We start from the raw sequence: 141,300 nt of genomic DNA on the forward strand, positions 1-141,300 counted from the left end.
CAATGTAGGTACATCTTTGTGGTCACTTCTACATTAACAATAACAATTGTACTTAATATCCCTTCAGTTTCAGCTGGAATTCAGGGGTGGGTCTAAAGCTTAGAATCCACATTTTACCCAACAGTTTTCAATGAGTTGTGAAGTAGAAATTAATGCAACATTTAAATCCTGGTTTGTACAAGCGCAGATCACCAAGAACTGATGAGTAGGGTTCAATTCCCTGCTTGGGTGCCTAAAGATTACACACTACTACAGCTGCAGTAACTGAATTATTATTTTCTTAAGCCCAGGAAATGTATTTAAGCATAAATACAACTTGTTGCCATATTTAATTCCATGTTATTACACTGTCACACACTGAGCACATAATAAAACGTAACGTAATTTCACAGCGAAGGGTTTGTTTAGTAACACGATTTGTTCAATTTATGTTTTTCATAGAAGCACACAGTTCCATACATCACCGAAGGCCTTGCAGGGCGTGCAGTGTCAGCACATCCCAGAGCAGAATAACCTCCACCTGACAGCAGCGTATTTCAAGAGACGTGATCTTTCACATGATGAAAAAAACAAGAGCAGCCGAGTTATAACTCGGCACGTGTGCCCTCCGTGTCCTTCAGGCTTGTGTTATTTGCTATAATTAGAGTTGGCAGCTCCTTGCTTGTGTCTATAAATAGATCCGACCCGGCGAAGACCTTGACTGATCTACACGTGAACTTTAATCAATGTAATTACGTGGTAATTGCATCACATGCTGTATTGTGCAGAGCAGAGAGTTGAAGGAGAGTGGGAAATAATTGCATCATAGCGCAGGGTTCAAGCCGAGGCATGAATCTCGTGATTTATGTCCACTCCGAGTGATTCAGAAAACAAGATATGTATCCGTTATGCAAATAGCTCTATATTTAGAAATGATACCATCGTAGTAGTGCCTTGAACTGCAGTCGCAGAGCTTCAGAGAACCAATGACGAGCATTTTCATACAGTATCACTCCTTTTCCATCTCCATGCCATTTTTTGCTCCTTATGCTAATGTCAGGGGCTGGACACGGGCAAGAAATCACACATCACACACACACACAAGCTAACGATTCATGACAAGTGCAGTTACAAGCTCTCGGCGCCTCACTCTGCTTCTTTAAATTAGTCTCCTCTCAGATATTTAAAGACTGACTGGTAGAGGTCCCACCGGAGACGTGTTCTACCCTCACAGACCCTCTTAGATGAGTCTAAAACACTGGAGTAAAGTGAAGGAACACACCCAGGACAGGACCATAGCATCACCCTCTCACCCAGCTATTTGGCTGCTAATGGCAGCCCCTGCTAAATGTGCGTGAGTGAGTTATAGGCCAGTCCCAGATGGGTCTGGTGCCTTTCGCCACTTAACGTGGCCAAGAACTGCCTACAGCTGCAGGAAAGAAATCTGACTGACCAAAAGACCAATCACGGGTCTGCTATTTTGGCACGACGTATGGAGACAGTCTTTCACATCGGACCAGTAGTAGAGCCTCTACAAAATGTTACATGGAAGTGTGTATATGCAGATGTTCAAGTTCAAGAAGTTTATTGTCATTTCAGCAGTATAGTGTTTACAGTACACAGTGAAACGAAATAGCGTTCCTCCAGGACCAAGGTGCTACATAAGACAATACACAACATTAAAGTGTGACTAGTGCAAAGCTAGTGCAACATGAAACAGTGCACACACATTAAAGTGCAAAAGATATGGCTAAGAAAAATACAAAACAATGTCCCTACAGTATAATACAATACAATGTAATACAAGACAAGACAAAAACCATAAGTACGGAGGGGGTGAGGAAGAGAGACACTGCAATATAAAATGTATTGTGCTGTAAACGGTAACTGGATGTAAACATGATGTAAACCGGATATGTGTAAACAGTACACTCATTTACAGTCCAACAGACCAGTGTTTGCGTGAAGAAGTGTGTGTGTGTGTGCTTCTTCAGTCCAGTCTCTGATAGCATGTGGGAAGAAGCTGTTACGGAGTCTGGATGTGAGGGCTCGAATGCTTTGATACCTTTTTCCAGACGGCAGTAGGTTCAAGAGTGTGTGTGAAGGGTGTGTGTGATCTCCCACAATGCTGAGTGCTTTGCGGGTGCAGCGAGTGGTGTAGATGTCTGTAATGGAGGGAAGAGACACACCGATAATCTTCTCAGCTGTCCTCACGATCCGCTGGAGGGACTTGCGATCTGCCCCAGTGCAGTTTCCAAACCAGACAGTGATGCAGCTGGTCATGATGCTCTTGATGACTCCTCTGTAGAAAGTGGTGAGAATTGGAGGGGGGAGATGAGCCTTCTTCAGCCTTCGCAGGAAGTAGAGGCTATGCTGGGCTTTCTTACTGGTGTTAGTGGACCAGGTGAGATCATCCGCTAGGTGAACACCAAGGAATTTGGTATTCCTGACAATCTCCACAGCAGAGTTGTCGATGTTCAACGGCAAGTGCTCACCCCTTGTTTTTCTGAAGTCTACAACCATCTCTTTGGTTTTGTCCACGTTCAGAGACAGGTTGTTGACTTCACACCAGTCAGTTAGCCGCTGCACCTCCTCTCTGTATGCTGACTCGTCGTTCTTACTGATGAGACCCACCACAGTCGTGTCATCAGCGAACTTGATGATATGAACTGTGCATGTGCATCACTGCACAGTCATGGGTCAGCAATGTGAACAACAGTGGACTTAGCACGCAGCCCTGGGGGGCTCCAGTGTTCAGTGTGATGGTGCTGGAGGTGTTCCTACTGATCCGGACTGACTGAGGTCTCCAGGAAGTCCAGGATCCAGTTGCAGAGAGAAGTGTTGAGGCCCAGTATATTCAGCTTCCCGATCAGATGCTGAGGAATGATGGTGTTGAATGCTGAGCTGAAGTCTATGTACAGAGAGCCAATCAGAATGCAGCTGGCAGAATCCTGACGGTGAGGCCACATTAAAGTATCAGGCTCCGTAAATTTGTGGGCGGAGCATCTGTGGCTGAGACTAGGGTCTAGATTATCTAACAAATATAAAATAAATTATTATTATTATCATTATTTAGTACAGAGTTTAGGGGTTTTTTTTGGTGCAAATAAAGATGTATTGGCCAGATAAGTCTTACATGGCTAAGATGTTTACAGTTTTGCTCAGTGCTAGAATTTACAGTACACTCTCAATGCACCTTTAAGTAACACAACTGGACTTTAACACCACTGTTTGTACCTTTAGTGACAATAATGTACCTCTTCTGTACCTTTTATCTGAGAGTCTAAGGTATTTATCTCAGAACAGTGGGGTGAAGTAACTGTATCCATCTTGACCACAGCCACTTGAGAGTGGATCAAGGCTGGAGCGGAATGATATGATTAACACTCAAGCATGAGGCGACGTATGGCAAGGCTGAGCTTTAGAAATTTTAGAGAACAACAAAAAAAAGATAAACACTTTCATGGCAAAAGTGCCTCTTAATTCTTCAGATCTTTTCCTGGAAGCTAAATGCTTAATCGTTTGTTTCCCGTGGGTCTGTTGTTGTTGCAGCACCATCCTGAATGTCACCTTCCACTTTTTACAGTCAATCCAGGCATATGTTTCTTGAGCCAGAAAATTCAGGTGTGTTAGCACTAAGCTAAAGTGGTGAGGTTTGGGATTTTTTTACATGCTGGCTACATTAGCCTTGGAGCTATGGGACACACTTCAGACACAGAACAAGCCCTGCTCTGCAGTCGGTTTGCACTGGAAACCCGTCTAATGTGTTTACGAAGCCCCAGTGTCTGTAAATGTGTAAAAAACACTGTGCTAGGATTTCTCTCTCTGCTCATAGCAGAGACATCTGTTATTTTTTAGACAACGCAGAGACTGTAAAAAATTGCTGTAAATTTACAGCGAGTCTGCTACACTATTTTACTGTAAATCACAGTATTTACAGTAAATTATTGTATTATTCAATTACAGTAATATGCTGTAAATTTGAAATACAGTAGTTTTTCAGTAAAAATACAGTAAATGCCTGGGAACTCTGCTGTCAGTATTTTACTGTAAATTGCAGTATTTACAGTGAATTATTGTATTATTCAATTACAGTAATATGCTGTAAATTTGAAATACAGTAGTGTTCCTGTAAAAATATAGTAAATGCCTGGGAACTCTGCTGCCAGTATTTTAATGTAAATCACAGTATTTACAGTAAATTATTGTATTATTCAATTACAGTAATATGCTGTAAATTTGAAATCCAGTAGTGTTCCTGTAAAAATATGATAAATTCCTGGGAACTCTGCTGCCAGTATTTTAGTGTAAATCGCAGTATTTACAGTAAATTACAGTAATATGCTGTAAATTTGAAATACAGTAGTGTTCCTGTAAAAATATGATAAATTCCTGGGAACTCTGCTGCCAGTATTTTAGTGTAAATCGCAGTATTTACAGTAAATTATTGTATTATTCGATTACAGTAATATGCTGTAAATTTGAAATACAGTAGTGTTCCTGTAAAAATACGGTAAATGGCTGGGAACTCTGCTGCCAGTACTGTAAAATTTACAAGAAATATTTTACAGCACGAACCATGCTGTGGATGTTGCTCTATTCCTGCTCCATAGAGGGGTAATGTTCACTTATTTTTAGATCACTTAAGGCATTGCTAGCACTGGCTTTAGCTGGGCTTTTTAAGGTTGTTCAGCAGGAAACTGCAGGTTTTTTGTTGTTTTCGTGTTTGCACACCAACCTTTGTAGAACTGCGTTCCCATGTGTTCCAGTTCTCACCGAGTGTTTGACTCTAGTGATTAGCTTTAGTCTAGTCTGGTTTTATGATCTTGTTTTTATTTGGTCTCTGCAATGTTTGCCATTAAACCAAGCCCCTCACCCCTGGGGTCACACTCTTGTTGCTCGTCTTTCACACTCCAGATGACCTCCTCCGATGTTGTACGCCATTAATCTGATGTTTCCTGAACATTGTGCAATTACGGATCTGTGAGAAGTGTTGACGGACTGCTGTTCATCTCCGTGGGCAGAACCCAGCGGAACCTGGTGGAACCGAGCAAGTCTCGGAACAGCAGGTTGAAGCCGTGAGCCACGGTTTGTTTCGTCTGGAGCTCCAGGTAATTGCTGCAGCTCTGAGACAGACTCTTGATTACAGCATCCAGCAGCTTTTTAATTAAAACACGGAGACGGCTCTTTGCCTCCGAAAGCTTTTAAAGGAGCCAACGACTTGTTAATTTCACTGAGATGTGCCTTAAAGGTGCAGTCTGCGGTGATTAAACGACACGCTGGTGACCCTCACATTTCAGTGAGCTTCAAGAGCCCATAAGGTGAGAAGAATAAGTGGTACTTTATTGTTCCCTTAGGGAAATTAAATCTCTGCACTTAACCCATATGTGGCAGTGATAACACACACACACACACACACACACATACTTTCCCTGCTGGAAATGAGCAACATTCTGGTCGCTATCCCACTTCTCTAACATTTATGTGAGAGGGTGCAGCGTAGTGTTTTAAAATACAACGCTCCTTATTTCATACAATGATCTTGTGATGTCACAAAAACAAACACATTTACATTATTTTTCTCCACTCCGCCTACAGCAGGTTAACTCCGCCCCTGTATAAGGTGTGTGGCATTGTGTATCTTCTTTTAATTTATTTACAATTAATCATATAAACGTTTTACACGTTTTTTTTTAATCTTTATATACTCTTTATTTACTTTCAAATAAAAAAAATCTACATATTAATTGACAATAATATGAATCTCACATCAGACCACAGCAATGTTCCAGCTTTAAGTGTAAAACCCCAGAAGACAAGAGTATCCACAGATAAAGAGAGGTGTGATGAAAGACATGGAAATCTGAAAGCACAGACATAACCATCGTTCTTGACCCTCTCGCCGGCTCCGTGTGGTCATGGAGAAGATGGCAGCCCCCCCCACCTGCTCTAAGTGACCAGCAGATGAAAGTCAGAGTGACCTTTCTGTGTTTAGAGCCGTATAAACGCCCGCCTGCTGAGTTATACAGAGCGGGCACTTGACGGCTGCATGACCGTCTCTTTCACACACACATGCACACATCTGAATACAGCACACACTGCTCCTCACTCCGCTGTCCCTGTGGTGTGATCGCAGAGAGGCTGCTATATTGGGAGCCAGCCACAATTGTGGATAAAAGTGGGGACCAAATTAGATTTTTTCAGAGAGACGCCAAAGTGGTGTCAATTTCCGCGCGTCGCCTCTGTGAACAGTGTGATGTGACACTGGTGTTGTGTATGTTTTTGTGAAGACTGTGGTCGACCAAAGCCGGGCAGTCCTATCTGTTATATGGGGTCATTCTGAACAACACAGCAGCTGAACAGCAACATAATATCACCTGCATTCATTGCTCCTCTGATTAAACTCACCAGGGGTCAGCTCTGACCTCTCTAATCCCAGCTCTTGCTCTCTCTCAGAAACCCACACAGCGCCTCCAACAGGGCAGAAAGCCTATTATATAACTTCCACAGTGATAAGAAACAGTGAGCACACAGTGCGGTCTGATTCTGCTGATTTATTTCACTCTGCGCAGCTTGAACATGCACCTGCCAGGGCCCCTCTATCTTCATATTGTGCCATTCAGTGCTATGGCCACTAGGGGAGCTGTGAGCGAGGCTACCCATTCATTTAGTCATTTCATTCTGGGCTGGAGGGGTTTCAGTAGATATTCATCAGTTCTGAATAAATAAGTCTGAGTCTGTGGGAAAAGTCTGGACAGACTCCTGACTCTCTGTAATTGGCTTCTCCGTGGGATGCCTGTATGTGGCGTATTTATCCGCGGTTAAGTTCCTTCTCTGTCTGAGCTAGGAGTCAGAAGGCAGTAGTGTGGTTGCTATAGAAACCATTCATTAAAGGGGCAGAGTGTGTCATGTTCCGTTTAGTGTGTGTGTGTGTGTGTGTGTGTGTAGTGCACAGACAGGGTCTCTCAGACACTCGCTACATGATTAACAGCAAAAATAAAAACAGCCAGATACACACACACACACACACACACACACGCACACACCTGTGTGCAATTTCACACACTCATCCTATCACTCACATACACACTTAGGGCCAGTTTCACATACTCACCCTGTCATTCACACAAACACACACACACACACACACCTCTGGACAGTTTCACACACTCACCCTGTCACTCACACTTAGGGACAGTTTCACACACTCACCCTGTCACTCACACCTGTGGACAGCTTCACACACTCACTCTGTCACTCACACACACACACCTGTGGACAGTTAGTTTCACACACTCACCCTGTCACTCACACACTCACACCTGTGGACAGTTTCACACACTCACTCACACACTCACACCTGTGGACAGTTTCACACACTCACCCAGTCACTCACACACTCACCTGTGGACAGTTTCACACACTCACTCACACACTCACACCTGTGGACAGTTTCACACACTCACCCAGTCACTCACACACTCACACCTGTGGCCAGTTTCACACACTCACTCTGTCACTCACACACTCACACCTGTGGACAGTTTCACACACTCACTCTGTCACTCACACACTCACACCTGTGGACAGTTTCACACACTCACTCTGTCACTCACACACTCACCTATGGACAGTTTCACACACTCACTTTGTCACCTACACACTCACACCAGTGGACAGTTTCACACACTCACCCTGTCACTCACACACTCACCCAGTCACTCACACACTGGAACATTGTAATTACTATTAAATTAGCGTTAGGTGTAAAGACATTAAAACTGCACCTCAAAACAGAACAAAATAATTAGGGATTTCTAAAGACTGAAGCACAGTGGCGAATCCTCTCAGCTGCTGAAATAGTAAAGCCCCTGCAGCATTGTCGTGGCTAATCTGCTGCATCCTCTCCTGCCTTTGAGCTCCAGATTAGCGAGACGCCTGCTATTCTCCCCAACCTTTGATCAATGCTAATGCCTCAGGAAATGTTCTCATTTAATGGATGTCATTTTGTGTTTTTTTCCTCCATCGCTCTGTCTTTATTTAGGCCGTCACTTTGGAGGCTTGGTCCCGACTGCGTTAGCACGTCACTGGCGTTAATACCTTTCCGGGGACAGACAGAACTGTGCAGGTGGAACTCTCTCTTTGTACTTCTCTCTTTGAACAGCTGCTAGATGAACTTCGCTGATACACCAGGGCTGCTCTGTGCCAAGTGTTGACCACCCCCAGCAATGGGCTGTGGACCAGGGTAATTGTGTTCTCTCAAACGCCTAGTGGAAAACTACACACAACTCTAGCAGGACTGAGGTGTCTCATCCACCCAGCGAAAACACACACTACCACACCACCACCAGCACTACGTCAGTGTCACTGAATGATCCACCACCCAACCAACAGCCTTCCTGTTCTGTGGTGGTCCTGGGAACTAAAATACAGGGTCAAAGGGGGCTAAGAAAGTATGCAGTGCAACAGGAGGACTACAGTCTGTAGTTGTAGAACTACAAAGTGCTCCTGTACGGTCAGTAGAGCTGAGCGAGTGGACACTGCAGTGAATGTAATTTATGTTGTTTGGCAGATGAGTGTTTTATCTATTGAGCACAAACATTTTGGCCAGTGCAGGAATGTTTGTGTGTGTGTGTGTGTGTGTGTGTGTGTGTGTGTGTGTGTGTGTGTGTGTGTGTGTGTGAATGGCTGCAGCATGTTCACACACACACAAACACAGGAACATTTCAATATGAGTCACAGCCATTGGTAGACTCTAATTATGCAAAGAAATCACATTCTGTCCACAAATGTCCAAATGCTCCTTACAGCCTGCTTTGGTTTTAGTGCACATCAGAATACGTCTGAATAATAATGACTCCGGGTGGGCTCCGGCCCACTGCAAACCTGCTGACGACAAAGTGGTTAGGGAACATTATTGAGGCAGTTTTTATTTTACGCTTAGCTTCTTTGCAGCTGACTGAGAACATCAGAAGAATTTAGACACTTCTAAATCAAGACTGAAAACCTTCCTGTTTGAGGAGCTCCTGGGTCCTGGAGGTTGTGGGTTCGAGTCTTGCTCCGGGTGACTGTCTGTGAGGAGTGTGGTGTGTTCTCTCTGTGTCTGCGGTGGTTTCCTCCGGGTGACTGTCTGTGAGGAGTGTGGTGTGTTCTCTCTGTGTCTGCGTGGGTTTCCTCCGGGTGACTGTCTGTGAGGAGTGTGGTGTGTTCTCCCTGTGTCTGCGTGGGTTTCCTCCGGGTGACTGTCTGTGAGGAGTGTGGTGTGTTCTCTCTGTGTCTGCGTGGGTTTCCTCCGGGTGACTGTGTGTGAGGAGTGTGGTGTGTTCTCTCTGTGTCTGCGTGGGTTTCCTCCGGGTGACTGTCTGTGAGGAGTGTGGTGTGTTCTCTCTGTGTCTGCGTGGGTTTCCTCCGGGTGACTGTCTGTGAGGAGTGTGGTGTGTTCTCTCTGTGTCTGGGTGGGTTTCCTCCGGGTGACTGTCTGTGAGGAGTGTGGTGTGTTCTCTCTGTGTCTGCGTGGGTTTCCTCCGGGTGACTGTCTGTGAGGAGTGTGGTGTGTTCTCTCTGTGTCTGGGTGGGTTTCCTCTGGGTGACTGTCTGTGAGGAGTGTAGTGTGTTCTCCCTGTGTCTGCGTGGGTTTCCTCCGGGTGACTATCTGTGAGGAGTGTGGTGTGTTCTCCCTGTGTCTGTGTAGGTTTCCTCCGAGTGACTGTCTGTGAAGAGTGTGGTGTGTTCTCCCTGTGTCTGCGTAGGTTTCCTCCGGGTGACTGTCTGTGAGGAGTGTGGTGTGTTCTCCCTGTGTCTGTGTGGGTTTCCTCCAGGTGACTGTCTATGAGGAGTGTGGTGTGTTCTCCCTGTGTGGGTTTCCTCTGGGTGACTGTCTGTGAGGAGTGTGGTGTGTTCTCCGTGTCTGTGTGGGTTTCCTCCAGGTGACTGTCTATGAGGAGTCTGGTGTTTTTCTCCCTGTGTCTGCGTGGGTTTCCTCCGGGTGACTGTCTGTGAGGAGTGTGGTGTGTTCTCCCTGTGTCTGTGTGGGTTTCCTCCAGGTGACTGTCTGTGAGGAGTCTGGTGTGTTCTCTCTGTGTCTGTGTGGGTTTCCTCCGGGTGCTCCGGTTTCCTCCCACGCTCCAAAAACACACGTTGGTAGGTGGATTGGAGACTCAAAAGTGTCCGTAGGTGTGAGTGTATGTGTGTGTGTCGCCCTGTGAAGGACTGATGCTACAAACCTAAACTGGATAAGTGCTTACAGACAATGAATGAAAGAATGTTTATTCTGGAACAGTACTTTAGTCTTTATTCTTTTATTATGTCATTTTGATAGTTTTATTGCATTATTTTAATCGTTTTAAATTACTTTTACGTTTTTTTCTCTACAATGTTGCTCTACACTTAACTTTTTCATTGTAACTGTTAACTGTTTTGTTGCAGTTGTTGTTGTTTTTTGCTTGTCTCTGTAAAGCACTTAGAACTGCCCTTGTGTATGAAAGGTGCTCTATAAATAAACTTGCCTTGCCTACATTACTGAACTTTATTAAAGTTATGTGCTACAGTCTCAGAAAAACCGTCACTGCCTTTCCTTAGCGATCCTTATTCTATATTAACTGTAGATTTTAAAATTGTGTTGATTTAATTCGCCCCGTTTCATCTCCAGGACTTTTATTCTGTTGTTTTATTCTCCACAGTTGTATAACGAAAGATCACAGAGATCCCCCTCTCCTTCTGAAGACGAGAACGTAATGAACCTTTAGGGAACACAACTGGACTCTAACACCACTGCTGTACCTTTAAAGACACACTACACTGTGTGTAACTTGTAGCTTCAGTGACGGTAATGTTCCTGTACTGTACCTCTATTTCTGAGAGTGAATATGTTATTTCTGTGGGTGGATGATTACTGCATGTAAAAATTATAACAGCAGTTGGTTGTCACATTAATTTCCAATTAGAAAAAAAACATATAAATCGTTCATAACAAAAATCCATTTATTCCTGCACCTGTTGCAGACGCTAGGTACAAGGTCATTGGGTCACATCTGTGGAGCTCAGAAACACCTGAGCTTTTACTGAGACGTTCTGTTATTACTGATACACTGATGTGCTGATGGTTCCAGATGTGCGATCTAACCAGATGACAGATGTGGTGTAGATGTGCTAATGCAGTTTAATGTACTGTATTTACTGCCTCCACACTCTAGAACCAGGCAGATCTTCAGAGCTCCTGGGTTAAAAATGATGGGTCTATTTAGAAGCGAAAGTTCTGACATGGTTCTCATGGTGATCAATGTTGTTCTTTAGATCAATAAAGCATGTGTTTGGATGGTTCTACTAATGTTCTACTGTTGTTTGTCAGTGTGAAGAAATGTTCAAAGGTACACACTTAAAAACCCCAAAGGTTCTCAGAGTGTTCAGGGTTCTAAACAGAACCATTTTCTTTACTAAAGAACCCTTGTAGAAGCAACATTGTAAGAGTGTATAATAGAGGTAAGATCTGGTGTTTTTGCTACTGGGCTCCCCCTACAGCTGCAGAGTGTAATTCACCTTTACAGCACTATCCTGAAATCAAAAGGGAGGAGGTAGGGAGATGAGGAAGGGAGGGGAATGTTTCTACCCTCCTCTAGAAGTTACATAGTGCAGTTTCTGCAGTGCTGAGCTCAAAGTAGCAAGAACGGAGTCTATATTCTTCTGATTACAGCTCAGTGGAGCATCACAATCATTTTTGAAGCTGTAAGTTTAAGGTAAAAATACTACCTACTGTTACTTTAAACCAGAATTCATGGTTCTAAATAGAACCACTGTCTTTAACCAAGAACCTGAAGAATGTCTGGATGAACGCAGACCTGGCTTTCTCATTCTGCAAAGTTCAGTCTTAGAAGTTGGTCTAAAATGAACTTCTACTCACAGCCGGAAATAATCCACACATTCAGTGATGCTGAGGTCGGGGCTCTGGTGACCAGCCCATTGCATCTTATTGTTTTTTGTGTCTTCTTTTGTGTCTATTTCCTTTTCTCAGTGAAGGGGTTGCTTCTCCCCATGTCCAGCTCCATGACCTACACATCCTTTCAGACCCATAGTGTTGAGTTGTTCTTCTCACTGTTGTGAGAAGCACAGACACAAACAGCTGTGTTCCAGATGTGTTCCGATCTGAAGTGAGAGTGAAACATTTTCTGCTCTTGAGAAAGCTGAGTTTTTTTAAATCCCCATTTTCTGGTGGACTTGCCCTTCCTAATATTTCTTTTAAAAGTGGAGCATGTGATGGTATCAGACCTCCTCCAAAATGTCTAAGAGCTGTGGCTAAACAAAGGAAAGTGCAAAATTCAACCCAGATTTGGTGTGGTCATGTGACCTAATGTACATTTTGAGTCCATACCAGCGTCCATAACACAAACGTCAACAGCCCTCATCACGTCAGCATTTCTATTCAAATGAAGTGTAAACCAATGTGACCAAACATCCAAAACACACAGACAAACACCATCCCGCCAGTAGAGGGCGCCTCTACTCTCACAAAGAACACTTGAGGCAAAGGTGTTACACCGGGGTCTTCTCTTTTCGGGATCAGTGTAGTGTCTTTGGGCTCAGTCTCAGCAGTGGTTCAGTGCAGATGCTTTTATTTAGTTTCTAGATATCAGGGGAACCAAAAGAGGTCTGCTCAGAAATCCCGATCCCAGCCCGAGAACTCCTCATCTGCCAGGGTTTTATCGTACGGGAAACGGTCAAAGTTTATATAACACGGACCCTGCAAAACACACACAAACACATGAGAATACAAGAATGTTAAGCATGGCACAGGACACTCTTGGATTGGTCGACCATCCTCAGTGCAGCAGTGACACAGAGGGGTTTAAAAACTCCAACAGCACTGCTGTGTCTGATCCACTCTACACCAGCACAACACACACTAACACACCACCACCACGTCAGTGTCACTGCAGCGCTGAGAATGATCCACCACCGCATCACACCTGCTCTGTGGGGGTCCTGAGCGCTGGGGGAACAGTGGGGAAGTATACAGAGCAACATATGGACTGCAATCTGTAATTATAAAAGTACACAGTGCTTCTGAGTGGTCAGTGGAGCTGATACAATGGACAGTGAGCACAGAAACAAGGAGGTGGCCATTTTAATGTGTATACAGTAATGGGGTTTCCATAGGAACCGTTCAATGATGATATAAACTTTATTTAAAGGCCATTTAAAGTTGGCACTCGCCAGAACTCATGGCAGACGTGTGTTTAATTCGTATTATGTTATCCACATTAGCGTGTGTTTGTGTGTTTGAACAGCTGGCGAGGTGTATTTATGCATTTTATTTTGTGGTTGCCAGAGTGAGCTGAATTAAACCCCTGAAATAATGACAGCTCGGTGCACTTTGCCAAAGTCTTCATCAGCGCGACCAGTTTATTTACCCACAGGAGTCGCAGCGAGGAGGGGAGCAGGCTGGAACCGAGGGTATTGAGGTTTTAGTGGTGTATGTTCCTGTTTTCATTGCCCCCAGATCAGGATCATCTCACATAAGAGCAGTTCCCCCACACTAAAGAACTACGTCTGACACATCTAGACCACTAGGAGGCAGTCTAACATGTGTTTCGTACTGTGAAGAAGAATCAGTTAGCCGTTCTCCACCAAAGTGGATCTGTTTTTGTTCCCTTTTGCAAACCTAATTATCTCGTGGAAACAAAGAATATTAGCTTTTTCAGCAGGAATCGTGTTAATGTCTGTGGGCGTGTTGAGATAAAGAAGCTTCAGAAAGAGCACAGAGCCTCAAATAAAGTGTCACTGAGCACTGGAGCTGAACTATACTTAACTATTAGTGTTATATTGGCCTAGATTTTGTGCTGGGTTCTCACTGTTCTGAACTCTGCATCATTTACAAACGTGTATCATATCTCCCTCTGATCTAACCTCTCTGTACACAGTCTCTATCCCTATAGCTCTGACTCTGGCGCTGAATTCAGAAAACAAGCCCCACAGCGCCCCCTGCTGATGATGTATCCTTGGTTCCCCCAAAACTGGTAAAAACATAAGAGGGCAGTTCGCCGGAGAGAACCAAGGTTCTACTTGAGGACTGACCTTTCTGATGAGCTTGGCTGTTGGCGCGGAGATCTGACCCATCCTCAGTCTGTGCCAGTTCATGCTGTTGAACCACCTGACGGATCAGAGCCAGGCAGAGTTAGGGGTGTGTCTAAACGGGTGGCACTGGGTTGGAAATAACCCCAACTCACCACCCCAACAAATCCCACCCACAAATCCCACCCCAAATTTAACCCCTCAGCCAATGCAACTGGATCAGAGAACTGTCAATAAATGCTTGATTTTCAAAAAGTAGAATCACAGCACCACATTATTCAAACAGGATGTCAGGCATAACTCTCTCTCTCTCTCTCACACACACACACACACACACACACACACACAGAGCTTTTATCTCTCACCTGTCTCTCTCTCTCTCTCTCTCTCTCTCTCTATATATATATATATATATATATATGTATTGATTTCACCAGTGTGTGTGTGTTTGTGTTTGTCAGGAATGTCACCTGTGATTACGGACGTCTTTGATTCCATTTTTGGTGTTTCCTAACCTCTGACCTGGCCGGGGTCTGAAAAAACAACACAAACAAGTGTTTATTACAGTGAAATGTAACCAACAGTAGCATTTCATTAGATGACAATGATGATTATTATTATTATTTTATTGATGTGGTAATGGACCAGTCTCGTCACAGCAATGACACTGACATGGCAGTGTGTGTGTGTGTGTGTGTGTGTTTGTGGTCTAGGTATTCATCACCATGTAGAGACCAAATATCTGTTACCACTGGTATTGTGGAGACTAAAATCAACCCATGGTGTAAATCAATAGGTTTTAAGGTGAAGATGAGTTAAGGTTAGGGTTAGGGTGGATGTATTTATGGTTAAGGTCAGAGTAAGTCTCCATGAAAGGAATGGAAGTCTATGTAATGCCCCCTTAAATCACGGAGACATGACTGTGTGTGTGTGTGTGTGTGTGTGTGTGTGTGTGTTTCACTGCTGGGTTGAGACTTACTCCAAACCCAAACATATCCAGACAAGAGCAACTCTGGCCACTAACAAACGACTAAAATATGGTCACCAGACAGAGTAGGGTTTCCGATAAAGTGGCCAGTGAGTATCAAGACTGCGCTGTCAGATCTCAGGAGTGTGACACTGCCCTAGAGATGAATTTCCTCACAATTCCACTTCCGCTGGATCATCTTACCTGCAGAGTTTACTAATGAGAGACCTGGCGCCCTCCCCCATGTATGGGGGGAATTTAACGACACCGTCCAGGATCTTGGCGTAGATTTTCTGAGGCTCTGAGCTGGAGAAAGGTGGGCTGGAACATAACAAAAGGGGCAGTGAAGCCTTAAAACAGCTATGCGATATCTGACATAAATGTACAACCACAAACCCACCCTCCTTCACAACCAGGTGCTGTAATTTTCTCAGATCAACACTGCCCTCTGCTGGTAGTGTCTCCTATTACATCCCATTGACCACCTTCCCTAACTAGCATTACCTGCCCACCAGGAGCTCAAAGACCAGGACACCCAGTGACCAGAAGTCAGCTCCGAAATCATGACCCTTGTTCTGAATGATCTCCGGGGCCATGTACTCAGGGGTCCCGCAAAAAGAGTAGGTCTTCTGACCCCTCCGCAGCTCCTTCGCAAAGCCAAAATCCACCTGGAGATACGGACAACGAGACAAACGTCCTCAGAATCAACACAACGTGAAACACTTAAAGGGCCCATAGCATGGAAAATAAACATAAATAAACATACACAGACAACATTCCAGTTCATGTCAAAGCATACCCTCACTCCCTGATCCATATAAGGCAGCACACACAGGCTGTTTAAAACTGTTCATGGCTGTGATGTCACATGTACATGTAAACACTGTTCCTTTTAACTGAGACAGCTCCATCTACTTATGGGGAGGTTATATTACACAGCTCTAAGGGTCACTGGGAGTTTAACCAAAGTCTAAGTTTAAAACATAGAGATACAAGGTTCTGTTCTGACAGTGACCGATGTAAAAGGTGATAAATTCTGACCAGTTTGACATATCCCTTCGTGTCCATCATCAGGTTCTCAGGCTTCAGGTCTCGGTACATTATGTTTTTTTTGTGGAGATATGAATATGCCTCCACTACACACGCTGCTACAAACACAGCAATGTTCTCCTCAAAACGGCCTCTGTAAAACACACATATACACACACATAAATACACACACACACACACACACACACACACATAAATAAATACACACATACACACATAAATAAATACACACACACACACACACACACACACACACGCACACACACACACAAATACACACACACGCACACACACACACAAATACACACACACGCACACACACACACATATACACACACATAAATACACACACACACACACACACACACACACATAAATAAATACACACATACACACATAAATAAATACACACACACACACACACACACACACACACACGCACACACACACACAAATACACACACACGCACACACACACACAAATACACACACACGCACACACACACACATATACACACACATAAATACACACACACACACACACACACACATAAATAAATACACACATACACACACACACACAAATACACACACACGCACACACACACACAAATACACACACATAAATAAATACACACACATACACACATAAATACACACACATTAAAGTACACACACACACACACACACACACACACACACACACACACACACACACACACACACAATGCTGAATTAATGTTATGTTATTTCAAGTGCTGAAGTAGTATTTAAAAAAATCCCCCACAAACAAAATTTTTTATAAAATACAAATCTTTTAAAAACAACCCCGACTCACACTTCTTTCAGTTTGGTCCAGATTTCTCCGCCCGAGCAGAACTCCATCACCATGTAGATGTAGCGAGAGTCTTTAAAGGCAGCGTGGAGCCTACGGCAAGAGAGAGAGGTCACTCCAGAATTTCATATTTTAAATATTTCAGGACGGCCGTCAATAAGGATTTGAATGAATCTGTGTTATTCCATGTGTCCTCCTATTATTACCAGCTGATTTAAGGTGGACATATGTCATTATTATGTCTGGAGAGTAACTGTGGTGAATACCATGATGCCCCAGGAGCAGGAGATTGGGGGCAGGAGGGGGCAGGTTGGCCTTCTAGGTGTTTCTCCCCATGCATTACTTTTGTTTCCGGGTGTTATTCTGCAGGTATTTCTCGTTTGTTTGGCCAGCAGCGATGCTTTAGGGAGCCTCCTCCATCTAACTTTGGGGGGCTCAGATCCCATTAACAATGTTCATGAAGAAGTAATGAATTATTCTTCTTTTTTTCCATTTCTCCATTAGGTGCAGCTCCCAAAGTGAAGAATCAAGCTGCTGTGAAGCCCCTGTATTAACCTCTTTATGCTCCGTAGAGTGCCCCCACATGGGGGCGCTGATGATGAGAATGGGATTTGTGCAGAATTTCTGCTACATCCAGGCCAGGCCACTAGGTGTCAGTATAAGGTGAAGATAAACCTATTAAAGACTCATGATATATCAGGCAGCTCTGGAGTCTGAGAGAAAACTCACCGGACGATAAAGTCACTCTCGATTTCCTGAAGGATCCTCTTCTCAAATATGACATGAGCGCCCTGTCTCTTCTCCACAATCAGCTTCTTGCTGACCTTCTTCATGGCAAAGTACTTGCCGTGGTGCAGCGTGGTCACCTGCAGATTCACACGATGATATTCATCATTAACATTTACAGCATCAGATGTTGGCTAATACACGTAGAGCCAATGTATGCTTCTGTGTCGAACCTACGGTGTACTAGGTACTGTGTAGTCACACCGTACCCTACTACGTACCCTACGAGGAGCCTAATGCACACCTCCTGAGAAGATTTACAGCTTCATCACAGCAACAGGTCCCTGGAGCTGTGTGACTGTGACACTACCTGCTGCGCCACCGTACCGGCCTATCTGAGATACTGTGCACAGTTATTTATGATCTACACTGTGCACTACATAGGGTGGAGGAAGATATTTGAGATTTAGCTCTAGTGTATTGGTGGCGTAATTGCAACACCCCAAGACACAAGTATAAATGTTCACGACGGTGTAGGGCACTTACACAGACTACGATGTAGAATGCAGAAGCATACATCAGCCTTAAAGTGGTTTCCAGTCTGATCTGAATCAATCAAGCATCTGGAAAACATCTGGAGGGCAAGTTTAGTGTTATAGCATGTACTGTACCAGTTCCACTCGTCCAAATCCTCCCAGGCCGAGGGTCACGGGTTCTCCCTGGTAACGGCCCTCCTGATACAGGACAGGGATCAGATCCTTCAGCTTCAGGTAGGACACCAATCTGCCGCACAGAACCAGAAAATAACCTTTTAGAACTTTACACAGAACCTCCTAAGTTGGGGCCAGGCTTGCCATGAGCAGAGAGCACACCAGACGGAGACAGCTTGTTTATTTACTCATCTCTTGACACTGGGGCTTCGTAAAAACGCATTCGACTGGTTTCAAGCGCAAAAAGACGGTGAGGAAACATCTTCTGAACTTTATAAAAAAAAAGGGTTTTTTCATTACAATCGTGAACATTGACTTTAAATGATTGTGTTTCTGAATTATCTGAGACACTCAAGCGTCTGGAAAACGTTTGGAAGGTCAGTTTAAGGTCAGTTCAGTGATATCAGAAGACAGGCCAAACCAATGTAGATTATAAAACATAATAAAATGATAATAACACACTGGTGGATTTTACCTCTCTTTTTCTGAAGTGTCTGTGATCTCCAGATCGGACCTGAATCAAAAAGAAACTCCAAGTTAATTCCCTTCAAGTTAAAGCATTATTCATTCATTCGTATTCCCACTCTGCTCCATCCTGTTCAGGGCGGCTGTGTGTCACCAGGAGCCAATCACAGATCACTGGGTCCAAGGCAGAAACACTCCACCAGACCAGGCTAACAGCAATGCTAATAGGGTTAAATAAATACTGATGGAAACATGACCAAACTGTGAGTAAAGGCATCATACTCTTCATGAAGCTCCAGACTTTCAATAGGAATGGTCTCCTCAAAAACCCTGCAGAGAAATCAGAGCAGATGATCAGGGCAGATCCTACAACACTGTATCCACAATCATAGCGCAGCTATAAACCTTTCATTACACAGGGGCGTGGTCTGAGATCTGTTAGGATGACCATGGAGTCAAGACAAAACCAAATGTCCCGAGACCCCAAAAAGCATGAAATGACAATATGCAAATGAGGGCACTTGTGTTTGTTATTTGTCAAATATTTTGATATCATCTTTACATATCTCTTCTATTCAGTTTAAAAGATTAGGTCCAGGTTAAACCTAATCAATTACTGGCTTCTAAAGAAGTGACTGACAGTAGGAGGTGATAAGCCCCGCCCCCACAGGAGTCAAATCTAGACTGCCTAAAGTTTTTAGACAGAACATGAGCAGGAGACATGTAACTAACTCCATGAAAAGCATTAACTGGTTATTTTACAGTGTAAATTGCCCTCTAAGTAGAAATGCTCCACTGGCCTTGTTCTTTACGCCACAGACCTTTGTCGTTAAACAGATATCAGTGAGATACAGATGTGTGATTCATCAGAGACTCACTCTTTATCGATGGAGAAGCAGGTGACTTCTCCCACAGCCGTGCACGTAGCCGTCCTCAGGATGGCTCTGAAAAACACACACTTTTCAAACCTTTTCAGCACATCGCTCTATTCACAGTTCAAGTGTGGAATAAACTCTACTGTATCTGCGTCAGGTTTTTGTGCCACTGAAGTGTCTAGTGCATATCACGACTATATCACTAAATGCTACTGACCCAAGCCTGCATCCAAACAGAACCTAACCTCAACACTAGGCCTCATCCCGACCCCAAGCCCAACCCTAATCCAAACATCACCTCACCGCTAGGAATCAGGGGGACCGGCTGGTATCAATTTCACAATAGTCATAAAGTGCGAGTGTATACAGCGGACGCAGCCAAAATCACAACTCATTCTCAAGCAAAATATTCTATAAAAGTCTAATTCATGTGCTATTATATGATAGAATATTTTGCTTGAGAATGAGATTTGATTGATTTTGGCTATATATATATATATATATATATGTATCACCACAACCCCAGCCCTAACTCTACTTCAACACTAAACATCACCCCAACCTCAACTTCAACCCCAGCCCCAACCCTAACTATAACCCTGGGTAGCATTCAAATCTGTAGCTGTAATTTTACAGTAAATTACAATACAGAATTTTAGGCATGCCATGAGCACATGTAGTAAATACCATTTACAGTAATCAAGGCAATATCCCAACATTCCCTGAGTGTATATGTGTATTTATTTAATCTGTCTTCACTAGAGCTGCAGTAAAACACTGCACACGGACTGTACTTTATTGGTGACTTAAGTGTCACACCCTGGCCCTGTGTCTGTTTTCCCCACCATGTTCTCTTTTAGCACATGGCTCTGTTTGTTGTTGTTGTCTCCGCCCTAGTCCTGCCTTAGCTCCACCCTCTCGTCAGTGTCTCCTTTGTAGTCCTGCCCTCTCGTTATCAGTGCCAGGTGTTCCTTGTCAGTGCTTTGTATAAACACCCCTCTGTTTCCCTGTCTGTCTTTGTTAAGTTTGGTTTAGTTCTGTCTTTTCTGCCCGTGTTTGTTTTGTTTGTATCTTGCTTTCGTTTTGTTAATAAAGTGTTCTTTGGGTTTACGTCCACCTCCTTGTCTTCTCCTGCCCAGCCATGACTCTAAGCAGGTCACAAATTACTGCACATTTTACAGGAAATTATTTACAACGTACAGTTAAAGGCAGGTGAACCTTATATACATTTAATGAGAAAGCAGAAAAACGTAGGAGGGTATAATCTGTATTTACCGGATGAGAGCAAGCTCTCCGAAATGTTCCCCTCGACCCATTTTACGGATAACTTTCTGCTGCCCGTTCACCTTCTTTGTGACCAGAACCTGAGCCGTGAAAAAGACATTTAAAAGACACATTAAAAGAGCAAATCCACAACATTTTCAACGTTTTTTGAAATGAAAAGATTAAATATTGATTTAAATTAAGGCGTGTCCCACTCACCTCTCCTTTGAGGATGATGTAAAACGTGTCTCCCTCTGCGCCTTCCCTCACAATCACCTCATTGTCCTGAAACTTCACCTACAACGTGGACAAATCCTTTCAGAATTTCTTGTTATTAAATGATTCATTTTTAGGTACGTTATAATAGTTAGCACTGACTGGTACAGACCTCCTCCATCGAGTCAATGATGTTGGACAGCTGTTCATCATTCAGGGCTTTCAGAGTGCACGCACTGGGGGAAAAGACTCGTATTATACACACACACATACACACAGAGCTCTAACACGACCTGTAACACTGAATACACACGGTTAATATCAACAAGACGAGGTAAACACACTCCACTGGTCACTTCACCACACACACACAGAGAGAGAGAGAGAGAGAGAGAGAGAGAGAGAGAGAGAGAGAGAAAAGAAAACATTCTCACGTTTTCAAGAAGCCCATCAGCTGCTCCCGTTTCTTCTTGGATTTGCTGGTCATGATGCTCCTGTAGGTCTGTCTCTCGATGCACCACAACCGGACAGCTGTCACCGCTAAAGGAGAGACAGACAGACAGACACGAATAGACATAGACAGAAAACAATAGTCATACAAAGAAATAAAAGACTACAGCATTATTCTGTTAAAGCTGAGGTGCAGGACTGGCCACCCCAGGGTAGAAGGCCGTGCCGGAGACTGACCTTTGACAGAAGCCGTGCGTTTGCAGTTGTAGAGAATGGCCAACTCCCCGAAAACATCTCCCGTGGTCAGAGTTCGCAGGTCCCTCCCCGCCTGAGTAACTCGGAGTTCCCCCGCTGGAGAGAAGAGAGACATGCTGAACACCCCGGACCTTCAAGCCCTCAGACAGCACTGCACTAAAGACCAACACACACACACACACTCTTACCAGCAACAATGTACAAGCTGTCACCCTCTGTGCCCTCTTTGATGATCTCGTCGCCAGGGCAACGGTCTAGAACGCTCAGCAGCTCCACCATCATACTGATCTGGTCCTCATCTAGACGACTGAGGAAGTCATTCTTCCCCATCGCCTTCATGATCTGAGCTCTCTCACTACAAAACACACACACACACACACACACACACACACACACACACACACACACACACGTTATGAGACCTGGAAGGAGATTGGTTACACATTTTATTTACACGATGCTAAATGTGCTGTTTATTTTGAAAACTTATTAGCAACAATTGCATTTTTGGAGTGAAGTATTCCTTCGAAGGCTCTCCTCCTCTAAACCCCACCCACTTCTCTTGTGAACCCCACCTACGTCTCATATAAGCCCCAGCCATTTCTTTTCAAACTCCCACTTGCTTCTCCTGTATACTCCATTGATTTTACACCATCGACCTGAGTCTAATTGTGCCCCCTCCACCCCCCACCCCCACATGTTCACTAGGTAATGACTCCTGGAATCAGAGAGTGTTAACCTGGGGCTCTTTTTAACTTTGTTGGCTTGAATATCCAGGTCCTCTGGGATGGGCTCCAGAGCCATGACCCCTGTCCTGCTCTGCCGGACCTCATGAACACCATCATGGCATTCCCTCGGAGAGGCACATTCTGATAAACACACACACACACACACACACATATCCAAACAGTCAATAAAACAACCTCATCAGCATCATCAAAAAGACAGTATTTAATATCCTTATATTACATACGAAACCTATTACGCACATGGCCACACCCACGTATGGGACCCACTCTATGAAGCATAAACTGTTGATTCCTCTTCTCTGGTGGGCTGGACTTTAAAGTAACACTAGGTAGTATTTTTAACTTCAGATTACAGCTTCAAAATCATTGTGACGATTCACTGAGCTGTAGTAAGGATAATAGACGCTCTGTTGTTATTACTCCGGGCTCAAAACTACAGAAACTGCACTATGTAACTATTGGAGGAGGGTAAGAGACCTCCCTCCCTTTCCTTCCTCACCCTGTAAAAGTCAAAAGTGCTGATACAAAATCAAACTTAGAGTTCCTTTAAAGAAGAACTATTAAAAAACATAAATATTGTTGTCTATTTTGTGGAGGCGGAAATGACTTGTTGCAGCTTTAAGGCTTTAAAATCAGTGTTAAAATCTCTGTTGCTGTTTCTGCTGTGGCCTCCTCCTTACGCAGCTTAGTAAAGAGACACCAGAGAAACCACAGGATAACCGTCTTATCCATTAACCATACGTCCATTATGAATTCCAGAAAGAGGACACTTGGAATACACACCCAGCTCATCCAGACGACTCTGTAGATCCTCCAGCAGCCTCTCTTTCTCCTTCAGCCTCTTCTCTGGAGACGTTACAGAAGAAGAAATATGAATTAGCATAGCAACTTCACACTTTTTCTTAAACAGGTGTCCCTTATTTAATTCCAGTTTCTGGACTTTCCCAGGACATTACGTTTCCAAACGCAACTGAATTATCTTCTAGCTAACTGTCTCCTGAATATGAATAACCTGAGGAGGCTTCTGATTGGTGCAGCGATCTAAGCATTAGCGCAATTGCCAGGAGTCTTATGCCGCTTTTCCACTGCATTGTACCTGTACACTGCTCTACTCTACTGGTCTCTACTCTCTGTTTTGGTACCTGGTTGTTCCCCTCCCTGCCAATTTACAAAACCCCATCCCTTACAGGAAGAGAAGGCTTGGAAAAACAGCAGCGGTAACGTTAAGCGGTGTGTACTCATGGTGTATTGGCGTGTTGTTGTTGTTTGGGACTGAACACAGCTCCGTCATCAGTTCAGACAGATCAGTAGAGTTTGTTCCTTCCTTGTTGCAGCGTCCAGCTCTCGCTGGATTCTTTCGTCGGCCACCGATCCAAGGAGCGTTTGAACCTCTTCAAAAGACGACGGCGTCATTTTACGAGCTGCCGTCGTGAGTCGGATAAAAACAAACGTGATCTCTGCTGCAGCTGGAGATTTTACAGATGGGGTTTCTTACCCAGGTCCTGGTTTTGGTTCTGAAGCTCCTGGTTGACCTGGCACTGCTTCTCCAGTTTCTGGCGTAGCTCCATCAGCTTCGTCTCCATGGTGGTCCCTGCAGAAACACACAAATTCACTAATTAATGCTCCCCCATTATGAGGCTAAGTGGTCAGAGGACGGGTAGTTCTTGTGGGGGGTGAATTAATTTGAGGAACCCACAAGGGCAGTGTGAGAAACTCTATGGAAACATGACATAGCACATTTACACGAAAACACACATACAAACACATACAGGTTTAGAAATCAATGCATATGAAATGCCACTACCAGGCTGTTGTGAAATACAATGCTTGGAGCAGAGATGATATATACGGTGTAATATAATATAGTAAATAATGATATTTTATATGTATTTAAAGCTTGTGTGTTTGTATAACAGTGAGCTGTATGTGTTTCTGCTTAAGGCCAATTGTGTCAGCAGGCAGCATCCTTGACCAGCTGGAGTCCAAATGCTACATAAATATTTCAAACTCCAACTCAGCAGGGGGCGCTGCTAATATCACTAATATTTCAAGGCTAGAAAACCTATATAAGAGCACTGCATCCTAAAACTAACATGTACTGTTTGTTTGTCTTGTGTTTGATGCTGTTTGTAGCTCAGCACTGCACACTATACGTCACAAAATGGCTACAGGAGACGTTGTTTATGGCCAGACATAACGAGACAGTTATGCTACAAGGTTAGCTGCTTGTCCAACACTGTCCCAGATCTTCATCTTCATAAACAAACAAATTGTAAACGCTGCAATTATAGGGAGACAGTTATTTGTTTTAAAGTAGAGGGCACTGGGGACACAACATGCATCCGTCATCGTAAGGATGTTGTGGCTGGGGGCTTGGAGTGGGCAAGTTGTAGGTCCAGGCCAGTGTGTGTGTGTTTATGTGCTTGTGAGGACAGGAAAGAGTTAAACATCTCTAAAATCATGCAACTATAAAATGATATGAATTAAACTCCTATGTGAAATCAATGTAAAATCCTAGAAATCCCTGTCGGGTGCGTTTTTCACATCCCAAAAAGAGGACATGCCCAGGGAAACGAGGACATAGCAATTATGAATACATGTTAATTTTCTTATAGAGGCAGATGTATATATTTGTATTTACATCAGAAAAGCTGCATTTGCTATGTCCTTTTATATCTTAGCACAGCTTCTTTTCACAGTAGGGGGTACCCTCCCCCTCCCATTTCATTCATCATTGCTCCCTAGCAGCTCAACACAAGAGTCACAGTCTCTTGATTGTCAGGAGTGAGCACTGTGCTAGTTAACCTGGAAAATAATGTGTTCCAGAACTGACCCAGGCAAATGTAGGCCTCACATATGGATGCGTGATGGATCAGTGATGAGACCAGGAAGGATTAAATATAGGGTCCAAATGGGCTCAATGCTAATTGTTTGCAAGAGGGGTATAAAGCCCACAGACTGCAGCAGTGGACATGTGTTCTCAGGAATCCTCTAGTTTTTATGAAGTAGATAACACTAAAAATCACTATCCCTGGCGGTTCCTCTTTTTAAATATATAATCATCAACCAAGCTTTTGCCCTGTGGACAGAGGTGACACACACATGATCTTATTTGTCTTTACTCCTTCCTGGACATTGAACGTTCCTTAGATTAGCCCGTGGCTCACAGCGCCATAAAACCCTCTATCGAGCCATTACAGACAACGAATGTCAAACAAAAGCCTACTGTTTTGTCAATAGCCTGGGTGTACCCTAGCTATACGGGGCTGGACTGCAGTGTCTCAGGATGAAGATCTAGCCACTGGCTGTTCATTGAGGGTTTGTCCCATTTTTGTACTTCTTTGTGAAGGATTTACACTAGACATTGGAACATTGCAGTGTGGATTTGATGGCGTTCAGTCATGTAAACATGAAAGAGGTCAAGAACCAAAAATGTATAGAAGAGACCCTTCACTCTAAAGAAAGCAGTTCACTGCTGAAATCCACAACATTGGTGGGCTTTATACCCCTCTGACCAACATTTAGCATTGAGCATAGTGCCTCAGGCTCATTTGATTGATGTGTGTCATGTTTTACTTCAAGCTTTTCAAGATCCCCACGACCAGCTGGAAAATTTGGTCCAGGGTAGTGAAGGAACAGCACAGCCTCCTCCTACAACATCCATGGCTGAGTTACCCTAGAGGAAGACACCTAGCCACAACTGCTACCATGGCACTAGTGTGTATGTATGTGTGTGCGTTCACGCTCACAGATGGGTTAAACGCAGAAGACACATTGTACACAGTACCATGACAAACAAATACAATTTGTATTACATTATCATTATCATACAAATTCTATGCCTGCAAGTGTCTACAGTGTGAAATAACAGTTATAATGGAGTCCAATACTTCTGGACAAGGAGTGGATTCCTCAGTTAGCACATTAGCGTCCTTGTTAGCTAAATTAGCCGCACAGCTCCAGTGAAAACTAAAGAAACCACACATTTCCAAAGAAACTAGCACTCATTAAATATACCTCCCCCACGTTTTGTTTCATCTTTGGCTTTAAGAGTGCAGACTGAGATTAAGATCAGGCTTTTAAAGCTTAACTTAACCTTGGAGGAATCATTAGCTTGTTATTGCCCCTGGTTTCGTGTTTTATGGCTTTTGAGCAAAGCAAACACCTTTGAAATGCAGCTAGTGACATGCTAACTACATGACACACCTCTCTCTCTCTCTCTCTCTTTCATACACACACACACACACACACACATCAGCTTCAATCAATTTTGTGTCACATTGATTAATACAAATATAGTAATGCCAATAATTTTGAGAAAACCATGTCCAATAAGAAATCATAAGAGTCATTGTTTTCTAGTAAAAAAAATATAATAATTTTATTAGTAACTGGACCAAACGGAATAAGGAAAGTCTATTTGCCAATATTTACGACACCATAGATTATCTAATATCATTAATAATGAACTAAATGTACTTTCCAATACGTCAATGATTTCCACAAAAACAAACTAAATTACTTTAACTAGATTTTTACCCAAAGCATTTTTTTAAACACAAAACTGAGTTCATGAAATGTATCGTATTTATAATAACAGGCCCAAAAGAAAGATCTAATAACTGGTTAATGATTTTCAATAATGACAGAGCTGTGCAGGAGTACTCAGAAGATTAGATATAAATAAGATAACCACGTTCCAAGGAAGGTGTAAGTCAAGTGAAAACGAGTTTCCAAAGCTTGTGTTTAAACAGTGCTTATAAAATACAGAGGAAATGGGGACAACTGCAAGACCTGGTGTCGCATCAGAAACTCTCCTCGTCATATCAGCTCTACTCTCACTTCACAGCTGTGTCCATCCTTCCTTCCACTGAGAGAACAACGCCTCAACACTGTGGGTCTGAAAGGACGTGGAGCTGGAGACACTTGAACACACACCCACCCCACCCAACCTGAGGAGAGGAAAAATATTGCAATGCAATGGACTGCCCCAAAGACAGAGAGAGAGAGAGAGAGAGAGAGAGAGAGAGAGAGAGAGAGAGAGAGAGAGAGAGGAAATAACAGAGAAATTATGAGAGCAAGTGAGAATAAGAGTAAGAGAAAGAAAAAAATGAGACTTAAAAAGAGAGAGACAGAGAATAAGACAGAGAAAGAGAAAGGAGAGAGAGGATAAATAACAGAAAAAATAAGAGAGAGAGCGAGAGAGAGTGAGCAAGCAAGAGAAAACAAAGGAAGAAAGAGAAAGGAGAGAGAGAGAGAGAGAGAGAGAGAGAGTGAAAGAGAGAGAGAGAGAGAGAGAGAGAGAGAGAGAGAGAGAGAGAGAGAGAGAGAGAGAGAGAGAGCAAATTCCTACATGGTTAGAATCAGATAGTTAAGTGAAAGCTACTTAATTCTGATCATCATCTCGTTCTAAGTTGTGGCAACAAGTTAGTGATCTTGTCTGCACCCTTTACACTGTCACTGAGTCCTGGTTGGACAAAGTAACCTGACCTCAGCAAACAAACTGGACAAAGCCGAAGAGGTACAGGCAGTGCCTTACTGACCTGAGCGGAGTTTGCAGACCAGAGAGCACCACTGTCCACTCACCAGCGGAGAAGAGCCCAGGGCTGGTCACTCAGAAAAACACCAATTAACCCTTTAACGTCCAGTCTATGCATCACACAACACGACCATTCAGTCCTCAGTCCATTCCTCCGTAGAAACGGCTCCCTCTCCTTATCACAACTTAACCAAAGAGAGAAAGAGAGAGAGGGAGAGGTGGGAGAAAAGGGAGTGTGTGAGAGAGAAGGGAAGGGAGGGAGAGATAGAGTGAGAGAGAAAGCGAGAAGTGAGAGTGAGGGGAGGGAGAAGAGAGTGTGAGAAGGGAGGGGGTGAGAGAGAGAAAAGTAAGAATAAAAGAAATAATGAAAGACAGAGAGAGACAGGAGGGGGAGAGTGACTGGGTGAGCGTGTGAAACGGTCCACAGGTGTGAGTAACTGGGTGAGTGTGTGGAAGAATGAATGAATGAATGAATGAATTCTCCTCTGTCCCACAGAGCTCCACTGAACCCTAATGAGCAGATTAGAGTGCGGCTTAAAATAGTGCAGACTACAGTAACGCGACCTGAAAAATGAGCACCCACCAAACTGACCCTCGTTTGGACTCCACAGTATAGATCTACATCTCTCTCTCTCTCTCTCCGCGCTCTCTCTCTCTCTCTCTCTTGCTGTCTCTCTCTCTCTCTCTCTTTCTCTAAGGGATAAGAAAAGGAAGAGCACATCTTCGCATAACACGGCTTGAGGAAGAAAAATCAATAGAGTTATTTTCACACAGATCTGTTTTCAGAGAGAGCGACAGAAAACGAGTGTGTGAGAGGGAAAGAAAGAGAGAGAGAGAGAGAGAAAGAGAGAGAGAGAAAGAGAAAGAGAGAGAGAAAGAGAGAGAGAGAGAGAGAGAGAGAGAGAGAGAGAAAGAGAGAGAGAGAATATATAAATTAATAGCTCTTATTTTCTGATGTATAAATGACGATACGGAACTAAGAATCTTTGATGGCGTTCTGTGGAAAAACGATGATTTCTAATAAACCTTTAAGAGTATTATTCTCTTATTATTACTTTTTCACATTTAACCCCCTGCTCAGATTCAACTCAGTCTTAAATTGAACAAATATTTAACACTAAATGACACACGTAAACTGTATCATATCTGAGAAAGCACTGCACTGACTTTACCCCAACCCTCCACAGGTCAGTCCTCCCAGGTTCTGCCCTCCCTGAGCTGGGGGTGATAAGGTGAGTCAGTATCTGCCTTTTCTGGCTCGAGTCGATCATTAATCATTTACCTGCTAATCTAAGCCAAGAGGAAGGAAACGATGAGTACTGTCCAAACGTGGCTCTGAGATTTTAAAGACATAGGAAATCAAATACTGCTAGTTTAATGAAGTGGAAAGTGTGTGAGGCAGTTGTGGAGCAGGATTCATCACGGGAGAGGGAATCAATCTGTAATGTTTGTTGTTTTTAGATAGACAGGCCTTCAGGAGCTGGACTAAAGGCTTAGAATTGCTGCAGCACAGCTCTAGGGGCCTGAGGGTTTGGGGATTGTTTCTTATCATAGAGGGCAGGGGTGGCTGGTCAATAGACAGCACTAGGACACCACCCTCCATGATGAAAATATTAATTCCTTCATTCATTATCTGTAACCCATATCCAGTTCAGGGTGGCGGTGGGTCCGGAGCCTACCCAGAATCACTGGGCACACAGCGAGAACACATCCTGGAGGGGGTGCTAGTCCTTCACAGAGCGACACACACTCACACACTCACACCTACGGACACTTTTGAGTCACCGGTCCACCTACCAACGTGTGTTTTGGTGCGTCGGAGTAAACTGAAGCACCCAGTGGAAACCCACGCAGACACAGAGAACACACCACACTCCTCACAGACAGTCACCCAGAGGAAACCCACGCAGACACAGGGAGAACACACCACACTCCTCACAGACAGTCACCCGGAGGAAACCCACGCAGACACAGAGAGAACACACCACACTCCTCACAGACAGTCTCCCTGAGGAAACCCACGCAGACACAGGGAGAACACACCACACTCCTCACAGACAGTCACCCGGAGGAAACCCACGCAGACACAGAGAGAACACACCACACTCCTCACAGACAGTCTCCCTGAGGAAACCCACGCAGACACAGAGAGAACACACCACACTCCTCACAGACAGTCTCCCTGAGGAAACCCACGCAGACACAGGGAGAACACACCACACTCCTCACAGACAGTCTCCCTGAGGAAACCCACGCAGACACAGGGAGAACACACCACACTCCTTACAGACGGTCACCCGGAGGAAACCCACGCAGACACAGAGAGAACACACCACACTCCTCACACACAGTCACCCGGAGGAAACCCACGCAGACACAGGGAGAACACACCACACTCCTCACAGACAGTCTCCCGGAGGAAACCCACACAGACACAGGGAGAACACACCACACTCCTCACAGACAGTCACCCGGAGGAAACCCACACAGACACAGGGAAAACACACCACACTCCTCACAGACAGTCACCCGGAGGAAACCCACGCAGACACAGGGAGAACACACCACACTCCTCACAGACAGTCACCCTAAGCGGGACTTGAATCCACAACCTCCAGATCCCTGGGGCTGTGTGACTGCAACACTGTTGCACCACTGTACCCCGGGTCAGAGCAGGAGCATAGCCAATCAAAAACCCCTTCTGAGAGAAAATACACACGTACAATTAGCCAGAGTCCTCGGATCTGACGCCTAAGGGAACTTCTTCTGTCGCCCCAAATAGAGTCAGTTTGTTGGTGGATTAAAAGCCAAAATTAATCAGGCAGATTCCAGCAGCTTTCCCAATCAACAAGACCTCTCTCTTCTGCACAATCTGTCTGAGGAGAACTTTACTGAAGAAACTACAGGACAATAAAGTGTGAGGGTGGTAATGATTAGCAGCTGAATGTAGGAATGAGCATTTTAAGGCATGACTTTGCATTCAAATGAGAAACCTTCCATTTCTACACCACGTAAAGGCAGCTCCACTAGTCACATCCTAGGACATGCCCTAGTTTGCCATCATTTATATGTTATCTATGAGTAACACGTCTTAAGTCATTCGGCTGTTTTGACACAGAGCCATTGAGGAAATAGCAGAGTCGCTCCTGAGCCGATGGTTGTTCTTGTGTATTTTGCCTGCAGTCATTTCCTGACCACATTTGTCTGTATATAACATGATTAACTAAATAAGGGCCAAGCGTATGATTCTTGACATTTGACAAAACAGAAAAGCCAGGAAAACAAGTCATTTAACCATTTTATTGCAGTTTTTGTTTATTAAACTCAGTGCACAGTTATGAGTAAATGATATTAAACTAAAAAAAAACAAAAAACAAAAGGATATGAGTGGGATTCATACATTATTCCAAGCAAAATGATCAACATCCTTATTCCAAATTAATTATGATATTTTCTGCCATTTTTAGGACTTCATATCAATTTACTGAGCTCAACAAACTGGAAAAAAAAATACATCATATAAATGATAACAAAATAAAGTGTGTCTTCACATTTTCCCAAAGCACTGAAGTGTCCCTGCAGTCACATTTACGATTGCTTTTACCGTAGAGCTGCAGCTCTTACATCACAATTCAATGCTCTAGACTTACTTCTCTGCTCCCAACATAAATAAACTTATCAGTTCTTCAATACCGAGTTCAGGTGAGCTGGAATATGGAATAAAACTAAAACATACACTTGCCGTCAGAGCGAGGTACTGCTGGTTCAGAGGCACAGATGTTACAAGACAGAACAGCAATAAAATTAACAAAGCAAAGGTGTATTCAAAGTTTAAAAACCTTCATTTCATTCATCATATCGTGAAAAGTCTATTAAATTATTACACATTTTAAAAACTATCATAATTATTGGCTATTTTCGCCACATTCACTGCTAAAAGATTCATCAAATCAATCTCTCCGTGACTTTCAGTGATGCCACCGTTTCAGCGAGCCTGTACATTACACTTCTGCCCTGCCAGAGCTGCCCTAGACAACAGTAAGTGCTGTGTTTGTGATGTGGAAACGTCTACGTGCAACAACAGCTCAGCTGTGAAGCGTGTAACACCACAGAGTGTGTAAGTGTGTAAGAATCTATCAAACTGCCTCTGGAAGCCACATCACTGAATCATCGTGACTCGATATCTCAGCTCCTGACTTCCAAAGTAGGGAAAGTGTGATCCCACGCAGAAGGATGGGATTCTGTAGAACTGTGTGCTTCCAGCACTGTGGTTTGTGAACTGCATCCCAGAACTGTTGTGCGTTAAGTGAGATTCATAAGGAAAACGTTTGCTCCCGTGGTGGAACATGACTGGTCTTTACACAGCCAAAGCACAAATGGAGGTGTTGTCCATATACTTTTGAACACCTTTTGTAAGGCTTAAATAAAGAAGCATATTAAAGATGTATGAATATGAACACATCAGGAAATGAAAATATTAAATCTGTTAAAATCAGATTGAGCTAGTTTTAATATAAATACGGTACACAACACTGAAATTGGTGCTTGCTTTTATAAAATGACATTATTATTTGGCAAGTTGCAATAACTCCGATAATGCACTGTATATAAGCACTGTACGTTAAAAGAAAGGAAGGCAAACCGCCGATTGGTTCTGCAATTTCAATCTTACTGTAAACGGTCATCATTTAACCCTTTAAAACCCTGCTATTCGCCTGCATCTTGAAAGCTCTCTCCCGCAGGATTGGTTCCTTAGGTGTGTGATGTCAGAGACCATGGCTGTCTGAATCTGTGATTCAGTGTCACAGTTGGAGGGGGTGACTATTTACCTGGAGGTGATTAAGTTACTGGCCATTCAGTCAGCGTCTAAATTAAGTTCTTTAACCTTTCAGCACATTTCAGTTGTGCTATGAATAATGCCTTCAAATAAATCACATTCTACTTCAGTGAATGTGAAACAAAACTCCAAAAACAGGTGCCTCATTTCAAGTTTCTCCAGGTGCTGCCACAGTTTCAGCTGTATATCCATAGATCAATAAGAGATCATTAGTTATGATAGTAATGAGGAGAAATGTCGATGTGGTTTGTTCGCTGTAAATTTGAAGGATAACTACAGTTCTATAACTTATTTAGAGTCAGTCTCACTGACCCTGCGGCGTCAGCATCATTTATATCAATGTTATTCATTGTTATATTAATTCCAAACTGTCTCTTCTAAGCGCTGCCTACCTGAAACCTCCAGCACTGAGGTGAGCAGAGACTGTACTGACTAACGGACTAAATAAGGACGCTGGTGTCACTCTGTGGCCTGGTCCCGGATGCCGCAGGCCTCTCTCAGGTCCTCCAGATGCTCGAAAGCGGCTCGGACGAACTGCCCGAACACTCTGTCCATGTAGCCCTCGCCGTGAGGAAACAGACCCTCCAGGAAACCGATGTGGCCTCCGTGAGCCGTCACCAGCAGGGCCACGTTCTGCAAACGCTGGGCGAGAGGCACCGGGAACGCTGTGGGGATTGAGGAGGAGAAAAAAATGAGGGTTAAATAAATAAATAAATAAATAAATAAATAAAAAAGAATGGTAGAGAGAAAGACAAAGAGGGAGTGGGCAGAAAAAAGTGTGAGGGAGAGACAGAGATGGATAGTGAGAGCAAACGAGAGAGAAAGACAGAGAAATAAAGAGGATAGGGAGGGTAGAAAAAACTGATTGAGAGATAGACGAAGCATTAGTGCAGGGACTGGGCTGTTAATGTTATTACAGTGTTATTACACCCCGGTATCAGAGTCACTGGTGTTAGAGGGAAAACCAAACCCTCAGCTTCTGTGTTTTGAGAGAAATGAAGACAGAGAGACAGAGAGAGAGAGGGAGGGAGAGAGGTCTTCACTTCTTTCTCTCATGTATCTCACCATGTTTGGGGGAGAAGGGGTCATCGGCAGCGTTTAAACTCAGCACAGGAACGGCGATCTGCTGCAGCTTGTATCCAGGACTGGCGTCTTTATAGTAATCAGTGCAGGACTTATAGCCAAACATTACAGACGTGAAGCGCTCGTCAAACTCCCGGATTGTCCGTGCCTACAGAGGAAGAGGAGCCGCCATTAAAAGTAAACAGTGTGTTATTGTGGATTACTGTCAGTGCTAAGCAGCTGGTCGTCGAGACAGAAAAGCGAGAGACATTTCTACATCTGCGAACCATGAATACCTTCAGCACATAGTCCACGTCTATCACCTTCTCCAGGATCTTCCTGTGTCTGAGGAGAGACAGAAGAAAGGGTCCAGTGCAGGACAGGAAAGGGTTAACTCACAGGCATTGACCACATATCACAATAATCAGCAGGACCTCATCTGTCCAAACATGCTGGGGCCATTACGACGTATCTAAGTACAGCTGAATAAAGCACGCTGGGATGTGATAAATTAATCACACTCCGCTTCTGGATTGGACAACTCAGGAAAGGGTTAATCTACAGACATGATTCAAGATGTGATCTGGATTAACAAAGCACCGAGTCTGATTTCTACTGAAGAACAATCAGTTTTGAAAAGGAACATGTACGTTATTGCCGTCTTTCACACAGAGTCAGAAACTGACGTCAATTTCTGTGTTGCACGGATACGTTAAAATCAGGCGACCAATCAGAGCTCCACTCTTGTGGTTTCACACCAAACAAATGAGCATGAGGACGGCAGAGGGACAGCTCACAGGACAGAACACGCTCACTATAAAAGCCTTAAACTCCCCCACTGACCTACGGAAACACCTTCAGAACAGCTCCTCATACAGCTCTAGATCCTCAATGAGGTGCTCGTGTTGTTGTATTTTCTGTAGAACAGTGGATAACCCAATGTGTCTGGCGTTTATTTGCGGCGCTTAAAAGGAAAATAACTAGTTCTTTATCACTGCTGCGGCTACGCAAGGAATCCATTTCTTCTTCTTCTTCAAGCGTCTTTCAGAGACTAGGGGTGGCCGATATATTTCTGGGACAATATTTCCGGTTATTTTGGCGATAACGATATTTTTGGCCAAAATATCAACACTGAAAATACTTTTATTCACGTAATTAATGTACGCCATATTATGTGTAACTGCATGACATCATCACGTAAACAAGTCAGACAATCATGATAATCACGATATCACATTTGTTTATTGTTTAAAGTCACATCCATTTGTGAAACAGCAAGGGTTAAATCTCTCTCTCACACACACACACACACACACACACACACACACTATAAATACCATATAAATGTGTTGCTACAAAACAGAAAAAGCAGAAAAGCTGCCATTGGGACAGTGCCTAACTGAGTGGGCGGGGCTAACCTGTTGATGGCATGGCACAGGTTGTTGGTGAGGTGGCGGTTGAAAAGCAGCTTGTTGATTGGCTGCTCCAGCGATGCCGAGGATTCAAACGAGTCCCAGCTAACGGAGAGAGTGAGGCCGGCGACCAGCTGAGAGTCCCGGCCTTTACGCGCCAGGTAATTCAACAGCAGCATCCTGCAACCAACATCCACAGCAAATCAAACAGGAGAAAGCAGGGCAATTCCTGGAAGACACCCACACAGACACTGGGAGAATACACCCCCCCCTTGAGATCTCACACAGGACCCTGAGACAGTGTGGCAGCTGTGTGGCAGTGACACTATCTTCAGGGCTTCTAGTTCTACTATATAATGTGTGTGTGTGTGTGTGTGTGTGTGCAGTTCCTCACCCTCCAAGAGACACGCCAGCTCCAAGCAGAGGGGCTTGTGGGTAGAGTTTTTTGACATGATCGACCACTGTCTCTACGTCTGAAGTGTCAGCAGCACAGAAAGTGAGAGGAGTCTGAGAGGACAGGGTTAAAAAAGAGTAAAAGAAACAGGAGGAAATGAGTCACATGCTCTTTGCAACACATTTCAGAAACTCAGCTAAATCCTATAAATCAGATTTAGAAATATTCCAAGAACAGGTTTTACACAAGATCTCAGAGATCTCCGCTGCTCTGAACCATTAAACAGATCTGAGGCAAAGAAACAAACCTGATACCTTCACAGACTTCAGCAAAAACCTTACTAACATTCATTAAACAGTCTTAGGCACCTACGGTTATTATCTACAACAACGTATCGTCTCAGTGCTCATGGTTCTTTTACAGAATTATATACAATTACAATAAACACAAACATAAAAAGGGCTAACTTTTTTCTTCTAAAAATTAGTGTCTGTGTCATGAGCGAGTGAAGAACAAAGTGTGTTTCCAGATGTTCTCCTCATCGTATGGATTTGTTAAATCAACAGCGCAGTATTTTTTAAAACTAGGGATTGGGTGATAACCTCAAATAATACTGGACTGTCGCGAGGAGAGATGTGGGAAGGGTTAAACCAGCACACACTCACACACACACACACACACACACACACACACACACACACACACAGTCTCTCACACACTGTGATAATGGGATCAGTTTTTATTATAATATTATGGTTTTTTGGGGGGGTTTTCTGAGCAAATAAAAATTTACTGATTAAATAAATAGCAGTTTTAAATCTCATTATCTCAGGTGTTTAAACCCTTCGCACAGCGCTGTATGTCAATTAAAAGAACTTTTATTTTGTGTCGTTCTGAGTCATTTCTATCGGTCTGTTCCCAAAGTTGAAGAAGTAGCAACAGAATAAACAACGAGAAAATACAAAACCAAACAAACTACAAACAAAGAGTTACTCACCAGCAGCTCCTCTCCTCCGAACCCTCTGTTATTCATCACCACACACCTGGCTCAGAAGACACACACACACACACACACACACACACACAGATATTCAAATCAGAAGTCTGCAAGGATTGAGGCTATAAGCTAAAACCAAATAAAAGCGATTTACGCCTGTGTTCACACTGCAGCGCAGCTCAGGTTCATTTTTAGAAATCAAGGAAAATGTCAACTTTGCAACTTCCAATAACTGAATCCAGTCTGCGAAGTCGGACTGTTGTCACAGTAAAGACAAAGGAAAGGAGCCGTTAAAATTTCAGTGTTCTATCCAACTCAGATTTCCTGTGGCATTCTGCCTTTCAGACGCTAGAATATATGTCCCACTTAAATCAGATCTGTGGAAAACTGGATCTGAGCTGCTTCTCTCAACAAGACGTGTGAAGCTTTTATCGGCCACGCACACACAGACACACACACATGAACACACGAACACACGCACACGAACACACACACACACACACACAAAAACACACGAACACACACACACACACACACACACACACACACACACACACACACACCTGTATCCGTGGCGTGTGGCCTGCTGGACAGCGTGTAGTACGTAGGTCTGTCGGCTGTTTCCAGTCAGTCCTGGGAGGAGGAGCACTGTCGGACGAGTGGAGCTCTGTGTGTGTTCAGCACTGTCAGAGTTATCCACCCAGTCCAGAGACAACTGACCACCATCCCCTGTCTTTATCAGCTCACTGAGACAGAGAGAGAGAGAGAGAGAGAGAGAGAGAGAGAGAGAGAGAGCAAGAAAGAGAAAGAGAAAGAGAGAGAGAGAGAGAGAGAGAGAGAGAGAGAGAGAAAGAGAGAGCGAGAGAGAGAAAGAGAAAGAGAGAGAGCGAGAGAGAATGACGTATTATTCTCATTGTAATGTATTCTAATAATAAAGTTTAATTGATAAATTGCATTAATTCCTGAGTATGATCAGAAAGGTCGTACTTGCGGTACGTGACGTCAGGGGTGGTCTTAATAAACACACGAACAAGCGTCTGCAGGCGTCCACCCCAGCACCACGGAGTGGGACAAAAACGCTCCACAACGACAGGACAGTGTCTCTGCAGAAACACCCGAAACCCATCACCACACACCAGCAGAGGCACCTGAGAGAGAGAGAGAGAGAGAGAGAGAGAGAGAGAATATAATACATCTTTATTGTGCCAACATCACAAATTATGGAAGCATTCCACTCCACGGTCCCTTCTCAACTCGACTTGATTTTATTGCTCCTCCCCCAGGTGAATCGGGTCCTGGTTCTGGAAGCGGGTTCTTGTTTAGCGGCTGTTCTCTCGTGGTTCAGAGCGAGTCGAGTAGGGACTAAACCGTGGCGTGTAAACCTTGCAGAGCGCTGATCGTCCAGAGAGAGTCGTCACTCTACGCCACGCGACGCAGACGACCAGCACCAACTCTCCATCTGTAACTCACCACTCTCCAGCTGCAGCAGAGATCACGTTTGTTTTTATCCGACTCACGACGGCAGCTCGTTCCCATTGAAGACGGGGTCTTGAGGCGTCACCAGCTACATTTCTGGGGCGAGTTGTGGTAATGGAAAACGAATGAAGGGCCAGGGACCAAACAGCGAGGAGAGTTCAGCAGAATCAAGCAGAGCAGGTACCACAGAGTGTAAAATTACCTTTATTTAACCCCAATAATAGGGATTGGTACAGAAATTACACCGCTGCCTTCCACACTAACAGACTAGGGTTCAGTTCCCAGCTCGGACAGGAACACTACACCATTAAGAGATCACGATTAAGGGCAAGACCCCTTAACTCTGCATTCTTCTACCTCTATAAACATGATTTAAAATGTACATCACTCTGAATAAGAGCATCCACTGAATGAAGGAAATGTGAATGTAAATATAAGAGTGACCCCAGTGACACCACTGACCTGCCCCTCACGACCCCACAGGCAGAAGAGAGAGGCAGTAAGGAGGCTGAGGAGGAGAGTGCAGGGTCTGGAGACGATGTCCATACAGCCCGACCAAAGCTCAGAGGGACACAGCAGAGACAGCAGCATGGTCCTCACGGGTTTTCGCACCGGTTTCCACAAAAGGTCTCCGAATTCTGATCCAGATATTTTCTTCAAATGGACGAATAAACAGGCAGACAGGGATTTTTTTTTGTCTCCTGCTGTGTTCTGGGCTCTGGCACTGATCTAAGTTTGTCCAGCCAGGACTCTCCCTCTCACTCTCTTTCAATAAAGAAAACTAGGGCAAAGGCTACAGGAGCTTGTAGCTCTAGACTTCAAGACTAACATGTCCCCTAGTCTCTCTGATGCTTGATATTACAACACTCTCACACCCCAGGCCCTACTGTACTGTTAACATTAACTAATAACTACAAAAAATAAGCACTAATATTGCTCTAAATGAACGAGACAAAAACGCAGAATATATTGCGAAAATACAGTGACATCAAACCACTGTCAGCGAAATAAGAGCCAAATAAATAAAGCATAACGAAGCATAATCACGAAAAGACAAGTATTTTTCAGTCACCCGGCATTGACAATGAACAGGAAAAACCCACAGTAGTGATCCACCTCTCTGACTCTCGACTCCTGCAGGCCGAGTCCACGGAATCGACTCTTCAAACCATTTAATTAAAACCAACGTGTTTATAAAATAATCGTATATGTTTTAACAACTACAACAATCGAGCTACAGGTAACTGTGTTGAGTTATGAATACAATGCTTTAGATATGCTTTATACGCTCTTGTAACCTGCTTGAATACTGATTCCTAATGTTTCGATACTTCGAATCACTTACTAAGAGACTCGGGTGAAGGAATGAAGCAATTGACTCTTTGGGAATCGACTCTTCCGCACAACCCTTCAGCTGTTGATGATGTAAACAAAAGGCGGGTTTCTTGTTAGTATTTTCCGTGCCACCTTAAATGGTGCAGTACATCACTCACCTTTTGGTTCCACCTTAAATAATAGAGCGTTCATCATCTTTTTAACTGAATCATCTGTTCGACTTAACACCAATTTATTATTTTTTTCCGTACCACATTAAATTGTGCAGCAATCACTGATTATATGTTTCCACCTTAAACGGTACGTGCTTGTGGAGTAGCTCCACATTTGCGTTTGAATCTTCGGTTCCACCTTAAGGGCACTTTCTTCTTTCTTGTTTTTAACATATCGTTCCACCTTAAATGCTGCATCCGTTATCTTTACACCGTGGACGGGTTCCTGTTGGTCGGTTTATGTTTTTTCTGAACTTTCCGTTGTATTCAGTCATCTTTTAATGTGGATTAAGAAGGTGTTGTGGTGAGCACAAGAGTGTAAAGGTCGTACAATTTAAGGTGGAACGGAGAATTAGAAAAATGAACTTGAACTTCACCGGCTGTTGGCTGCGAACTTGCCTTAAAAAGAAGCATGTTGTCGGCCTGAGGGCTTCTTCTCAATCCGCGGAATCACTACGGTCCTCTTCGAGTAGAGACTGTGTAGAAAATATTACACATATTAAATTAGAAATATTAAAAAATTATAAACAAAACACTGGATTGTGAAGCGCTCTGTGACTGCTCTGAGAGATATGTCGCCCTCCTCTGGATTACACAGATATTACAATAAAGACTATTTACAGTATTGCTAATATTTGTAAAATGTTAATGAACAATTATGTTGAGGAGGTTAAATTGTTCTTAATACTTAATAAAGACATTTGGATGTGTAAAATGTCGCTTGCTAACTAAAGCTGTATTTTATTTGTTATGAATTATGAAGTGTAATCCATCGGTTTTGAGATGATTTATTAATCCCTAAGGAAATTCTCGCAGCGGAGATGGCTTTAAAATAACAAACAAATTAAATGCAGGATACAAATAAATACAGGAAACATTTATAATATAGTTATTTGTATATAATACATATAAGATACCTTTAATTAAAGCAAGCAAATGGAAAAATAAATATCATGTTGCACAAGAACTGATATGATATTAGTATTGTTGCAGGGTCTCAGTCTGTGGCTCAAGGTGGGCTCCAGTGAGGCGTGTCAGGGATGTGAGGCATTCTCCATAGTCCTGGATAGTTACCTTAGTAGCCTCCTCTTCTACACCTCCACCAAAGACTCCAGGTCCACTCCCTGAACCAGTTTCCTGATGAGTTTAAAGGGTTTATCAGGGTGGTCTGCCATTGCCCCGCTGCCTCTGCACACTGCAATATGGTTAATGAAGGTTTGTTTTTCTCTTTGTTTCTCTTTCTCTCTGACATTTTTTTTCTGCCTGTCTCTCTGCTTGTTTATCCCTCCCTCTCCAGTGTGTGTTGCCAAATCTGCAGTCAAAAGGCAGGGGGTGGAGTTTTTGTGCTAAGTTTCGTTTCCTGTTGCTGTCAGCAGACTGCATCGGGCACAAACCTGACACTCACAGACTGGACCTGAACGTCTTGGTTTGAAGCTGATTAATTCGATCAAATGGCTTCCATCGTATCCTCACTGGACGGGGAGAAGGAGAGGAGCATTCAGGGCTTTTTTCCTCAGCCAGTTCGTCTCCATCTCCTCTACAAGAGCAGTCATCACCGAGCCAGCATTGACACCCTGCTCTCCAGATTCGACAACCATGGCAAGTTTGTTCTGGTGGCGGTTCTGCAGTCGGGGGCCGTCAGAGGGGGCTTCACCAGCAAGTCCTTAAATGTTGGACGAGAGTTTTCTGACACAGAGGCCTTTGTATTTGAAATAAACAAGGAAGCCAAACGTTTCCCTGTGCTGAACTCTGCCAAAGCTGTCCAGGTGCATTTCAGTGTTTCAGTTCAATCTGATTCTGGTTTTACTAACACTGGAGTCACTCCACCTTCACTGCTTCACTCCACCTTTGGAGCTGCTGGGACAACTGCAGCAGGTACAGGTGGGTTATTTGGAGAGCCCATCAACCAAGCGAGGCCACCAGTTTTTGGTGCACCTTCAGGCTTTGGTTTTGGTAATGTGGCAAAGGTCCACCCATCCACCCCACCAAGTCCAGCTGCTGTCTCTTTTGGAAGCAGCTTACACATTTATTCAGTGGACCAGAGTATGTACGTGAACTTCTGTGGGGATATGACGTACAATACTGGATGGCCCAATGAAAAGAGCCAGTTCTGTGTGGATGTGGAGCTCCACCGTGTCCAAGGTCAGTTTTACAGTGTCACTAATGTAAAGCTATCATCTAATTAGCTGTTTTCCCTTGTGTGGACCTGCCCCATATATTGCCCTAAGGTGTACAGCCCTCTTTAGAGCACACACCTCAAATGTAGCATGACCATGGTACTCTCAAAGAGGCCTTATTTTTTTATGTATTACATTATATTATTTAAATATTACAATGATCTCACACCTCCCTTAACTGTATTAATTAAAGCTAATTAGCATTAACAGTGATGCTTAGATGTTTTTATTTTTTAGATCTGGGAGATGTTCTACCCAGCCCTTGGAGGAATGTGTCCTGGACAGATGAGTAAGTCAGTGATTATAATATTTGTATTTAAAAGGATGGTCCATATTCTGTGTGTTAGTAAACACTGCCAAGAACAAAGAGTAAACAAAGAGTAAGTCACCCGGAGGAAACCCATGCGGACACAGGGAGATCACACCACACTCCTCACAGATGGTCACCCGGAGAAAACCCACGCAGACACAGAGAGAACACACCACACTCTTCACTGACAGTCACCCGGAGGAAACCCACGCAGACACAGAGAGAACACACCACACTCCTCACAGACAGTCACCCGGAGGAAACCCACACAGACACAGAGAGAACACACCACACTCTTCACAGACAGTCACCCGGAGGAAACCCACGCAGACACAGGGAGAACACAGCACACTCCTCACAGACAGTCACCTGGAGGAAACCCACGGACACAGGGAGAAGGACCCTGGAGCTGTGACAGAGCAGCGCCCTGTGATGATTGTTAGTCAGTGACAGATGCTGTAAATAATGTAGATTGAAATATTGAAAATGTGTTAAAAATAATATAATATTTATTGCGAAATATATCGATATTGAATGACTGTCCAGCCCTAACTTAAAGCTGCACTAATTGCTATTATACCAAGGATAAGATGTAAAACATCCTATGCCAATCCATTAAAGCTTCACCTGGGGCCCACCCCACTCTCTTCCTGCAACTACAACATCCCTGTAATAATCTGTCATTGGCCATTTATATCCTAACCCAAACCAGTGGGGTCGTTGTGGCCGTTTATTATAATGAATAATAAAGAAGCATGAGATATCTAAAAGATTTTGGTTTTAAACTGATATAACATGTGTTTTTAGGAGCAGACAGACCCTGAGAGAGAGTTTTGTGTCGTATAAATCAGTGGTGGAGACTCTGCCCCGGATCAGGGCACTGCTCTTGGGCCCAGTGGGTTCTGGGAAATCCAGCCTCATTAACTCCATCAGATCCACAATGTACAGACGCATTGTACACCTGCCCAACGTCGGCACGACAACAGGCAGCTTCACCAAAAAGGTACAGGACATATACTTACTGCATGTACATATGTGAATGCATGACATTCCCACCTACCATCAGAACTGCCACCTGAGCATAGTCTTCAAAATGTATCAGAGCACAGCTTTAATAACTGGAGATTGTAGAGGAATTAAAATCCCCAGACGTCCAGTGGTGGTGACAGGAACCAGATGTCTGAAGAGTTTAATGCCTCTGACTCCGGATGCTTCTCAGTTAAAACCTCAGACACGGGTTTCTCTGTGTTTTCTCCTCTGTCCTCTCACCCAGCTGACTTCGTATGACATCAGGGCGGAGCAAAGAGGTTCTCCAACGGCTCTGAGACTGTGTGATGTGATGGCCATTGGAGATGAAGATTTTACTGGCCTCTCTCTCTGCGACACACTGTCCGTCATCAAGGGCCACGTTCCGGAAGGATACCAGGTACTCAGCAGGTGCCACTGCTGTCAAAGATCAGTGAAAGATTATCATAAGCTGCTTTCACCCGTGAACTCCGGAGAACAGGTCCAGATATTTTTACAGAGTTGCCTTTTCATTTTGGATTTTTGGAAATAAAGTTGTCTTTATCTGGAACAGTGCTTCTGTTTAGACTGTGGGTTTTAGAAATGACAAATACATTACCTCTGGAGATGAATTTTAGAGAAGACTGTGTTTAACAGCTGTATGATCCACACTATACGCTCACCTTTGACAGGAAGCGCTCATGGGAGGGTGCTGGGTGGGGTGATTTTTGCTGTGTGTGATTTATACAAGTTGTGTTTATATGATGGCATCTGTTTCATAATGTCTTTGCATATGGAAGCACCGAATAACATCACTGTCACCAGTTTGATGTGTTCTTCCTGTGTCTACGTGGGTTTCCTCCAAACCTACTGTATGAAAACATTTTAAAAAGTGCTGTTATCCCCAGGGGCGGCACGGTGGCGCAGCAGGTAGTGTCGCAGTCACACAGCTCCAGGGACCTGGAGGTTGTGGGTTTGATTCCCGCTCCGGGTGACTGTCTGTGAGGAGTGTGGTGTGTTCTCCCTGTGTCTGCGTGGGTTTCCTCCGGGTGACTGTCTGTGAGGAGTGTGGTGTGTTCTCCCTGTGTCTGCGTGGGTTTCCTCCGGGTGACTGTCTGTGAGGAGTGTGGTGTGTTCTCCCTGTGTCTGCGTGGGTTTCCTCCGGGTGACTGTCTGTGAGGAGTGTGGTGTGTTCTCCCTGTGTCTGCGTGGGTTTCCTCCGGGTGACTGTCTGTGAGGAGTGTGGTGTGTTCTCCCTGTGTCTGCGTGGGTTTCCTCCGGGTGACTGTCTGTGAGGAGTTGGTGTGTTCTCCCAGTGTCCGCATGGGTTTCCTCCAGGTGCTCCGGTTTCCTCCCACAGTCCAAAAACACACGTTGGTAGGTGGATTGGCGACTCAAAAGTGACCGTAGGTGTGAATGTGTGAGTGTGTGTGTTCCGCTGTGAAGGACTGGCCTCCTCTCCAGGGTGTTGTCCCCAGGCTTGCACTGATGCCTAAGCTGGTTTAAGCCCTAGAGGTACCTTGGCCATTTGAGGACAGATGTCCCAGAAAGGTTGGGTAGGATGGCCAGCCCAGACACCTGTTAGCTGTCAGAGAAAGTCTGTGACAGTGATCATTCTCCTCAAAGCGTGTTGAGCTGTTTAACTCTATTGTAAAGTGTTTTAAAAACATGCAGTATTTTTCATCACACGTCTCAGAGGTTGTTGGCACTGACTCTGAGTCCTAGCTAAAGGGTGGAATTTGTGACAGTTGTGACCAGCACAATACTGGTTAAGATTTCCTATTCTTGCTCCTGGGCTCCCCCTACAGTTGCAGTGTGACTTTTATATCACTGTCCTGAAATCAAGGCGGGGAGGGAGTGTGGTTTCTGCCCTCTTCCAAAAGCTACATAGTGCAGTTTCTGCATTGTTGAGCCCAGAGTAGAAACATAGAGGCTCTATCCCCCATATTATAGGTCAGTGGAGCTTCACAATGTTTTTGAAACTACTGAAAATACTACCTAGTGTTCCTCTAAAATTAAATACAATTTTAATCTTGAATTTTTAACATTTTTTAAAGTAAATTCAGGATTAAAATTGACCTGCCTACAGTGACAGAATAAATGTGGAAGTTAGGAACTGTAGATATGGGGGTTCATTTTTAAGTTGATTAATTTCCCGTCTGGACACACGTGTGTGACTGCTCTGCTGTTTTGTTGTGCTCCAGTTCCAGAGCGATATTCCCATCAGTGACACTGTCAGTGGCTACAGAGCGACCCCTTCCCTGATGGACAAGGCCCACTGCGTCCTCTTTGTGCTTGATGCCTCCAAAGTCACGTCCTACTCCAGCAGCCTGAAGTCCATCCTCAGAAAGCTCCACACCTCTGTGTCGGACCTGGGTAAGGGTTCAACACATAGATCTTCCACTTCTAGATGCTGACCAAAAAATAAATAAAGAAACACTAGACATTAACTTTTCAACGTTGAAGAACACAGGCATCGATTCCTTCCTTTGAATCTACTCTTCCCTCACAGTAAAGTGATTTCTCAGTGCTGCCTGTGCATATATTTTCAGATATTAAAACTGCATTGTGTATTTTAGGGGATTTGGAGCCCTCTGTGGTGTAAATTATGTAATTGCACACAATGTCTCAGAAAATATTTTGATGGATTAATCCGCACAAATGATCATTCAGTTAAAATATAGTCATAGAAGATAATGCATTATTAACTACACCTTCCATATCCTCATTGTCACGCAGGGCTCTCTGAACTCCAGATCCCAGAATTCATTAGACAGTCACATGACACCACACCGTTCTCAATCACCAGAGTTCTGATTTGGAACACCTGCTTATCTCTCTATTTAAGCTTCACTCACTCACCAGTCATTGCCGAGTATTGCGTGATTTATCTCCGAATACAAAGCGTTCTCTATTTTCCAGTCTGTCTTGAATCCCCGTTACTTACCTTATGCTCGTCTTTCGGTTTTCGTCCCTGTCTCGCCCATTTGGATTTGTTTGCTCTCCGGTCTATGAACTCTGCCTGGCTTTTCGACTACTCTTTAGGATTATCTCAGATGTACTGTTTGTTCCCGGTGTTCGACCCTTCTGTCTGGATTTTCGACTACTCTGCTGGTTTATCTCTGAGGTACTGTTTGTTCCTGATATTCGACCTGTGCTAGTTATTGTTAACCCCTTGTGGATTGTTGCTAATAAACTCTTTATACTGCTCACCGCTTGTGTCTGCCTTCTGTCCAGTCGTGACACTCATCTCTATAATGTTCCATGTTGTAGTACATTTTTCATCTCTTAACCAAATAATGCTATTGCTTTCCTTTTAAACAGCCATGTTATATAATCCAGCTTTATAAATGTGATCTGCCCAAAAGAAAAAATAAATAAAAACATAATTTATAATTGTGTGCTTCACAAGTTACCACTGCAGACAATAAGAGGAAAGAACAGGAATGTACGTCACTATTTTATTGTTACTCTGATGAAAAAATCAAGTGTAAGTGTTTGTTATAGCAATGTGAACGGCTCTAAAATGATCAGCAGTGCATCCGACAAAAGCAGCACAGCCATTTTCTACAGTGATAGAAAACATCAAAGCACACGGTATATGTTTATTGTATTGTGATCTAAAATGTTGGGAACTCTGATCCTTTACAGGTATCCCTCAGTTGATTTTGCTGACACATGTGGATCAAGTGTGTGATGCAGTGAAGGAGGATGTAAAGAATGTTTACTCCAGTCGAACTCTGCGGGAGAAGGTAACTCTGCTTTACTTATGAGCCACACTGTACCCTTTTGAGGCTTAGCTGAACCCTGTAGCTGTGTGACAGCGACACTACCTGCTGCACCACTGTGCCCCCTTGTGGCTTTTATCAATTACAAAATATTGTGAAGCTTAGGCCTTTTCTGTGTTACTCGGACCTGGAAAGAGTTATTCATGCTTTTATTTCATCAAGACAGGGCTACTGCAATTCTCTGTACTTTGGGATTAGTCAGTCCTTAGTCAATCATGTGCAGCTGGTCTTGAGTGCATTCAAGAAAAGAAAAGACCACTTTGCTCCGGTTCTGACCTCACTGCACTGGTTACCAGTAAAATATAAGATACAATATAAGGTTTTTTATTTGTTTTTAAAGCACATAATGGGTCTGCACCCATATAAATTAGCAGCATGCTTTCTTTTTTCACAGTCAGCGAGCTCTGAGATCTTCTCATGACATGTTTTCCCTTCACTGGAAAATCTCCATTGAGAATCATAAGTGGGCCTAACACCTGCTGGGAAATAGAAGCTTTACAGCAGAAAATCATTTAAAACTCATTGCCATTTAACCCTTGTATGAAATAAAATAATTAACCTGTGTGTTTCTAACACCTCCACAGATGCAGAAGGCAGCAGAGTTGGTGGGGCTGCCCCTGTCCTATGTGCTCCCAGTGAAGAACTACATTTCGATGCTGTCAGTGGACCGCAGCACTGACATCCTACTCTTGAGTGTAGTCAACAGCGTCCTTCAGGCTGTGGATGACACACTGGAGGACCAATACCCTGCTCTCATCACAGAGACTCGCACTCAATCACTGATAAACAGCAACGTCGACGATGAAGACCTATGATAGAGCACATGAGATGGAATCACTCATTCACAGACCAAAGCAGGCAATCGACACATCGGAATGGGACTGTGGATTTCATAAACGAGAACAGTGGACATACAGAATATGTTCTTAATCATGTGTTTTTAGCCTAAAGGGGACTTGAGTGGATGTGTAGTAGTTTAAAAGATAGGATCTCAGTTTTAATCATGCAGAGATTTGAGCAAAGTTTAAACTGGACAGGAATTTGGAATTTGAGTGTATCAATAGAGTGGACTGTAGAGACTGCAGACCAGGGTCTGGTCCACTATTGGCCATTCCAAGCAAGCACCGTGGAGAATGGAATGACAGTGTAAGAAATTAAATATGTTTGCGCTAATTACTTTTTTGTCTGTTTAGATTCCCTTCCGTTTTTAATGTATTTCTAGAATATACTGTTCAAACTGTTGTTGTGACATTCAAAATTGTTGCTTTTCCCACAGTAAACCAATATTCAATACTGACCATAAACTCTACTGTCCACACACTGATCCATACTGTATACATTGGACTTATTTATATGTAGCATTCACATATACTAATGGTGTATATAAACTATGTGTACACTGTGCAACCTTGCATATGTTTATATGGCTGTAAATACTGATTCAATGATGTATATATTCATATTACCATGTATGCGGGCAGCCTTGGCCTAATGGTAAGAGATCAGACTTGGTGACAGAAGGTTGCTGGTCCGATCCCCATGGAACACTGGGAAAATCCACAGCTGAAGTGCCCTTGAGCAGGGCACTGAACCCCCAAATGCTCCCCGGGTGCAGGGGATGGCTGCCCGCCACTCTGGGTGTGTGTTCCGTAGACCCTACTGCACTAATGTGTGTGTGTGTGTGTGTGTGTTCACTGCCACACATGGGTTAAATGTGGAAGACACATTTAGCTGTACGTTGTACAATGACAAATAACTGCACATTACATTACACTGCATTACATTGTATGGATAGTGTCTCAAATCCTGTTATTCCTTACATATTATACATATTAAGAAACAGCCAAATGCCAGCTCATAATCAAAGAGTGGCTTAGATGTGAATTTAGTGGATATCTCATCCCTAAAAAAGGCTACAGATGGAAGTATGGTACCCCAGTGAGGAACTATATCACTGCATCACATCAGCCTTTGAAATATGACTGGGGCATTAAACAAGACAAATGGCATCACCAGGTACTTGAATATGCCTAACTCCACGAATGGCATCTTCTCTTTGAATTCTGTGTTGGCTTTGACCTCATCTTGCACTCAAGAGATGTCTGATGGCTTACTCACTAATCACTCTTTATAGCTGCCTTTCTGGTCACTTTTATCTTCAATTTCTTCAAAGGAAGTCAACATTTTGCCCAACTAGAAAACATAGCACCACAAACCAAAAAAGCACACAGGTCCTGGCAAGCATTTGGTGACCCTTCAATATCTGGAGCTTAGATGAAGGGTCAGTTTTTGCTCCTCGGAAAATTGAAGTTTTCTGGTGCCTTTCCTCAGATAATGGTAAGAACATTTTTATAAAATTACAATATAGATCCCTACACTTACTATTTTTATCATCACATATTTTAGTCACTTAGCAGTTGTAAAGGACATGTAAATAATATGTCCCCTCTATTTCTGCATGTTTTTGCAGTGACTTAGGTCACATTTTGTATTAATAACCATGTAACAACAACGTAATAGTTACTATGTACAGTTACTAATTACATATGAGTGAGAAAAGTACAGGCTGTGTGTCCTCGTGTGAATCCTCATAAGTTTTTAATTTTCTTTGTGTCTTTTCATTTTTATTAGTAATTAAACTTATTTTTGTTATATGAAGAAAATATATGTGCTTAACACGTCCTAATTGTAGCACTTTATGTAGCACCTTGGTCCTGGAGGAACGCTATTTCATTTCACTGTGTACTGTAAACACTGTATACTGCTGAAATGACAATAAACTTCTTGAACTTGAACTTGAAATTTGTTTCACATTTTCTTCCAAATTAAATATTTCTTCTGCTGAGGAAAGCCCAGATTTTCTAATGGGAGGTGCCACACTAAAGGCACACACTGCCTTTTCCTTTTTCATCCTGCTTTAGTTCTGTCTTCATTTCATTACATTTACTACAAACTCTGAGTAATTTAGGTTTATGAAACTATCATTTAAACACAGAGGTGCCACATGATATAAAATGTACAGATCAGATGTGTTTTAGTTCCAGAGATGGATTTAGTTGTGCTTTCAAACTAGATAATTTTTCAGAAGATTTGTGGAGCTAACGCTACTTCTTTTTGGTCAAAATTCAACAGGATTTTTTGAACTGGGCTTTAAAGTATTTTAGGGAACCAAACATGATTATTTAATTGTTATTAAAGGTTTTTCTGCAATTCTTCTTTGAAACAGGCTTTAACACTTTTGGCTAAAGGTTTTGGAATAATTAGTTACTGCATGAAGTGTAGATCAGAGGATGTGCACAGACTGGATTACATTTCTTTCTGTGATATTTTTATGACCACAGAAGCAGGAAGCCACTCCTTCTCAAAGAAAAAAAAAACTGACCTTTGCTCTCTCTCTCTCTCTCTCTCTCTCTCTCTCTCTCTCTCTCTCTCTCAGGAAAATGGCAGAGGCCAGTATTTCAGTAGATCAGGACCAGTTCATGTGTCCAGTCTGTCTGGATCTGCTGAAGGATCCAGTGGCTGTTCCCTGTGGACACAGTTACTGTAAGGTGTGTATTAATGACTGCTGGGATCAGGAGGATCAGACGGGGATCTACAGCTGCCCCCAGTGCAGAGAGACCTTCACTCTGAGGCCTGTTCTACGCAGAAACAACATGCTGGCTGAAGTGGTGGAGAAACTGAAGAGGACAGAACTCCAGGCTCCTTCTCCTGCTCACTGTTACACTGGACCTGGAGATGTGGAGTGTGATTTCTGCACTGGGAGGAAACTCAAAGCTGTCAAGTCCTGTCTGGTGTGTGTGGTGTCACTTTGTGAAACTCACCTTAATCCTCATCTGGAAATTCCAGCCTTGATCAAACACAAACTGGTCAAAGCCTCTACAAAACTACAAGAGAAGATCTGCTCTCTACACGATAAACTGATTGAGATCTACTGCCGCACTGACCACAGCTGTATCTGTTATTTATGTACGATGGAGGAACACAGAGGCCACGATACAGTCTCAGTATCAACAGAAAGAACCAACAAACAGGTCAGAGCTTCACCTGCTGAAGGCAGTACTTTAAATCAGTTCTGTTTTATGTGTGAGTAAGAATTATGGCTTTACAGTAAACAGCGCAGTGTCAAAGTCCGTTGAAGCTGCACAGTTCTTTTCATTAATGATATTCCACCCCTCAGTCCCACTCTCCTCCAGTCGGACAGTGAGGAGCTCAGTGCTGGACACTTACAGACTCTACACAGACACAGTGTGGAGTACCATCTGTGTGTGTGTGTGTGTGTGTGTGTGTTGTAACAGAGCTCTGCACAGACAGCAGTTAAGGACAGTGAGAAGATCTTTACTGAACTCATCCGCTCTTTTGAGAAAAAGCGCTCTGAGCTGACAGAGCTGATCAGAGCTCAGGAGAAGGCTGAACTGAGTCGAGCTGAAGAACTCCTGGAGAAACTGGAGCAGGAGATCTCTGATCTAAAGAGGAGACACACTGAGCTGGAGCAGCTTCCACACACAGACGATCACATCCATTTCCTCCAGGTAACACTCACTGTGTGATCTATAGAGAGAACTGAAGCTCAGGAAGGCTCTAAAAGATCTGTTCTCCTTTACCCTTCTGTATTCTGTAGAGTTTCCAGTCTCTGTGTGTCTCTCCTGGACCTGAGGACTCACCGAGAACCAGAGTTAATCAACATCTCTCATTCGACACAGTGAGGAAGTCTCTCTCTGATCTGAAAGAGCGACTGGAAGAATTCTGCAAAGAGGAGTTCAGTAAAATCCCTCCGCTCGGTAAGAGGAGACCCCTTATGTGAAATATAGTGAAGGACACAGTTCTTCCTCAAGTACAGACTAAAGAAAGACAGGAGATCAGCAGAGTTACACAGTGGAGAGAGTGTGTGGAGCTTTCCCCTGTCTCTCCTTGACTCTGCTGTTACTGAGAAGATTTTATTAAATATTTATTAATAGAAGATCTATAGGTTATTTGCCTGTGTTCAGTCGATTTGACGATTTAAAACATAAACATTTACTGGAGCTCTGTTCCCTGTTTCTTTTTTTCTGGATGATCGTCTACTTCTTTCTGTTGTGGATCATTTGATTTCTGTCTCCACAGCTGCAGCAGTTCAGATTTTACCCCCAACGACCAGAGAAGATTTCCTGCAGTGTATGTGACACACACACACACACACACACACCACATACACACACACACACACACACATTCTCCACACATTAAGAGATTTACACAAATATTTACACATTAATATAAACCCAAATAAAAAACTAATATTTTAATCTTCAGTAAGAAATATGATTAGAGAGAGAAGGCAGAGCACAGACACATAGGTGTTTCTTTAAATATCTTCATATTCTGTGAATAAAAGACAGATTTATTGATTTTTTTAAATACTTTTCAGATTTCTGTCGTCTGACCCTCGACCCCAACACAGCACATCAGCTCCTCGTTCTGTCTGAGAATAACAGAGTGGTGAGAAACAGTGAGAGAGTCCAGGGTTACCCTGATCATCCAGAGAGATTTGACTACTGGAGGCAGGTGTTGAGTAAAGAGAGTGTGAGTGGACGCTGTTACTGGGAGGTTGAGTGGAGCAGTGATGAGGGATGTTTCTTGAACATATCAGTGTCATATAAAATAATTAGCAGAAAAGGAGGGGGTAATGAGTGTGTGTTTGGACGCAACGATCAGTCCTGGAGTCTGCAGTGTTCTCCCTCTCTCTCTTTCTTTCACAACAACATTGAGACTAAGCTCTCAGCCCCATCCTCCTTCAGAATAGGAATGTATGTGGATCACGGCGCAGGAACTCTGTCCTTCTACAGCGTCTCTGACACAATGACCCTCCTCCACACCGTCCACACCACCTTCACTCAGCCGCTCTACGCTGGGTTCTGGGTTGGTAGGGCATCTTCTGCAAAGTTCTGTGATCCAGAATGAAGATGTCCTCTTCGTGGGAGATCAGGGTCAGCAGTGGACCGCTAGTTTGTATTTAAAGGACGGTGTAATTTCTCTTCACTTGTATTACTGGACAAATGTTGTCAAGCCTTTCACTTCTGTTGCAGTGCAGTGGTAGAAATGTTATCATGATTTTCTCTGTGTTGATTTTGTCACATCCTGGGCCAGTCCTGTCTGTTTTCCCCACCATGTGCTCATGTAGCACATGGCCCTGTTTGTTGTTATTCCTTTCTCCGCCCTTGTTCCGCCCTAGCCCCACCTCAGTCTTGCCTCTGTCTCGTTATTGTCTCCAGGTGTTCCTCGTTTGTCTTGTCCTTGTTTGAGCGCTCCTTTGTCTGGTGTTGTGTGTCTAGATGTATGTTTCTCAGTCTTTCTGTGTACATGTGTCTACCCCAGTTCATGGCTGTCTCTTGTCTGTCTTTGGTTAAAGTTAATAGTTTAGTTGTGTCTAGTTCCATGTATTTACACATTTGTTTTGTTTGTAAATAAAATTCCTTGGTTTATGTCCATCTCCTCATCCTTCCTGCGCAGCCGTGACAGATTTCCACCATGTTTACTTGCTTATACGGCCCAGGGTTTTCTTTTTTATCCTCTATAATATAATAACTAAAGTCTATGTAAGAGGTTTATTAGGTGAGACTATGTTTCTCATGAAGTAACTAAAGCAGAGGGTTTAAAACGTGTTGTGAACATCTCACCTGTGATTAAATTAAATCCATTTTCTTTGTTGTTGATAAATCACTCATCTCCTGCTACATGTTGCTGTATGTGACTCTCTGAGGTTTCTCTTAAACCTGCTACAGACAGAGTCTTACTGTGGGTTAAGCCTCAGTATTTTAAATTGAGTTGTGTTTGAGAGTACAGTCTTGTCTTGTGTGCCCCAGAGTCCTAATGCTCTGATTAGCTACAAAATAAACAGATTGCAGTCTTTATTCATATTCTTCATCTGTCAGTGTTCACTGTGCTCACAACATGCAGCAAACAATGAGAACTTCAGCCACAGACCCTGTGTCTCCTCTGGGTTTTCATCTCTGTTAGACACCAATATTTAGGAGAGCTTTCTCCTTTTAAATCAAACACGGAGTTAAAGACTTGGGGGATTTATATTTAGAATTTAAACTGTTAAAATTACAGTGTAACCTTCATGAATACATCCACAGAGTGAGAGTAGATACGGTCTGTAATGTTTCATTTTAATGTTATTGTTTTTATATTTTATTTTCATTATATTTGTTATTTGTTTTTTCTGTTTTAATGAACTCTCTCATAGTGTAAACATGGAGGAGTAATATTTTACACTCTGCAACACACAACAAATCATTTATTTAATTATTAATTAATGGATTACACTGCATTTCTCTGTTTGTTTTACTGTAACAGGAGCATTGAGAAATAATAAAACAGACCATGAAAGGCCATGCACTGCACTAGTTTTCACACAGGTGACAGATGATGTTAAGCGTCATGTGAAGGAGTGTGTTATAGAAAATAAAAAATTACCAATGTTCACTTTATGGCCAACAGTCTGTAGACACCTAATCATGCTTTTTTCTAAAATGAAGGGTGTTAATATAGAGTTTGTTCCCCTTTGGCTGCAGTTACAGACCAGTGATGGGGACTTTATAGCCCTCTGACTGTCTCAGTCTATTCATCTGTGTGTTAATGGCCATTAAACAAAGCTCTGTGTCCATGTCTGTAATGGGTGACCATTAAAATAAGTGAATTCACTAATGATAACTGGTGTCTGCAAAATTTTTCATATTGGACTGTGTGGTAAATATGATTGCACCAATGTTCCTTAACCACAAGAGGGCAGTAAAGTTGAAGACTGGACACCCTTATTGACTGGTTATTGCTTTTCTTTAATGATGATGAGATGTGAATGATTGTACAGTTACAGATTCAAACAAAGCTCTACTACATCGACTGGCTTAAAAAATATAAAGTTAAACCAATAGTGACCAAGTTAAAAACACAAAAGAATAATAAAATATACTTTTTACTTACAGCTGTATTATCAGAAAGTCAAATAATTATTCATTTATCAGTAATAGAGAGGTATGCGAATATAGATACATTTGTATCAAAAAACTCCCCTTTTTCTCTTTATTTCTTATCTTTTTCTCCCCCCCCACCCCCTCTCCTTTGTTTACAGCGACCCCTCCAGGACATTCACTAACATCCTCGCCACATCTCGCTGCAGCCTGTAGGAAGGCAGTTGGACATCCAACTCCGCCCACATCAATACCCGCCATGTCCAACCCCGCCCACGTCCAGCCTCGCCCTCAGTACATGTTCAAGAGGCACTGTGTAGCAATAGAAATGCGCATATAACGATGACGGTTTAAAAAAGCACTTAAATCGTTTAATAGAAACCTACCTCTTAACCTTTTTTCACGTCTCTTATACATTATTAGGCTATACAATGTTTTTTAGTTTCATTTATGATCTCAATTTTTTTATTGTCATCGACTGGTAGACTAACTACAGCTGGAAAGTTTCACCTTTCATTTAAATGTTGTTCTCCTTTCAGTGTGTTGTTCACCCAGTGATCCATGGTGCTACATAGTGTTAGTCACAGCCACAAAGATTGGTCTCATCAGTCCTGTATTTAAAGATTTAAACTAGTGTTTTGTCATCTATGATGTAGTGGATGGTTAGTAATGTGGTGTATTAAAACAGCAAAAGGTTTTAAAATCCAGTGCTATTAAGTAGAGGCTACTGAGTAATGAATTATTAACTATCATAATCAATATGAACTAACTAATACTACTTGCATATGTATTTAAACCTCTTCCAAAAAGATTCCAAATACAGATGACAATTATTCACAAAGGACAGTGGTGCCACTAATTTCACACCTGATCATTATAACTCCTTATATCTTTGTCAAAGGGTAATTAGTCAGATTGTTAAATAAAATTAGAAGACTGTAACCACAGTGTCAAAGACAGTATTTCAAACGCCTAAGTGAGGAAAATACTGAAATAAAACGTAGAATACATGTTGAGATTTCCAACTGAGCAGGACTGGATTGAAAAAGAGAAAGTGAGAAATACATGACACCACCTTGAACTCCATTCACAAAGCCCTACAAATATGGTTGATTCAAATAAATCTAATAGAATGTCCTTATTGTCAGTAGAACAGCACACTTTAAATGTGGTTTGGTCACACTTGTACAGTTTGTACCAAAGACAAGGAAACACAGATAAAGTAGTTTTATTTTGTTTTATTTTCAAGTGTCACTAATGTATGTGCATGCACTCATTAACTTATTAACACAAACAGATCTTCAGAAACTTGTCTGAAGAATGGGCTGCAGAACACAGGTGCATCAGTGTAGAACGCCAGAAGTTCCCCTGTCTCCAATGCCCAAAGTAATCTGTAGACAAATAATAAACAGAAGCACACTCTTCATATCAGTTTATAACAGACAGCGTAACTGCTTTTAACTGCATACGTTCAACAACGTTTTCAATTCTTGACACATTTTTTGTGTTGACTTTTTTTTGCAACCACTGGTCTGAGGAACAATCCTCAAAAACCACACACAGTGCGCATACATTTTTTTGCAGTTTTATACATCTCTCAGCAGTTCATCCAGCACTCGAGTCAATACATGGTACAAAACGCTTGGTATTCTGCACTGCAGAGTTTCCAATCACTACACCTGTACATTTCAAATCTGAGAATCATTCATTAGAGTACAACTCTGTGTCTCAGAGTATTGAAATATCATAATACTCCTCATACTTACTGTCAAGACACTGAGATGGTGCTCAGGCCTGGCATGATTGTTTTTCAGCAATGTCCTTTAAGAGGCGACACACGAGTGACAGCATTAAAATAGCTTAGCCATCCACATTCAGGACTGCATTTAATAGTATGCCCTCCAGGACAATAAGGGGCATCCCTGAAAGACATCACAGAAGTATGTAGATATTGTTTTACAGGTTTAGGGAAACAAAACAGATCATTATAAAATGACCATATAACCTACATTCCAATTCAATTAAAACAAACCCCAGTTTTCTCACTGTGAAGGCTACAGCACAGTAAGCAAAATGAAAACTGAAATGCCCAGTTCAGCTGTAAGAACAGTCACACAACCTTCTGGTGAATGTCAATGGTATCCATTAACTCTCCTTTACCTTTCAGACTCAACAAGCTGAATTCTTCTGAAAGAAATTAGTATAAACTAACACAATGCTAATCAAATATTATAAAGTACTCTTTTTAAATCTGGTCAGTTACCCAATGACATGTGCGCTTATAAATTCAACTACACCGTCAACAAGAAAACACTATTTTCGCTGCTCCAGGCTTCCTCCACCGGCCTCAGGCCCACCGCAGCCCAGCCCACCACTCTCGACACAGCGATCCCAGCCTCGGACCCTGCAGACGTTTCTAGCTGCATCTTCTCAGGCCCATCACCTTCTCTCACTTTCTCTGCCTACAGGTGCTGCTGCTGAACTGCCCCAGCTCCCCATGCATCGGCCTCAGGACACGTCCTTCTCCTTGGTTTCAGCTCCCTTGGCTCTGCCCCCTCCTAATGCTCGGCTGTTCAATCATGCCCCCCAGTCTCAGAGAAAGGATCTTGCAAGGTGCAGACATCGACCTTTCAGCCTTACTACGCTCTTCTTCAGCCCCTGTGGCCCCTCGCACAATTGACATAGGGGATCTTTCTTTTACACTCAAGGCTACAGAACCGCAACCATCAAAGATCCTGACGGTTCCAGAATTTGCGCTGGCTTTCTTCATTTACCGCGACATTCTCTGCTCTGCCTTTCCAACCCGTCGGCAGGAACTTGATGATTACTTATCCATCATCCTCGATCTTGCCATTCGCTTTGGGGGTTCTGCCTTTTATGAGTACCATCAGCAATTCTCTGCCCGGGCCGCTGCAGCAATGGAACATCGCTTGCTACTGGGGCCCTCTGGATCTAGAACTGTACTGCTGTCTTTGCAGGTCGCATCACCCTTTTGTGCCACGTGTGCAGCAACCCATCCCATCCCGCCGCGTCCTGTTCACTCCTCTCACAAACTCCCATTGCTGCTACCGCCATCGCCCCCACTCCATCCACAGCCACCATCGCACCACGCGTTACAACTTCCAGTTCTCATGATAGTTGCGGACGACACCTGTCCTACCTCAACGGCCAGATGATTTGCAACAACTTTAACTCAGGTGGATGTTTCGCACCCTCATGCAGATTCCTGCACATACTGTGGCCTGGCTCACACCCCAACCCAGCTGTCCCCTTAGACCACCTAGATTCAGCAGCAGCTGACTGCTTAAGTTCCTTTCCACTCCCATCAACGTGCCGGAATTCGTCACCTGCCTCTCCCGTCATCCTGACTCCACTTTCGCCATTTCCTTCTCGATGGCCTTCTCTTCGGCTTTTCTCCCGGTCTGGTAGTCCTCCCCAACTCCTCCTTCTCCGCTCGCAATCTGCTATCAGCCGAACCCGACGTCGTTTCGTCACTCCTAGATAAGGAGGTCTCAGACGGCCCCTTCTCAACGCCTCCCTTCTCTTCCTTCCGCATCAACCCCATCGGTATCGCCACCCGAAAGTATTCAGGCAAAAACGCCTCATCATAGACCTTTCGGATCCCCATGGCTCCTCCGTGCTGGGGATGAGACTATTGATGGACAGCACGGAGGAGCCATGGGATTTTTCCCTCTCCTATACTTGCATCGAGGATGCTATTGCACTCATCAAGATCATAGGACACGGCGCCTGGTTGGCCAAGGCGGACATTGTCTCCGCCTTTAAAATCCTCCCACTTCATCCCGATTTCTGGCATCTTTTCGGCGTGCACTGGCGAGGCTCATATTACTTTGCAGTCCAACTGATCTTCGGTTGTAAGAGCAGCCCCAAGATTTTGACTCCTTTGCCGAGGCCCTATCTTGGATATTGCAGAACGTCTATCACCTGCCTACATCATTCACCTCCTCGACAGCTTCCTGTTGCTCGACATCCCTTCCTCCCCGCTAGCGCACTGCATTACCCAACTCGACTCCGCCTTCCACCGCCTAGGTGTTCCCCTCTCAGAAGAGAAAACCCTCTGTCCCACTACTTCACTCGAGTTCCTTGGCATCGTCCTGGACTCCATCCTATTTCAAGCATCCCTCCCACAGAAAAAACAAGACCGCATCATCCAGTTCCTCTCTGACTTTCTTACCTAAGCTAGTTGCAATAAGCATCAGCTCCTCTCTCTGTTGGGTTACCTCAACTTCACCATGGGAATTATAACCCAAGGTTGTGCTTTCGGTTCACACCTCCTTAATCTCGCCTCTTCTGTCTCCTGTCTGTTCCAGGTCGTTAACCTCATTCCATCTCATTTTTCTACAACGATGCTCTTTCCAATCCCGAAGACCCCTCCATATTTACGGATGCCGCTCCTACAGGTTTCGGCGGCTACTACGATGGTCACTGGGTTGCATCCCAGCGGTCCTCAGAACTCTCCTCCTTCTCAATCGACGCAGGCGACTCAATCGCGTTGCTTGAGTTGTACCCCATCGTGGCTGCTGCCATACTTTGGGGGCACGAATGGGCCCGTCGCGCCATTATCACTCATTTAGACAACGCATCAGTCCTAAACATAATTAACAAAGGGCGTTTAAAGTCACTCCCTCTCATGTTCCTTCTCCGCCGTCTCGTTTGGCATTCTGTTATGCACTAATTCATTTTAAAGGCTACTCACATCCCTGGCCATTCCAATCCAATAGCTGATTCACTCTCTCATTTTCAATTTCAGAGATTCAGAGCATTGGCACCTCAATCGGACCTTCATCCCACACAGATGCCTCCATTTTCAGAAAACATCTTCCCACTTCATCCCGTCTTTCAGTCATCTCGCAAGACCTCATCCTCCAGGCCGCAGCACCCAACACCCTCTCTACATACTGGACCGGCTGGCTAACCTTCAGACGTTTCCGTCAACTTCATAACATTCCGTTTCCATGCTTTGACTCCGCTCACTCCTTTAGGATCAGTGCGGCTTCCTCAGCCTCCCACCAAGGAATTCCCGACCACACCATCCAAGTCCTCAGCCGCTGGTCCTCACAAGCCTACCACAGATACATCCGATCTGCTCGCGGGCCATGAACGATTGGCAACCGTCTAATTTTGGGGGCACGGCTTTTACGCACATGCCTCCGAGCCACTACGAACTCCAGCCCAAACCTTCTGAGTTTGCCCCCCTCTCCGACGCTTCTCTGGGTGTGGTCTATGCTAGTAAAGTGAAGTCACCACGTGACGCAGTTTTGGGAGCTAGACCACGCCCCAATTACCTCTACACAGCTCTATTTATACCCCTTCACTCTCACGCCATCCCCGTGTTGAACAACAATATCGCACCCGCCACCACCCCATCTCCCCCCCTTTTTCATTCTGACTACTTTAAGCCCTGGGAGGGGGGCACGGCTTTTACGCACATGCCTCCGATCCACCACGGACTCCAGCCCAAACCTTCTGAGTTCGCCCCCCTCTCTGACACTTCTCTGGGCGTGTTCTATGCTAGTAAATATAATTATTTCAATAAATGTTTACCTAGAAGTGTATCACTAGCAGAAAAAAAGCACAATTTTATAATTATTGTTCACAGAAACTTTCATTCTTCTGCTTAGAGAATAGTTGTTATTTTAAAAGAATACTTATCTGCAAGATGAAAAATATCATTTAAAAATTAATATGTTTCAGTAAGAAAACAGAATTGACTCTTCAGCAAGAAAAAAACACACAAAACTATCTGTAACAACCGCATCGTCATCACCGCACACTGGTGAATCCCCTGACATTGACGTGAAACCATTCATGAAAATAATGAAAAGATAAACATAACTGGACGTACAACCAGGTCTAAAAACAGCAGATGACTGTGCAATCACATAAAACGCGTGCCACACCACACACTGTAAATATATTTATCTACAATACTACTCCTATATATTTACATATTATATGACATTTGTGTATCGAGGAAAAACACAGAAAACAATATAACAAAGAGTTTTGAAATTGACTTACAAACTAATTATTTTTACTTACCGACATAAGGGTGATATACGTCTTCATTTAACTTCTGCTTCCCCTTGAAATGTTTGTCTCATGGCGTGAATGTGAGCCATATTCGAATTTAAGATGGTAGTGAATGATTTTGGAACACTACCTCAAAATAGTGCACTATATAGTGAATAGGGCACAGTTTAGGACACAGTTAATGTACTGAACCCGGGCATAGCGCCTGAGGTAAGGAGGGGGCGGGGTTGGATGTGGGCGGGGTTGGATGTCCAGCTCCTCCTTCCTACAGTCTGCAGCGAGAGGCTTCTCCACATTCAGTAAACTAGTCTGTATAAAATACTGTTACATATTTATATTTTAAGAAAAGTAAAAATGATTTGTATTTGCAGTATTCAATCAATCAGAACATTTTTAAGAATGTTTTATTTGTGATTATTGTTTAATGCCAAGCAAATGTCCAACAAGAAAAAAGAAATAAAGACACAGAACAGCAGCTATTTTAAAAAGTACAAATACTGAAAGATAAAGAGCAGAAACTCTCCTTTCCTCTTCCTGCTTAGTTCCTACTTCCTGTCACTATTTTCTACAAATCTGAGGAAAGTGTGTTAAGCTTCATAAAATATACTTTTGAAATCTCAGATCATGATCTAAACTGTACAAAGGGGTTTTATTTCTAGAAGGGAATTTGGAAGAAAGAATAAATAGTTTAGTGAGCTAATGGTCAAAAATATTAATATTAGCCTCCAGGCTACATTTCTACAGGTTTGTGGAGCTATTATTTTTTTTAAACCAACAACGTTCTTTGAGAGACTGGGCTTTAAACGTTTTGGGAAACGCTAATAATGTTTTTACATTGTTATTGAAGGTAGTGAAGACAAAGACGTCACCATTAAACGTGCTAAAGCAGGGAGATTAGCCGAGGGAGCTAACAAAAGTTTAATTATTTTCTGATTCCACAATGATTTCTGCATTAAATCAGATTTAACACTTTTATTACTTTGGGTTTTTACTGTCTAGTGTTTGGATTCAGTTGCATTTTCCCCTTTCTGTTGTGTTTTCAGATTCTGAATGAATTAAACTAGAGCCATATCTATTTAAACTCTACTGTTGTCTGTATTAATCTAATATCCGACTTCTAAAGGATCACTCAAAAAAAAAACTACATAGTTAAATATAGCATAAAAGATAATTAATATTAAAAACTGTGGATATATTGTTCTGTTTCTTATATCTGTTTGTCTAAATGCTGCAGTTATAATAATTGGAGTCCATTTAATCGACTACTGCTACTTTTCAATATTAATGAAATACTTCCCTTTATCCCATTGTCCCTTTATCCTTTCTTCAGTCTTTTCCTCTCTCTCCACCTCCTCTTTTCAGTGACACTGTAACCACCACACAACCAGGAAGCTACTACTTTTCAGAGAAAACAAATTTGAACTCTCTCTCGCTCTCTCTCTCTCTGTGTTTCTCTCTCTCTCTCTCTCTCTCTCTCTCTCTCTCTCTCTCTCTCTCTGTGTCTCTCTCTCAATTTAAACTGAGTTGTGTTTAAGAGTACAGTCTTGTCTTGTGTGCCCCAGAGTCCTAATGCTCTGGTTAGCGACAAAATAAACAAATATCAGTCTTTATTCATATTCTTCATCTGTCAGTGTTCACTGTGCTCACAACATGCAGCAAACAATCAGAACTTCAGCCATTGCACTTGTTTTCTCACAGGTGACAGATGTTGTTATGTGTCATGTGAAGGAGTGTGGTATAGCATGAATGTCGTTAGACATGTTTTTTAGCCTCCCACAAAAAAAAAAATCTTTCACTTCAAACAGCGGTTTTCTCCCTCTCCATATTAACATTGTATTGAATCTTGGCTGCATTAGGACACGGGGCTCTGTTGCTGTTATAACGCTGCTTTCTTGACAGAATACGCACACGGTGTCTGCAGGGAGAAGGTGTTGTAAATTTCCTTTGATGGTAATGTGTCATTTCAAGACAATATTCTAGATGTTTTTGGATATTTTGTTGCATTTTCCTCTCAATGTCTGCACTGTGTTAAAGTTCTAAGTGAATGTAACTCTAAAGGTTTAACAGAAACTCTAATGCTGTCTGTTAAAGGATGTAACTGTGAGGCTACTTAACTGATAGCATTAATCCTATTACCTAGGTACATCAGTCATCTAAGAATAATTTATGAATAATAAATAATACACAGAGCACTTAACAGCACAGCAACAGATATTTCTGTATCAAATGTAGATCAGAGGATGTAACATCTACAAACTGGAGTCCATTAAACCTAATATTTCTACATTTCACTGTTAATTATGTCTCTATATGTCTCTTCCTTTATCTTTTTCAGCCTCCTCCTCTTCTGACTTTCCCCCAGAGCCAATTACCAGAGAAGATTTCCTGTAGTGTATGTGATACACACACACACACACACACACACACACACACACACACATACAAGCACACACACTCCCACACACACACAAATACATGCACACACACACACACACACACACACAAACACACATACATGCACACACACACACACACACACACACACACACACTCCCATACGCACACAAATACATGCACATACACACACACAAACACACACACACACAGAAACAAAATTATGTGTGTGTGTGTGTGTGTGTGTGTGTTCTACCCTGAGGGCAAGGCACAGCTCCTGAACAAACACTGCCATTAGCTCATGTTGATGGCAGTCTCTGTCGGGAAGCCAAATGCCAGCTCATAATCAAACAGTGGCTTAGCCGTGCATTTAGAGAATATCTCACCCCTAAAAACAGCTACAGATGGAAGTATGGTACCCCAGTGAGGAACTATATCACTGCATCACATCAGCCTTTGAAATATGACGGGTGCATTATACAAGACAAATGGCATCACCAGGTACTTGAATATGCCCAACTCCATGAATGGCGTCTTCTCTTTGAATTGTGTGGTGGCTTTGACCTCATCTTGCACTCAAGAGATGTCTGATGGCTTACTCATTAATCACTCTGTATAGTTGCCTTTCTGGTCACCTTTGTCTTCAATTTCTTCAAAGGAAGTCGACATTTTGCCCAACTAGAAAACATGACACCACAAAGAGAAAAGCACAGGATCTGGTGACCCTTCAATATCTGGAGAATAGCTGAAGGCACAGTTTTTGCCTTGCCTCAGACAATAGTAAGAACATTTTTATAAAACTAAAATACACAACTCTAAACTTACTATTGTTCTCATCACAGCTTCCAATGTAAGGTAAAAAATCAATAAGAAAAAAGAGGCCGGAATAAAACAGAAGCTGTAAAAAGTACACAGAGAGATAAAGGTCACACACTGCCTTTTCCTTTTTCATCCTGCTTTAGATCTGTTTTCATTTCCCTACATTTCATTTCATTTACTACAAACTTAGAGGTAAAAAGAAAACAAATTAATTAAGTAAGCAATTCAAGTTTGTAAAAATATAATTTAAACACAGAGATACCACATGATATAAAATGTACAGATGATTTTTCAGTTCCAGAAAAGGATTTAATAGTTCTTTCAGGCTAGCTAACTTTTAACAGATTTGTGGAGCTAAAATGGATCATTTTTGGTCAAAACCCAAGAGGGTTCTTCAAATAACTATGTTTATAATGTTTTAGGGAACTATAAATGGTTATTTCATTGTTATTTTCAGACTTCAAACCAAGAGGTTGCCATTCACTTAGATTCTGGTGAATCAGGTAGTTTGGCCTGGCTAACAATCCTATAGTTACTTTTTGTGAAACCGCAATGATTTCTTCATTGAAACAGGCATTAACACTTTTTTACTGGCTGAATTTTTGTGGACATTTAGTTGCATTTTCCATCAATGTCTGCACTGTGTTAAATTTCTAAGTGAATTTAACTCTAAAAGTTTAACTGCTGCTTCTGTATAAACTCTACTGCTGTGTGTTAAAGGCTGTAATTGTGAGGATACTTAAACGGTAGTATTAATAAAATGACCAGTTTTTCTCACAAGAAATACAGATTTCTGCTCAAATCAAAGTACATCAGTCATTTAAAATAAAATATTTTATAAACTATATTTAATACATAGAGCACTTAACAGCACATTCATTCATTCATTTATTGTCTGTAACCCACATCCAGCTCACGGTCCCAGTGGGTCCAGAGCCTACCCAGAATCACTGGGTGCAAGGCAGGAACACACCCTGGAGGGGGCGCCAGTCCTTCACAGGTGACACATACTCTCACATTCAGTCGCATCTATGGACACTCTTGAGTCACCAATCCACCTACCAATGTGTGTTTTTGGAGCATGGGAGAAAACCCACACAGACACAAGGAGAACACACCATACTTTTCACAGCTGGAGCTGTGACAGAGACACTACCTGCTGAACTTCTACAAACTCGAGTCCATTTAAACAATTAATTCTATATTTCACTGTTAATTGTGTCTCTACATGTGATTTCCTTGTTGTGCCTTTCCTTGGGTGTTGTGGGTGATGGAGACACTGTCTGTAGTTTTAAATTCATGTTTATTTACAGAAACAGTGTCTTATGGGTTCTTAAGGATCCCGTGAGAGAGGTTTCCATTTCTGTGCTCTGCTCTCTCTCTCCCCGGCTCTTGGCTAGCACTTCAATATATATGATTCTTTACCCTTCCAAATACAGTGAATATGAAGTTTGGGTTACATTTGCACATCCAAGGGACTGAGAGAGAAGAACTAAGAGAAGTGAACATCTCTTAATGCTGCTTCTAATACCATATGTATAAAATACACGTTATCGTTTTCAGTCTCCTCCTCTTCTGTCTTTCCACCTCCTTCTCTCAGTGACACTGTAACTGCCACAGAATCAGAAAGCCACTCCTTCTCAGAGAAAATGAAACAGAACTCAGCTCTCTCACAGTCTCTGTCTCTCTTTCTCTCAGGGGGCAAGTGCAGGAAAATGGCAGAGGCCAGTATCTCAGTAGATCAGGACCAGTTCATGTGTCCAGTCTGTCTGGATCTGCTGAAGGATCCAGTGACTGTTCCCTGTGGACACAGTTTCTGTAAGGTGTGTATTAATGGCCGCTGGGATCAGGAGGATAAGACGGGGATCTACAGCTGCCCCCAGTGCAGAGAGACCTTCACTCCGAGGCCTGTTCTACGCAGAAACAACATGCTGGCTGAAGTGGTGGAGAAACTGAAGAAGACAGAGCTCCAGGCTCCTTCTCCTGCTCACTGTTATGCTGGACCTGGAGATGTGGAGTGTGATTTTTGCACTGGGAGGAAACACAAAGCCATCAAGTCCTGTCTGATGTGTGTGGCATCACTTTGTGAAACTCACCTTAAACCTCATCTGGAAATTCCAGCCTTGATCAAACACAAACTGGTCAAAGCCGCCACAAAACTACAAGAGAACATCTGCTCTCTACACGATGAAGTGATGAAGGTCTACTGCCGCACTGACCACAGCTGTATCTGTTATTTATGTACGATGGAGGAACACAGAGGCCACGATACAGTCTCAGCATCAACAGAAAGAGCAAACAAACAGGTCAGAGCTTCACCTGCTGAGGACAGTATTTTAAATCAGTTCTGTTTCATGTGTGAGTAAGAATTATGGCTTTACAGTAAACACCACAGTGTCAAAGTCTGTTAAAACAACATCAGATTCTTAATTAATGATTTACTCTTATCTCACAGTTCATAAAGTGTTTATTTTCTATCCAGAGTCGACTGAAAGATTTGCAGAGGGAATCTCAGCAGAGAATCCAGGAGAAAGAGAAGAAGCTGCAGGAGGTGAAAGAGGCTGTGAAAGCTCTTAAGGTGAGTAGTGAGGAGAGAGCGGCTGGAGCAGATATTCCACCCCTCAGTCCCACTCTCCTCCAGTCGGACAGTGAGGAGCTCAGTGCTGGACACTTACAGACCCTACACAGACACAGTGTGGAGTACCATGTGTGTGTGTGTGTGTGTGTGTGTGTGTGTGTGTGTGTGTGTGTGTGTTGTAACAGAGCTCTGCACAGACAGCAGTGAGGGACAGTGAGAGGATCTTTACTGAACTGATCCGCTCCTTTGAGAAAAAGCGCTCTGAGCTGACAGAGCTGATCAGAGCTCAGGAGAAGGCTGAACTGAGTCGAGCTGAAGAACTCCTGGAGAAACTGGAGCAGGAGTTCTCTGATCTAAAGAGGAGACACACTGAGCTGGAGCAGCTTCCACACACAGACGATCACATCCATTTCCTCCAGGTAACACTCACTGTGTGATCTATAGAGAGATTTGAAACTCAGGAAGGCTCTAAAAGATCTGTATTCCTGTTCTCCTTTACCCTTCTGTATTCTGTAGAGTTTCCAGTCTCTGTGTGTCTCTCCTGGACCCGATGACTCACAGAGAATCAGAGTTAATCAACATCTCTCATTCGACACAGTGAGGAAGTCTCTCTCTGATCTGAAAGAGCGACTGGAGGAATTCTGCAAAGAGGAGTTCAGTAAAATCCCTCCGCTCGGTAAGAGGAGACCCCTTATGTGAAATATAGTGACGGACACAGTTCTTCCTCAAGTACAGACTAAAGAAAGACAGGAGATCAGCAGAGTTACACAGTGGAGAGAGTGTGTGGAGCTTTCCCCTGTCTCTCCTCGACTCTGCTGTTACTGAGAAGATTTTATTAAATATTTATTAATAGAAGATTTCTGTCTCCACAGCTGCAGCAGTTCAGATTTTACCCCCAGATCGACCGACCAGAGAATATTTTCTGCAGTGTATGTGACACACACACACACACACACACACACACACACACACACAGACTCCCCCCCCCCCCCCACACACACACAGACACACACTGAAACAAAATACACACAAATACACGACCATTCTCCACACACCAAGAGATTTACACAAATATTTACACATTAATATAAACCCAAATAAAAAACTAACATTTTAATCTTCAATAAGAAATATGATTAGAGAGAGAGAAGGCAGAGCACAGACACATAGGTGTTTCTTTAAATATCTTCATATTCTGTGAATAAAGGTTTTTTGGGTTTTATTTAACACTTTTTAGATTTCTGTCGTCTGACCCTGGACCCAAACACAGCACATCAGGAACTCATTCTGTCTGAGAATAACAGAGAAGTGAGAAACAGTGGGAGAGTCCAGGGTTACCCTGATCATCCAGAGAGATTTGACAGCTTGTGGCAGGTGTTGAGTAAAGAGAGTGTGAGTGGACCCTGTTACTGGGAGGTTGAGTGGAGCAGTAATAAGAGACTTTTCTTGAACATATCAGTGTCATATAAAGGGATCAGCAGGAAAGGAGTGGGTAATGAGTGTGTGTTTGGACACAACGATCAGTCCTGGAGTCTGAGGTGTTATTCCTCTCTCTCTTTCTTTCACAACAACATTGAGACTGAGATCTCAGCCCGGTCCTCCTCCAGAATAGGAGTGTATGTGGATCACGGCGCAGGAACTCTGTCCTTCTACAGCGTCTCTGACACAATGACCCTCCTACACACCGTCCACACCACCTTCACTCAGCCGCTCTACGCTGGGTTCTGGGTTGGTTGGGAAACAAATGTGAGGTTATGTGATCCACAATGAAGATGTGCTCTTCGTGGGAGGTCAGGGTCAGCAGTGGACCGCTAGTTTGTATTTAAAGGACGGTGTAAATTCTCTTCACTTTTATAACTGGAAAAATGTTGTCAAGCCTTTCACTTTTGTTGCAGTGCAGTGGTAGAAATGTTATCGTGATTTCCTCTGTGTTGATTTCCACCGTGTTTACTTGCTTATACGGCCCAGAGTGGTCTTTTTTATCCTCTATAATATAATAACTAAAGTCTATGTAAGAGGTTTATTAGGTGGGACTATGTTTCTCATGAAGTAACTAAAGCAGAGAGTTTAAAACGTGTTGTGAACATCTCACCTGTGATTAAATTAAATCCATTTTCTTTGTTGTTGATAAATCACTCATCCCCTGCTACATGTTGCTGTATGTGAGTTCTCTCTGAGGTTTCTCTTAAACCTGCTACAGACAGAGTCTTACTGTGGGTTAAGCCTCAGTATTTTAAATTGAGTTGTGTTTGAGAGTACAGTCTTGTCTTGTGTGCCCCAGAGTCCTAATGCTCTGATTAGCTACAAAATAAACAGATATCAGTCTTTATTCATATTCTTCATCTGTCAGTGTTCACTGTGCTCACAACATGCAGCAAACAATGAGAACTTCAGCCACGGACCCTGTGTCTCCTCTGGGTTTTCATCTCTGTTAGACACCAATATTTAGGAGATCTTTCTCCTTTTAAATCAAACACTGAGTTAAAGACTTGGGGGATTTTATATTTAGAATTTAAACTGTTAAAATTACAATGTAACCTTCATGAATACATCCACAGAGTGAGAGTAGATACAGTCTGTAATGTTTCATTTTAATGTTATTGTTTTTATATTTTATTTTTTATTATATTTATTGTTTGTTTTTTCTGTTTTAATTGTAGTGTGATATGATGAATGTGTATTAATTTTTAATAAGAAATTTGACTCTCTGGGATTTGATTTTAATACCGAGACTTTAGCTGGTTTTCAGAGACATCTCCAAGACAAGATTGGAATCTGAGATAAGTTTTTCAGAAAGAACTGGCCCCAAATTGGTGCCTGAAGGTCTGTGACAGAGTCATAAAACTGACACTATAGGCCCTTTTAAGGACAGTTTACGACACAGGGTCTTGGAGGGTCATGCAACTCTTTTCAAATGCAGAATGCAGAGAGACACACAGACTCGACCTTGATTAAAACTGTCTTCTCACACATTTTGAAAGATTGTTAAACAAAATAATCACACATTCCTTAATTCCTTGGTTTACCTGATGAACAAGTTGCCTATGGCCACAACTGTTTGAAATTAATTCCATTTGGAAAATCAAAATGGGTGGGAATAATTTACATGTGTTTAAAGTAAATGTTTTATATGAATTCATGTAGAACCAAGGTAGACACATACTGTGTGTTATTTGGTTAAGAATTATGTAAAACATGGTTTTCTGAATGATATTACTTTGTTTAACATATAATCTTTTATAGTGCAAAAGTTTGATTCAAAATCTTGGGATGGTGATTCAACAGGAATCGTCTTTGTCTTGTCAAGGGTCATAAGTTTTATGATGTCACTACCAGGAAGCAGCCAATCAGGTATTCAAGGCGGGTTTTCTAAACTCTGGTTAAAAGCCCAGTGGCGCAAAATCTCTAGAGAGAGAGAGAGAAAGAAGAAACCCTTCACTTCACACTTTTTCTCTTTTAAGCCTTTTTCAAGGCTAAAGAGAGCAATGGCTCAGGTTTTGAAATGACTCTCCAGCCCTCTGCAGGCGTCAGACTCTCATGGCTTTCTTTAAACAGTCTTTGGCCCCGGAAGCGTGGTTCAGAGAGAACAGAAGTTCTATTTTAATTTTATCTCTAGTAGAAAACTATAGTAAAAAGGGCTGTAGTTTATTCCAGCAAAATTCATCGCCACCCAGAGCATGAAGGAGACCTCAGACCTCTGACCCTCAAAGTGATGACAACAACTTCCGGACCAGCGACGGACAAGGCGGCCACACGCACCCTCAGAATGACCTTCTGAGATGAGGCCCAGGAGACACCTGCATGGACCTGTCTCTCACAAGGTGGCACATTAGCGATGACGAAGAATCCCCACAGAGAACAGCACGACACCAGCTCTGATGGAGGGGTCGCCATCTCTAAAAAGGGGGAGAAATGGAATGCTAGCGGCTGCAGCTCTACAAAGCCCGCGGCTGCAGTGCTCCAGGATACGTAAGGTCACATGGTTTCATTTCTTTCATTGCTCAGGAGTGGTGCTGAATGCTTGCTGGGATCAACAATAGCCTTTCTAGAATTTAGGGTAATTATCATAGAGAAATTCCTTCATACAGGGGTTGGACAATTGCACTGATGGTGTGTTTTATTCTATTCCTTCATTTTAGTTTTACACCTATTTTCATGCTGTCAGTTTGAGTAAATCTACCAAATCTGACCAGTGTGTGACGGGAGTCATCTGTCTGTCTAATTGAAGAAGGGGGTTCTCTTTAATGAGGGCAGAACACAGGCCATGGGAGATGTTCAACTTCACTTTCATGTTCATCAAACCAATCTTTCACCAGTCTTGCTGTGTGTATTGGTGCATTGTCGTCCTGATACACGGCCCCGCCTTCAGGATACAATGTTTGAACCACTGGATGCACATGGTCCTCCAGAATGGTTCGGTAGTCCTTGGCAGTGACGCGCCCATCTAGCACAAGTATTGGGCCAAGGGAATGCCATGATATGGCAGCCCAAACCATCACTGATCCACCGCCATGCTTCACTCTGGGCATGCAACAGTCTGGGTGGTACGCTTCTTTGGGGCTTCTCCACACCGTAACTCTCCCGGATGTGGGGAAAACAGTAAAGGTGGACTCATCAGAGAACAATACATGTTTCACATTGTCCACAGCCCAAGATTTGTGCTCCTTGCACCATTGAAACCGACGTTTGACGTTGGCATGAGTGACCAAAGGTTTGGCTACAGCAGCCCGGCCGTGTGTATTGACCCTGTGGAGCTCCCGACGGATAGTTCTGGTGGAAACAGGAGAGTTGAGGTGCACATTTAATTCTGCCGTGATTTGGGCAGCCATGGTGTTATGTTTTTTGGATACAATCCGGGTCAGCACCCGAACATCCCTTTCAGACAGCTTCCTCTTGCGTCCACAGTTAATCCTGTTGGATGTGTTTCGTCCTTCTTGGTGGTATGCTGACGTTACCCTGGATACCGTGGCTCTTGATACATCACAAAGACTTGCTGTCTTGGTCACAGATGCACCAGCAAGACGTGCACCAACAATTTGTCCTCTTTTGAACTCTGGTGTGTCACCCATAATGTTGTGTGCATTGCAATATTTTGAGCAAAACTGTGCTCTTACCCTCTGCTAATTAACCCTTCACACTCTGCTCTTACTGGTGAAATGTGCAATTAATGAAGATTGGCCACCAGGCTGCTCCAATTTAGCCATGAAACCGCCCACACTACAATGACAGGTGTTTCAGTTTCATTGTCCATCCATTCATTATCTGTAACCGCTTATCCAATTTAGGGTCGCGGGGGGTCCAGAGCCTACCTGGAATCATTGGGCGCAAGGCAGGAATACACCCTGGAGGGGACAGTTTCATTGTCCAACCCCTGTATATTAATCTCCCTGTTCCCTCGTGTATCGCTGTTATCCATTTCATTATATGAATGTACAATCAATATTCATTATTTGATATTATTATTAATAAACCAGTTGTGTGATAAAACCAATCCCTGGTTAATTGTGTGTGCACTTTTCTTGTACAGAATTATTCCTTCTAGTTCAGATTCAATTTTGGAGCCAAGAACCTACTGCGGGTCAATGATCATTATTCACTAATAATAATTAATTCTAGCTAATTCTGCTGTATAATATGTGAAGATGGCCTATTTGTCCAAGCTAAAATTGTACAGTGTCAGGAGCGAGGGACGGACTGATGGAGCGGACGCATTCGCTAAAGCACAGATAACGTTTAATTTACAAAAGAACAACAAACAGAGAGCTTAACATAACAAGATGACTAACAGATAGCTAACAGAGGCATGGACAAAGGAACCAAACGAACAGAAGAGGAGTAAAGACAAACTAGAGATACGGACAGACTGGAAGACAAACTAGAGATACGGACAGACTGGATAACACAACTGACTAAACACGATACAGAGAACATGAGAACAATAGAACAATGACCAACCACAGGAAGTGCAGGAAGGGGACTTAAATACAGACACAAATGAGAAACACCTGGACAGATAATGAGGACGGGTTAACACATGACATGGACGAGGAGGCGGGACGAGGGCGGAGACAAGGATATAAACAAAACATAGTCAGGTGACTGACAAAGGGAGGTAACAAAAGACTGGAATGGACTGGACAAGATGGGAGTGGACACATGAGACTGGATGGGGTGCTTAACATTAGACAAGACACTGGAAGGGAACAAGGACTGGACCGGAGACAGGACAGATGACGGGACTGAGTGCTGGGACTGAACGGGAGCAGAGACTGGTGACAAGACACTGGACAGGATAGGAACATTAGACTGGACAGGGGTATGTGACTGGACAGAAGACAGGACAGGTGACATGACACTAGACGGATACGGAGACTGGACATGACTAACAGGGGACTGAACATGAGACCGGACAGAGGGTTGGAACGGGGGCTGGACAGGAGACGGGACTTGAGACAAGACAGAGGGTTGAAATGGGGACTGGACAGGAGTAACAGGGGACTGGACATGAGACAGGACAGAGGGTTGAAACGGGAACTGGACAGGACTTGACAGGGGAACAGGGTCCAAGACATTCACAGGGACTGACACAAACACAGTGACCGGGACTGGGACAGAGACAAAAACAGACACGGGTACAGGGACAAGGACAGAGACAGGAACCAGGACAGGGACAGACATGGGAACCAAAATAACAGGTGGGTGCCCAGGACTGGCTAATGTCTGTGGGGCAGTCTGAGGAACCAGCCTGGGCACAGTTCTGGGGACCTACGGACATGGACAGGAGCGGCCGTAGCCACAGTCACGGGGACAGGAGCGGCCGTAGCCACAGTCACGGGGACAGGAGCGGCGGGTGCCGCCACCACGGGGACAGGAGCGGCGGGTGCCGCCACCACGGGGACAGGAGCGGCGGGTGCCGCCACCACGGGGACAGGAGCGGCGGGTGCCGCCACCACGGGGACAGGAGCGGCGGGTGCCGCCACCACGGGGACAGGAGCGGCGGGTGCCGCCACCACGGAGACAGGAGCGGCGGGTGCCGCCATCACGGAGACAGGAGCGGCGGGTGCCGCCATCACGGAGACAGGAGCGGCGGGTGCCGCCATCACGGAGACAGGGGAACCTGCGACGTCGTCCACGGAGGCAGGGGGACCTGCGACGACGTCCAAGGAGACAGGGGGACCTGCGACGACGTCCAAGGAGACAGGGGGACCTGCGACGACGTCCAAGGAGACAGGGGGACCTGCGACGACGTCCAAGGAGACAGGGGGACCTGCGACGACGTCCAAGGAGACAGGGGGACCTGCGACGACGTCCAAGGAGACAGGGGGACCTGCGACGACGTCCAAGGAGACAGGGGGACCTGCGACGTCGTCCAAGGAGACAGGGGGACCTGCGACGTCGTCCAAGGAGACAGGGGGACCTGCGACGTCGTCCACGGAGGCAGGGGAATCTGCGACGACGTCCACGGAGGCAGATGAATCTGCGACGTCGTCCACGGAGACTGGAGAACGTGCGACGACGTCCACGGAGGCAGATGAATCTGCGACGTCGTCCACGGAGACTGGAGAGGCGCACGCCGCGCTCACGAAGAGAGGCGCGGCCGGAGGCGCTGCGTTCACGAAGATAGGCGCGGCAGGAGGCGCCGCGTTAACAAAGACAGGCGCGGCAGGAGGAGCCGCGTTTACGAAGACAGAAGCGGCTGGAGGCGCCGCTTTTACAAGGACAGGGGTTTGTGCTGCTCGCCGGGCTCGCGCTGGAGCTGTAAAGGGTTTAGGGGGTTTCACAGGCGCACCCTTTAAATCCCTGTTAGCCCCAACTTCGTCGTTCTGACGTTGGAGGCTAACAGCCCCTACCCTTAACGCCCCCCCAAAAATTTCCCCGGACCTAAGGGGGTAATCCTCCAGCGAGGGGGAGACTCCAGCCCGCTTCTTTCGCCGACTCCTACGACTCGCGCTGGAGCAATCACTCGACTCGTGAATCGACTCCTCCCGAAGGCGCTGAGCCACTGTGGCATGTATCTGTCGGAGCCGGCTACTCCATTCCACAGCCCTGTTAAACGGATTTTCTGTTCTAGCTGCGTCCATGTAAAGGTTGGTAATTCTGTCAGGAGCGAGGGACGGACTGATGGAGCGGACGCATACGCTAAAGCACAGATAACGTTTAATCTACAAAAGAACAACAAACAGAGAGCTTAACATAACAAGATGACTAACAGATAGCTAACAGAGGCATGGACAAAGGAACCAAACGAACAGAAGAGGAGTAAAGACAAACTAGAGATACGGACAGACTGGATAACACAACTGACTAAACACGATACAGAGAACATGAGAACAATAGAACAATGACCAACCACAGGAAGTGCAGGAAGGGGACTTAAATACAGACACAAATGAGAAACACCTGGACAGATAATGAGGACGGGTTAACACATGACACGGACGAGGAGGCGGGACGAGGGCGGAGACAAGGATATAAACAAAATATAGCCATGTGCTAAAAGCACATGGCCGGGGACAACAGACATGACAGGACGAAGGCGTGACATACAGATAAGACACTGCATATTATTTAATGATTCCCAAAATTAGAATTTAATAAAATGAATTAAATAATTAATTATAAATAATATAATAATTAATTATCATTGACTCCGCTATGTAGTATTTATGCCACCGCAACGAGTGCATAACTACTTCCACTACATCATGAAATCTCTTATAGTGTAAACATGGAGGAGTAATATTTTACACTCTGCAACACACAACAAATCATTTATTTAATTATTAATTAATGGATTACACTGCATTTCTCTGTTTGTTTTACTGTAACAGGAGCAGTGAGAAATAATAAACAGACCATGAAAGGCCATGCACTGCACTAGTTTTCACACAGGTGACAGATGATGTTAAGCGTCATGTGAAGGAGTGTGTTATAGAAAATAAATAATTATCAATGTCCACTTTATGGCCAACAGTCTGTAGACACTGAATCATGCTTTTTTCTAAAATGAAGGGTGTTAATATAGGGTTTGTTCCCCTTTGGCTGCAGTTACAGACCAGTGATGGGGGCTTTATAGCCCTCTGACTGTCTCAGTCTAGCTCTGTGTCCATGTCTCTGATGGGTGAACATTAAAATAACTGAATTCATAAACATTTAGATATGTGGTGTAAGTCAAAATTTATTTAACTAGTGATACCCACGCTAATGGACCGTGTGGTAAATAAGTTTGCACCAATGTTCTTTCACCAAAAGAGGGCAGTAAAGTTAAAGACTGGTCTTGCTGTTGTTTAATAATGAGATATGAATGATTGTACAATTATAGATTTAAACAAGGCTCTACAATATCGACAGACTTAAAATTAATTAAAACCAAAGTTAAACACACAAAGGAATAATTACATTTACCTTTTTACAAAGAGCTGTATCATAAGTGTGTGAAATAATGATTAATTTATTATCAAAAGAGACGTTTATGAATAGATTATAAATTAATTCTTGTGATTACTGCTAATGTCAGGCAAACGTCCAACAAGAAAAAAGAGAGACACAGCAGCTATAATAAAGTAAAAATACTGAAATATAAAAGAACAGAAACTCTCATTTGCTGTTCCTAGTTCATCCTTCCTGTCACTATTTTCTACAAAGTCTGCGGAAAAATCTGGGGAAATTTTAAATGTAGAAAATTAGATTAATATCATTTTTAAATCTCAGATTCCACATTATGTAAACTGTACAGAAAGTTTTTTTTATTTCTAGAAGGGGCGGGGTTACTGAAAGCTGTGAGTGAAGTAGCTAGTTTGGTAGGCTAATTGTTAAAAATATTTATAATATAAATATAATATTTAAATACATTTTGTGGAGTTATATTTGATGTTTTGTAAAGACTCATGTTTTACGGTACTACAGCCATATTTTTTAATATTATTAAGGGTAAAAGAGACAAATAAGTCGCCATTCAAATATGCTGAAGCAGGGGATTAGCATAGGCAGCTAACAATCTTTTATTTATTTTATGTGATTGCACAGTGATTTCTGCATTAAAACAGGCTTTAAAACATTTATTACTTTAAATATTTACAGTATAAAATGTTTGTAAGTTGCATTTTCCCTTTCTGTGTGGTGTACATATTCTCTAAAAGTTTAAAAGCTCTGTGTCTTTATGAAACTAATTTTTATGCTACTTCATAGCGCTTATCTCATGACCAACTTCTACAAAATTTCTCAAAATAATAATAATAAATTAAATAAAAGGACACAACACAACAGCACAGTGACAGATATTTCTGTCACATATATCTGGAAAGTGCTGTCATTAGAAATATTTGTTTTTTCTTGATTATATGGGTTTTCTTAAGGTGTAGATCAGAGGATTTGCACAGCCTGGATTACATTGACACACAGGAAACCCTTTAATCTACTAATTCTACATTTCTGTGTTTGAGATACAAAATTATGTCTTTTCTTCAGTCACCTCCTCTTTTGTCTCTCCACCTCTTTCTCTCTGTGACACCGTAACAACCACAGAAGCAGGAAGACACTCTAGAAAACAGAAACTGAACTCTCTCTCTTTCTCTCTACGAGTTTATGAGTGCAGGAAAATGGCAGAGGCCAGTATCTCAGTAGATCAGGACCGGTTCATGTGTCCAGTCTGTCTGGATCTGCTGAAGGATCCAGTGGCTGTTCCCTGTGGACACAGTTTCTGTAAGGTGTGTATTAACAACTGCTGGGATCACAATAATCAGAGGAGGATCTACCGCTGTCCCCAGTGCAGAGAGACCTTCACTCCGAGGCCTGTTCTACGCAGAAACAACATGTTGGCTGAAGTGGTGGAGAAACTGAAGAAGACAGAGCTCCAAGCTCCTTCTCCTGCTCACTGTTACGCTGGACCTGGAGATGTGGAGTGTGATTTCTGCACTGGGAGGAAACACAAAGCCGTCAAGTCCTGTCTGATGTGTGTGGTGTCACTTTGTGAAACTCACCTTAAACCTCATCTGGAAATTCCAGCCTTGATCAAACACAAACTGGTCAAAGCCTCTACAAAACTACAAGAGAAGATCTGCTCTCTACACGATGAAGTGATGAAGCTCTACTGTCGCACTGACCAACAGTTGGTGTGTTATCTGTGTACGATGGAGGAACACAGAGGCCACGACACAGTTGCAGCTGGAGCAGAAAGAAAAGAAAAACAGGTCAGAATTTTGTTTCACGTTTTGAACAATATTTAAACCAGTTCTATTCAGCCTATGATTATGAGTTAATTCTCTAATTATTAACAAGTGAATGTGGTCAGGGTGAATTATTGTGATCTAACCAGCTAACACCCATCTACCCACCTATATCCTGTGTCAAGATCTGTTTAAGCAACATACTACTATTAATTAGTGAATGATTTACTCTTATAATAATAATAATAATAATAAAAAATTTTTATTTGAAAGCGCCTTTCAAGTGACCCAAGGACACTGTACAATAGATAATAATAAAAAAAATAAAAAAATAAAATAAAAAGTCAATAAAAGGTAAATGCACATACAAACATAAAATAACCATAGAGACATATACATAGTATCATCTATGTGCTAGTTTAAAAAGATGAGTTTTGAGTCTGGTTTTAAAAACATCTACAGATGAACAAGCTCGCAGTTCGTCAGGAAGACTATTCCACAGCTTTGGACCCGCAACACAAAATGCTCTATTTCCAATGGTGCTTAGCTTAAAATGTGGGACCTCAAGCAAATGGAGGCTTGAGAACCGAAGAGTACGCACTGGAGAGTATGGTTGCAGTAGACTACTTAGGTAAGAAGGGGCAGGGTCATGCAAGGATTCAAACACCAACACAAGCAATTTGTACTTTATTCAAATTTTATATACTTCACTGGAAGCCAATGAAGACGACTTAGGACTGGAGTAATATGCTCCCAAGGTCTTGTATGGGTCAGCACCCTAGCAGCAGAATTCTGCACATACTGCAACCTGCTCAAAGCCCGAGCAGGGAGGCCACACAACAGAGCATTGCAGTAGTCAAGTCTGGAAGTAACAAATCTCACAGTTTTCTAAATCTAACTTATCTCACAGTTCATAAAGTTTTTTTATTTTGATCCAGAGTCGACTGAAAGATTTGCAGAGGGAATCTCAGCAGAGAATCCAGGAGAAAGAGAAGAAGCTGCAGGAGGTGAAAGAGGCTGTGAAAGCTCTTAAGGTGAGTAGTGAGGAGAGAGCGGCTGGAGCAGATAGTGGAGGAGCTCAGTGCTGGACACTTACAGACCCTACACAGACACAGTGTGGAGTACCATCTGTGTGTGTGTGTTGTAACAGAGCTCTGCACAGACAGCAGTGAGGGACAGTGAGAGGATCTTTACTGAACTGATCCGCTCCTTTGAGAAAAAGCGCTCTGAGCTGACAGAGCTGATCAGAGCTCAGGAGAAGGCTGAACTGAGTCGAGCTGAAGAACTCCTGGAGAAACTGGAGCAGGAGATCTCTGATCTAAAGAGGAGACACACTGAGCTGGAGCAGCTTCCACACACAGACGATCACATCCATTTCCTCCAGGTAACACTCACTGTGTGATCTATAGAGAGAACTGAAGCTCAGGAAGGCTCTAAAAGATCTGTATTCCTGTTCTCCTTTACCCTTCTGTATTCTGTAGAGTTTCCAGTCTCTGTGTGTCTCTCCTGGACCTGAGGACTCACCGAGAATCAGAGTTAATCAACATCTCTCATTCGACACAGTGAGGAAATCTCTCTCTGATCTGAAAGAGCGACTGGAGGAATTCTGCAAAGAGGAGTTCAGTAAAATCCCTCCGCTCGGTAAGAGGATAGATTTTATAAAGATGTTCAGGTAACTGTCAGAGTTTATTCTGAACAGAGTTTTCAAAATGAACATCTTCTCGACTCTGCTGTCCAAGAGAATCTTTTATTAATTCATAAAAGATCTAGAAGATAGCACATGTTCAGTCCGATTGATGATTTACAGCAGAAACATTCACTGGAGTTCTGTTCCCTGTTTCTTTTTTCTGGATGAATGTCTTCTGTTTTTCTGTTGTTGATCATTTGGTTTCTGTGTCTCCACAGCTGCAGCAGTTCAGGTAGTTTTACGCTCCAAGACCAGAGAAGATTTCCTGCAGTGTATGTGAAACAAAACACACACACACAGGCACTAAAAACACTAACCTTTCACATGTGAGATGGAAGAGCACTGTTTCTTTCATGTTTATTTTCATATTCTTTGAATAGAAGACATTTTCTTTTCCATTTTTAGATTTCTGTCGTCTGACCCTGGACCCCAACACAGCACATCAGCAACTTGTTCTGTCTGAGAATAACAGAGCTGTGAGAAACAATTGGAGAGACCAGGGTTACCCTGATCATCCAGAGAGATTTGACGGCTGGTTTCAGGTGTTGAGTAAAGAGAGTGTGAGTGGACGCTGTTACTGGGAGGTTGAGTGGAGCAGTGCTGTGGGACGTGTTCTGTCAATATCAGTGTCATATAAAGGGATCAGCAGGAAAAGGTGGGGTAAGTGTTGTAAGTTTGGACACAACGATCAGTCCTGGAGTCTGCGGTGTTCTCCCTTTTTCTCTTTCTTTCACAACAACATTCAGACTGAGATCTCAGCCCCGTCCTCCTCCAGAATAGGAGTGTATGTGGATCACGGCGCAGGAACTCTGTCCTTCTACAGCGTCTCTGACACAATGACCCTCCTCCACACCGTCCACACCACCTTCACTCAGCCGCTCTACGCTGGGTTCTGGGTTGGTTCAGACTCAACTGCACTGTTCTGTGATCCAGAAAGAAGATATTCATTCTCATGATGTGAGATTACGATCAGTCGAGTGGACCACTAGTTTTTAAAGGATGGTATAATTTTTTCTCACTTTTTTAACTGTGTTAAATGTGTGCAATTTTATCGCAGCATAATGAAAGAAATATTAATTTTATTTCCTGTTAAATAACATCATGATTATTCACTTATTCTGCTCAGGGTGGTCTTCTTTTTCTTATATAATATAATATTTTTTTAATACAATATATAAGGTTTATCTTAAACCTGCAACAGACATAGCCTCACTGTGGGTTAAGCCAAGATTACTGTAAATACATTTAATAACGTTGGGATAAGGAGCAGAATTTTGTCAGTGTTTACCACACAATTTTAATGGTCTATCAAGCTCCTGCTAAATTAACAGAAAGGCTATTTGTATGGGGATTATAATCCAGGGAGTGAGACTCATGAAATACTAAAGCCTAGAGTTTAAAACAAGGTGTGTGTGTTTTAACATGTCATTAAACTAAATCTGTGTTTTTGCTGTTAATAATTCACATCATCCAACCTGTTTCTGTATCTGAGTTCTCTCTGAGATTTATATTAAACCTGCAACAGAGAGGGGCTTACTGTGGTTTAAGATTATTGTATTTAAATTAAATTAAGTAATATTTAATCACAGTAATCATACATTAATTAATAATTTAGTAATAAAATTGGGATAAAGTTTTGTCAGAAATAAAATATATCTTTGCTAGTACAGAACAGGCTGGTGAAGGCTGAAACAGGGGGGAGAACTCATATCATTTTTGGGCAGGAGTCCAGGACGGTTTCAGAACCTGTGTGAAGCCGAGCCCCCAATAATTACAGGTTTTATAGATGTTTAAGTGCAGCAGGAGGGTCTTGGACGAGAGCGTTTATGTTACAGCGGTAAGCTTGTGAGGTTCTTTGGTCGAGGGTTTGGTTGGTGTCCTGGATCCTGAGAAGGTGAGCGGAAAGAGGTCAGTGAGTGGACAGAGCAGGTTGTGATATTTAGTTTATGTCAAAATCTGTTTAACTAGTGATACATATTGGATTGTGTGGTAAATGAGATTGATCAATGTTCCTTAACAACAAGAGGGCAGTAAAGTTGAAGACTGGTCTTGCTGTTGTATAATGGTGATGAAACATGAATTATTGTACAATTACAGATTCAAACAAAACTCTACATCGACAGGCTTAAAATACAGACAAAAAGAATAATTAAATTCGCTTTCTACATAGAGCTGTACTGATAAGTAATGAATACAGCTATTAAAAGAGAAATAGCAGGATCTCTCCTTCCCTGAACCTGCATAGTTCCTCTTTTCTGTCGTTATTTTCTACAAAGTCTCAGTGGAATCTGAGGGGGAAAAGGTTCATAAAATATCCGTTTTTTATCTCAGATTCAACATGAAATTTCCAGAAGAGTGGAACTGATTGAAAGCTCTGAGTGAAGCGGCTAGTTTAGTGAGATAATGGTTGAAAATATTATTGTTAGCTTCCAGGCTAAAGCTAATGTTCCAAAAGATTTGCTGAATTATTATTATTATTTTTTTTTTATTATTTTTTTGTCAGTTTTCTTTGATGAGCTGGGGTTTAAAATGCTTTAAGGAACTACAACCATGTTTTTCATTTCTATTAAAGGAAAAGATGAAGTTGCCATTTAATGTGTTGGAGCAGGGAGATTAGCCGAGGGAGTTAAACAATTTGTTTTCCAAGTCGACAGTGGTTTGTGCATTAAAATAGATTTAACACTTTTATTACTGTGAGTTTTTACTCTCTAGTATTTGGAGGTAGTTGTATTTCCCCTTTTCTGCTGTGTTTTCAGATTCTGTGTGAATTAAAGTCTAAGGGATGTTTTCACAGACAGAGAAACTACCCTGAATTTTGAATTGTGATCTTCCATTGAAAGAGGATAGAGTCCAGGACTAGGATTAATCCCTGTCTGGGGAAACCACCTCTAATTCTTTAACAGCTACATCTATTTAAACTCCACTGCTGTCTGTGTTAATCTAATATCAGACGTCTACAGAATCTCTCACAACATTTACACAGTTTTACATTAATCAAAGTACATCTGTTTAAACAAACACAGAGGACTACAGCACAGTCACAGATTTTTCTCTTATTTTATCTTTTATATCTGTTTATTTAAATGCTGCAATTATAAAGTGTGTCAGATTCTCTACAAACTGGAGTCTTTTTAATCTACTGCTATATTTCATCTCTTCCTTGATCTTTTCTTCAGTCTCCTCCCCTCTCTCTCCCTCCCTCCTCTCTCTCCACCTCCTTCCCTCTGTGACACTTTAACCACAACAGAATCAGGAAGCCACTCCTTCTCAGAGAAAACGAAACTAAACTCAGTCTGCAACTCTCTCTCTCTCTCTGTCTCTTTCTCTTCCTCTTCCTCTCTCAGTGAGCGATTGCAGGAAAATGGCAGAGTCCAGTATCTCAGTAGATCAGGACCAGTTCATGTGTCCAGTCTGTCTGGATCTGCTGAAGGATCCAGTGACTGTTCCCTGTGGACACAGTTACTGTAAGGTGTGTATTAATGACTGCTGGGATCAGGAGGATCAGACGGGGATCTACCGCTGCCCCCAGTGCAGAGAGACCTTCACTCCGAGGCCTGTTCTACGCAGAAATAACATGCTGGCTGAAGTGGTGGAGAAACTGAAGAAGACAGAGCTCCAAGCTCCTTCTCCTGCTCACTGTTACGCTGGACCTGGAGATGTGGAGTGTGATTTCTGCACTGGGAGGAAACACAAAGCCGTCAAGTCCTGTGTGGTGTGTGTGGCGTCACTTTGTGAAACTCACCTTAAACCTCATCTGGAAATTCCAGCCTTGATCAAACACAAACTGGTCAAAGTCTCCACAAAACTACAAGAGAACATCTGCTCTCTACACGATGAAGTGATGAAGATCTACTGCCGCACTGACCAACAGTTTGTGTGTTATCTGTGTACGATGGATGAACACAGAGGCCACGACACAGTTTCAGCTGGAGCAGAAAGAAAAGAGAAACAGGTCAGAATTTCACATTCTGAAGTGATTCATATCAGTTCTGATTAATCTGTGAATAAGAGTTCATTTTCTGATTAAGAACAAGTGTTTTGCGTACATTGGAATCACCAGCCAACACCCAGCTTTCAGCATATTTGCCTTTACACTAGTGCTGCACCAAAACTCTATATAACGGTATTTTTCAACATTATATCAGTTTCACTGTATTTGACTGTTTTGGGGTTTTTTTTGACATATTTTTTGTTCATGACGTGTTGAGCGCATTGATTGCGAGTAGAATTTCTGCAGTAGAGTGGTTAAGAGTACCCTACTCCACTGTCATGTTGTGAGAATTTTACATTGTACTAAAAATAAAAACATTAGTATTACAGGTACACTGTAAAAAATGTCTGTGAATTTTTTATGGTGGAAAACTGTAAAACCATGACAGTAAATGACTGTAAAATCTAAAAAGGTTGAAAACAGTTTCTGTGACAGTGAAATACCGTAAATACTTTTATCAGCCAAAATACAATTTTTTACATCTCTTTACTGTAAAATATACATTATTTCACTGTTAAACACACAAACCATTAGGGATGGTACAAGTGTCCAAGGACTGGGAGGAGCTGAGACTCATTAGGGAGCTCCCAGCATGCTTTGCTTCTCCATATTTTCTGTGATTTTCAGAGTTTCTTTGTTTTTTTCTGTCTTTGAGACTTACTGATTTTGGGTTGCATTGGGGTGATCACTGTGTGTGTTTGTGTTTCTGTGCATATGTGTCGAGATGTGAGTTGGTCAGGAAAGTTCACCATCAGCCTATGTTTTCAGACAACTTCAAAACTATTGGCTAATTTTCACAACTTACGTAAACCAGCTACACTCTGTTAATGTTATCAATCTCTCACCGATTTCTTTTTTTTTTAGGAAACTTTACCTTCATTAATTTACAACATATTAAAAAAAATAAAGGGTATTTAGATGTAAAGTAGCCATTTTCCTGTAAAGTGGCCTAGTCTCCGCGCCTCTTTCACACACTGATAACTATAAGCTGTGACTCATTTGAGGGCAGTGAGCACCAGCTCCATGCGCCGGGTTTGTTTCACCAACTCACAACACGCATCGGTGCTCAAAAGAGCTCTGAATCCTTACAAAGCAGTTACTGACACATCATTAGGGCTCTTCTTACAGAAAGTAGATGAGTTTGACCATGAGCTCATCTGGCGTTTAGCAGCGTATTTATGGAATCATCATTGACAAGTGAAGAGGCAGCATTTTTCTTATTATTATTATATTAATTTTCACAACATCCATCCATTATCTGTAACCGCTTATCCAATTTAGGGTCGCGGGGGGTCCAGAGCCTACCTGGAATCATCAGGCGCAAGGCGGGAATACACCCTGGAGGGGATGCCAGTCCTTCACAGGGCAACACAGACACACACACATTCACTCACACCTACGGACACTTTCGAGTCGCCAATCCAACTGCAACGTGTGTTTTTGGACTGTGGGAGGAAACCGGAGCACCCGGAGGAAACCCACGCGGACACGGGGAGAACACACCAACTCCTCACAGACAGTCACCCGGAGCGGGAATCGAACCCACAACCTCCAGGCCCCTGGAGCTGTGTGACTGCGACACTAACTGCTGCGCCACCGTGCCGCCCATTTTCACAACATACACTCTGTTAATTTTATCAATCTCTCACTGTTTTTTTTTTTTTTTTAGAAAATGTTACCTTTTTATTTTCTATCCAGAGTCGACTGAAAGATTTGCAGAGGGAATCTCAGCAGAGAATCCAGGAGAAAGAGAAGAAGCTGCAGGAGGTGAAAGAGGCTGTGAAAGCTCTTAAGGTGAGTAGTGAGGAGAGAGCGGCTGGAGCAGATATTGCACCCCTCAGTCCCACTCTCCTCCAGTCGGACAGTGAGGAGCTCAGTGCTGGACACTTACAGACCCTACACAGACACAGTGTGGAGTACCATCTGTGTGTGTGTGTGTGTGTGTGTGTGTGTGTGTGTGTGTGTGTAACAGAGCTCTGCACAGACAGCAGTGAGGGACAGTAAGAGGATCTTTACTGAACTGATCCGCTCCTTTGAGAAAAAGCGCTCTGAGCTGACAGAGCTGATCAGAGCTCAGGAGAAGGCTGAACTGAGTCGAGCTGAAGAACTCCTGGAGAAACTGGAGCAGGAGATCTCTGATCTAAAGAGGAGACACACTGAGCTGGAGCAGCTTCCACACACAGACGATCACATCCATTTCCTCCAGGTAACACTCACTGTGTGATCTATAGAGAGAACTGAAGCTCAGGAAGGCTCTAAAAGATCTGTATTCCTGTTCTCCTTTACCCTTCTGTATTCTGTAGAGTTTCCAGTCTCTGTGTGTCTCTCCTGGACCTGAGGACTCACCGAGAATCAGAGTTAATCAACGTCTCTCATTCGACACAGTGAGGAAATCTCTCTCTGATCTGAAAGGGCGACTGGAGGAATTCTGCAAAGAGGAGTTCAGTAAAATCCCTCTGCTCGGTAAGAGGAGACCCTTATGTGAAATATAGTGACGGACACAGTTCTTCCTCAAGTACAGACTAAAGAAAGACAGGAGATCAGCAGAGTTACACAGTGGAGAGAGTGGGTGGAGCTTTCCCCTGTCTCTCCTCGACTCTGCTGTTACTGAGAAGATTGTATTAAATATTTATTAATAGAAGATCTATAGGTTATTTGCCTGTGTTCAGTCGGTTTGACGATTTAAAACATAAACATTTACTGGAGCTCTGTTCCCTGTTTCTTTTTTTCTGGATGATCGTCTACTTCTTTCTGTTGTGGATCATTTGATTTCTGTCTCCACAGCTGCAGCAGTTCAGATTTTACCCCCAGAGCCAACGACCAGAGAAGATTTCCTGCAGTGTATGTGATACAGACACACACACACACACACACACACTCACACACACACACACACTCCTACACACAGACACACACACACAGAAACAAAATACACACAAATACACCACCATTCTCCACAAACTAAAATATTTACACAAATATTTACACATTAATATAAACCCAAATAAAAAACTAATATTTTAATCTTCAATAAGAAATATGATTAGAGAGAGAAGGCAGAGCACAGACACATAGGTGTTTCTTTAAATATCTTCATATTCTGTGAATAAAAGACAGATTTATTGATTTTTTTAACTCTTTTTAGATTTCTGTCGTCTGACCCTGGACCCCAACACAGCACATCAGGAACTCGTTCTGTCTGAGAATAACAGAGTGGTGATGAACAATTGGATAGACCAGGGTTACCCTGATCATCCAGAGAGATTTGACGGCTGGGGTCAGGTGTTGAGTAAAGAGAGTGTGAGTGGACGCTGTTACTGGGAGGTTGAGTGGAGCAGTGCTGAGGGACGTGCAGTGTATATATCAGTGTCATATAAAGGGATCAGGAGGAAAGGAGTGGGTAATGAGTGTGGGTTTGGACACAACAATCAGTCCTGGAATCTGTGGTGTTCTCACTCTCTCTCTCTCTTTCACAACAACATTGAGACTGAGATTTCAGCCCCGTCCTCCTCCAGAATAGGAGTGTATGTGGATCACGGCGCAGGAACTCTGTCCTTCTACAGCGTCTCTGACACAATGACCCTCCTACACACCGTCCACACCACCTTCACTCAGCCGCTCTACGCTGGGCTCGGGGTTAGTAGGGGATCATCTGCAAAGTTGTGTGATCCAGAATGAAGATGTCCTCTTCGTGGGAGATCAGGGTCAGCAGTGGACCACTAGTTTCCATTTAAAGAAACTAGAAATTGAATGTATTTTTTAAATAAAAGGAATTTTCAGCTTTCCATTTGATTTCTTCTGTTAGACAACACCAAGATTATTTTGTTATACAGCTGTGTTCAAATGATGTAGTAAACAAAAACTCCACAAACACAGAGTTACAGATGTTTTTCTTTGGACAGTGACGATATGAAAGAGTGAAAGAGAAATAACTAAAGCCTAGAGTTTACAACATGTTGAGATCTCCTCACCTGTGACTAAATTAAATTTACTTTGTCATAAATAAACCACATCATCCACTACATGTTGCTGTATCTGAGTTCTCTCTGAGGTGTATATTTACCTGCTATAGACAGGCTTTTACTGTGGGTTAAGCCAAGATTATTGCCATTAAATAAATATTCAATAGTAATATTTAATTACAATGACCATAAGTAAATTGGGATGAGGAGTAAAGTTTTGTCACTATTTACCCCACATCCCTAAAAGTACCAACTGCTACTAAGTTAAATATTAAATGTACAAACCCCTTTTCCAACACTGAGACATTTTATAATTTGTAATTAAAACACGAGTCTGTGATGTGTTCACACTCTTGAAGCTACCGAAGCCCATAGAAATATTTCCATTGTTGTCACTCGGTTGTATTTTGTGACTCTAAACACATTGAGGTTTTGACTCCACAAAAAAATGGTGACGGGGTCAAGTTGAGTGTGAAAAGTTTATAGAGTATTGAAGAATTGAAGCTCCAACATTTTGAATCATTTACAAACTTATTTTTGAAAACTGTGGTAAATAAGATTACACCAGTCTATCCCAACCACAAGAGGGCAGTAACGCGGAAGTTGATGTCCTTGTGGAAGGGAAAGCCCAACCAAAAATCCAAAACCTGAGTTCTGAAAGTGATACATAAATTCAGAGGTAATGGAGACTCCTGTCAAGACCCGTGGGTCTGAAAGGATGTGGCGCTTGAGATAATAATCCCCAATGCATTAGTGTGTGTGTGTGTGTGTGTGTGTGTGTGTGTGTGTGTGTGTTTTCAATGTCATGGATGGTTTAATGAGCCATTCTTATTAATGTCTGATAAACTGGGCTTTTTGTGTTCTCTTTGGAGCGTGTTGAACTGTGATGACGGCTCCGGTTTCCTCCCACAGTCCAAACACATGTTTGTAGGTGGTGCTACTGTCCACAGTCCACAATGTGTAAGTGGGTGAGTGACTGGGAGAATGTGTGAAAGTCTTTACAGGTGTGTGTTTTTTGAGGGTGAGTGTGTGAGTGAATGTACAGCCTCTGGAAAGAAACGCCAGCCTATATTTGTCCACTCTACGGTCAATAGGAGTTTGTTGTAGAGTGAGTGACTGGGTGAGTGTGTGAGTGACTGGGTGAGTGTGTTTGTGTGTGTGTGTGTGTGTTGGTGAATCGAGCATATCTCAGATCCAGTGCTGATATCTTGAAGGTATTCAGGAGTGAGCCCATGTGGAGCTTTATATGTTAATTAAAGAATATTGTAATCGATGAGGAATTTAAAAGGCAGCCAATGAAGTGATGATAGAACTGGACTGATATGATCAAATTTTCTAGTTTTAGTGAGGACCTTGGCTGCAGCATTTTGTACTAGTTGAAGTTTTCTTAAATGTCTGCTGGTGCATTCTGACAATAGTGTGTCACAATAGTCAATCCTTGAAGTAATAAAGGCATGTGCTAATGTTTCTGCGTCCTATGCGTCTATGATTATTTTTATTGTTGGAGATCAGTGAGGCCAGATATGCTGAGAAAGCTTTAGTGAGGGCATTTCTATACTCTATAAGGCTGTCCTTACAGGCAGAGTGGAACACTTCCAGCTTGGTTGATCGTCATTTCCGTTCTAGTTTCCGTGATGTTTGTTTTAAGGTACGGGTTTTATCATTGTACCATGGGGCGAGCTTTTTCTGTCTCATGTGTTTTCTTTTAAGTGGTGCTACATTTTCTAAAGTAGATCGACAGGTATTTTCTAAGTAGTCAGTTAGTACATCTAGCTCCATTGGGTCTGATGGAGTGGGAACTGGGGTTGATAGTTCTGGGAGGTTTTCTATAAACTGTAGGGCAGTAGATGGTTTTATTATATGCTTTGTAGAATAGCGAGGAGACTTACATATATTATGGCTAAGACATAGCTCACATGAAATTAGGTAATGGTTGGAGATTGCTGAGGATTGCGGTACGATATTAATTTTGTCTATGTTCAGACCTAGTGTCAAAACTAAGTCTAAAGTGTGACTGCAGTAGTGTGTAGGCCCTGTTACATTTTGAGTAATACCAATAAAGTTTAAGATTGAGGTAAATGCCTTTTTAGTGGGTCATTTTCCTTCTCAAAATGGATATTGAAATCTCATACAATTATAACTTCATAATTGCACACAGCTAGGTTTACAGCAAAATCACTGAATTCTTTCAGAAATTCTGAGTAAGGCCCTGGTGGTCTGTAAATGTCACATAATAAAAATTTGTAATAATGGTGGAGAGAACCTCAAAAGAAGTGAAGGTGTCATATTGTTAAAGACTAATGTCTAGGGTATTTTGGTAAATTACACATAATCCACCTCTTTTGCCTGATAATCTTGGGCTATGTACATAATTATAGTCTAGGGGGTGGCTTCATTTAGTGCTGAATATTCATTTGGTCTAACCCATGTTTCAGTGAGACAGAAAACGTCGAATTTATGATCGTTAAATAATATGATTTAATATTGATTAGGTTGCTGAAACAGGCTGATTTTGTTTTTCTACTTTTACATTTAATTCGGGGGAAATACACAGTCTCAATACAGTTGAACCTAGGTGACACCTCAAGGCAGTTCGCAGACGGTTGGTTTAGCCTGTCTGTCTGCAGCCTGGTCCCTGCTCTGGATTGTCAGCAGCTGTTTACACTACTCTGCTTACTAACTAAAAGACTATGTGATATGCTGCAAGAAAGTAAGGCAGCACCCTCTCACATGGGGTGGATACCATCTCTACCTATAAGACCAGGCTTGCCCTCAAAACATGAACATCTTATTTTCTTCTTGACTCTGCTGACACTGAGAAGCTTTTTTTTCATATTTATGAATTAGAGGGGATTAAGGTTGGGAGGAACCAGTTGTGAGGCCTGTATCTCTTAACCAGACCGCTCTTATCACTGGAACACAAAGCTGCACTTAACTTGGTGTGCGGTTTTGTTGTACAGGAATCATAACTACTGATCACAATTATTGATCAAAGCCCCACGTTGGGCGCCAAAATTAAATAATATATGTAGTGGAAATAGTATGCAGACGTTGCGGTGGCATTAGCACTATATAGCACTACATTTTGCTAAGCTCCATATTTGGGAGCGATTAAATAATATGTAGTGTCTTTACCTATCTAATTTTCAGCTTAGACAAGAAGGCAATCTTCACATATTATACAGCAGAATTAGCTAGAATTAACTACTATTAATGAATTATGCTCATTGACCCGCCGTGGGTTCTTGACTCTGAAATGGAATCTGAACTAGAAGTTATAATTCCATACAAGAAAGGTGCACACACAAACAAATAACCAAGGATTGGTTTTATCACACAACTGGTTTATTTATCTCCTCCTTGGATCACCACCTTAACATGGTGGAGGGGTTTGCATGCCTGCGTGAGCCTAGGAGCTATGTTGTCGGGGGCAATAGCCCCTGGTAGGGTCTCCCAAGGCAAATTGGTCCTAGGTGATGGGCCAGACAAAGAGTGATCCATAAAGACACGAATGAAAAATATAATAACGAGGACACAGCCTCCCTTGCCCGGAGCAGGGTTACCGGGGCCTCACCCTGGAGCCAGGCCTGGGGGAGGGGCTCCTTGGCGAGCGCCTGGTGGCCGGACTTTCACCTATGGAGTCCGGCCGGGCTTAGCCCGAAGGGGATACATGGGTCCACTCTCCCATGGGCCCACCACCTGTGGGAGAGGTAGTAATCCGGGTCTGGTGCATTGTGGATCGGGTGGTGGTCGGGGTCGGGGGCCCTGGCGTTCCGATCCTCAGTTACTGAAACTGGCTTTTGGAACATGGAACGTAACCTCTCTGGTGGGAAAAGAGCCTGAGCTGGTGCGCGAGGTTGAGAGGTACCGACTAGATATAGTTGGGCTCACCTCGACACACAGTATGGGCTCCGGAACCAATCTCCTCGAGAGGGGCTGGATGCTCTTTCACTCTGGAGTTGCCCAGGGTGAGAGGCGTAAGGCAGGTGTGGGCTTACTCATGGGCTTACTTAGCGCCTGTACGTTGGGGTTTACCCCAGTGGACGAGAGGGTAATTTCCCTGCACCTTCGGGTTGGGGAAAGGGCTCTGACTGTTGTTTGTGCTTATGCACCGAACAGCAGTTCAGAGTACCATGCCTTCTTGGGGACCCTAGAGGGAGTGCTGGAGAACACTCATTCTGGGGACTCCATTGTTCTGCTGGGGGACTTCAACGCTCACGTGGGTAATGACAGTGAGACTTGGAGGGGCGTGATTGGGAGGAACGGCCCCGCTGATCTGAACCCGAGTGGTGTTCAGTTATTGGATTTCTGTGCTCGTCACAGTTTGTCCATTACGAACACCATGTTCGAACATAAGGGTGTCCACAAGTACACCTGGCATCAGGACACCCTAGGCCGCATTTCGATGATCGATTTTATAGTCGTATCATCTGACCTGCGGCCATATGTTCTGGAAACTCGGGTGAAGAGAGGCGCTGAGCTGTCAACTGATCACCACCTTGTGGTGTGTTGGATCAGATGGCGGGGGAGGATGCCGGACAGACCTGGCAGGCCCAAACGTGTGCTGAGGGTTTGCTGGGAACGTTTGGCAGAGGAACCTGTCAGAAAGATCTTCAACTCCCACATCGGGAGCTTCGACTGCATCCCGGGGGAGGCCGGTGACATTGAGTCTGAGTGGGCCATGTTCCGGACCTCCATTGTTGAGGCGGCTGAACGGAGCTGTGGCTGCAAGGTTGTCGGTGCCTGTCGGGGTGGCAATCCCCACACTCGGTGGTGGACACCCCGGGTGAGGGGGGTTGTCAAGCTGAAGAAAGAGTCCTATCGAGCCTGGTTGGCTCAGGGGACTCCGGAGGCAGCCGACAGGTACCGAGGAGCCAAGCGGCTCGCAGCCTCAGCAGTCGCTGAGGCAAAAACTCGGGTGTGGGAGGAGTTCGGTGAGAACATGGAAAACGACTTTCGGTCGGCTCCGAGAAGTTTCTGGCAAATCGTCAGGCGACTCAGGAGGGGAAAGCAGTTTTCCACCAACACTGTATATGGTGGGGGTGGGGAACTGTTGACCTCAACTGGGGACGTCACCAGATGGTGGAAGGAATACTTCGAGGATCTTCTCAATCCCACCAGCACGTCTTCCGCAGAGGAAGCAGAGCTTGGGGACCCCGGGGGGGGGCTCGTCTATCACTGGGGCTGAAGTGGCCAAGGTGGTAGTGAAACTCCTTGGCGGTAGGGACCCGGGGGTGGATGAGGTTCACCCCGGGTTCCTCAAGGCTCTGGATGTTGTGGGGCTGTCCTGGTTGACACGTCTTTGCAACATCGCGTGGACATCGGGGGCAGTGCCTCTGGACTGGCAGACTGGGGTGGTGGTTCCCCTTTTTAAAAAGGGGGATCGGAGGGTGTGTTCCAACTATAGGGGGATCACACTCCTCAGCCTCCCCGGTAAGGTCTATGCGGGGGTACTGGAGAAGAGAGTCCGACCGATAGTTGAACCTCAGATCCAGGAGGAACAATGCGGATTCCGCCCCGGTCGTGGAACACAGGACCAGCTCTTTACCCTCGCTAGGATCCTGGAGGGTGCATGGGAGTTTGCTCAACCAGTCTACATGTGTTTTGTGGATCTGGAGAAGGCATTCGACCGTGTCCCTCGGGGTATTCTGTGGGGGGTGCTCAGGGAGTATGGGGTACTGGGCTCTTTGTTACGAGCTATCCAGTCCCTGTACAAACAGAGCAGGAGTCTGGTTCGTATGGCTGGCAGTAAGTCCGACTGGTTTCCAGTCGGAGTTGGACTCCGTCAGGGCTGCCCGTTGTCACCGGTTCTGTTCACAATTTTTATGGACAGAATTTCTCGGCGTAGCCAAGTGGCGGAGGGTGTCCGGTTTGGTGGTCTCAGGATCCCATGTCTGCTTTTTGCAGATGATGTGGTCTTGTTGGCTTCATCGAGCCGGGACCTCCAGCTCTTGCTGGACCAGTTTGCAGCCGAGTGTGAAGCGGTAGGGATGAGGATCAGTACCTCCAAGTCCGAGTCCATGGTACTCAGTCGGAAAAGGGTGGAGTGCTCTCTCCAGGTTGGAAGTGAGATCCTGCCTCAAGTGGAGGAGTTTAAATACCTCGGGGTCTTGTTCACGAGTGAGGGAAAAATGGAGCGTGAGATTGACAGGCGGATCGGTGCAGCGTCAGCAGTAATGCGGGCTCTGTACCGGTCCGTTGTGGTGAAGAAAGAGCTGAGCAGAAAAGCAAAGCTCTCGATTTACCGTTCAATCTACGTCCCAACCCTCACCTATGGTCACGAGCTTTGGCTGAAATGAGTTTTCTCCGCAGGATGTCTGGACTCTCCCTTAGAGACAGGGTTAGGAGCTCGGACATCCGGGAGAGACTCGGAGTGGAGCCGCTGCTCCTCCACGTCGAGAGGAGCCAGTTGAGGTGGTTCGGGCATCTGGTTCGGATGCCTCCTGGACGCCTTCCTGGAGAGGTGTTCCGGGCATGTCCAACGGGGAGGAGGCCCCGGGGCAGACCAAGAACACGCTGGAGAAACTATATGTCTCGACTGGCCTGGGAACGCCTCGGTATACCCCCGGAGGAGCTGGCGTCGGTGGCTGGGGAGAGGGAGGTCTGGGTTTCTTTGCTCCGACTGCTTCCCCCGCGACCCGGACCCGGATAAGCGGTGGATAATGGATGGATGGATGGAATGGTTTATTAATTGTAATATCAATTAATGAATATTAATTAGACATTCATATAATGAAATGGATTACAGCGATATATGAGGGAACAGGAGGATTAATATATGAGGGAATTTCTCTATGATAATTATTACCCTAAGTTCTAAGAAAGGCTATTGTTTATCCCAGCAAGCATTTCGGTACCAACCCATGAGCCATAAGAGACATGAAACCATGTGACCTTACGTATCCGGAGATGGACAGGAAGCATGTCGCTGCCGGTGCCTTCCGGCATGACTTCTTGGAGAATTGCAGACACGGGCCTTGTAGGTTGCAAACGCGGGCATTCCTTTTCTCCCGAGGCTTTTAGATGGAGTTGTCGGAGCTGATGGTGTTCTGAAGGTCTCTGTGGGGAGTCTTCATCATCGCTGATCTGCTGTGTTGTGAGGGACAGTCCAAGCAGGTCTCTCCTGGGGCCTCATCTCAGAAGATCATTCTGAGGGTGCTTGTGGCCGTCTTTTTCGTCGTTGCTGGTCCGGAGGCGTTGTGTCCTTTTTAGGGTCAGAGGTCTAAGGTTGCCTTCATGCTCTGGGTGTGGCGTTGAAATTTCGCTACGGTTAAACTATAGCTTTTCTTAATCTATTGTTTCTATCTGGGCAACATTAATATAGAAAAATCGGTTCTCTCTGGACCACGAGGGGCCCAAGACTGTTGAAGAGAGCCATGAGAGAGCTCAGGAGAGCTCTCTGACTACCCTATCTGAGAAGCATTGTCTGCTGGAAGCAGGAGAGAGACGTTCTTCAGAAAATCATCTTCCTCTCCAAAATTCTCGAAGAGTGTGTCTCAGAGGAGTGTTAAAAAGAGTGAGTGAGAGCCTCTAAGTGTGGTGTGTGACTGGCTTTTACCAGAGTTTAGAAAACCCACCCCGAATACCTGATTCGTCCTCAATGAGGAAAAATTGGAGCATTTCTTGCTCTTGATTGGTTGTTTCCTGTACCTTGGTAGTGGTATCACATAGACACATTATGACCCTGGACAAGACAAAGGCTTGAAGACCTTACAAGATCTCTTTTGAATGAATGTCCCAGGATTCTGAATCATATTTTGCAATATAAAAGATTATATATTAACACAAAGTAATATCATTAAGAAAAAGACAACCATGTTCTTTATAATTATTAACTAAATAACACACAGTATGTGTTTACCTTGCTTCTACATACATTCATATAAACAAAAATGACTTTAAACACATGTAAATTAATGGGAATTATGGTTTAATTAAAGTTAAACTGATCCTCAGGAGTGTCTCTCTGCATCCTGCTTTTGAGAAGAGTTCCATGATCCCCATGACCCGGTCGTAAACTTTCCTTGAAAGGACCTATAGTGTCAGTTTTATGACTCTCTGACACAGACAGTCAGGCACCAATTTGGGGCCAGTTGTTTCTGAAAAGCTTATCTTCAATATCCAATCTTGCTTGGTGTGTTTCTGAAGCGAGCTAAAGTTTGGGTATATCAAATACACTCGGAAAGTCACAATTTCTTATTAGAAATTAATACACATTCATCATATCACACTACAACAGCAGCATCTGAAAAGAGTACAAACTGGAAGCCAGAGGGTTGGAGGAGTCAGCATGAGGGTCCGCAGCAGCACTGAATAGAAAAGTGACAATTGTAAATTTAGAGGCAAGGAATGGCACGGCCACAAATTGAAGGGGTTGGTATGAGCGTCCACGAAGTACACAAGATGCTGATGTAGAGGCTGGAAGAATGAAACGATAGGATGAGAGCGAATCTATAATGAGGAAGCTGTACAGCAAAGAGACTGTATAGAGTGCCCAGCGGGCCGGGCAGGAGGCAGGCCCACAACAGCAACATGCAGACGGGGTGCGAACTGGAAAGTATGATGCATAGAGCAGCAGCTTCTGTGGGGTAGAAGGTTGGTTGAAGAACATGCGTCGAGTGTCCAGAGCGCTGGACAGGAGACAGGCCTGCCGCAGCACCTATGGAGGGGTGCGGGCTAGAAAGTCTGAGGCATGCAGCTCTGGCTGCAATGGAGGAAGAGGTGGGATGATAAAGGGAGTGGTGGGATGATGCGTAGAGTAGACCTACATAGAGTAGACCGTAGAGTAGACGGCGTTGAGTGCCCAGAGCACTGGACAGGAGACAGGCCCACCACAGCACCTATAGAGGGGTGCGGGCTAGGAGGTCTGAGCCATACAGCTGCGGCTGCAATGGGGGAAGAGGTGGGATGATAAAGGGAGGGGTGGGATGATGCGTAGAGTAGACGGCGTCGAGTGCCCAGAGTGCTGGACAGGAGACAGGCCCGCCGCAGCACCTATAGAGGGATGCGGGCTAGGAGGTCTGAGGTATGCAGCTGCGGTTGCAATGGGGGAAGAGGTGGAATAATGAAGGGAGGGGTGGGATGATAAAGGGAGGGGTGGGGATGATAAAGGGAAGGGTGGGATGATGCGTAGAGACAGATGTAGAGGAAGAGAAAGGGAGGGGTTGAAATGATAAAGGGAGAGGGGTGGAATGATGTGTAGAGAGGATAAGAGGCAACGAAACAAGCAAGAAGGGCTGTGTCTAAATGGGTGCACTGCTGTCAGTCAAGTCAGTATTCAGAGGAAAGGAGGAGCCGATTCAGAATGAAGGGGGGGAGAGAGGAGGTTGTGACATCATCGCATTGCTACGCGGGGCTCCATACACCGGCAGATGGGATTCTCTCTTTAGCTGAATGAGCAAAGGGAATCCCAAATGTGTTCTCGGAGGGACTGGCGTTTCAAAGGTTTTAAGGAACTAAAAACATCTTTTGTATTGTTATTAAATATAAGAAAAAGATGTCTCCATTACATTTTCTGAAGCAGGGTGATTAGCCGAGGGAGTGATTCCACAGTGATTACTTCATTAAATCAGATTTAACACTTTTATTACTTTGGGTTTTAACTGTCTAGTTTTTGGATGCAGTTGCATTTCCCCCTTTCTGCTGTGTTTTCAGATTCTGAGTGAATTAAACTCTAATAGTTTAAGAGCCACATCTATTTAAACTCTACTGTTGTCTGTGTTAATATCCGACTTCTACAGGATCTCTCAAAAAAAAAAAAACTACATAGCTAAATATAGCATAATAGGTAAATATTAAAAACTGTGGAGAACAGAAGAGCCACAGATTGTTCTGTTTTTTATATCTGTTTGTCTAAATGCTTCAGTTATAATAAGTGGAGTCCATTTAATCGACTACTGCTACTTTTCAATATTAATTATATACTTCACTTTATCCCAGTGTCCCTTTATCCTTTCTTCAGTCTTTTCCCCTCTCTCCACCTCTCTCCACCTCCTCTTTTCAGTGACACTGCAACCACCACAGAGTCAGGAAGCTACTCCTTCTCAGAGAAAACAAATTTGAACTCTGTGCATCTGTGCATCTCTCTCTCTCTCTCTCTCTCTCTCTCTCTCTCTCTCTCTCTTTCTCTCTCTCTCTATTTCTCTCTCTCTCTCTATCTCTCTTTCTTTTTCTCTGTGTCTGTGTGTGTGACTCTCTCTCTCTCTCTCTCTCTCTCTCTCTCAAGGGTCAAGTGCAGGAAGATGGCAGAGGCCAGTATCTCAGTAGATCAGGAACAGTTCATGTGTCCAGTCTGTCTGGATCTGCTGAAGGATCCAGTGACTGTTATTTGTGTGTGTACTTTTCTTGTACCGGATTATTCCTTCTAGTTCAGATTCAATTTCTGAGCCAAGAACCTACAGCGGGTCAATGAGCATAATTCATTAATAATAATTAATTCTAGCTAATTCTGCTGTTTAATATTTGAAGATGGCCTATTTGTCCAAGCTAAAATTGGACAGGTAAAGACACTACATATTATTTAATGACTCCCAAAATTAGAATTTAATAAAATGAATTAAATAATTAATTATTAATAAAATAATAATTAATTATTATTGACTCCGCTATGTAGTGCTTATGCCACTATTTCCACTACATAATGAAATCTCTCATAGTGTAAACATGGAGGATTAATATTTTACACTCACTGCAACACATAAATCATTTATTTAATTATTAATTAATGGAATCCACTGCATTTTTCTGTTTGTTTTAATGTAACAGGAGCAGTGAGAAATAATAAACGGACCATGTGAAGGAGTGTGTTCAAGAAAATAAACAATTACCAATGTCCACTTTATCGCCAACAGTCTGTAGACACAGAATCATGCTTTTTTCTAAAATGAAGGGTGTTAATATGAGGTTTGTTCCCCTTTGGCTGCAGTTACAGACCAGTGATGGGGTCTTTATAGCCCTCTGACTGTCTCAGTCTATTCATCTGTGTGTTAATGGCCATTAAACAAAGCTCTGTGTCCATGTCTCTGATGAGTGAACATTAATAAAAGTACTGTGTTTTAGCAAGTGCGTCCGCCTCCGTCAGTCCGCCACCGTGATTCCTGACAGAATGTTCGACCCAACAAAGGACGCAGCTAGCACAGACTATCCTTTTGCGAGGTGTGCAATTCGCCGGACTCCATTTCGTACAGGCCCTAAAGATTCTGTGGGGGAGGCTTTAAGAGCGGCCTCGGAATGGAGTCGACGGCTCCAGCTCATGCCCAGCGCGGTTCCTTACCCCCTAACACAGGACTCGATTCTACAGTCGACGGATTACTCCAGCGGGAAGCGAAAGAATCGCCGTAAGAAACGTACTGAAGTCACCCCCTCAGGTCCGGGGAAATTTTTTTTGGGGGGGGGGGGGGGGGGGGGTTGAGGGTTGGGGCTGTTAGCCTCCATCCTCAGGACAAGAAAGAGGAGGCTAACAGGGGCACACCTCTGGGGGATCCATGGTTGATGACATCCCTCATGAGTGTGCCTGTCAAAACCCTTAAAAAAACCCTCTACAGCTCCAGCATGTGCCCAGCGAGCAGCACAAGCCCCTGCCTCCGTGGACGTCGTCGCAGGTTCCCCTGCCTCCGTGGACATCATCGCAGGTTCCCCTGCCTCCGTGGACGTCGTCGCAGGTTCCCCTGCCTCCGTGAAGGCGGCGCCGGCCGCTCCTGTCTCCGTGAAGGCTTTATCAGCTGCTCCTGTCCCAGCGAAGGCGGCCTCCTCAGCCGCTCCTGTCCCAGCGAAGGCGGCTTCCTCAGCCACTCCTGTTCCTGCGAAGGCCGCTTCTGCACCAGTGACTGTGGCCTCGGCTGCCTCTGCACCCGTGACTGTGGCTTCGGCCATTTCTGCACCAGTGACTGTGGCTCCGGCCGCATCAGGTCGTGTCCGTAGGTCGGCCCCTAGGACTTCGGGGCCGATCCCTAGAGCTGTGCCCAGGCTGGCTTCTTGGACAGCCCCACAGACTTTGGCCAGTCCTGGGCACCCCCGTTATTTTGGTTCCCCTGTCTGTCCCTGTCCTGGTTCCTGTCTCTCTCCTTGTCCCTGTACCTGTGTCTGCCTTTGTCTCTTTCCCAGTTCCTGTCACTGTGTTTGTGTCTGTTCCCATAAATGTTCTGGTCCCTGTTCCCCTGCCAAGTCCTGTCCAGTCCCTGTTTCAACCCTCTGTCCAGTCTCAAGTCCCGTCTCCTATCCCGTCTCCAGTCCAGCCCCCTTTTCAAGCCTCTGTCCGGTCTCCTGTCCAGTCCCATTACCCAGTCCTGTCACCTGCCCATGTCCAGTCTTCTGTCCCCAAAACTGTTCAGTCCCCAGTCTTGTCACAGTTTCTGTGTAATATACAACCCAGTCTCCAGTTGAGTCTCATGTATCCACTCCTGTCCTGTCCAGTCCGTTCCAGTCTCTTGTTCAGTCTCCTGTTGCTACCCTTTGTCAGTCTCCTGTCCTATCCTGAGTCCTGTCTCCTAATGGTTCCTTGTCTTGTCCTAGTTTGTCTTGTTTTCCGTGCCCTCTCCTGTGCCAGCTCCTGGGGGGTTTAGGTGTACGTGCCCTGGGAGTTGCGCGTTCAGGGGGAGGCATCTGTCACGCCCTCGTCTCGTCATGTCTGTTTTCCCGACCATGTGCTCGATCTCAGCACATGGCTTTGTTTTGTTGTTGTTGTAGTCCCTCCTTTGTTCCGCCTCCTCGTTTGTCTCATTTGTTACCCTGCCCCCTTGTTATCTGTCTCAGGTGCGTCTCGTCTATGTTTGGTATTTAAACCCCCTTGTCTCACTTCCGCCGGTCGAACATTTCTCCTTTCTCCTTTGTCCTATTTCAAATCGGTCATGTTATCTAGTCTGTTTGTTTGTCTCTACAGTTTCTCCGTGATTGTTCTCCTAGTCGTTGTTTCATGTCGTGGTTTCATTTCCTCTGTCATTATTTCATTAACTCTTTAGTCTGTCAGTCCCGTTTGCCCTGTTTAGCTCCCCGTGTCTAGTTTACCCTGCTTGGCTCCCTTTTTGCTTTCGTTCTGTTAAAGTCTCTTTGTTTTGTTATATTCCTTTAATAAAAGTACTGTGATTCCTGACAACCCGTCTTTAACTTTACTGCCCTCTTGTGGTTAAGAAACATTGGTGCAAACTTATTTACCACACAATCCAATAGGTGTCACTAGTTAAATAGATATTGACATACACCAAATATCAAAACGTTTACAGATACCAGTTATCATTAGTGAATTCAGTTATTTTAATGTTCACCCATTATAGACATGGACACAGAGCTTTGTTTAATGGCCATTAACACACAGATGAATAGACTGAGACAGTCAGAGGGATATAAAGCCCCCATCACTGGTCTGTAACTGCAGCCAAAGGGGAACAAACCCTATATTAACACCCTTCACTTTAGAAAAAAGCATGATTCGGTGTCTACAGACTGTTGGCCATAAAGTGAACATTGGTAATTGTTTATTTTCTATAACATACTCCTTCACATGACGCTTATCATCATCTGTCACCTGTGTGAAAACTAGTGCAGTTCATGGCCTTTCATGGTCCGTTTATTATTTCTCAATGCTATTGTTACAGTAAAACAGACAGAAAAATGCAGTGTAATCCATTAATTAATAATTAAATAAATGATTTGTTATGTGTTGCAGTGTAAAATAGTTTACACTATGAGAGATTTCATGATGTAGTGGAAATAGTTATGCACACGTTGCGGTGGCATAAATACTACATAGCGGAGTCAATGATAATTATTATTTTATTAATAATTAATTATTTAATTCATTTTATTAAATTCTAATTTTGGGAGTCATTAAATAATATGCAGTGTCTTTATCTGTCCAATTTTAGCTTGGACAAATAGGCCTTCTTCACATATTATACAGCAGAATTATCTAGAATTAATTATTATTAATGAATTATGATCATTGACCCGCAGTAAGTTCTTGGCTCCGAAATTGAATCTGAACTAGAAGGAATAATTCTGTACAAGAAAAAGTGCACACACAATTAACCAGGGATTGGTTTTATCACACAACTGGTTTATTAATAATAATATCAAATAATGAATATTGATTGTACATTTATATAATGAAATGGATTACAGCGATACATGAGGCAACAGGGAGATTAATATACAGGGGTTGGACAATGAAACTGAAACACCTGTCATTGTAGTGTGGGAGGTTTCATGGCTAAATTGGAGCAGCCTGGTGGCCAATCTTCATTAACTGCACATTGCACCAGTAAGAGCAGAATGTGAAGGGTTAATTAGCAGAGGGTAAGAGCACAGTTTCGCTCAAAATATTGCAATGCACACAACATTATGGGTGACACACCAGAGTTCAAAAGAGGACACATTGTTGGTGCACGTCTTGCTGGCGCATCTGTGACCAAGACAGCAAGTCTTTGTGATGTATCAAGAGCCACGGTATCCAGGGTAACGTCAGCATACCACCAAGAAGGACGAAACACATCCAACAGGATTAACTGTGGATGCAAGAGGAAGCTGTCTGAAAGGGATGTTCGGGTGCTGACCCGGATTGTATCCAAAAAACATAAAACCACGGCTGCCCAAATCACGGCAGAATTAAATGTGCACCTCAACTCTCCTGTTTCCACCAGAACTGTCCGTCGGGAGCTCCACAGGGTCAATACACACAGCCGGGCTGCTATAGCCAAACCTCTGGTCACTCATGCCAACGTCAAACGTCGGTTTCAATGGTGCAAGGAGCACAAATCTTGGGCTGTGGACAATGTGAAACATGTATTGTTCTCTGATGAGTCCACCCTGACTGTTTTCCCCACATCCGGGAGAGTTACGGTGTGGAGAAGCCCCAATACTTGTGCTAGATGGGCGCGTCACTGCCAAGGACTACCGAACGATTCTGGAGGACCATGTGCATCCAATGATTCAAACATTGTGTCCTGAAGGCGGTGCCGTGTATCAGGACGACAATGCACCAATACACACAGCAAGACTGGTGAAAGATTGGTTTGATGAACATTAAAGAGAACCCCCTTCTTCAATTAGACAGACAGATGACTCCCGTCACACACTGGTCAGATTTGGTAGATTTATTCAAACTGACAGCATGAAAATAGGTGTAAAACCAAAATGAAGGAATAGAATAAAACACACCATCGGCACAAAATATGTAATTACTAAAACATCTAATACAGATCCCCAAGCACAGGGCCTACAACTAGCCTAGAAAACTACTACAGTAACTAGCTGTATATGAAATAGCATGTCAAAGATCAATAGCGCTTACTTCGATGAACTTACAAAAATATTCAGAGATATACACATTATATATTTATACTAACAATACCCTTCAAAAGTACTCACAGACGATGCTTCTATAAGTGATTTCAAAAGAGGATGGATTAAGATGTAGCTGCTGCTCACACTACCATGCCAATACTGGTCTGACTGAAAACAAAGAATTCAAGGTGACTAAGACATCTAGTGGCAGGAGGACGAAATAGCACACTAATTACTTATGAAACTAACTCAGTCCAGAACAGCCTGCACAGTCACACAGTCACAGCCACTTTGGGGTGTTTTGGAGGAGCGAGTCAGGAAACGTTTTCCTCCACCAGCATCACGTAGCGACCTGGCCACTATCCTGCAAGAAGAATGGCTTAAAATCCCTCTGACCACTGTGCAGGACTTGTATATGTCATTCCCAAGAATGTATTGGCCGCAAAAGGAGGCCATACACCACACTAATAAATAATTGTGGTCTAAATCCAGGTGATTCACGTTCATTGTCCAACCCCTGTATGAAGGAATTTCTCTATGATAATTACCCTAAATTCTAGAAAGGCTATTGTTGATCCCAGCAAGCATTCAGCACCACTCCTGAGCAATGAAAGAAATGAAACCATGTGACCTTATGTATCCTGGAGCACTGCAGCTGCGGGCCTTGTAGAGCTGCAGCCACTAGCGTTCCTTTTCTCCCCCTTTTTAGAGACGGCGACCCCTTCATCTGAGCTGGTGTTGGGGATTCTCCGTCATCACTGATCTGCCACCTTGTGAGAGACACGTCCATGCAGGTGTCTCCTGGGCCTCATCTCAGAAGGTCATTCTGAGGGTGCGTGTGGCCGCCTTGTCCGTCGCTGGTCCGGAAGTTGTTGTCATCACTTTGAGGGTCAGAGATCTGAGGTCTCCTTCATGCTCTGGGTGTCATTGAATTTTGCTGGAATAAACTACAGCCCTTTTTACTATAGTTTTCTACTAGAGATAAAATTAAAATAGAACTTCTGTTCTCTCTGGACCACGCTTCCGGGGCCCAAGACTGTTTAAAGAAAGCCATGAGAGTCTGACGCCTGCAGAGGGCTGGAGAGTCATTTCAAAACCTGAGTCATTGCTCTCTTTAGCCTTGAAAAAGGCTTAAAAGAGAAAAAGTGTGAAGTGAAGGGCTTCTTCTTTCTCTCTCTCTCTCTCTCTCTCTCTAGAGATTTCGTGCCACTGGGCTTTTAACCAGAGTTTAGAAAACCCGCCTTGAATACCTCCTTGGTAGTGACATCACATAAAATGTATGACCCTTGACAAGACAAAGACGATTCCTGTTGAATCACCATCCCAAGATTCTGAATCAAACTTTTGCACTATAAAAGATTATATGTTACACAAAGTAATATCATTCAGAAAACCATGTTTTACATAATTCTTAACCAAATAACACACAGTATGTGTCTACCTTGGTTCTACATGAATTCATATAAAAAATTTACTTTAAACACACGTAAATTATTCCCACGAATTCTGATTTTCCAAATGGAATTAATTTCAAACAGTTGTGGCCATAGGCAACTTGTTCATAGGGTAAACCAATGAATTAAGGAATGTGTGATTATTTTGTTTAACGATCTTTTAAAATGTGTGAGAAATTTTAATCAAGGTTGCGTCTGTGTGTATCTCTGCATTCTGCCTTTGAAAAGAGTTGCATGACCCTCCAAGACCCTGTGTCATAAACTGTCCTTAAAAGGGCCTATAGTGTCAGTTTTATGACTCTGTCACAGACCTTCAGGCACCAATTTGAGGCCAGTTCTTTCTGAAAAACTTATCTCAGATTCCAATCTTGGCTTGGAGATGTCTCTGAAAACCAGCTAAAGTCTGGGTATTAAAATCAAATCTCAGACAGTCAAATATCTTATTAAAAATGAATACACATTCATCATATCACACTACAATTAAAACAGAAAAAAATATATATACTGAAAATAAAATATAAAAACAATAGCATTAAAATGAAACATTACAGACTGTATCTACTCTCACTCTGTGGATGTATTCATGAAGGTTACATTGTAATTTTTACAGTTTAAATTCTAAATATCAACCCCCCAAGTCTTTAACTCAGTGTTTGATTTAAAAGGAGAAAGATCTCCTAAATATTGGTGTCTAACAGAAATGAAAACCCAGAGGAGACACAGGGTCCGTGGCTGAAGTTCTCATTGTTTGCTGCATGTTGTGAGCACAGTGAACACTGACAGATGAAGAATATGAATAAAGACTGATATCTGTTTATTTTGTAGCTAACCAGAGCATTAGGACTCTGGGGCACACAAGACAAGACTGTACTCTCAAACACAACTCAGTTTAAAATACTGAGGCTTAACCCACAGTAAGACTCTGTCTGTAGCAGGTTTAAGAGAAACCTCATAGAGAACTCACATACAGCAACATGTAGCAGGGGATGAGTGATTTATCAACAACAAAGAAAATGGATTTAATTTAATCACAGGTGAGATGTTCACAACACGTTTTAAACTCTCTGCTTTAGTTACTTCATGAGAAACATAGTCTCACCTAATAAACCTCTTACATAGGCTTTAGTTATTATATTATAGAGGATAAAAAGAGCACCCTGGGCCGTATAAGCAAGTAAACACGGTGGAAATCAAAACAGAGGAAATCATGATAACATTTCTACCACTGCACTGCAACAAAAGTGAAAGGCTTGACAACATTTGTCCAGTAATACAAGTGAAGAGAAATTACACCCTTCTTTAAATACAAACTAGCGGTCCACTGCTGACCCTGATCTCCCACGAAGAGGGCATCTTCATTCTGGATCACCGAACTTTGCAAATGATCCCCTACCAACCCTGAACCCAGCGTAGAGCGGCTGAGTGAAGGTGGTGTGGACGGTGTGTAGGAGGGTCATTGTGTCAGAGACGCTGTAGAAGGAGAGAGTTCCTGCGCCGTGATCCACATACACTCCTATTCTGGAGGAGGACGGGGCTGAGATCTCAGTCTCAATGTTGTTGTGAAAGAAAGAGAGAGAGGAGTAGCACCGCAGACTCCAGGACTGATCGTTGTGTCCAAACCCACACTCATTGACCCTTCTTTTCCTGCTGATCCCTTTATATGACACAGATATGAAGAAAAACCATCCCTCGGCAGTGCTCCACTCAACCTCCCAGTAACAGCGTCCACTCAAACTCTCTTTACTCAACACCTGACACCAGCTGTCAAATCTCTCTGGATGATCACGGTAACCCTGGACTTTTCCACTGCACCTCACTGCTCTGTTATTCTCAGACAGAACGAGACACTGATGTGCTGTGTTGGGGTCCAGGGTCAGACGACAGAAATCTAAAGCAGGGAAAAATATATTAAATATGTTTTAGAGAATATAAACATATTTAAGGAAATACCTATGATAATATATATCAGGTTTGTGTGTGTGTGTGTGTGTGTGTGTGTGTGTGTGTGTGTGTTTGTGGGTGGGTGTGTATCACATACACTGTAGGAAACCTTTTCTGGTCTTTGACTTTAGGGGTAAAATCACCTGAACTGCTGCAGCTGTGGAGACACAGAACAGAAAGAAAGAAGATAGATCCAAGATAGAAAAGCAGGGAACAGAGTTTGAAGGAATGTTCCAGGGAATCACCCAACACAGTAAATTCACCATGTTAAATCAACACTATTAGTGTAAAATTAAAATTGTTAGTGTAATAATTTAACAATCTCAGTATTAACACTAATAGTGTTGATTTAACACTGGTTAATTTACTTTGTAACTGTAAATAAACGTGGCTCCACACACTCTCTCCACTGTGTAACTCTGCTGACCTCCTGTCTTTCTTTAGTCTGTACTTGAGGAAGAACTGTGTCCGTCACTATATTTCACATAAGGGGTCTCCTCTTACCGAGCGGAGGGATTTTACTGAACTCCTCTTTGCAGAATTCCTCCAGTCGCTCTTTCAGATCAGAGAGAGATTTCCTCACTGTGTCGAATGAGAGATGTTGATTAACTCTGATTCTCGGTGAGTCCTCAGGTCCAGGAGAGACACACAGAGACTGGAAACTCTACAGAATACAGAAGGGTAAAGGAGAACAGGAATACAGATCTTTTAGAGCCTTCCTGAGCTTCAGTTCTCTCTATAGATCACACAGTGAGTGTTACCTGGAGGAAATGGATGTGATCGTCTGTGTGTGGAAGCTGCTCCAGCTCAGTGTGTCTCCTCTTTAGATCAGGGATCTCCTGCTCCAGTTTCTCCAGGAGTTCTTCAGCTCGACTCAGTTCAGCCTTCTCCTGAGCTCTGATCAGCTCTGTCAGCTCAGAGCGCTTTTTCTCAAAGGAGCGGATCAGTTCAGTAAAGATCCTCTCACTGTCCCTCACTGCTGTCTGTGTAGAGCTCTGTTACAACACACACACACATACACACACACACACACACACACATACACACACATACACACACACACACACACACACACAGATGGTACTCCACACTGTGTCTGTGTAGGGTCTGTAAGTGTCCAGCACTGAGCTCCTCACTGTCCGACTGGAGGAGAGTGGGACTGAGGGGTGGAATATCTGCTCCAGCCGCTCTCTCCTCACTACTCACCTTAAGAGCTTTCACAGCCTCTTTCACCTCCTGCAGCTTCTTCTCTTTCTCCTGGATTCTCTGCTGAGATTCCCTCTGCAAATCTTTCAGTCGACTCTGGATCAAAATAAACACTTTATGAACTGTGAGATAAGAGTAAATCATTAATTAAGAATCTGATGTTGTTTTAACAGACTTTGACACGGTGCTGTTTACTGTAAAGCCATAATTCTTACTCACACATGAAACAGAACTGATTTAAAATACTGTCTTCAGCAGGTGAAGCTCTGACCTGTTTGTTGGTTCTTTCTGTTGATACTGAGACTGTATCGTGGCCTCTGTGTTCCTCCATCGTACATAAATAACAGATACAGCTGTGGTCAGTACGACAGTAGAGCTTCATCACTTCATCGTGTAGAGAGCAGATGTTCTCTTGTAGTTTTGTGGAGACTTTGACCAGTTTGTGTTTGATCAAGGCTGGAATTTCCAGATGAGGTTTAAGGTGAGTTTCACAAAGTGACGCCACACACATCAGACAGGACTTGACGGCTTTGTGTTTCCTCCCAGTGCAGAAATCACACTCCACATCTCCAGGTCCAGCGTAACAGTGAGCAGGAGAAGGAGCCTGGAGCTCTGTCTTCTTCAGTTTCTCCACCACTTCAGCCAGCATGTTGTTTCTGCGTAGAACAGGCCTCGGAGTGAAGGTCTCTCTGCACTGGGGGCAGCTGTAGATCCCCAGCTGATCCTCCTGATCCCAGCAGTCATTAATACACACCTTACAGAAACTGTGTCCACAGGAAACAGCCACTGGATCCTTCAGCAGATCCAGACAGACTGGACACATGAACTGGTCCTGATCTACTGAGATACTGGCCTCTGCCATTTTCCAGCAATCGCTCACTGAGAGAGAGAAAGAGAAAGAGAGAGAGAGAGAGAGAGAGAGAGAGAGAGAGAGAGAGAGAGAGAGAGTTTCAGACTGAGTTCGGTTTCTTTTTCTGTGAGAAGGAGTGGCTTCCTGATTCTGTTGTGGTTAAAGTGTCACAGAGGGAAGGAGGTGGAGAGAGAGAGAGGGAGGGAGAGAGAGGGGAGGAGACTGAAGAAAAGATCAAGGAAGAGACAGAATTAACATTGAAATGTAGCAGTAGATTAAAAAGACTCCACTTTGTAGAGAATCTGACACACTTTATAATTGCAGGATTTAAATAAACAGATATAAAAGATAAAATAAGAGAAAAATCTGTGACTGTGCTGCAGTCCTCTGTGTTTGTTTAAACAGATGTACTTTGATTAATGTACAACTGTGTAAATGTTGTGAGAGATTCTGTAGACGTCTGATATTAGATTAACACAGACAGCAGTGGAGTTTAAATAGATGTAGCTGTTAAAGAATTAGAGGTGGTTTCCCCAGACAGGGATTAATCCTAGTCCTGGACTCTATCCTCTTTCAATGGATGATCACAATTCAAAATTCAGTGTAGTTTCTCTGTCTGTGAAAACATCCCTTAGACTTTAATTCACACAGAATCTGAAAACACAGTAGAAAAGAGGAAATACAACTACCTCCAAAAACTAGAGAGTAAAAACTCAAAGTAATAAAAGTTAAATCTGATTTAATGCAGAAATCACTGTGGAATCAGAAAATAATGAAACTTTTGTTAGCTCCCTCGGCTAATCTCCCTGCTTTAGCACGTTTAATGGTGACGTCTCAGTCTCTCAAAGACCATTGATGGTTTAAAAAAATAGCTCCACAAACCTGTAGAAATGTAGCCTGGAGGCTAATAGTAATATTTTTGACCATTAGCTCACTAAACTCTCTCTTCTTTCTTCCAAATTCCCTTCTAGAAATAAAACCCCTTTGTACAGTTTAGATCATGATCTGAGATTTCAAAAGTATATTTTATGAAGCTTAACACACTTTCCTCAGATTTGTAGAAAATGGTGACAGGAAGTAGGAACTAAGCAGGAACAGGAAAGGAGAGTTTCTGCTCTTTATCTTTCAGTGTTTGTACTTTTTAAAATAGCTGCTGTTCTGTGTCTTTATTTCTTTTTTCTTGTTGGACATTTGCCTGGCATTAAACAATAATCACAAATAAAAAAATATTGAAAGTGTTCTGATTGACTGGATACTGCAAATACAAATCATTTTTAATTTTCTTAATTTATAAATATGTAACAGTATTTATACAGACTAGTTTACTGAATGTGGCGATGTGAGTGAATGTCCTGGAGGGGTCGCTGTAAAAAAGGAGGGGGGGTGTGGAAATATAGAGAAAAAAGGGGAGGTTTTTTGATAGAAATGTATCTATATTCGCATACCTCTCTATTGCTGATAAATGATTAATTATTTAACTTTCTGATAATACAGCTGTATGTAAAAAGTATATTTTGTTATTCCTTTGTGTTTTTAACTTGTTCTCTAATGGTTTGACTTTATATTTTTTAAGTCTGTCGATGTAGTAGGGCTTTGTTTGAATCTGTAATTGTACAATCATTCACATCTCATCATCATTAAAGGCTAAGCACCAGCTCTATGAAAGTGTCAAACAAATAAATACAGTGGAATTTGATTTCCTAACTTAAGGTAGTGTCCGAAATCGTTCCTTAACCTCGTGAATTCGAACACAGCTCATGCTCAAAAAACTCTCAAACAGAATTTTTTTAATGGAAAAAGTAACAGCGCACGTTATGTTGGTGAGTAAAAACATTTAGTTTGTAAGTGTAATTACAAAGCTTGCTGTTGTCAGTGTTTTTGCTAGATAGACGAACACGTTATAAATACGTTATTTCAGTATGTACTAGTAGGGTCGTAGATAAATACACGAATATTCAACTGCGGCACGCGTGTTGTATGTGGTTGATTTAGCCAGCTGTCTGTCTAGCCAAATAAGTTACAGAGTTACTTAATTACACACAGAAAAAAAAAACTTGCTGATAATATTGCCTCTGTGTAAGTATCAAGACTTTAGACTTGTATGTAGTTACAATGAACATGCATATCACAGATAAACTGTAATCTCCTTTTATGATTTATTGTTTTATTTTTTTCAGCATCCAGCCCACGTTCAGGCCACTTTTGACCCTTCAATGTTCAATGTTCTCAGCTGTATCTATGGTATGTTTCAGTATGAACTGTACATGGCCCTTGGTTGGCCTTTTGACTTCAGTCAGGTGATTACTTCAAATTATGACTTTTTTGAGGATACATTTCCAGTAAGGCTTTAAACTGCATTCTAAACTTTGTCATTTGTCCGTTAGAGTGACATCCCATAGGTGGTAGTGCTGGTTACTTTTAGGGAGCATGTCACCTGCAGGGTATATACACATCTGTTACTCAAACAAACATATTTACACACACATGCAGCTTTCTCTTCAGACACATTGTACATTGTACTGTGATGTTTTGCATTTTGGAGAGACCACTTGTTAAAGACGTTGTATTGAGTTATTTAAATTGGTTTTGTTTGATTGGTAAATTGCAAACAACGTAATGTTTGTAAATGTAGCTGATAAACCTAATTTTCAATTAGCTTACATCATTTAAATTCCAACTCTATTTTAGAATGGTGAGCTCTAATGTACAAGGAAAGGCCAGTAAACACAAGAAGGGAAAGACTGAGGAGCTTTCAAGGTCTGATGGTTTATTTGAATTTATAAGGGCACATGTCAGTGTGTAACTAGTCTGACTTAAAAGTAGTTATTTATAGCATCTGATAAGCTCAAATTAGATGACATTGTCCATTGTTAAATAGTATTTATATTAATTTCAGTCTGGATTTCACCTTGTTTTTTTCTGTTAACAGTAAAGGAGACAGAATGTTTACCATCTCCATTGACCAGGTATTTATTTGTCTGTTCTTGAAGCTGAACTGGGCATTTCAACTTTTATTTTGCTTAATGTCCCATAGTCTTCACAAATGAGAAAACTGTGGTTTGTTTAAAAAAATTAATTGGAATGTAGTTTCTGTGGTAAATTTATATTTAACTTTTTTGTTTCACTAAATTTAAATAAACTGTAAAACAATATCTGCACTCTTCTATAACGTCTTTAACCCTCACGGTCCTGGAGCAGATTCTATTAGAGGTTGTCCTGGAAGAGGGGTGACCAAGCTTTTTTAAAGCTCTCACTGGTGTGTCGCCTCTTCCAGGACACTGTTGGAAGACAGTCATTCCGGGCCCAAGCACATTTTCATTGGCTTGACAGTAAGTATAAAGTGCATTATTGTGTTTCAGTAAATTTTATTTTAAGATGTTTGTATTCCTTATGAGAAGAGGTGGTAATCTGATTATTAATTCTCAAATTCAACACGTACAGCTGTTGTGACTTGGAAACTCTACAGCACAGAATACAAACAACAGTTTCACACAGTGTATGGACTGGAGCACTGCCTGTGCTGTAGAGAGACATATAAAGACTGTTTACTGGGTTTGTGTACTGCGTATGAAGTTTGAGAATTGTTTCTTTTGCCAGTGGTTTTGCAGTCAAAAGCGGTGTTGCTGGCTTTGATATTAATAATAATAATAATAATAACAATAATATAATAAATACAATTTAATTATACAGCATTTTTCAAGGACTCAAAGCATTGTGCATGCGTTACGATACAGAGTACAAAGAACATCAAAAGACAGACAAGAAAATGAAGTAAAATAAGAGAACATATTAAAAGTATGCTTCTGTTTATTATTTGTTGTCCACAGGCTGCTTTGGGCATGGGAGACGTGGGGAACTTGTGGGGTAGTACAGCGAGGACATGCATCCTGGGTTCTGCAGCCCATTCTGCCAACAAGTTTATGAAGATTTGAAGATTTGGGTGTGTGAGTGAGCCAATGTTTGTGTGGGATGTGAGTGTGTGTGTATATATATTATATATATTTATATATACAGATATAGATATAAAATGTTGTAAAGGCTTTAAAATAAAAAAAATAAAACTACTGTGCCAGTTTTTCCTTGTCTTTAATACAGACTGCACGCCCGTGACTTAACCACATTTTAGAGTTCTACAGGCCAATGCCAATAAGGATATTCTATTTGACTATATTTCAAGCAACCGCGACTGCAGGGAGTTGTGAATGGAGTGCTAAGTTGTGTAATGTGTTTCTCTTTCTTTTTATTGAAACCAATCCTGCACGACTGGACTTCTGAACATGTGTTATATATTTTACTGCAGCATTTTCTTCACTTGGACATTTGGAATATTGTCATTAGCATCATTATCTCTTTAGTCTTTACTTTTATTTCACAACCTGACTAATTACCCTTAGACATCTCTAACCACTCACAGGTAGTAATTATTAGTCATTATGAAATGAGTGGTACCTCTAATATTTGTGTATACTTATTTGTCTGAACCTCAAAACACAGACGTTTAAATACATATGAAAATGGTATAAGCTTCTAATAAACTGTATGAAGACAAATAACATCACCTATGGAAATCTGTATGTTCTTAAAATGAGAAGATGTTCATGACCACGCAGGGATGCTTATTTTTTCAAGGTACTGTACACTTAATAGCACTGGATTTTATTATTGTTTTGCCGTCAGCTGTGCACTACATACATTACATAACAATCCATCATGTCATAGTTGGCATAACATTACCACTCGTTGTGGCTGAGAATGACCATTACGAACGATTTTTGGGACAAGATATTAACTGAATGGAAAACAATATTTTAATGAATCCAGATGAGGTTTAAGGTGAGTTTCACAAAGTTACACCATACACATCAGACAGGACTTGACGGCTTTGTGTTTCCTCCCAGTGCAGAAATCACATTCCACATCTCCAGGTCAAGCGTAACAGTGAGCAGGAGAAGGAGCTTGGAGCTCTGTCTTCTTCAGTTTCTCCACCACTTCAGCCAGCATGTTGTTTCTGCGTAGAACAGGCCTCGGAGTGAAGGTCTCTCTGCACTGGGGACAGCGGTAGATCCTCCTCTGATTATTGTGATCCCAGCAGTTGTTAATACACACCTTACAGAAACTGTGTCCACAGGGAACAGCCACTGGATCCTTCAGCAGATTCAGACAGACTGGACACATGAACCGGTCCTGATCTACTGAGATACTGGCCTCTGCCATTTTCCTGCACTCATAAACTCATAGAGAGAAAGGGAGAGAGTTCAGTTTCTGTTTTCTAGAGTGTCTTCCTGCTTCTGTGGTTGTTACGGTGTCAAAGAGTGAAAGAGGTGGAGAGACAAAAGAGGAGGTGACTGAAGAAAAGACATAATTTTGTATCTCAAACACAGAAATGTAGAATTAGTAGATTAAAGGGTTTCCTGTGTGTCAATGTAATCCAGGCTGTGCAAATCCTCTGATCTACACCTTAAGAAAACCCATATAATCAAGAAAAAACAAGTCCATATATTTGTCCATATATCTAACTACAGCACTTTCCAGATATATGTGACAGAAATATCTGTCACTGTGCTGTTGTGTTGTTTCATTTTAATTAATTTATTATTATTATTTTGAGAAATTTTGTAGAAGTTGGTCATGAGATAAGCGCTATGAAGTAGCATAAAAATTAGTTTCATACAGACACAGAGCTTTTAAACTTTTAGAGAATATGAACACCACACAGAAAGGGGAAAATGCAACTTACAAACATTTTATCCAGTAAATATCTAAAGTAATAAAAGCCTTTTTAATGCAGAAATCACTGTTCAATCACATAAAATAAATAATAAATTGTTAGCTGCCTATGCTAATCCCCTGCTTCAGCACATTTAATGGGGACTTATTTGTCATTACATTTAATAATATAAAAAGAATATGGTTGTAGTACCGTAAAACATGAGTCTTCACAAAACATCAAATATAACTCCACAAAATCTATTTAAATATTAGCTAGCCTGGAAGCTAACAGTAATATTTCTGACAATTAGCCTACCAAACTAGCTGCTTCACTCACAGCTTTCAGTAACCCCACCCCTTCTAGAAATAAAAAACCTTCTGTACAGTTTACATAATGTGGAATCTGAGATTTAAAAGTGATATTTTATTAATCTAATTTTCTACATTTTAAATTTCCTCAGATTTTACCGCAGACTTTGTAGAAAATAGTGACAGGAAGGATGAACTAGGAACAGCAAATGACACTTTCTGCTTTTTTATCTTTCAGTATTTTTACTTTATTATAGCTGCTGTGTCCCTCTTTTTTTCTTGTTGGACGTTTGCCTGAAATTAGCAGTAATCACAATAGTTAATTAATAATCTATTCATAAACATCTCTATTGCTGATAAATTAATCATTATTTCACATACTTATGATACAGCTCTTTGTAAAAAAGGTAAGTGTAATTATTCCTTTGTGTCTTTAACTTGTTCTTCTTTGGTTTTAATTAATTTTAAGCCTGTCGATATTGTAGATCTCATCATTAAACAACAGCAAGACCAGTCTTTAACTTTACTGCCCTCTTGTGGTTAAGGAACATTGGTGCAATCATATTTACCACACAGTCCAATAGGTGTCACTAGTTAAATAGAGTTTGACATACACCAAATATCAAAAGGTTTACAGTCATCAGTTATCATTAGTGAATTCAGTTATTTTAATGGTCACCCATTATAGACATGGACACAGAGCTTTGTTTAATGGCCATTAACACACAGTTGAATAGACTGAGACAGTCAGAGGGCTATAAAGCCCCCATCACTGGTCTGTAACTGACCAAAGACAAAGGGAACAAACTCTTTTTCTTAAAAAAAAGATACAGATTGTTGGACATATAGTCAACAATGGTCATTTTTTATCATCCGTATCATACTCCTTCGCATCATGTGAACATCTGTCACCTGTGGGAAAATGAGTGCAATGCATGGCCTTTCAAAGTCAGTTTTATTACTTTTCAATGCTCAATAATCAAGTTAACATTTCTGTTACTACACTGAAACCACATTATTGTTCTTGTCACAGTATTGTTGTATAAGTTTAAAAAATTATACCTTCATTAAAACCCAAACGAGCAGTCCATTGCTGATCCTGATCTGCCATATAGAAGATATCTTTATTCTGGATCACAGAGCAGTGCAGTTGATCCCAAACCAACCCATAACCCAGTGTAGAGCGGCTGAGTAAAGGTGGTGTGGACGGTGTGTAGGAGGGTCATTGTGTCAGAGACGCTGTAGAAGGACAGAGTTCCTGTGCCATGATCCAATGTTGTTGTGAAAAAAAGAGAAAAAGTAAGAACAGCGCAGACTCCAGGACTGATTATTGTGCCTAAATACACATTCATTACCCCTTCCTTTCCTGCTGATCCCTTTATATGACACTGATATGAACAAAACACATCTCTCACCACTGCTCCACTCAACCTCCCAGTAACAGCATCCACTCACACTCTCTTTACTCAACACCTGACTCCAACCGTCAAATCTCTCTGGATGATCAGGGTAACCCTGGACTCTCCCACTGTTTCTCATTGTTCTGTTATTCTCAGACAGAACGAGGTACTGTTGTGCTGTGTTAGGGTCCAGGGTCAGACGACAGAAATCTAAAAATTGTTAAAAAAATATATATGTATTTTATTCACAGAAAATGAACAACTTTAAAGGAATTATTGTGTGTGAGCATCAAGAGAAAACCAGTCTGTTTCTTTTTTTAAATTTCAAATTTGTGGTGTGTGTGTGTGTGGGTGGGTGTGTATCACATACACTGCAGGAAATCTTCTCTGGTCTTTGTCTCTGGGAGTAAAATCACCTGAACTCCTGCAGCTGTGAAGACACAGAAACCAAATGATCCACAACAGAAAGAAAGAAGACATTCATTCATTCAAAAAAGAAGCAGAGAACAGAGTTCCAGTGAATGTTTATGTTTTGAATCATCAAACCGACTGAACACAGGGAGATATCCTCTAGATCTTCTATTAATAACTATTTAAAAAAGCTTCTCAGTGACGGCAGAGTCAAGGAGAAAATAAGATGTTCGAGGGCAAGCCTGGTCTTATAGGTAGGGATGGTATCCACCCCATGTGGGAGGGTGCTGCCTTACTTTTTTGCAGCATAGCACATAGTCTTTTAGTTAGTCAGCAGAGTAGTGTATACAGTTGAAAATCCAGAGCTGGGACCAGGCCGCAGACAGACAGGCTAAACCGACCGTTTGCGAACTGCCTTGAGGCGTCACCTAGGTTCAACTGTATTGAGACTGTGTCTTTCCCCCGAATTAAATGTAAAAGTAGAAAAATAAAATCAGCCTGTTTCAGCAACCTAATCAATATTAAATCATACACAACACCTAGCAGCAACACCTCAGAACTACAATTTGGGTTACTCAACATAAGATCACTAAACTCAAGAGCAGCCATCGTAAATGATATCATACATGATCATAAATTCGACGTTTTCTGTCTCACGGAAACATGGGTTAGACCAAATGAATATTCAGCACTAAATGAAGCCACTCCCCTAGACTATAATTATGTACATAGCCCAAGATTATCAGGCAGAAGAGGTGGAGTATGTGTAATTTACTAAAATACCCTAAACATTAGTCTTTAACAATATGACACCTTTACTTCTTTTGAGGTTCTCTCCACCATTATTACAAATCCTGTCACAAAAAAGGACGCATTTTTATTATGTGACATTTACAGACCACCAGGGCCTTACACAGAATTTCTGAAATAATTCAGTGATTTTGCTGAAAACCTAGCTGTGTGCAATCATAAAATTATAATTGTAGGAGATTTCAATATCCATTTTGAGGAGGAAAATGACCCACTAAAAAGGCATTTACCTCAGTCTTAGACTCTTTTGGTATTACTTAAAATGTAACAGGGCCTACACACTACTGCAGTCACACTTTACACTTAGTTTTGACACTAGGTCTGAACATAGACAAAATTAATATCATACCGAAATTCTCAGCAATCTCCGACTATTACCTTATTTCATATGAGCTACGTCTTAGCCATAATATATATAGAACTATCAACCCCATTTCCCACTCCATCAGATCCAATGGAGCTAGATGTACTAACTGACTACTTAGAAAATACCTGTCGATCTACTTTAGAAAATGTAGCACCACTTAAAAGAAAAAGTATTAGACAGAAAAAGCTCGCCCCATGGTACAATGATAAAACCCATACCTTAAAATAAGCATCACGGAAACTAGAGCGGAAATGGTGATTAACCAAGCTGGAAGTGTTCCAGTCTGCCTGGAAGGACAGCCTTAAAGAGTATAGAAATGCCCTCACTAAAGCTCGCTCAGCATATCTGGCCTCACTGTTCTCCAATAATAAACTACAAAACTACAGAACTACAAAAAAGTCAGGCAGGTTCTGAACAACTACTTCTGGCAACTCTCACCAGTAAAGACTTTATGGACTTTTTTAATAATAAAATTGAGGATATTACACAACAAACTCAGGTCACAGTATTAACTCTGACCTGGCTGCCAGCCAATGTGAGTGATACTAATATGCTAATATTACAATAACATAATGTAATTGTAAAAGAAAGACTTGAAAACTTTTACCCACTCCCACTGTTAGAACTAGAGAAGATTATAACCTCCGCAAACTGTACAAATTGCACACTTTGGTGCAATTCCCACAAAATTACTCAAAGAAGTACTACCAGCTATTATCAATCCTCTTTTAACTATAGTAAACTCATCCCTTAGCCTGGGCCATGTACCCAAAGCTTTTAAATTAGCCGTTATTAAACCTATGATCAAGAAACCAAGTCTTGATGCTTGCACACTGTCTAATTACAGGCCTATTTCTAATCTGCCATTTCTATCCAAGATCTTAGAAAAAGCTGTGGCCCAACAACTTAGTTCATATCTACATAAGAATCATTTATATGAAAAATTATAATCTGGATTCAGACCACATCATAGTACAGAGACAGCTCTAGTCAAGATAACAAATGATCTCCTTCTTGCCTCTGATCAAGGCCACGTATCCCTGTTGGTGTTTCTCAACCTCAGCGCAGCTTTCGATACGATAGACCACAATATTCTCCTAGAAAGGTTATAAAACATGGTTGGAACTACAGGGACGGCCCTATTATGCTTCAAATCTTACTTAACGGAACATTATTAATTCGTAAAAGTAAACAATTTAACTTCAGATTATTCTAAAGTAAGATTTGGAATTCCGCAAGGCTCTATTTTAGGACCGTTATTATTTACATTATACATGTTACCACTAGGCACAGTTATAAGAATCCATGACATTACCTTTCACTGTTACGCAGACGACACGCAATTGTATATTTCAGCCAAGCCCCATGACAAACACAGATTAAAGAAAATAGAGGACTGTGTAAAAGATGTGAAAGGCTGGATGTTTCGTAACTTCCTCCTTCTAAACAGCAACAAAACAGAAGTCCTGCTTTTGGGTCCAAAGGTGGCGCTGGATCTGAGATATGCTCGAGTCACTAACACACACACACACACACACACACACACACAGTCACTCATATACTCACCCAGTCACTCACTCTACAACGAACTCCAACTATTGACCGTAGAGTGGACAAATATAGGCTGGCGTTTCTTTCCAGAGGCTGTACATGCACTCACACACTCACCAAGTCATTCACTCACACACTCACCCTCAAAAAACTTCACACACTCACCTGTAAAGACTTTCACACATTCACTCATCCGCTCACACATTGTGGACTGTAGACAGTAGCTACACCTACAAACATGTGGTTGGACTGTGGGAGGAAACCGGAGCCCCCTGGAGGAAACCCACACAGACACTGAGAGAACACACCGTCATCACAGTTCAACACGGTCCAAAGAGAACACAAAAAGCCCAGTTTATCAGACATTAATCAGAATGTTTCTGAATGATGGGGGAGAGTTGGGGCAAATTCCCACATTCAGACCTCCTGGAATCCCATCATCACTCAGCTGAATACTGATTACTGTATTAACATAAGAATTAGCGTTTTGCCTCTAAAATAATTAAATCAGTGTGTATTTGCTTTTCTAAGGCTGGCGATGCACTGAGGTCAGCTGTTAAAGCAACACTAGGTACAATTTGGAACTTTTTGGTCCTGGGCTCCCCTACAGTTACAGACTGTGTAATTCACTTTTACAGCACTGACCTCAATCTAGGGGGAGGGGGAAGGAGATGGTGTGGTGTCCTAACCTCCTTCAAAAGTTACATAGTGCAGTTTCTGCAGTGCTGAGCCTGGAATAGCAATGATAGAGTTCTATTCTCTCAGTTACAGCTCAGTGGAGCATCACAATGATTTTCAGGTAAAGATTCTACCTAGTGTTGCTTTAAGAGTGGAGAGCATCTTTTTTGATGAATGTGATAATGTCATAAAGATACATTTATTGTCATTGTACAGTGTGCAACAAAACATTCATCTACATTTAACCCATCTATGACACTGAAAACACACGCACACAAACACACACACACACACTAATGCATTGGGGATTCTTATCTCAAGTGCCACATCCTTTCAGACCCCTGGGTCTTGACAGGAGTCTCCATTACCTCTGAATTTATGTATCACTTTCAGAACTCAGGTTTTGGATTTTTGGTTGGACTTTCCCTTCCACAAGGACCTCAACTTCCGCGTTACTGCCCTCTTGTGGTTGGGATAGACTGGTGCAATCTTATTTACCACAGTTTTCAAAAATAAGTTTGTAAATGATTCAAAATGTTGGAGCTTCAATACTTCAATACTCTATAAACTTTTCACACTCAACTTGCCCCCGTCACCATTTTTTGTGGAGTCAAAACCTCAATGTGTTCAGAGTCACAAAATACAACCGAGTGACAACAATGGAAATATTTCTATGGGCTTCGGTAGCTTCAAGAGTGTGAACACATCACAGACTCGTGTTTTAATTACAAATTATAAAATGTCGCAGTGTTGGAAAAGGGGTTTGTACATTCAATATTTAACTTAGTAGCAGTTGGTACTTTTAGGGATGTGGGGTAAATAGTGACAAAACTTTACTCCTCATCCCAATTTACTTATGGTCATTGTAATTAAATATTACTATTAAATATTTATTTAATGGCAATAATCTTAGCTTAACCCACAGTAAAAGCCTGTCTATAGCAGGTAAATATACACCTCAGAGAGAACTCAGATACAGCAACATGTAGTGGATGATGTGGTTTATTTATGACAAAGTAAATTTAATTTAGTCACAGATGAGGAGATCTCAACATGTTGTAAACTCTAGGCTTTAGTTATTTCTCTTTCACTCTTTCATATCGTCACTGTCCAAAGAAAAACATCTGTATCTCTGAGTTTGTGGATTTTTTGTTTACTACATCATTTGAACACAGCTGTATAACAAAATAATCTTGGTGTTATCTAACAGAAGAAATCAAATGGAAAGCTGAAAATTCCTTTAATTTAAAAAGTACATTCAATTTCTAGTTTCTTTAAATGGAAACGAGCGGTCCACTGCTGACCCTGATCTCCCACGAAGAGGACATCTTCATTCTGGATCACACAACTTTGCACATGATCTCCTACCAACTCGGAGCCCAGTGTAGAGCGGCTGAGTGAAGGTGGTGTGGACGGTGTGGAGGAGGGTCATTGTGTCAGAGACGCTGTAGAAGAACAGAGTTCCTGTGCTGTGATCCACATACACTCCTATTCTGGAGGAGGACGGAGCTGAGATCTTAGTCTCAATGTTGTTGTGAAAGAAAGATAGAGAGTGAGAACACTGCAGACTCCAGGAGTGATCGTTGCGTCCAAACACACACTCATTACCCACTCCTTTCCTGCTGATACCTTTATATGACACTGATATGAACACTGCATATCCCTCAGCACTGCTCCACTCAACCTCCCAGTAACAGCGTCCACTCACACTCTCTTTACTTAACACCTGCCACCAGTCGTCAAATCTCTCTGGATGATCAGGGTAACCCTGGACTCTCCCACTGTATCTCACCACTCTGTTATTCTCAGACAGAACGAGGAGCTGATGTGCTGTGTTGGGGTCCAGGGTCAGACGACAGAAATCTAAAAAGGGTTAAAAAATCAAAAAATCTGTCTTTTATTCACAGAATATGAAGATATTTAAAGAAACACCTATGTGTCTGTGCTCTGCCTTCTCTCTCTAATCATTTTTCTTATTGAAGATTAAAATATTAGTTTTTTATTTGGGTTTATATTAATGTGTAAATATTTGTGTAAATCTATTAGTGTGTGGAGAATGGTGGTGTATTTGTGTGCATTTTGTTTCTGTGTGTGTGAGTGTGTGTGTGTGTCAATGTGTGTGTGTGTGTGCTTTTATTTGTGTGCGTGTGTGTGTGTCAATGTGTGTGTGTGTGTGTGTGTGTGTGTGCTTGTATTTGTGTGCGTGTGTGTGTGTGTTTGTGTGCATGTATTTGTGTGAGTGTGGTACTGTGCGTGTGTGTGTGTGTGTGTGTGTGGGACAGAGGCGATTGCTCTAAGACTGCAAGGGAAGCTCAGCTTCCCCGAAAATGTAAAAAAATAAGTGATCAAATATATTCTGTTGTGTGTACATGTCACTGAATAAATATGCACTACAACGCGCTCAACTTTTGTTCAGAATCAGCTTCTTATCACTGGTAAAGACGCGGCTTTCCTCTCAATCATTCCCGCAGCTTCACAGTGCTTTAAACAGTGTGGACGCTCAATAGCAAAGCAGCGAAGTGCAGCGAAACGAGACGAGTCATTGGATAAATGCTGGGCTTTGTCCCGCCCATCAGACGCTCAGCGTCTCTGGGGGTCTATGGGGCAGTGGGCTGGCCTCGGCTGGCCCGGACGCTCAGCTTCTGCATGATGATTGGATGATGTGTCTGAGGCTGAATCCCTTTTTGATTGACAGCGATCAAAATGAAATGAGCGAATCAGCGATCCTTTGGTGTAAAGATCCGTGGGAGCATTACATTTTAATTCTGTTCTGAGTTGAACCGGAGACTTTTTTAAACTCTTATAGGCATTTTCTTTGTTAAAAACGACTAGCGACAAATCAAGCTTCTATTTCTGGTGGGTTTTTTTGTAGCTGCTTGTGTTTGGAGACTGACTTCTATCATTCTTTCTGACTTCTATCGCAGTTTCTGTCCAGCGGGTGCTGCTGAGCCCCTCCACCGTCACAAAGCACTCACAGACGGACACACTTCACATGGGCCAAGGCCGTTTAAGCAGCCTAGCTCTGCTGGCCATTGAGAGGACACTAGTCAAGTCCCTGGAAAAGACGCGTTGTTGGTACGACAGGGTCACAGATCATTTTCTTGAAAAGGAACGGAGGGTAGAATTTACGTATAAATAAACCGACACATTTTATGATGTAGGCCGAAATTGAGCTTCCCCTCCTTGAAAGACCAGCATCCGCCACTGATTGAATTAGTATTTAGTCATATAACCATATGCAAGGTTGTACAGTGTATACATAGTTTATATATACCATTAGTATAAACAGCAGAGCAGTCACACACATGTCCAGACCAGCATCCGCCACTGTTGTGGGAGTGTGTGTGTGTGTGTATTTGTGTGTGTGTGTGTGTGTGTGTGTATTTGTGTGTGTGTATGTGTGTGTATTTGTGTGTGTGGGTGTGTGTGTTTGTCTGTGTGTGGGTGTGTGTGTGTGTTTGTCTGTGTGTGGGTGTGTGTGTTTGTCTGTGTGTGGGTGTGTGTGTGTGTGTGTGTGAGAGTGTGGGTGGGAGTGTGTGTGTGTGTGTGTATCACATACACTGCAGGAAATCTTCTCTGGTCGTTGGCTCTGGGGGTAAAATCTGAACTGCTGCAGCTGTGGAGACAGAAATCAAATGATCCACAACAGAAAGTAGAAGTAGACGATCATCCAGAAAAAAAGAAACAGGGAACAGAGCTCCAGTAAATGTTTATGTTTTAAATCGTCAAACCGACTGAACACAGGCAAATAACCAATAGATCTTCTATTAATAAATATTTAATAAAACCTTCTCAGTAACAGCAGAGTCGAGGAGAGACAGGGGAAAGCTCCACACACTCTCTCCACTGTGTAACTCTGCTGATCTCCTGTCTTTCTTTAGTCTGTACTTGAGGAAGAACTGTGTCCGTCACTATATTTCACATAAGGGGTCTCCTCTTACCGAGCGGAGGGATTTTACTGAACTCCTCTTTGCAGAATTCCTCCAGTCGCTCTTTCAGATCAGAGAGAGATTTCTTCACTGTGTCGAATGAGAGATGTTGATTAACTCTGATTCTCGGTGAGTCCTCAGGTCCAGGAGAGACACACAGAGACTGGAAACTCTACAGAATACAGAAGGGTAAAGGAGAACAGGAATACAGATCTTTTAGAGCCTTCCTGAGCTTCAGTTCTCTCTATAGATCACACAGTGAGTGTTACCTGGAGGAAATGGATGTGATCGTCTGTGTGTGGAAGCTGCTCCAGCTCAGTGTGTCTCCTCTTTAGATCAGAGATCTCCTGCTCCAGTTTCTCCAGGAGTTCTTCAGCTCGACTCAGTTCAGCCTTCTCCTGAGCTCTGATCAGCTCTGTCAGCTCAGAGCGCTTTTTCTCAAAGGAGCGGATCAGTTCAGTAAAGATCCTCTCACTGTCCCTCACTGCTGTCTGTGTAGAGCTCTGTTACACACACACACACACACACACACACACACACGCCCACAGATGGTACTCCACACTGTGTCTGTGTAGGGTCTGTAAGTGTCCAGCACTGAGCTCCTCACTGTCCGACTGGAGGAGAGTGGGACTGAGGGGTGGAATATCTGCTCCAGCCGCTCTCTCCTCACTACTCACCTTAAGAGCTTTCACAGCCTCTTTCACCTCCTGCAGCTTCTTCTCTTTCTCCTGGATTCTCTGCTGAGATTCCCTCTGCAAATCTTTCAGTCGACTCTGGATCAAAATAAACACTTTATGAACTGTGAGATAAGAGTAAATCATTAATTAAGAATCTGATGTTGTTTTAACAGACTTTGACACTGTGCTGTTTACTGTAAAGCCATAATTCTTACTCACACATGAAACAGAACTGATTTAAAATACTGTCTTCAGCAGGTGAAGCTCTGACCTGTTTGTTGGTTCTTTCTGTTGATACTGAGACTGTATCGTGGCCTCTGTGTTCCTCCATCGTACATAAATAACAGATACAGCTGTGGTCAGTGCGGCAGTAGATCTCAATCAGTTTATCATGTAGAGAGCAGATGTTCTCTTGTAGTTTTGTGGAGGCTTTGACCAGTTTGTGCTTCTTAAAAACAGGAGACTGATAGTGAGGTTTAAGGTGAGTTTCGCAATAAGACGCCAGACACACCAGACAGGACTTGACGGCTTTGTGTTTCCTCCCAGTGCAGAAATCACACTCCACATCTCCAGGTCCAGCGTAACAGTGATCAGGAGAAGGAGCCTGGAGCTCTGTCTTCTTCAGTTTATCCACCACTTCAGCCAGCATGTTGTTTCTGCGTAGAACAGGCCTCGGAGTGAAGGTATCTCTGCACTGGGGGCAGCTGTAGATCCCCGTCTGATCCTCCTGATCCCAGCAGCCGTTAATACACACCTTACAGAAACTGTGTCCACAGGAAACAGCCACTGGATCCTTCTGCAGATCCAGACAGACTGGACACATGAACTGGTCCTGATCTACGGAGATACTGGCCTCTGCCATTTTCCTGCAATCGCTCACTGAGAGAGAGAGAGAGAGAGAGAGAGAGAGAGAGAGAGAGAGTTGCAGACTGAGTTCAGTTCCGTTTTCTCTGAGAAGGAGTGACTTCCTGATTCTGTTGTGGTTAAAGTGTCACAGAGGGAAGGAGGTGGAGAGAGAGGGGGAGGGAGAGAGGGAGAGAGGAGGAGACTGAAGAAAAGATCAAGGAAGAGACAGAATTAACATTGAAATGTAGCAGTAGATTAAAAAGACTCCACTTTGTAGAGAATCTGACACACTTTATAATTGCAGCATTTAAATAAACTGATATAAAAGATAAAATAAGAGAAAAATCTGTGACTGTGCTGTAGTCCTCTGTGTTTGTTTAAACAGATGTACTTTGATTAATGTAAAACTGTGGAAGCCTCTCGCTGCAGACTGTAGGAAGGAGGAGCTGGACATCTAACCCCGCCCACATCCAACCCCGCCCCCTCCTTACGTCAGACGCTACGCCCGGGTTCAGTACATTAACTGTGTCCTAAACTGTGCCCTATTCACTATGTAGTGCACTATTTTGAGGCAGTGTTCCAAAACCATTCACTAAACTCCTAAATTCGAATACGGCTCACATTCACTCCATGAGACGAACATTTCAAGGGGAAGCAGAAGTTAAATGAAGACGTACATCACCCTTATGTCGGTAAGTACAAATAATTAGTTTGTAAGTCAGTTTCAAAACTCGTTGTTATATTGTTGTCTGTGTTTTTGCTCGATACACAAATGTCATATAATATGTAAATATATAGGAGTAGTGTCGTAGATAAATATCTTTACAGTGTGTGGTGTGGCACAGGTTTTATGTGATTGCACAGTCATCTGCTGTTTTTAGACCTGGTTGTACGTCCAGTTATGTTTATCTTCTCATTATTTTCATGAATGGTTTCAGAAATGGTTTATTATCTGGACACAGCTAACCCTAGTGCTTTTGGAGACAGAAAATGACCATTTTCAGGTTTAATGTTAGCACTTATAGGAACTGGTCAGTGTTCCTTATGAAATGTTGCTGTGAAAAACATGTTCATTATTCCTCATAACTTTCAGAGTTCTGGAGGTCGTGTTTTTGTTTTTTTACATGATGTTCTTACTTACTGCATGTTCTGAAAGTCATAGCCAGGTTTGTACTGTCAGTGCAGTTAATGTTGGCAAATTAGGCCATTTATCTTTAATAAATATTAAACAAAAAGGTCTGTTACAGCCATTTTTAGCTACAGCTGTTGTCTGTAGCGTCAGGGAATGGTGATGTTTGTGTGTCGTCCTGATGTTCAGTCAGAGTTCTGTGCTGTCTGGAGTGTCCTCAATGATGATACAAAAGAGCTGAATATTTTTATCTTCTGCAGCTCAGTCGCAGCACGACTGGATCCTGGCCACTAGAAGTTTATCAAAAAACAAGGTACAAACCCCATCAAGATTTTTTTCCCTTCCTCACACAGTCATTGTATATCACCCATTCTTTATAAATGTCTTTTCTGACAGAACATTCCAGTCCAGATGAAGGTCGATGACTGCTCTGTTCTCAAGCTATTGGTAAGTTGTAAATGAACAGAAAACAGTGTGTTCTACTGGCACGAGATTTTAATGTAATTCAAACATTTGTGGTAAACATAATCTAGTCTTCCACATACTTTCATCAAAAACACACAATGGTCCGTGGTGATTACATTCAGGTTGTTTAATGTCATCTGTTGAATGTGGTTTATGTTTCTGCTGACTGGTGATTATAATTAATAGCACTGGATTTTAAAACCGTTTGCTGTTTTAATACGCCACATTACTAACCATCCACTATATCATAGATGACAAAACACTAGTTTAAATCTTTAAATACAGGACTGATGAGACCAGTCTTTGTGGCTGTGACTAACACTGTGTAGCACCATGGATCACTGGGTGAACAACACACTGAATGGAGAACAGCACTTAAATGGAAGGTGAAATTTTCCAGCTGTAGTTAGTCTACCAGTCGATGACAATAAAAAAACGAGACCATAAATGAAAATAAAAAAACATTGTATAGTCTAATAATGTATAAGAGACGTGAAAAAAGGTTAAGATGTAGTTTCAAATTAAACGCTTTAAGTGCTTTTTCAAACCGTCATCGTTATATGCGCGAGGGTATATAGGCGAGGCTGGACGTGGGCGGGGTTGGACATGGCTTTGGTTTAACTTTATATTTTTTAAGTCTGTCGATGTAGTAGAGCTTTGTTTGAATCTGTAATTGTACAATCATTCACATCTCATCATTAAAGAGAAGCAAAAACCAGTCAATAAGCGTGTCCAGTCTTCAACTTTACTGCCCTCTTGTGGTTAAGGAACATTGGTGCAATCATATTTACCACACAATCCAATAGGTGTCACTAGTTAAATAGAATTTGACATACACCAAATATCAAAAAGTTTACAGACACCAGTTATCATTAGTGAATTCGGTTATTTTAATGGTCACCCATAATAGACATGGACACAGAGCTTTGTTTAATGGCCATTAACACACAGATGAATAGACTGAGACAGTCAGAGGGCTATAAAGCCCCCATCACTGGTCTGTAACTGCAGCCAAAGTGGAACAAACTCTTTAAAAAAAAAAAAAGATACAGATTGTTGGGCATATAGTCAACAATGGTCATTTTTTATCATCCGTACAATATTCTTTCGCATCATGTGAACATCTGTCACCTGTGGGAAAATATGCGCAATGCATGTGCAGTTGATCTCAAACCAACCCTGAGCCCAACGTAGAGCAGCTGAGTGAAGGTGGTATGGACAGTGTGTAGGAGGGTCATTGTGGGTCAACACCTGACTCCAGCCGTCAAATCTCTCTGGATGATCAGGGTAACCCTGGACTCTCCCACTGTTTCTCACTGCTCTGTTCTTCTCATACAGAATGAGGCACTGATGTGCTGTGTTAGGGGCCAGGGTCAGACGACAGAAATCTAAAAACGTTTAAAAATATATATATATATGTATTCTATTCACAGAAAATGAACAAGTTTATTGTGTCTGTGCTCTCCCTCCTCATTTCTATAATTTCATTTCTGAGCATCAAGAGAAAACCAGTCTGTTTCTTTTTTAAATTTCATATTTTTGCTGTGTGTGTGTGTATATCACATACACTGGGGGTAAAATCTGAACTGCTGCAGCTGTGGAGACACAGAAACCAAATGATCCACAACAGAAAGAAAGAAGAAGACATTTATCCAGAAAAAAGAAACAGGGAACAGAGTTCCAGCGAATGATTATGTTTTTAATCATCAAACCAACTGAACACAGGCAGATATCCTCTAGATCTTCTATTAATAAATATGAAAAAAAAGCTTCTCAGTGTCAGCAGATTCAAGCAGAAATTAAGATATTCATGTTTCGAAGGCAAGCCTGATCTTATAGGTAGGGATGGTATCCACCCCATGTGGGAAGGTGCTGCCTTACTTTCTTGCAGCATAGCACATAGTCTTTTAGTTAGTCAGCAGAGAGCAGAGTAGTGTAAACAGCTGCCGCCAATTCAGAGCTGGGACCAGGCCGCAGACAGATAGGCTAAACTGACCGTCTGCGAACTGCCTTGAGGCATCACCTAGGTTCAACTGTATTGAGACTGTGTCTTTCCCCCGAATTAAATGTAAAAGTAGAAAAATAAAATCAGCCTTTTTCAGCAACCTAATCAATATTAAATCATACACAACACCTAGCAGCAACACCTCAGAACTGAAATTTGGGTTACTCAACATAAGATCACTAAATTCAAAAGCAGTCATAATAAATGATATCATAAGTGATCATAAATTCAACATTTTCTGTCTCACAGAAACATGGGTTAGACCAAATGAATATTCAGCACTAAATGAAGCCACTCCCCTAGACTTTAATTATGTACATAGCCCAAGATTATCAGGCAAAGAAGGTGGAGTATGTGTAATTTACTAAAATACCCTAGACATTAGTCTTTAACAATATGGCACCTTTACTTCTTTTGAGGTTCTCTCCTCCATTATTACAAATCCGGCCACAAGAAAGGACGCATTTTTATTATGTGACATTTACAGACCACCAGGGCCTTACTCAGAATTTCTTAAATAATTCAGTGATTTTGCTGTAAACTTAGCTGTGTGCAATCATAAAGGTCTGAACATAGGTTTGACACTGGGTCTGAACATAGACAAAATTATTATCGGACTGCAATCCTCAGCAATCTCTGACCATTACCTAATTTCATTTGAGCTACGTCTTAGCCATAATATATGTAAGTCCCCTCGCTATTCTACCTGTCTATCTACTTTAGAAAATGTGGCACCACTTAAAAGAAAAAGTATGAGACAGAAAAAGCTCGCCTCATGGTACAATGATAAAACCCGTACCTTAAAATAAACATCACGGAAACTAGAGCGGAAATGGTGATCAACCAAGCTGGAAGTGTTCCACTCTGCCTGGCGTTGACTGGAGTTTATTTACACATACACAGGACCATGTATGAGTACAGCTGGATGATCTCAGTCTATCTCGGGATGATCTGAAGTTTAGAAACTGGAGGTTCAGAGGTTTCCTTCACGTGCATGCAGGAAAGCACGGGCACAGCTTGGTTATCAGTTTGTCACCAGTTCAGTCTGTAGCCAGTTCATTCTGTTCCTGATTCAGTCTGATCCCGATCCAGTCTGACACCAAATATTTTAGGGTTGCCTTATATACATTGGAGTAGTGGGGGAAGGGAATTGGTGGAAGAAGATGAGTGAGAGGAGGGGTATGTAGAATGAGGGTGATGAAGAACGTGTAAGACAGAGGAAGAGGGGAAAAGGTGAGAGAAAATGGAAATCAGGGGAGGGATAGGAGGAAGAATTGGGGTAAGAGGAGGGGTAGGTGTGATAAGGGTGATGGTCACAGGTACGTCACTTCCGGCTGACTACTCGCGTGCTTGATTTGAAATTGTTTGCTGTTTGTCGCTGTTTTAGTCCTCTAGACGTTTATTTACAATCTCTATTGCATATTCTTTGGCATTGCTTATCCTAGTGTGCTGTCTTCATCATTCCTAACCCACCGTGCTTCTTAACTTCATTTTTTTCGTACATATTATTTCTCATTGTTTATTTTTCTCTCTTCATGGCGCCTGCCGAGGAACGAGCCCTTTCTGAGCTCGGCGCGGAGCTCGAGCAGCTCGGTCGCCGGATTCAGCGTCTCTTGGAGAAGCAGACGGAGCTCCAGCGGGAGAAGACGAGACTCGAGGCAGCCCGCGACGCCTCCTACGTGGCCGTCGCCTCTCCGGCTCCTCTGCCGCGGCGGTTTGCGGGGGTACCCATCTACACGCCTGCACCGGGATGGGAGCGCCAGCGTGGGCGTGGGAAGCCGAGGCCGTCCCCCCCTCCACCGCAGCCAGTCTTCACTTCTGCCAACCGGTTTGAGGTGCTCAGCTCCTGGCCTTCACCTGCTCCAGCGCCGAAGACTAAACAGGACGGTGTTCTTATTATGGGTGATTCAATAGTTAGACATTTAAAAGTGCCGGGGATAAAGAGTAATGCAACCGTGTCTTGTCTCCCAGGCGCACGTGTCCTGGACGTTGCCAGGCGTCTTCCGTCGGCGCTTCGGCAGCGCGAGGACTTCGGCACCGTCGTTCTCCACGTGGGAACGAACGACATCTCCGCCCGCCGCAGCGAGGTCCTGAAGGAGCACTACCGTTCGCTTCTGGATACCGCTCGGAAGAAGACGGATGCTAGGATCATCGTCTCTGGCCCCCTGCCCACCTACCGTCGAGGATGCGAGGCGTTTAGCAGGCTCTTCGGGCTCCATTCCTGGCTCCTGGATTGGTGCGGCACTGTCGGCGTGGACTACGTCGACAACTGGGAGTGCTTTCGTGAGCGTCCGGCCCTGTATCGTTGGGATGGGCTTCATCCGAGCCGTCTAGGATCCGCAGTTCTCTCTGAGAACATTGAGGTGGTTGTGCGCCGGAACTGACTGGTCATTCCCAGTCACATCAGCCAGGTAGGTGGAATGGATAGCGAGCAGGTAAGTAATATTAAAATTCCTAATGTTCCTCCTGACCATCTCTCTACTGCTAGTATGATGAGTAGCATGTCCATGTCACCCACTCTGATTAACGCTAATAAATTTTTCAGCATTGAGACTGTGTCGGTTCCCCGCAAAGCTTGTTATCACAAACGCCCAAAAATCAGTTTTAACAACCTAATTAGAATTAACACCAAGGCACTGCAGCGAACGCAATATTTCAGCACTTCCAGCATTAAATTAGGGCTTTTAAATATACGATCTCTAACATCCAAAGCACTCACTGTCTGTGATATTATTACTGATAACAAACTCTATGCATTATGTCTCTGCGAAACATGGGCTAAAGCCAATGAATACATTGCCCTAAATGAGTCCACTCCCCCTGGCTTCAGCTATTACAGTTGCCCACGAACATCTGGTCGTGGTGGTGGTGTAGCCACAATTTATGACCCTACCATTGACACAACACAAAAATCTAGTTATGATACTAAATCCTTTGAAGTACTTACTCTTAAAGTCACTGCATCAAAAAGGCAGCACTCGTTTATGCTCATCACAATCTATCGTCCTCCTGGCCCTTATACAGAATTTCTTTGTGAATTTGCTGATTTCCTCTCAAGTGTAGTTATCGTATCAGAAAAGGCCTTAATTGTTGGTGATTTCAATATTCACTTTGAGAAGGACCATGATCCACTTAAAATTGCATTTGAATCAATTTTGGATGCGCTAGGGTTCACTCAGAATGTTACTGGGCCCACTCATCAATGCAAACACACATTGGACCTAGTGTTAACACGGGGCATTGAGATAAAGAATCTATCCAATCTCTCGCTACATGAGACCATCTCTGATCACCATCTAATCACATATGAAATTGCGTTAAACTTTGATATTTGTCCACAACCACGCTATATTAGAAAGCGCACTATAACATCCTCAACAGTTAGTGATTTTATCAACAACCTTCCAGACCTTACCACCATTTCTTTTCCAACTCACCCAAATGACCTGGAGCTCATTACAAACAACCTACACCACTTATTGTGTACAAACCTAGATAGTGTTGCACCAGTCAAGACCAAACAATTTAGAGAGAAAAGGCTTGCTCCATGGTACAGTGACAGCACGCGTGCATTAAAACTGGCTGCTCGTAACCATGAACGTAAATGGAGACACACAAAACTAGAATGTTTCCGAATTGCATGGCAGCACAGCCTCACCGACTACAAACATGCCTTATCTAAAGCCAAATCACAGTACATCTCTTCCCTTATAGAAAACAACAAAGACAACCCTAGATTCCTTTTTAGCACTGTATCAAATCTAATTGGAAACAAAAAGGAAATCAACCCCATTGTTCCCTCTGATTTCTGTAGCAATGACTTTATGAGGTTTTTTAATGATAAAATTGCTTGCATTCGCCTCAAAATCCAAAATCAGTCCAAAGTCACATCGGCTCTCGTAGATGAACCCCCTGCCAGCTCTGAGGTGCACTTAGACTACTTGAATTCTGTCGATGAAAATGACTTGCTTAGTTTAATTAGCTCATCTAAATCAACTACATGCTTACTGGATCCTGTACCAACACAATTATTTAAACAAATTTTACCTAAAGTCATTAGACCATTGCTCACAATAATAAACTCATCCCTCAACATTGGATATGTACCAAAACCTCTGAAACTAGCGGTAATCAAACCAATTATTAAAAAACCCAATCTTGACCCTCTTGTACTCGCAAACTACAGGCCAATATCAAACCTCCCTTTTATTGCTAAGATTCTAGAAAAAGTCGTGTCACAGCAGTTGTGCTCTTACCTACAAAACAATGACATTCATGACATTTTTCAATCTGGATTTAGACCAAATCACAGCACAGAAACGGCTCTAACAAGAGTAACTAATGACTTACTCCTTTCACATGATAAGGGCTATATCTCTATTCTGGTGCTGCTTGACCTTAGTGCAGCATTTGATACCATAGATCATGTGATGCTTCTTGATAGGCTGGAAAATCTGGTAGGAATAAAAGGATCTGCCCTCTCTTGGTTCAGATCTTATTTATCCGATCGTTACCAATTTGTTTATCTGAATAATAAATCCTCTAATCATACTTTAGTTAAATATGGTGTCCCACAAGGATCAGTGCTTGGCCCTGTATTGTTCACACTCTACATGCTGCCACTGGGTAGACTAATCCGTAAGCATGGGATTCAATTCCACTGTTATGCTGATGACACACAACTGTATATATCAGCCAAACCCAATGATGTTGCTTGTCTACGTAAAATAACAGAATGTCTAACTGAAATTAAAGACTGGATGATGCAAAACTTTCTCATGTTAAATTCTGATAAAACTGAGGTCTTGTTACTAGGTACAGATACTCAGATACATTCACTCAGAAATGCTGCTATTAATCTTGATAATTCAACAGTAAAACACAATGCCATCATTAAAAACTTAGGTGTAGCCTTTGATTCGACTCTCACATTTGATACCCACATATCCAATACAGTCAAAACCGCCTTCTTCCACCTACGCAATATTGCCAAAATTCGGCATATTTTATCATTAAAAGATGCAGAGAAACTAGTGCATGCTTTTATAACTTCACGTCTAGACTACTGCAATGCGCTCCTGGCAGGGAGCTCGTGCAAAGCGTTACACAAGCTTCAGTTAGTTCAAAATGCAGCAGCCAGGGTGCTCACTAGAGCTAGAAAATTTGAACATATCACCCCAGTTCTCTCGTCCCTACACTGGCTACCTGTAAAATTTCGCATTGACTATAAAATACTCCTCTTAGCTTATAAATCTCTAAACAGTTTAGGCCCGCAGTATCTTACTGAACTTCTCATACCTTATCGCCCGTCACGTACACTTCGTTCACAGGATGCCCATCTACTCTTTGTTCCTCGCATTAAGAAAAACACAGCAGGAGGAAGAGCCTTTTCTCACAAAGCTCCTCAACTCTGGAATAGCCTTCCGGTTACTGTTCGGGGCTCAGACACACTCTCAATCTTTAAATCTAGATTAAAAACCTACCTTTTCAAACAAGCTTTTGGTTAATCACTCACCTTCAGGTTACTCCTTCTATATTGGTGTTCGGGCTGGTTTTCATATTATCACTGTTCTGTATTAATCCTGTCATATCACCATAGCTACAGCATTCTTAGTTAGCTTTGTAGTACCTGCCAACAACGCTGTCTGTCGCTGGGTTCTCTTGCCTGACCAGTGGAAGCTTTTTTCGCAGGACAAATTTCCCCGTTCTTTACCATGACCCTACTAACCTTTTGTATTTTTATTTGTTCCCTTTGTCTGGCTTTCTTTCTCCTGTCTCTCTCTCATGCTTTGAGATGTCCTGCTGCTCTCCAGGTTTTGCCCTGATCCAGCCCGTGTCCTGTACAAGATCCTGGCCTTGCTAAGGCTCATACATCACTAATATCATCATCCTCACCATTTTCATTTCTACTTCTCCATCATCACTAATATACTACATTTATATTACTATAACCCCTTCACTTTTACTTCTGTTCTCTATTGTGTCTCCGGTGTCGACCCGAGGAGGATGGGTTCCCCGTATGAGTCTTGGTTCCTTCCAAGGTTTCTTCCTCGTGTGCTGAGGGAGTTTTTCCTTGCCACTGTTGCCCCTGGCTTGCTCATAGGAGGCTTGGACCCGGATCTCTGTAAAGCTGCTTTGTGACGACTTTTTGTTGTGAAAAGCGCTATATAAATAAAATTTGATTGATTGATGGTCAAGGAAAGAAGGAAATAAGCTAGAACAAGAGGTGTGAGGGGAGGTATATGATAAAAGACATAGTTTCTCTCATCCTTAAAGAGTATAGAAATGCCCTCACTAAAGCTCATTCAGCATATCTGGCCTCGCTGATCTCCAACAATAAAAATAATCCTAGAGTACTTTATAGTGTGTTTTCCAGAACTACAAAAAAGTCAGGCAGGTTCTGAACAACTAATTCTGGCAACTCTCACCAGTAAAGACTATTAACTCCAACCTGGCTGCCACCCAATGTGAGTGATACCAAACATAATGTAATTGTAAAAGAAAGACTTGAAAACTTTTACCCACTACCACAGTTAGAACTAGAGAAGATTATCACCTCCGCAGACTGTACAACTTACACACTTTGGTTCCCACAAAATTACTCAAAGAAGTACTACCAGCTATTATCAGTCCCCTTTTAGCTATAGTAAACTCATCCCTTAGCCTGGGCCATGTACCCAAAGCTTTTAAACTAGCAGTTATTAAACCTATGATCAAGAAACCAAGTCTTGATGCTAGCACACTGTCTAATTACAGGCCTATTTCAAATCTGCCATTTCTATCCAAGATCTTAGAAAAAGCCATGGCCCAACAACTTAGTTCATATCTACATAAGAATCATATCTATGAAAAATTCTAATCTGGATCCAGGCCCATCATAGTACAGAGACAGCTCTTGTCAAGATAACAAACAATCTCCTTCTTGCCTCCAATCAAGGCCACGTATCCCTGTTGGTGCTTCTTGACCTCAGCGCAGCTTTCAATACAATAGACCACAATATTCTCTTAGAAAGGTTAGAAAACATGGTTGGAATCACAGGGATGGCCCTATTACGGTTCAAATCTTACTTATCGGAACATTATCAATTCGTAAAAGTAAACAATTTAACTTCAGATTATTCTAAAGTAAGATTTGGAATTCCGCAAGGCTCTATTTTAGGACCATTATTATTTAAATTATACATGTTACTGCTGGGCACAGTTATAAGAATCTTTCACTGTTACGCAGACGACATGCAATTGTATATTTCAGCCAAGCCCCATGACAAACACAGATTAAAAAAAATAGAGGACTGTGTAAAAGAAGTGAAAGGCTGTATGTTGCGTAACTTCCTCCTTCTAAACAGCAACAAAACAGAAGTCCTGCTTTTAGGTCCAAAGGTGGCAAGAAATAAATGATCAGATTTCATTTTAAATTTCCAGTTAAACCTAGTTCAGCAGCAAAAAATCTTGGTGTCATAATTGAACCTGATTTATCATTTGATCAACACATAGGCAGTATCACTAGGACAGCTTTTTTACATCTTCACAACATCACCAAGATTAGAAATGTCTTATCCCTGCAGGACGCAGAAACATTAGAACATGCCTTTATTACTTCAAGGTTTAACTATTGTAACACACTATTGTCAGGATGCACCAGCAGACATTTAAGAAAACTTCAACTAGTTCAAAATGCTGCAGCCAAGGTCCTCACTAAACCTAGAAAATTTGAACATATCAGCCCAGTTCTATCATCACTTCACTGGCTGCCTGTTAAGTTCCTCAATTACAATATTCTGTTATTAACATATAAAGCTCTACATGGGCTCGCTGCTGAATACCTTTAAGATATTGGTGCTGGATCTGAGATATGCTTGAGTCACCAACACACACACACACACTCATCTAGTCACTCATACACTCACCCAGTCACTCACTCTACAACAAACTCCAACTATTTACCGAAGAGTGGACAAATATAGGCTGGCGTTTCTTTCCATTCACTTACACACTTACCAAGTCATTCACTCACACAGTCACCCTCAAAAAACTTCACATACTCACCTGTGAAGACTTTCACACATTCACCCAGTCACTCACCCACTCACACATTGTGGACTGTGGACAGTAGCTCCATCTACAAATGTATTTGGACTGTGGGAGGAAACCAGAGCCCCCCAGAGTAAACCCACACAGACACTGAGAGAACACACCATCATCACAGTTCAACACGCTCCAAAGAGAACACAAAAAGCCCAGTTTATCAGACATTAATCAGAATGTTTCTGAATGATGGGGGAGAGTTGGGGCAAATTCCCACATCCAGACCTCCTGGAATCCCAGCATCACTCAGCTGAATACTGATTACTTTATTAACATAAGAATTAGCGTTTTGCCTCTGAATGAATTAAATCAGTTTGTATTTGCTTTTCTGAGGCTGGCGACGCACTGAGGTCAGCTGTTAAAACAACACTAGGTGTGATTTGGAACTTTTTGGTCCTGGGCTCCCCTACAGTTACAGACTGTGTAATTCACTTTTACAGCACTGATCTCAATCAAGGGGGAGGGGGAATGGGGTGGTGTGGTGTCCTAACCTCCTTCAAAAGTTACATAGTGCAGTTTCTGCAGTGCTGAGCCTGGAGTAGCAATGATTGCGTCTCTATTCTCTCTGTTACAGCTCGGTGGAGCATCACAATGATTTTCAGGTAAGGATTCTACCTAGTGTTGCTTTAAGAGTGGAGAGCATCTTTTTTGATGAATGTGATAATGTCATAAAGATACATTTATTGTCATTGTACAGTGTGCAACAAAACATTCATCTACATTTAACCCATCCATGACATTGAAAACACACACACACACTAATGCATTGGGGATTCTTATCTCAAGTCACAAAATACAGTGACTATAAACAACAATGTGTGTCAACAATGGAAATATTTCTATGGGCTTTGGTAGCTTCAAGAGTGTGAACACATCACAGACTCGTGTTTTAATTACAAATTATAAAATGTCGCAGTGTTGGGAAAAGGGGTTTGTACATTCAATATTTAACTTAGTAGCAGTTGGTACTTTTAGGGATGTGGGGTAAATAGTGACAAAACTTTACTCCTCATCCCAATTTACTTATGGTCATTGTAGTTAAATATTACTATTAAATATTTATTTAATGGCAATAATCTTGGCTTAACCCACAGTAAAAGCCTGTCTATAGCAGGTAAATATACATCTCAGAGAGAACTCAGATACAGCAACATGTAGTGGATGATGTGGTTTATTTATGACAAAGTAAATTTAATTTAGTCACAGGTGAGGAGATCTCAACATGTTGTAAACTCTAGGCTTTAGTTATTTCTCTTTCACTCTTTCATATCGTCACTGTCCAAAGAAAAACATCTGTATCTCTGTGTTTGTGGAGTTTTTGTTTACTACATCATTTGAACACAGCTGTATAACAAAATAATCTTGGTGTTGTCTAACAGAAGAAATCAAATGGAAAGCCGAAAACTCCTTTTATTTAAAAAGTACATTTAATTTATAGTTTCTTTAAATGGAAACTAGCGGTCCACTGCTGACCCTGATCCCCTGCTACATGTTGCTGTATGTGAGTTCTCTCTGAGGTTTCTCTTAAACCTGCTACAGACAGAGTCTTACTGTGGGTTAAGCCTCAGTATTTTAAATTGAGGTGTGTTTAAGAGTACAGTCTTGTCTTGTGTGCCCCAGAGTCCTAATGCTCTGGTTAGCTACAAAATAAACAGATATCAGTCTTTATTCATATTCTTCATCTGTCAGTGTTCACTGTGCTCACAACATGCAGCAAACAATGAGAAATTCAGCCACGGACCCTGTGTCTCCTCTGGGTTTTCATCTCTGTTAGACACCAATATTTAGGAGATCTTTCACCTTTTAAGTCAAACACTGAGTTAAAGACTTGAGAGATTTATATTTAGAATTTAATATAAATTAAAATTACAATGTAACCTTCATGAATACTGTTGTAGAAAACAATTTTATTACTTTGTGTTTGTTGACAAATATCCTTAAATGATGATTAGTTAAATTAGCATACTCATTGTGTGAAATCCTGTACCCTATATGCATTTATATGAATGACTAACCAGCATTTACATTATGAATTACTTACACATGTAGTTAAACATTTTTGCTTGATTCTGCACTACTAACTCATATGATAATTACTCCTAAAGACATATTATAAGCTAACTTCACTATATGGCATGATAACTTGATATTTACACACAGTTTTAATTCTTAACGTCTAACCTTGAACAGATGTGCACTCCAGAATTGTAACACACTGACATCATAGTGTTGGGCATGGAGGCGCTGATCTGTAGCTTCTGTTTGTGGCCTTGAAGTGTATTTCTAACTCCCTAAATTTTAGTCTCTAGGGAAAAAGTGCTGAGAAGAGAGGCCCATTGTCAGCCTGGCAAGATAATGAATGTCTTCAGGGTCACAACAGACACCTAAATATTGCACGTGAAGAGCTGAGTACTAACACGTGAAATCATACATATTAATATACGCTAATCAGCCAGAAACGCCTCACCACCAGGCTATACGTCATCATGGGTATAACTTTTTGAGTCAGATGATGGGAGGTCAGAGTTTCACTTGGGAGGGGTATCACACTGTTCTCAATGTGTAAATTCTCCTGGATCCAGTATTTTGGTAAATAAATACTTTGATTTGCTTTGAACTTCACTCGACTGGTGTCTGCGACTCTCTCGTAACGGACACGCCTCCCCCGAAGAGGGAGGGTGTATTTTGGACCTTTATGTTATTTTCTCATGAGTTGGTAAATTTTAAATACTTTGAGAACGGTCCAAAGAAACATTTTTATCTTCAATACATCCACAGAGTGAGAGTAGATACAGTCTGTAATGTTTCATTTTAATGTTATTGTTTTTATATTTTATTTTCATTATATTTATTATTTGTTTTTTTCTGTTTTAATGAAATCTCTCATAGTGTAAACATGGAGGATTAATATTTTACACTCTATAACACATAAATCATTTATTTAATTACTAATTAATGGATTACACTGCATTTTTCTATTTGTTTTACTGTAACAGGAGCATTGAGAAATAATAAACAGACCATGAAAAGCCATGCACTGCACTAGTTTTCACACAGGTGACAGATGATGTTAATTTTCATGTGAAGGAGTGTGTTATAGAAAATAAACAATTACCAATGTTCACTTTATGGCAAACAGTCTGTAGACACCGAATCATGCTTTTTTCTAAAATGAAGGGTGTTAATATAGGGTTTGTTCTTCTTTGGCTGCAGTTACAGAACAGTGATGGGGGCTTTATAGCCCTCTGACTGTCTCAGTCTTACTCATCTGTGTGTTAATGACCATTAAACAAAGCTCTGTGTCCAGGTCTATAATGGGTGACCATTAAAATAACTGAATTCACTAATGATAACTGGTGTCTGTAAACTTTTAGATATTTGGTGTATGTCAAATTCTATTTAACTAGTGACACCTATTGGATTGTGTGGTAAATAAGATTGCACCAATGTTCCTTAACCACAAGAGGGCAGTAAAGTTGAAGACTGGACACGCTTATTGACTGGTTTTTGCTTTTCTTTAATGATGAGATGTGAATGGTTGTACAATTACAGATTCAAACAAAGCTCTACTACATCGACAGACTTAAAAAAATATAAAGTTAAACCATTAGTGAACAAGTTAAAAACACAAAGTAATAATAAAATATACTTTTTACTTACAGCTGTATTATCAGAAAGTTAAATAATTATTCATTTATCAGCAATAGAGAGGTATGGGAATATAAATATATATATATATATTTTATCAAAAAAACTCCTCTTTTTCTCTTTATTTCTTTTCTTTTTCTTTTCCCCTAGCTCCTTTTTTTTCCTGAACTGGATAAGCGGTTACAAATAATGAATAAATGATTGCACACAGCTAGGTTTACAGCGAAATCACTGAATTCTTTCAGAAATTCTGAGTAAGGCCCTGGTGTTCTGTAAATGTCACATAATAAAAATGTGTCCTTTTTTGTGACCGGATTTCTAATAAAGGTGGAGAGAGCCTCAAAAGAAGTGAAGGTGTCATATTGTTAAAGACTAATGTTTAGGGTATTTTAGTAAATTACCCATATTCCACCTCCTTTGCCTGATAATCTTGGGCTATGTACATAATTATAGTCTAGGGGGGTGGCCCATTTAGTGCTGAATATTCATTTGGTCTAACCCCTGTTTCTGTGAGACAGAAAACGTTGAATTTATGATCACGTATGATATCATTTACGATGACTGCTTTTGAGTTTAGTGATCTTATGTTGAGTAACCCAAATTTTAGTTCTGAGGTTGCTGCTATCATATGTGTATGATGCTATATTGATTAGGTTGCTGAAACAGGCTGATTTTCTTTTTCTACTTTTACATTTAATTTGGGGGAAAGACACAGTCTCAATTAAGTTGAACCTAGGTGACGCCTCAAGGCAGTTCACAGACGATCAGTTTAGCCTGTCTGTCTGCAGCCTGGTCCCAGCTCTGTAT

General features: G+C 42.5%; 10 protein-coding genes and 1 pseudogene across 31 annotated transcripts in view; 7 read left to right on the forward strand and 4 right to left on the reverse strand.

Moving 5' to 3' along the window:
• Positions 1 to 10,983: 10,983 nt before the first annotated feature.
• Positions 10,984 to 33,490, reverse strand: prkg3 (protein kinase cGMP-dependent 3). 3 transcript variants are annotated; one of them, XM_066676387.1, is made up of 22 exons: positions 33,373 to 33,490; positions 24,100 to 24,195; positions 23,388 to 23,450; positions 22,595 to 22,724; positions 22,044 to 22,210; positions 21,838 to 21,951; positions 21,585 to 21,690; positions 21,323 to 21,386; positions 21,154 to 21,231; positions 20,947 to 21,035; positions 19,675 to 19,740; positions 19,079 to 19,126; positions 18,807 to 18,845; positions 18,293 to 18,404; positions 17,625 to 17,761; positions 16,899 to 16,988; positions 16,052 to 16,193; positions 15,515 to 15,678; positions 15,215 to 15,331; positions 14,514 to 14,576; positions 14,047 to 14,122; positions 10,984 to 12,712 (listed from the first exon to the last, which is right to left on the reverse strand). In XM_066676387.1, exons 2-22 carry the CDS (start codon positions 24,185 to 24,187, stop codon positions 12,626 to 12,628), a joined length of 2,040 nt encoding a protein of 679 aa, XP_066532484.1. In that variant the 5' UTR covers positions 24,188 to 24,195; positions 33,373 to 33,490; the 3' UTR covers positions 10,984 to 12,625. The 3 variants fall into 3 exon arrangements, with proteins under 3 accessions (XP_066532484.1, XP_066532483.1, XP_066532485.1); XM_066676386.1 differs by lacking the exon at positions 33,373 to 33,490 and adding an exon at positions 28,191 to 28,329; XM_066676388.1 differs by lacking the exon at positions 33,373 to 33,490 and adding an exon at positions 28,148 to 28,258.
• On the reverse strand, positions 24,177 to 41,075 carry LOC136701726 (phospholipase ABHD3-like). 4 transcript variants are annotated; one of them, XR_010803853.1, is made up of 10 exons: positions 38,784 to 39,161; positions 37,833 to 37,993; positions 37,409 to 37,591; positions 36,846 to 36,891; positions 35,849 to 35,961; positions 35,461 to 35,634; positions 34,339 to 34,387; positions 34,046 to 34,211; positions 33,373 to 33,645; positions 24,177 to 24,195 (listed from the first exon to the last, which is right to left on the reverse strand). XR_010803853.1 is itself a non-coding variant. In XM_066676394.1 (10 exons), the coding sequence occupies exons 2-10, from the start codon at positions 40,280 to 40,282 to the stop codon at positions 33,440 to 33,442; spliced, it is 1,113 nt and encodes a 370-aa protein (XP_066532491.1). In that variant the 5' UTR covers positions 40,283 to 40,344; positions 40,943 to 41,075; the 3' UTR covers positions 31,445 to 33,439. The 4 variants fall into 4 exon arrangements, 3 of the variants coding, with proteins under 3 accessions (XP_066532491.1, XP_066532492.1, XP_066532490.1); XM_066676394.1 differs by lacking the exons at positions 24,177 to 24,195; positions 38,784 to 39,161 and adding exons at positions 40,268 to 40,344; positions 40,943 to 41,075 and having other exon boundaries at positions 31,445 to 33,645; XM_066676395.1 differs by lacking the exons at positions 24,177 to 24,195; positions 38,784 to 39,161 and adding an exon at positions 40,268 to 40,394 and having other exon boundaries at positions 31,445 to 33,645.
• LOC136701725 (interferon-induced protein 44-like) lies at positions 39,794 to 49,866 on the forward strand. Of its 5 annotated transcripts, none has more exons than XR_010803852.1 (9): positions 39,794 to 39,956; positions 41,166 to 42,010; positions 42,283 to 42,334; positions 43,163 to 43,358; positions 43,629 to 43,862; positions 45,565 to 45,736; positions 46,406 to 46,487; positions 47,012 to 47,112; positions 47,733 to 47,871. XR_010803852.1 is itself a non-coding variant. In XM_066676390.1 (9 exons), exons 3-9 carry the CDS (start codon positions 41,320 to 41,322, stop codon positions 47,961 to 47,963), a joined length of 1,677 nt encoding a protein of 558 aa, XP_066532487.1. In that variant the 5' UTR covers positions 39,794 to 39,956; positions 40,862 to 41,083; positions 41,245 to 41,319; the 3' UTR covers positions 47,964 to 49,866. The 5 variants fall into 5 exon arrangements, 4 of the variants coding, with proteins under 4 accessions (XP_066532487.1, XP_066532486.1, XP_066532489.1 ...); XM_066676390.1 differs by lacking the exon at positions 46,406 to 46,487 and adding an exon at positions 40,862 to 41,083 and having other exon boundaries at positions 41,245 to 42,010; positions 47,733 to 49,866; XM_066676389.1 differs by lacking the exon at positions 46,406 to 46,487 and having other exon boundaries at positions 47,733 to 49,866.
• Positions 49,867 to 50,561: 695 nt separating this feature from the next.
• Positions 50,562 to 54,804, forward strand: LOC136702404 (E3 ubiquitin/ISG15 ligase TRIM25-like). Its single transcript, XM_066677451.1, has 5 exons — positions 50,562 to 51,179; positions 51,444 to 51,677; positions 51,767 to 51,926; positions 52,249 to 52,299; positions 52,553 to 54,804. Exons 1-5 carry the CDS (start codon positions 50,589 to 50,591, stop codon positions 53,083 to 53,085), a joined length of 1,569 nt encoding a protein of 522 aa, XP_066533548.1. The 5' UTR covers positions 50,562 to 50,588; the 3' UTR covers positions 53,086 to 54,804.
• A 2,564-nt stretch (positions 54,805 to 57,368) lies between these two features.
• On the forward strand, positions 57,369 to 60,033 carry LOC136702762 (uncharacterized; annotated as a pseudogene).
• Positions 60,034 to 66,065: 6,032 nt separating this feature from the next.
• Positions 66,066 to 68,712, forward strand: LOC136702088 (E3 ubiquitin/ISG15 ligase TRIM25-like). Of its 5 annotated transcripts, XM_066676962.1 has the most exons (7): positions 66,080 to 66,670; positions 66,847 to 66,942; positions 67,128 to 67,361; positions 67,459 to 67,637; positions 67,701 to 67,704; positions 67,829 to 67,871; positions 68,180 to 68,712. In XM_066676962.1, the coding sequence occupies exons 1-7, from the start codon at positions 66,080 to 66,082 to the stop codon at positions 68,710 to 68,712; spliced, it is 1,680 nt and encodes a 559-aa protein (XP_066533059.1). The 5 variants fall into 5 exon arrangements, with proteins under 5 accessions (XP_066533062.1, XP_066533059.1, XP_066533058.1 ...); XM_066676965.1 differs by lacking the exon at positions 67,701 to 67,704 and having other exon boundaries at positions 66,066 to 66,670; positions 67,459 to 67,618; positions 67,815 to 67,871; XM_066676961.1 differs by lacking the exon at positions 67,701 to 67,704 and having other exon boundaries at positions 67,459 to 67,618; positions 67,824 to 67,871.
• Positions 68,713 to 77,442: 8,730 nt separating this feature from the next.
• LOC136702039 (tripartite motif-containing protein 16-like) lies at positions 77,443 to 80,759 on the forward strand. Of its 9 annotated transcripts, none has more exons than XM_066676865.1 (7): positions 77,443 to 78,131; positions 79,046 to 79,141; positions 79,258 to 79,491; positions 79,589 to 79,748; positions 79,918 to 79,943; positions 80,045 to 80,066; positions 80,200 to 80,759. In XM_066676865.1, exons 1-7 carry the CDS (start codon positions 77,541 to 77,543, stop codon positions 80,748 to 80,750), a joined length of 1,680 nt encoding a protein of 559 aa, XP_066532962.1. In that variant the 5' UTR covers positions 77,443 to 77,540; the 3' UTR covers positions 80,751 to 80,759. The 9 variants fall into 9 exon arrangements, with proteins under 9 accessions (XP_066532962.1, XP_066532957.1, XP_066532959.1 ...); XM_066676860.1 differs by having other exon boundaries at positions 79,933 to 79,964; positions 80,027 to 80,066; XM_066676862.1 differs by lacking the exon at positions 79,918 to 79,943 and having other exon boundaries at positions 79,589 to 79,779; positions 80,050 to 80,066.
• A 2,165-nt stretch (positions 80,760 to 82,924) lies between these two features.
• LOC136701903 (tripartite motif-containing protein 16-like) lies at positions 82,925 to 87,800 on the forward strand. The gene is made up of 6 exons (XM_066676689.1): positions 82,925 to 83,746; positions 85,484 to 85,579; positions 85,758 to 85,991; positions 86,089 to 86,248; positions 86,570 to 86,626; positions 86,931 to 87,800. Exons 1-6 carry the CDS (start codon positions 83,156 to 83,158, stop codon positions 87,461 to 87,463), a joined length of 1,671 nt encoding a protein of 556 aa, XP_066532786.1. The 5' UTR covers positions 82,925 to 83,155; the 3' UTR covers positions 87,464 to 87,800.
• A 17,497-nt stretch (positions 87,801 to 105,297) lies between these two features.
• On the reverse strand, positions 105,298 to 108,584 carry LOC136701855 (tripartite motif-containing protein 16-like). The gene is made up of 6 exons (XM_066676608.1): positions 107,896 to 108,584; positions 107,625 to 107,720; positions 107,180 to 107,413; positions 106,923 to 107,082; positions 106,516 to 106,575; positions 105,298 to 106,365 (listed from the first exon to the last, which is right to left on the reverse strand). Exons 1-6 carry the CDS (start codon positions 108,484 to 108,486, stop codon positions 105,833 to 105,835), a joined length of 1,674 nt encoding a protein of 557 aa, XP_066532705.1. The 5' UTR covers positions 108,487 to 108,584; the 3' UTR covers positions 105,298 to 105,832.
• A 12,119-nt stretch (positions 108,585 to 120,703) lies between these two features.
• LOC136701857 (tripartite motif-containing protein 16-like) lies at positions 120,704 to 125,269 on the reverse strand. The gene is made up of 6 exons (XM_066676611.1): positions 124,587 to 125,269; positions 124,316 to 124,411; positions 123,908 to 124,141; positions 123,651 to 123,810; positions 123,269 to 123,325; positions 120,704 to 121,572 (listed from the first exon to the last, which is right to left on the reverse strand). Exons 1-6 carry the CDS (start codon positions 125,175 to 125,177, stop codon positions 121,040 to 121,042), a joined length of 1,671 nt encoding a protein of 556 aa, XP_066532708.1. The 5' UTR covers positions 125,178 to 125,269; the 3' UTR covers positions 120,704 to 121,039.
• A 493-nt stretch (positions 125,270 to 125,762) lies between these two features.
• The window catches only part of LOC136701856 (tripartite motif-containing protein 16-like), a 23,722-nt gene continuing 8,184 nt past the window's right edge, over positions 125,763 to 141,300 (forward strand). The window contains exons 1-3 of the mRNA XM_066676609.1: positions 125,763 to 125,853; positions 126,551 to 126,603; positions 126,687 to 137,447. The gene's annotated coding sequence lies outside the window, so the exon portion shown is untranslated. The remainder of the gene's footprint in view (positions 125,854 to 126,550; positions 126,604 to 126,686; positions 137,448 to 141,300) is intronic.

This window comes from Hoplias malabaricus, chromosome 7 (genome assembly GCF_029633855.1).
Source record: "Hoplias malabaricus isolate fHopMal1 chromosome 7, fHopMal1.hap1, whole genome shotgun sequence".
Lineage (NCBI taxonomy): Eukaryota > Metazoa > Chordata > Actinopteri > Characiformes > Erythrinidae > Hoplias > Hoplias malabaricus.

Bases quoted from the DNA above. Each gene is read 5' to 3' on its own strand.
- LOC136701725 (XM_066676390.1), top strand. From the start codon at position 41,320: ATGGCTTCCATCGTATCCTCACTGGACGGGGAGAAGGAGAGGAGCATT. The intron at 43,863-45,564 runs GTCCAGATATTT...GTTGTGCTCCAG, and splicing joins CCGTGAACTCCGGAGAACAG to TTCCAGAGCGATATTCCCAT. The intron at 47,113-47,732 runs GTAACTCTGCTT...ACACCTCCACAG, and splicing joins GTCGAACTCTGCGGGAGAAG to ATGCAGAAGGCAGCAGAGTT.
- LOC136701855 (XM_066676608.1), bottom strand. From the start codon at position 108,486: ATGGCAGAGGCCAGTATCTCAGTAGATCAGGACCAGTTCATGTGTCCA. The intron at 106,576-106,922 runs GTAAGAGGAGAC...GTGTCTCCACAG, and splicing joins CAGTAAAATCCCTCCGCTCG to CTGCAGCAGTTCAGGTGATT. The intron at 106,366-106,515 runs GTATGTGATACA...TCCCTGCTTTAG, and splicing joins CAGAAAAGGTTTCCTACAGT to ATTTCTGTCGTCTGACCCTG.
- LOC136701857 (XM_066676611.1), bottom strand. From the start codon at position 125,177: ATGGCAGAGGCCAGTATCTCCGTAGATCAGGACCAGTTCATGTGTCCA. The intron at 124,142-124,315 runs GTGAGTAGTGAG...TGTGTGTAACAG, and splicing joins AGGCTGTGAAAGCTCTTAAG to AGCTCTACACAGACAGCAGT. The intron at 123,811-123,907 runs GTAACACTCACT...TGTATTCTGTAG, and splicing joins ATCACATCCATTTCCTCCAG to AGTTTCCAGTCTCTGTGTGT.
- LOC136702404 (XM_066677451.1), top strand. From the start codon at position 50,589: ATGGCAGAGGCCAGTATTTCAGTAGATCAGGACCAGTTCATGTGTCCA. The intron at 51,678-51,766 runs GTAACACTCACT...TGTATTCTGTAG, and splicing joins ATCACATCCATTTCCTCCAG to AGTTTCCAGTCTCTGTGTGT. The intron at 51,927-52,248 runs GTAAGAGGAGAC...CTGTCTCCACAG, and splicing joins CAGTAAAATCCCTCCGCTCG to CTGCAGCAGTTCAGATTTTA.
- LOC136701726 (XM_066676393.1), bottom strand. From the start codon at position 38,912: ATGCTGCTGTCTCTGCTGTGTCCCTCTGAGCTTTGGTCGGGCTGTATG. The intron at 37,592-37,832 runs GTACGACCTTTC...TCTCTGTCTCAG, and splicing joins CCTGACGTCACGTACCGCAA to TGAGCTGATAAAGACAGGGG. The intron at 33,646-34,045 runs GTGAGATACATG...CAATCCCCACAG, and splicing joins CCCCTTCTCCCCCAAACATG to CGTTCCCGGTGCCTCTCGCC.
- LOC136701903 (XM_066676689.1), top strand. From the start codon at position 83,156: ATGGCAGAGTCCAGTATCTCAGTAGATCAGGACCAGTTCATGTGTCCA. The intron at 85,992-86,088 runs GTAACACTCACT...TGTATTCTGTAG, and splicing joins ATCACATCCATTTCCTCCAG to AGTTTCCAGTCTCTGTGTGT. The intron at 86,627-86,930 runs GTATGTGATACA...AACTCTTTTTAG, and splicing joins CAGAGAAGATTTCCTGCAGT to ATTTCTGTCGTCTGACCCTG.
- LOC136702088 (XM_066676962.1), top strand. From the start codon at position 66,080: ATGGCAGAGGCCAGTATCTCAGTAGATCAGGACCAGTTCATGTGTCCA. The intron at 66,671-66,846 runs GTCAGAGCTTCA...TTTTCTATCCAG, and splicing joins CAGAAAGAGCAAACAAACAG to AGTCGACTGAAAGATTTGCA. The intron at 66,943-67,127 runs GTGAGTAGTGAG...GTGTTGTAACAG, and splicing joins AGGCTGTGAAAGCTCTTAAG to AGCTCTGCACAGACAGCAGT.
- prkg3 (XM_066676387.1), bottom strand. From the start codon at position 24,187: ATGGAGACGAAGCTGATGGAGCTACGCCAGAAACTGGAGAAGCAGTGC. The intron at 16,989-17,624 runs GTGAGTTTTCTC...CTCTTGCCGTAG, and splicing joins GAGAGTGACTTTATCGTCCG to GCTCCACGCTGCCTTTAAAG. The intron at 15,679-16,051 runs GTCAGAATTTAT...CCGTATCTCCAG, and splicing joins CGAAGGGATATGTCAAACTG to GTGGATTTTGGCTTTGCGAA.
- LOC136702039 (XM_066676860.1), top strand. From the start codon at position 77,541: ATGGCAGAGGCCAGTATCTCAGTAGATCAGGACCGGTTCATGTGTCCA. The intron at 79,749-79,932 runs GTAAGAGGATAG...CATTCACTGGAG, and splicing joins CAGTAAAATCCCTCCGCTCG to TTCTGTTCCCTGTTTCTTTT. The intron at 80,067-80,199 runs GTATGTGAAACA...TTCCATTTTTAG, and splicing joins CAGAGAAGATTTCCTGCAGT to ATTTCTGTCGTCTGACCCTG.